This window comes from Nyctibius grandis, chromosome 17 (genome assembly GCF_013368605.1).
Source record: "Nyctibius grandis isolate bNycGra1 chromosome 17, bNycGra1.pri, whole genome shotgun sequence".
NCBI lineage: Eukaryota > Metazoa > Chordata > Aves > Nyctibiiformes > Nyctibiidae > Nyctibius > Nyctibius grandis.
Window position 1 is genome coordinate 2,787,484 of NC_090674.1, and position 131,256 is coordinate 2,918,739.

Sequence of the window (131,256 nt, forward strand, 5' to 3'; positions counted from 1 at the left end):
TGGGCTGGGCAGTGCTGGGTTAATGGTTGGACTCGATGATCTTACAGGTCTTCTCCAACCTTAACAATTCTATGATTCTGTCATCAGTCTGTGGGTTTTGTTGCCATCGTGCGTGTGCCAGTCCCTCTCTAACGCTGTCAATTCCCTTCTCTCGTGCCGAGGGGCAGCATCCAAGCAAGGCAGCCAGAGGAGCCTGAGCTCGGGGAACAGAAGACATCGTGGCTTTTCCCCTGGCCGTCCCCAGTCAGCTTGTGGCCAGAACGGAGACGACGGATTTTACTGCATGAGTAAGATTCCCCGGGGTTTTGCCTCCTTCCTGGTGTTACAGATCGCAGTGGTTTAGTCTATGAGGGAACATCTTCTCTGGTCCTTTTTCCTTCTGCCTTCCTCTTTGAATATGGTGCTCAGCAGACACGTGGCTGGCTGGAGTCCATCTCCTTACACGGGGAAGAAGCTGCAATTTCCCCTGAAACTCACAAACCTCAGGCAGTGGCTGCTGACAACGCTTGGGAGTTAATTGGCATCGTAACGCAGATAATATGAGGGATGAAACAGGGTGTAATTAGAGGCGCGGGGATGCGAGGCGCTTGCTTGTCACCAAATCCTCCGCTAATGAAGATGAGTTGGATTGGACCTTGTCTGGCATTGTCAGATCCGTGGCTGAATTAAAATCGCCCCTGATCAGGCTCATTAACCTGATGGTGCCGCAGCCCGGCGCGGTGGCGTGATGGCGGGTTCGGCTGGGGGACGTTGCTGATGTGGTTCCTCCGTTGCAGACGCAGAGGACAGCAGCCTGTCGCCCTCCAGCACCCCTTCCTCCTCCAGCTGGGAGCGCTGCGGTCTCCCCGAAGGTAGGGAGAGAGCTGATGGTACCTGCCAGGTGATTTGGGCTCTTCGCCAAATACTTCTGCTGAGTTTTTGGGGGGTTTTATTAAACCTTATGACCTAAAATTAGGCCTGTGAGCACAAGACCTGACTCCTTCCAGGGTGCGAAGGACAGAGCCTGCTGGGGCCTTTGGTATAGATTCCCCACAGGTTCGTTTTTGAGAGGTGTGGGGATTTCATTATCCACGTAGGAAAAATGAGGCAAGGGGAGAGGAAGGATTTTGCCAAAGACTCAGCAGCAGAACAAGCCTCCTCGTGTCCCGGCGCGTAGACTCTGCTCCCTGTCGCTCTCCTGTAGCACCTCATTTTACCCTTAGCTTTGTGTTTCTTCCCAGGGCCGTTACAGAGCCTCTCTGCTTCCTCTGCACAAGCCCAAAAATCCATCGAGAGCCTCTTTGCTGCTAGGTATGGGCCAGCTCGACCTTCCTCTGACCTTAGCAGATGCCTCACACCTCCGTGGGTCTGACGCAAACACAAGCGAGGGGAGAGGAGGGACACCCCAGGGTTGGCGACCAGAGGCGGGACCGAGCATGATGCCAGTGTCTGGGGACCAGGGGTGGTTTTAGGAGGGGAGGGTGAGTGTCAGGAGGGGCAGGGAGGTTATGGCCACCTTTTCGTCCTCCTGCAGGCTGACCTTCAATAAAACCAGGCTGCTGACTCGAGCTGCCAAAGGGTTCATGAGTAAATCTCCAAGCAGAGTGAGCGAAGCCAGCTCTGAGGGCGACAATGAGAACATAGACTACCTTCCCCTGGTGAGCAGCTTGATCCCGGGGTTGTGTGGTCACTGCAGGGGAGCAGAGGGCAGGAGGATTCCCCCAGATCCTGCCTCTTGCTGTCTCTGACGGCCATGTCCGACGGTCTGCTCAGAGATGGAGAGCTGCTCCATCCGTGCATGCCTTTGTCCTCAACTTCCCAGAAGCGGTTGGTATCTCAGAGCTTCTCTCTGTGCCCAGGTGTCTCTGCAGCTGGCCTGCGGTGCCTTTCTCATGAACTCGGCCTTCTGCGACGCCGTCAACATCCCCATGGAGAAGCTGAAGTGGACATCTCCCTTCGCCTGCCACCGCCTGGCCCTCAGCCCCTCCAGCTCCTACAGCACCAAGAAGACCAGCCCCTCCAGGGAGCACACAAGTCTTGGTGCCAGCCGGCAGCTCCTGGTTGCCAATGGGAAGAGTCCCACCACCAGAGATGTGGCTCTGGGTGCGGTGCCGGAGGGACCCGGCAGCCACGCGGAGGACGCCGGCCGCCTTCGCCACTTCTCGGGCAGCGCGGTGGAAAGCATCTCCAAAGCCCTGAAAGCCGAGAAGGAACTCTCCCCGCCGGCCACGGTGGAAAGCATCTCCAAAGCCCTGAAAGCCGAGAAGGAACTCTCCCCGCCGGCCATCACCATCCGCCGCTTCTCCTCCCCGGAGAGCACACCGGCCTCGGCCGAGCGGGGACCCGACAGCGGCCGGGGCTCGGAGATGGACGGCTCCGAGGTCCAGGCGTTGCTCTCCGACATTGAGTTGCAGCAGCAGACGGAGCCCGAGGGGATGCTGTGGGCCACGGCGGTGGCCCTGGCTTGGCTGGAGCACAGCTCGGCTTCCTACTTCATCGAGTGGGAGCTGGTGGCCGCCAAGGCCAGCCTGTGGCTGAGCCAACAGGACTTCCCGGAGGGGTCCAGCCTGGCCACGGTGAAAGCCGCAGCCCAGCAGCTCTTTGTCCTGCTCCGTCACTGGGATGAAAACCTGGAGTTCAACCTGCTCTGCTACAACCCCAGCAGCGTGTAAAGAAGAGGAGGAGAGAGGCTTGGGCAGCTCACCGAGGGCGCAGGAGCGGGGAGGAAACGCCTCCAAGGAGCTCAACTCCTCTGCTGTGGGGACGGTGCATGTTTATCAGCAAGCCCTGCAAAGGGACGCGTCCCAAGCAAAATCCTGCGCTCAGCGGTTGGTGTTTTGCCCCAGGAAGGTACATCCCGGCTGCCCGCAGCAGGATGCTCGTTATCTTTAACTAGAGCAGCACCTCCAGCTACAGCAGTTCCCTCCGATCCTGCTTTCTCCTGGTTCCCAGCCCTGTTCCCAGAGCAGGAACCGGTGCCTGCTCGCCTTGACCTCTCCTCGCTTGGCTGCCTCTTCCCAGCCCCGAATCGCTGCCAAGCCCTCGCTGCTGTCCCCCAGCCCCGAGTCGCTGCTCTCCTGAGGCTCCTGCCCGGCTTCTGCCATCTCAGATGTCTTTTGGCGAAGGTGAACGTCTCACAACATGCTCATCTCATGGATCAGAGGAGATCCAGGCTGGGACTGACCATTCAAAGAGCAACCCGGGAGGATGCTGCCTTGCCTCGAGCCCAGCAATGCACTGACAAGCCCGGCCAGCCAGAGGCTGGGACCAAACCCCATCACATCCGCACGGTGCTGGGCTCCCTCAGCCCCTCTGCCAGCCCAGAGGCACTTTGTGACACCCCTTGCAGCCCACGGCGTGCCTTTGGAGCTCCGCAGGCAGAGCAGGGCTGCCCGGCCTTGGAGGAAGGGCCGGGCTAAGGAAACCAGCCCCTGCACTTGATCCCGAAGAGAGATCCCCAGCATTAAAATAACACCCTAATTCACAGCGGACCGAGGGCTCCGGAGGGGCCGTGAGGATTGTGGCTTCCAGAAGCTGATGGGAAGAAGAGGAGGAGACAGGGAGGAGAAGCTGAGAGTGGACATTTGTCAACCAAAAGCTCACTGGTTACTAGAAGTCAGTGGCGTTCCCAGGGGGAAATACAGGTTCCAGGTTTTGGGTTTTTTTTAATTGATTTTTTTTATCTTTTAATTTTCAGCTGGAGAAAGGCTCCAGTTGTGGTTTGATTTAGACTGGTTTTATCTGGGGGCTTAGAAAAAATCAAGGGGAATGCAGCTGGTTCACGGACGTAGGGGTTTTGGCTCCTCCGCCGAGGAGGGATGGGTGAGACGGGGAGTGTGAGCGTCAGAGCTGCAAACTGCCCGGCTGCAGAGAGCTGGGAAACGGGGATATGGGAAAGGGTGTTTCCTCCTCAGACAAAGCGTCTGCCCTTTGAAACCTTCCCGTGGAGGACAGCATCCCCCCGTTCCCCAGCAAAGCGTCGCGCGCAGGAATCGGCTTCGCACAAAACCTTTTGCTTTTTTCCTGAGCGGAGCTGGTGGAGGTCGGGAGTATTTCAGCTCACGAGCAAAACCTGCCTCTTGTTTTCTGCCTTCCTTCAGCTCCCTGCCCACCACAGCCTCCCCTGGTCCCCGTGGCTTTACCAGAGCAGGGTTTATTCCGCGGGGCACGTGCATCTCAGCCCTCCCGGCGTTACTCGTGAGCTGGTTTCTCGTCCCTTGGCTCTCCCTACAGACCCAGGCTGGCTCCCAGGAGCTGCCCAGCGCTCCGTTAATCTGGAGCCACTGGCCAAATGAGCGTCCCCCCCGCTTTGGGGGCTCCTGGAGTCAATGGGTCCCTTGTTCTGCACTCAGGGGGGAGCGTACGGCATCGCTGCAGCACCTCCTGCATCCCCTTGGCTTTCAGGGAAGGAAAAGGGGATGAGGCAGGTGACCCCGTTTCAGAGCCCGACACTGCTCTCAGCTCTGCTCTCGCTTCTCCAGCCCCGACCTGCGCCGTGCACGCTGCCGACACCTCTGTCCAGCTCAACATCAGAGGATGCTCCAGGATGGTCCATGCCGGGGCACGAAGGGGGTGAGTCTCCTTAAACCTGGCACCTGGGACCCCGGTAGGCGTGGGGACACTCGCCGTCACCACCATGCACCCTGCACGAGGAGCTGGGTGCCCTCACCCCCAGGCCTCCCAATTCGCTCTCTGCTGACTGGGAACGCATCGAGCTCGCTGCCCGGACCCGGTGGCATTGGGGTCTGCCTGGTGGCCCCAAGGACAGGCCATTCTGCAGGATCTGGATGGTGGCAACCTCGCAGATCAAGTGCCTACGGAGGGAATCACACGCCGTCGCCTCCGGCGTCGCCGCAATGCCCGTGGAGCCCATCGAAACCTGTTGCCTTTCGCTCCCTCCCTTGGCATGTAGCAGCCTCACCGTGTTTCAGCAGGTTCCTGTTTTGTGTCTGTGTGTCTGGGGGGGGGAGATGGGAGGGAAACCGGTGCCAGGGACCACGAGCATCCCTCCGGTCTCTGCTCTGGGTGTCACCTCTCCGGGGTCCCCAGCGTGGTGACGCTCGCTGCGGGTTTGCCGGCCGGGTGCCTCGGCGCAGTCGCGTTCTCTGTTGCAGAAGTGGTGTTGTCCCAGTAAATCCCAGCCTGCTTGACTGCCTGGTGCTGAGTCCTTTGTTTCGGGGTGGGTTTTCTGGGGCTGTGCCTGCCCTCTTCCCCGGGGACACCCCAGCTGTCTGGGGAAAAAAAAAAAAACCTAAAAAAACCTCCATCCTAATTTAGTGCACGAGTTAGGATCTGGATTTCAGAGGGGAAGAAGCTTCCTTTGGGTTCTGGGGAGTTGTGTTTTGCAAAGTCTGACTTGCACAGTGCTTTGTAGGCTGGGGGATCCGGGGATTTAAAAACCAGGGGCCGTCGGGTTTAGTTCTTCTATGAGGCAGAGAAATCCTGCTGCCACCTCTGTCTCTAGTATCGGGGCTTTCAGCAGTTCACCCTGTCACCCAGGCCGTTGGAAGGATGCAGAAATCCTTCCGCCTTCATCCTACACCTTCCTTAATTAGTGTTGTTATTACAGGTATTAATAAAGCAGCCATCGTGTTTCCCAGCCCCAAGCAGGAGGTAGGAGCTACGTCATCCTTTATTTTCCTCTTGGCACGCAAGGACCCGCTCCCCTGCCCTCCTGCTTTGGGTGCCCTATGTATATATACATATATTAAAAAAAAATAGGCAATTACGGCCCAATTTGCCCCCTGTGGACCAGAGCAGAAGGGCTGGGTGTTTCCATCTCATCCCCGCACCCCTGCCAGCTCCCTGCCTGCGCCCGCCGGGGAAGGGCACTGGGGCAGGGGTTGGTTGTTGCTTCCTCATCCTCTTTCCCTTCCCAAATCCTCCGCCCTGCCCCAGCACTGCCCCTCTTTGCTGGATGGAAAACGCTGCTTTCCCCATCATCTCACCCCAGACTGAGCTGAGGGACCCGCCGTGTGCTAAAAAAGTGCCCGGCCGTGCCTGCCCACCGTGCTGCAGCAGCCCTTGGTTTATTAGGTGCCCTTCGGTTGGCTAATTGGGCCGTTAACGAGAGCAGGGCTGGCTGCTCGGAGGGGTTGGGAACTGCCATCTTCTCCGGGGACCGAGTGGGTGTCCCCAGGAGTGGGGACGGGTCTTTCCAGTGCAGCATCTCCAGAGGGTCCCCCTCAGCATCTCCCTTTGCATCCAAGGGGGGTTTCACCCGGTTAAGCTGTTGCCTCAAGCAAGGGTGCTCCGATGCCGTTGCCAGGGTGACCACAAGTGCCTTATTAAGAGAAATTAGTTTGGATACAGTTGTCAGCCTAATAAATAAGCCCCTTTACGCTGTGTAAATAAATATTTGCACGCGGGGAGGGAGGGGCTTCCCAGCCCCGGGCAGCATCGCGCCGTGATCGGTGCCAAGGGGCGTTTTGGGGAGAGAACTGGCCAAATTGGGGTAAAACTGCAGCCCTGGGGCTGCTGGTGTGGGTCCCAGGGGGGTTACGGTGATGGTGGGACCCCGCAGAGACCCCTCTGCGCCCCCCCTGCCCCAACACATGCCGCAGCGTGGAGATTTTGCTGCCGAACATCCCCACTTGCCAGGGCCACGGCTTCTCCTCCACGGGGGCTCGTTAGCCGGCAAGCGAAGGAGCCTCGCCTTGCTTTGAAGGGTTATGAAACCTGCGGGCGAGGAGGAGGATGGGAGAGCTTAAAAAAGAGCCGTCGTGTCCCTCCCCGTCCCCCAACCCAGCCATCGCCTGCCGAAAAGGGCTGGCAACGTGCCGAAACGCCTTGAGGCACAGATTGTGCCTCTGCCCCCGTCCGCCCCCCAGCCCGCGATGCCGCGGGGCGCAGAACTTCGCTGGAAAAGGAGCTTTTTCACAGATTATGTGTGTGTCCCCCATTGCTGCTGGGCAGAGCAAGGGGCAGGGGCCATGCTGCAGCCACAGCCCCCCCGAGAGCATCCGCAAAGCGGTCCAGGGCTGATCCGGATGCTTCTTGCTCCTGGGATGCACCAGAGCAAGATCTGCGGTGCTTGGGAGGGGGTCAGCACCCAAACAAGCCCTCGCCCCCAAACCCCAGACCAGGGAGCAGCGTGAGGTTATTTTATATTAACTACAAAATTGTTTTCGTTCAGGGATGTTTTTTCCTTCATGATTTTCCCCATCCCGGGGCCCGGGCGCAGCGGCGGGGGATGCAGCCGGTTGGTGCCGTGGGCTTTATCGCTCCCGAAATAGAGCTGAGGGGCAGCATTTGGGTGTCGGAGGCATCTGAGCGAAGTCATGTGGATGTTATGCAAGATTTGATGATAGGTTGTAAACAGCTATTAAAGAGATTGACAAGCCCAGGATGAAATATTGAAGGGGGGGAGGAAGAAGGAGAAAGATGAGTAATAATGATTAAAATAATTAACGAATCGCGACGTTCCATAAATTAGGGGAAAGCTTTGGGAGGATGGAGGAAGAAATAGTGTTGGAGTGCTCCCCCGAGCAGGGGGCTGGGTGGATGGCGAGGATGCTGGGGCTGATATTGAGCATGTAAAGTTTGTAAAAGGGTTTTTTTCCAAGGATTTGGGGGCCGGGAGGGCTTTGCTCCCTCACCAACAGCAGGAAAATTTGGCAGGTTTGAGTTCACTGAGCGCCACTGGGTCCCGGCACCCCCAAAACCCCCGGGGCTGAGCAGCCCGATGAGAAGAGCCCGGAGTTAATTAGGAGAAACAAGCAGATTATGGGGAAGACAGCTTCTATTTATATATAAATACTCCAGTAATCAGCAGCGAAGGGCAAGGGAAATCCAATAGAAATATGTGGCTGTTTAAGAAGCTTTTGGAGCAAAACGTTACACAATCGGTTGCGTTCGCCTCGCTTTATCTCCAAGTCCCAGAAATTAAGGAAAAATAGTGACCCTGAGCATAAAGAAGGAATAAGGGATTTCTAGGGGCTTCTGCCCATCGCATAAGGGGAAATGAGGAGTCCTGGGACCCCCTAAACACAGACCCCGTGGCCAGCAGCTCGCTTTGACCCCAAACTCCCAAGATTTGCACCCAAAATCAGCGAGCATCACGCCTCGCCATCCTACCGAGCGCGCCGCAGGGGATAGCATAGAAATACATCTCTAGATGTGGATTTTTATCTATAAAATAGCTCTGCTGCCTTCTCAGGGGCGCTCGCGGGGCGAAGCGAACCGCGGCTGCTGTCAGTGGGTGCTGACACGGCGCAGAAATAGCTGCCGGCCGCCCTGGGGTTTTCGCACGCCGCCTTCGCTGCCTCCCACAGCTCTCCCCCCTCTCTTTTTGCAGGAAAAACAGAGGGTTTGGTGGGGTTTTGGGGGCCCCACACGTGCACTTCACTGGGTATCGCCTTAATAATGTCTTTTTTTTTAGTAGCAGTCAGCTGGTTTAATGCTCACCTTGGGGCTGGGAGCTCTTAGCACCTGGGGTTTGGGCCCTTTTGGGGTGGTTTTTCCCCCACCTGTGCTCACACCCAGGACAGCTGCACTGAGTTTTTGGTAATTTATTTATCCTGAAGGCAATAAAAGGCCTGAGGTTGAGGGAGGAGGCTTAGAGAAGGGCTGGGTGAATGTGTAGGGCTGTGTGACCCTGCCAGTGAGCTCTGGTTGCCCCAGGGCTCTGCTTTTGGGGTGGCTGCTGGCCCCACGGTGCTGTTCCCCAGTCCACGTGAGGAAGGAGGATGGAAATTTGTTCCCTCGTGCCACAAAGAGCTGGTGTCACTGCCCAAGAGTCACCGGTAAGTGTTTGTTTTGGCTCCGGGGATGGCTATGGCTTTGCAGTGTTGGTTTTGGAGGTTGCATTTAAACCAGGAGAATTTCCCCCATGTGCAATGGCCTTTTCTGGTTTTCTGGGGGTTTTTTGTGCTATCTGCAAATCACCTTTGCCAGGGGAAGGTGCGCCAGGCTGGGATTGAGCACACGTGAGCCAAGTCCTGCAAGCGCCTGTCCCCTCTGTGCGCAGCCTCTCAGGAGGTCCCTTTAGTTGTTGAAGTCACTGAATCTCCTGAACACACAGATATTGTATTGCAGGTGTTCAAAAAGCCAAGCCAAGGGTCTGCCAGGTCCCCTCCCTCCCTGCTCACTCCATTAGGGGCTTTCTTGGCTTTTTTGTTGTTGTTGTTAACCCTTTCTGTGTGCAAGGAATGTGGGTAGCGTAGGTGGGTTGGCAGGGTGGGAAGGGGTCGGGGTGCGCTGGCCCCAGCCCTGACACAGTGGTCTGGGGGGGACACAACCCCTGGGAAGTGTGGTCACCCGGGCTGGGGGGGGTAAATCCCTTAGAAGAAGGGGTCTGGTTGTAGTTGCAGCTCCTTGCAGCCCTCTCTTGCCATGTGCTTGTGCGAGCTGGGGAGATGAGCCGATGCCAAAGCACCACTCTGAGTGGAAACAACATGTTTTGGTGCACGAAGAGGGCGAGCTTCCCCGTGCAGAAGTACTGGGGGGTTTGGTCAAACGCATCCCTGGGTTGGTGATGCGGCCCTGGGCTGAAGGCAGTGCTTATCCCTCCTGGGGTGAGGGCTGGGAGGCGCAGGGTGATGCCCACCCGCACCTGTGCTGCTCTGGGAGCTGCTCCCAGCCTGCCCGAGCCCTGCAAAGCGCTTCCCCGTCGCACACCCCCTCCTGCTCCGTTAAAAGGCTTTAAAAAGCGGTTTTCCCTTGGGGACACCCCCCAGTCCGAGGGCTGGATGGGGAGGCAAGCGAGTGTTGGGTGCTGTAGGGCTGGGGTTGCGTCCTGCTCGCTGGCTTTGTGGTTTTTAAGCAGCCTTTCACCTGGGCTGGAGCTGTGGCGGGTTGAATTCCTCCTTTTTTGGGTCCTCCCCAGCAAGGATGGTGAAGGGATGGGGTTGGTCACGCCACCACATTTAGGGACAGCTCTGGCTGCGCGATGTCCCCGCTGCGGGACCCACGGGACTCCCCTCCAGGGGACGGGCTCAGGGCACAGATCCCATCCCAGAGCACAGTTTTGGGGCCGTGGTCCCCGCTCGTTTTTCCGCTCTTTGTGGGGCTGCGCACGCCGCTGCAGCTTATGCAAGCGCCGGGAGCCTTGTGTAACAGTGCCGTGGGGGTGGGCAGCTGCGGGGGCCCGGAGGCATCCGTGGAGCATCCGTGCACCCGCCTGAGCTCTCCCTCCTGCTAGCAGCATCCCTGGATGTGGTTTTTTTTTCTGGTGTTCAGGGCTGTAGGATGAATGCTTTGGGGTCTCGTGGCTGTTTGCTCCTGGGTAGAGCCAGGAGAGGCTATAGCAGGGCTCTGGACTTCCCAGCCAGGCTGGGAATTAAACTGGGAAGGCTGATGCACCCAAAACGGGCTGACCAGGATCTGTGCTGAGCGGCGATGGGGTGGGGGGCACCTCCCCAAACCCCCAATGGGACTGGCCTGGGCGGGGGTCTCTGGGCTGCAGCTCAGCCTCCCCTGGCACCCGCTGCTGGTGCACCAAGGTGAAAAGTGATTTTTTTATTTTTTTTTTAAATTAAACGCCATCTTTTGCTGTGCTATGCATCCTTCCGAGCCCCCTCCTCGCCCCTGCTTCCCCAGCACCCGTGGCCAATTTAGGGCCGAACCTGTCGCTATGGAAACTGGTTGAGGATGCTGAGGATGCTGCCGGGGTCTCATCCTGCTCACAGCCACTCGCCTCCTGCCTTCCCTTAACCTGTGGCGCGGGGACAGCACGTTAACCTGGGCGACGAGGCTGGGGATTAACCTGGCCTGGAGAATCCCAGAGGTTAAACCCCGTGGGTGGTTAAACCCAGCACACAGCTCAGCTTTGCAGCGCGCCGGATCTCGTTTGCCACCCGACTGAGTGCACAGCGTTTGTTTGCTGTCAGTTTTTCCCCCCGTGTGTTTGTCCAGATCAGATGAAAATAAACCTGGGGCAGCTCTCCAAAGGCACCTTCTCCAAGACTAGGTGGAGGACAAGACCTCCTCTCTTGCTGTTTTCCATCTCTCTGAGGATGTTATAGGGTGCTCTAGCTTGGGAAGGGCTGGGACCAGATTGCACCCAGGTGGGAGCTGAGCCTTGTCCCAGCCCTGCCAGCACCCACCACCCCTTGTGATGTGGGAGCCCCGGGCGTGGGCCTTCACCCCGTCGTCTCTGCTCTGTATCTGCTTCCTCTGGCTGTGACTGAGGGGAATTAGTTAGTGCTTTGGGTTTAAAATGATGCTAAGCTGAGGAAATGCTCATTAATTAGAGCTGGTTGGAAACCCCTAAGTGCTTCCTTGCTGTGGCATCAGCAAGAACCTCCTGTGTGCGTGTGTCCCCCTCCAAAAACACACATTTTAAAAAGCCCCTTTAAATACTTTACGGGTTCCCAGGCCTGGCTTTTGTGAGATGCTGGTGTGTCTGGCCCTGTTGTCGTGGCACCGTCGGGGATGCCGGGGAGGCAGGAAGGGGTGCCACGGGCTGAGCCCCGCCATGTGCCTCTGAGTCACGGCGTATTTGTTTGTATTTGTGCGGGTTTGGAGCAAAAATGGGAAACAGGGAGCTGGGAGGTGGGGGGGAGAGCAAACACAGCCTGTGCCGCCGGCCTGACTCAGAGCTGGCTCAGCCCCAGCTCCGCACCCCGCGGCGTGACTCACCAACGGGTATTTTGGGGTGTTGAATCACATGGCCTGCTTGGAGGGGGGGGGGGTGTATTTTTGTGGTTTGCTTATTTTGCTTTATTTTCTTTTATCCCCCACCCTGGGAAGGGGCTGATGCTCTGGGAGACGTTAGTGGCAGGCGCTTTGCTCCCCTTTTTCCATGCTTGCCCATCGACTGCGACAGGAAGGGGTGAGCGGGGTGGGAGGATGCCCAAAAGCCACCAGGCAGACTGAGACCTTCAAAGTGAAGGGCTCGTATGGGTGTCACACGTGCACCTCTACAAAAATATATATTAATAATTGTAATACATGGAGGGGAGCCCTAATTCCTCAGGTTTCCTTTGTAACCCCTGCGGCGCGTGGCTGGCAGGAGGTTGGGTGATGGCTATCGCAGGCACATCCCGCTGAAACCCAGCGGAGAAACCACCGTGGAAAATCTCTATCTGGAAATCTGATGAGGCTGGGAACTGGGGCAGCCTGAGAAGGCAGTGGGGATCCTCACCTGCCTGCTGAGGGTGTAAAAATGCTCCTGGGTTGCAGGATTGAATATAAACCTTGAATATTTAACAGGGAAAACATTGGTGGGGTTGCAGAGCCTGGTGCTCTGCTCGGGCTTGGTTTTTTATTTGAGCATCTGCTTCTGCATTTAGCTCTGAGTGAAACTTTTGTCATTTTTTGGTGAGGTGTCTCCTACTTGTTATGGTAATGCAACAGTTTGACACCTTGAATGATGTATAAATGAAGATGTCTGATGTTTCCCTTACTCCTCATTAGCAGGAACAGCTGTTTATAATAGCCTGGAAACTCTAACTCCAGGCAAAAAGAAAAGAAGAAGCCTGGGGAAGCAGGCAGCTCTGCTTGCAGGCAGCGGGAGGGATTTGGGGGTTATTTTTTGTAGGATTCTCCCAAAGTGGGAAATGCCGCATCCTGGGTGCAGCTGCTTGACCCCTCCAAAAAATCTCTGGTGACCCCAGCTCCTCCGAGCACTGGCCCAGGAGTGAAGCTGCAGGTGGGGCAGCAGTTCCCCATCCTCTGGAGGTGTTTAGCTCGGGGTGGGGGATGCCCAAAAAACCTGCTTGAGCAGATTTAGGGTGAGAAAAGCGCTTTCCCCATCGCCCATGGGGTCCCTGGGACAGGGATGCCCTGGGGGTACCGATGGAGCTTAGGGATGAGCCCTTCCCTGCTCTCCATCTTGCTGCCTCTCTGCATTTATAGTATTTTCCCCCTGGTTTTAGCCTTTTGGGTGCTCACTTTGCATCCCAGTGTCCCAAGCGAATAAATCGGGTGGGATCACAGAGCCTCAGTGGCCTCTAGTGGCTGTGGGACAAAGAGCCCAGGGATGGGGGACCCGCATCCCCCCAAATCAAGACATAATTGGGGTCTGTGCTGTGAGAAGCCCTTTTCCTGGGGTGAAACCCAAAGGTGTAGAAAAATTAAGCAAAAAAAAAAAACCAAAACAAACCCAAGACCACGGTTGATGGGGGAGCACCGGGCAGGAGGGTGCTGCACCCCACATCCCCCACGGCCAGCCCCAGTGCCCGTGGCTCCATCGCCTGGCAGAGAGATCTTGAGTGTGGGAGCAGGATGCTGCTGGGTTTTTAAGAGGGGAGGGAAAAAAAATGGAGTTTTTTTGCAGGGCAGCATCTCCTTCATGTCTTCATCCTTTTTCCAGTTTGCTAAAGCATATTTTATGTCAGTAACGCTGCAGCGTAAGGCATCAACCACGCGCGGTTGAAAGCAGCAGCAGTCTCAAGCGAACGGATCAAAAGGGGTTTGATACCATTGAAACGGCCCGTTTTGTGTCTTCCCAGCTGAAGGTCGCTAAAACTGTCCCCCTTGGGAGTAATTATGATTTTTTTCAACAAGAAAAGAGGAAAAAGTGACCTCATTTTCTCCCCCAAAAGTGCAGCGTTTGGGGCAGGAAGGAGCATCCCTGCCCTGGACACGCTGCTCTGCAGCCACCCCGTCCCACGCCGTCCCTCCTCGCTCCCACCGTGATAAATAAATCACTTTGCAGGGGAGCGCTGGCCTAGTTTAACGTGCCCTAGTTTTGGTAGGGAGAAAAAAAAAAAAAGACTATTTATTTTGGGCAGTTGCTACATGGGTGTCCTTTGGGGGGAAGCACTTTGGGGGATTCACCCACTCCCCTGAGCTCTCTTGCCCCGGATGCAGCCCATTGCCCTTGATTTTTTGGGGTGTTTTTCTATGAGTTATTGCAAATTGCCCAAGTGATGTGGGAAATGAGTGATGGGGGGGCACTGATGCAGCCCCAAAATGGGCATCCACCAGGTCTGGTATCATCCCTGGCGGGGGGGGGGTTTATGTGGTGCCAAGGGGTCATGCCACAATCACTGCGGGGATTTAAAACCTGCAGATTTAGAGATGGATAAAAATACCCCCCCCGCCAGCTCTTGGGTGTTAAGGGGCTGGGGCTGACTTTGCTGGGGGACCAAGTGTTTCAGCACCTTCCCTCAACGCCGAAATCCCCGGGGAAACAGGATTAAAGCGCCGTCGGGAGCGGGATTTGCAAGTGCTCTGGGTGAGGCCAGGACCTTTGCCGCTCGCTTGTCCCCTCAGCCCCCTGCTCTTTCCAAAGGTGCCGAGTTTCCTTCAATAAATAAACCTGCAAACTGCTCATTTTCTTTTTTTTCCCCCACTGCTGCCAAAACAAGCAGCCCATATGGCCCAGCGTTGGGTGGGGTGGGGTTTTTTGCAGTTTCCATGGGGATTTGGCACTGGAGCTGCTGGGTGCCAGGTCCCCAGAGGGATTTTTTTATTTCCCGCCCCGCCCCCCCCCCCCCCCCTCCTCTGATCCCCGTAACCGGAGCCCGGCGGTGGCACCGGGCTCCCTGCCCGGCCCCGGCATCTCCCGGCCAAGGTCACCGGGGAGATCGTAGGCAGCCGGCCGCCTGCGTTGGGCCATCTGTTAAATAATGTATGCGATAAACTCCTGCCCTGGGGCCAGCTTAATCCTTGAATCCTCCTTCAGAATATCATCTCCTGGCGATGCACGGCCGGGGGATCCCCAGCTCGGTCTCTTGGCACAGCTTTCCCCACCATCCATCCTTCATCCTTCCCTTCTCGCCCCTCCATCCCGCGTCCTCCCCGTAAGCGAGCTCGCCGCCGCGCCGGCCTCTCCTGCTCCATTATTTATGCGCCGTGCATGAAAGATGCAACCGAAGAGCGGTTTATAATTCAGCAGAATCTCCTCTTCTTTCAGCCTCCCTTCCCCCTCGGGCTTTCTCCGGTTCATCCCCGGCTTCTCCTGGGTGTTGAGGTGTTTTTGGGGGGGCTCTCACGGACCCCATCCCTGGACCACTCAGTCTGGGTTTTGGGGGATTTGGGTGCTCAGGGATTTTTTTTCGTGCATGTGAGAAAGGAGTTAAATGGGTCTGGCAGACCCATAGATGAGGTTTTCATGTAAAACGGGGGCTTTTTGGTAAACCTTATTAACCAGGCGCCAGCATCCAGCCCATGGTTGTGTGTCCTATGAGGTGCCCAGCGCAGATGCGGGATGCTCTGCTCCTCTGTGGGCTGCGTCTGCTCTCCCCAAAGCCCTGGGCTCACGCTTGGATGATGCTTGGGGCAAAAACCATTAAATTGGGATAAAAAAACCCTCCCATGGACCCATCTTGTGCTTTGCAGGTGTGTCGGGTCACCCAAAATTCTGGGGCCAAAGGGTTGGTGGTGTCCACCGAGTCCAACCCACGCGGCTGCGACCTTGGAGCTGAACCCGCTGGGGGAAAAAATTAAAATACTTAGGGTTTGTTTGTTTTTTTTTCAAGGGAGCACTTTAATAATCTCCCCATCCCATCCTGCACCCCTGAGAGGCCGCGTGGGTTGAAAACGGAGAAAGAAATAGCCAAGGTGCTGGGGAGGGGAGCGCTGTGCAGGCTCTTGCAGCCTCGGCACCCCGACAGTGGGGGTGTTTGGGCAGCAGCAGCTCCACGTCCCACCCCAAATTAATCAATTTGCCCCCCCAGGCCATCACAGTACGAAGCAGCGCCTGCTCTGCTCGGCAGAGTGCTGCTTTTATTGCAATATATTATTTCCTTTGTGATAAAACCCCGTCTCCAGGACCCGTTTACCCCTCTGTGGTTATATTTTTATTCCCCCGGCGCACAGGTTCGCTCGTGCCCTCGGTCACAAGCGAGAACAGCTCTTACTACGCTGCCCCGCTCCTGGGCAATGATTAACGACGGCGTTCGCAGGGAATCGGATGGGATTTGGGTTTGGGGGGGAAGGGGGAGGTGATGCTGGGATGAAAATCCCCATTTTCCCCAGCAGCGAAGGAGACAGACACCTTTTTGGGTCCCCATCCCCAGCAGCTGCTATTAGGACCTCACGTTGCATTTTCCCATTAAATTTGTGCCCTGGAGGCATTTTCCCATCAAACAACAACAAAAAAAATCCCATAAATAATATTAATTATAATTAATTATTCAGGGGGATCCATGCCAGAGAGCGGTGAGGTTTTCCTTGGTTATTTGTGGCATTATTTGGGGGGACGGGGAGGGATGCTCGCAGCACTGGGCCCCAGCGGCACACGGGAAAGCACGGCAGATCCGCATCGATTTATTTCTTTTTTTTTTTCCATTTTCATTTTCCTTTTTATTTGGACATTGCAGAAATAGCCCTGTGTAGTGGATAAAAGTGCAACATACACAATATTTAAGAAAAGGAGGAAAGAAAACCTGCCTTGAGGTCTGTCAGTCACAAACAAACAAGAAACCAAGCCCTCGCGCAAGAGGCGCTTTTTTTTTTTTCCCCTTTTTTTATATGCACGTCATGCAAAATAGTTAAAAAGAAAGATTAGAAAAAGAGAAGTCAAAGAAAACCCCACGAGAGATCGACCGAGCCCCTAGAAAGAGCAGAAAGCCTCGAGCGCTGCTCGACTCGGGGAGGGAATCGCTGCCCTCCGGCATCTCCGAGTGTTTGGCACTCTTGTGATTACATTAGATAATTTTTTTATATATATATATTTTTAATACAGTCTATTAAAGAGAGGAAACTGCCACAATATAAGAAAAAAGAAAAAAAAAAAACACAAATCACCCACACTACAGACTGCAAGGTAGTTAGAAAAGCCGAGCGTCCCCCCCACCCTCCCCGTACATATAAAATCTGTCCCTTTGCTCACAGCAACCAAGAAGTACAAGCTTTAAAAAATAAACCATCGATTCTGCCTCTAGGCCCTTCCTTTATAAAAGTTTTGTTTTTCCCCCCTTGAACCTTAAAACGTGACTAAAATGAAATATATATATATTTTTTATATCATTTTCCAACATCCAAAGACATCAACATAAAAAAACCAACCCATAAGGAAGGGGACAGCGTGGTACATCCAAGTGCACGGATTCATTTTTGCAAGATTAAATATTAATGTAAACAAGGTGCCCGCTGGGACCGACCCTGGCTGGGGGGGAGACCCCAGGGGCTGCCTCCCCCTTCCCTCTTACCCCCCGATCTAAGCACGGCGCAAGGTTCATCGGACCGAGGAAAGAAATCACGAGTAATTCGGAGCCGCGGCGCCTCCGTCCATCCCTCGCGTCGGCGGGTTGGGGTGTGGGGGCTTTTGGAGCAGGTGATTATTTTTTCCAATTATTTTTAATTAATTTATCTATTATTTATTTTTTCATTTGCCGTTGGGCTTTGTCTCGCTCGCCGCCGTCTCCCGGTGAGGGTTGCAGGCTCTCCAAGCGCGCGGTCGCTGCGGTGTCGGGGGGATTTTTTTGTGGTGTATTTTCGTGCCGATAACCTGTGCCGTTGTAAACCGAAACCCCCCTCCCCGGTCTCCCCAGCTTCAGCCGAGCGTTCCCAGGGAGGCTTTAAACACCAGGAGGGGCCTTTTCCGAGAGATTTTGCAGCACATCATCAATTCTATCATCTTCAATAACCACTGGAAAGCAGAAAAAAAAAAATACATACCCATAATGAAGGCGCTGCCGCTGTGCTCCCCTCGCCCAAGGTCACCCCGGGGTGGGTTTGGGGAGGGTCCCACAGCCCTGGTGCAGCTGGTGGCAGAGCCAGGGTACCCGGAGCACCGTGCCCTGTCCCTGGGGAGGGTACCCGGTACCCTACACCCCGGCATGGTGCCTGCTGCCCTGTCCCTGGGGATGGTACCCACGCCCCGGCAAAGTGCCTGGGACATGGTGCCTCGTCCCCAAGGAAGGTCCCTTTTCCTCTGCACCCTGGGGATGGTCCCTAGGGCACAATGCCATGTCCCTGGGGAAGGTCCTTGCTGCCCTACACCCTGGCTAAGTGCCCAGGGCACGATGCTCTGTCCCCACGGAAGGTCCCTGCTACCCAACACCCTGGGGAAGGTCCCTGGGACATGATGTCCGACATCCCCCAGGCAGCTCAATGCGTTGTGCCCTGTCCCTGGGGACGGTCCCCAGTGTCCTGCATCCCCGGGGAAGGTCCCTGGGACACAATGTCCACGTCCGCCAGGGAGCCCGGTGCATCGTGCCCTGTCCCTGGGGACGGTCCCCAGTGTCCTCCATCCCCGGGGAAGGTCCCTGGGACACGATGTCCGACATCCCGTGGGGTACCCGCTGCACCGCGCCCCATCCCCGGGGACGCTCCCCACTTCCCGGTGCCCCGGGGATGCGCCCGGTGCCCCCTCCCCTGGGAAGGACCCTGTCCCCGCCGGCACCCACCTCTCTTGCTGCGCCCGATCTGCCCCAGCTTGGGCGGCCGCTTGCCCTGCCCGCCGGCGAGGAGGCCGTCGGGGCCGCGGAGGCGGACGGGGAAGGGCAGCTGCCCCACGGCCGCGTCCCCCGCCAGCTGCCCCTCCGACATGGGGGCGGCGGGGGGGGACCCGCCGCCGCCGCCGCCCCCCGACAGCCTCCCGGGGCGCGGGGCCCGCGGGCCCGGGGCAGCGGCGCAGCGGGGCGCGGGGCGGCCGCCCCGTCACATCCCGGCCCGGCCCGGCGCTGCTGGCGGCTCCGCGGCTGCGGCGGCGGCTCCGGCGGCGGCGGCGATAGAGGAGCGGGGGGCGGGACCGGGAGGGACGGGGCGGGCCCGGCAGCGGCACCGCCCCCGGCGGACTGGCCCCCCCCTCCCTGCACCCCGGGGATCCCCGGGGCTGCCCCACCGGCCGGCCCCGCAGCGGCCCCGGGGAGCCCCACCGCGGCTTCGGGGAGCCCCGAGCTGCCCCACAGCATCCTTGAGGAGCCGGAGCTGCCCCACAGCATCTTTGGGAAGCCCCGAGCTGCCCCATAGCATTCCCGGAGCTGCCCCGCAGCATCCCTGGGGAGCTCGGAGCTGCCCCGCAGCATCCCTGGGGAGCTCGGAGCTGCCCCACAGCATCCTTGGGGAGCCGGAGCTGCCCCACAGCATCGCCAGGGAGCTCCAAACTGCCCCGCAGCATCCCCGGGGAGCCCAGAGCTGCACCTGAGCTGCCCCACAGCCCTATCTGGGGAGCCCAGAGCTGCCCCACAGCCCTATCTGGGGAGCCCAGCGCCTGTCCTCAGGGAGCGCGGGCTCAGCCCCACGTCTGCCCTGCAGAGCCCAGCTGAGATGAGCCGTTGCGGGACCTCTGGTGCTTTGTGGGGGGCTGTGACACAGGGAGTTGGTCTGGGTGCTGTCGGCCCCTGAGATGTGTCCCTGCACAAGCCTTCCCCGGGGGCTGTGGAAGGGCTTTTGGGTCACCGCGAGCTTTCCATAGGGTTTTCCCCACGATGCTGCCGCAGCAGCACGAGTCGTTGAGGTTATTGTCCAGCAAGGCGAGCCAGCCTGGCCAAGGGGCGGTGGGAAGGCTGGGGCTATTGTTTTGGGGAAGTCAACAGCTTTGTGGGGGGGTTCAGGCATCCCTGGTGCATCCCCTGTAAAGTGGAATTGGGGGGGGACAGCAGCACAAACCCTGTTTGCACAAGGTCGCGTTACATCTCTGCCAGCGGATTTTTCCAGAAGCGGGAGCCCGGCTCGTTTTGGGGACGGGGGCACGGGGAGGACAGGGGCCCCTGCGACACCAGGGCCGGGGCACTTTACCCCTATCTCCAAACCCTTCATTTGCTGAAATCCTCAGCTCCCGGAGCCCCTCTCCCGCGCGCCCCCGCACACCTCCGAGCTGTCAGCTCCTTACATAAGGTTGCGTCTACGCCCGAGATATCACGGGGGAAAGCTTGAAAACAGGAGGCGAAAGGTAACGGGGGAAGCACAGCCCCCCCAAAAGCGTATTTTTAGGCTTCCCGTGACAGCTCCGTTCTGTGGGGAAAATGCCGAGGCTCGAGGCCGCATCCTGCACCCCTCTGCCTGAGGGGGGGTGACCTCCCCGCTGTCCCCATCGAGGGGACGAGGCTTTTTGGGGTGGTTGGTCCCCAGGAAACCGCAGCTGGGGAGGGAAAGGCAAAGCCTTCCTACAGCACGGGGCAGTAACAGCCAAAAAAAAAAAAAAAGCCTCTAAATGTGATTTTTACAGCAGAAAATTGCTTTTAAGACAAGGAGTCGGGGTCTCAGCTGGTCTGGATCTTAAATCCGCGCTCTCAGGAAGATGGCAGCACTCGGGGTGTGATTTGGTGGTGCCGATCCCTTGGGGAAACTCCTGGGGTTTTCTTGGTTGGTTGTTGTTTTTTTTTTCCCCACGATGCACTTTGAGCCGCTGATAAAAGGAGATTTTATTTTCTGGCAGCAGCAGAAGGGAGCGGCAGGGCGATAGCTGTGGGGAGAGGGGGGACGTCCCCACCAGCGAGCTGGATTCTGGCTGTTCCCACTGGGATTCTGGCCTTTCCCGGCGCAGGCAGCACACAGGCAGCGTGCAGGCAGGCAGCCACTGCCATCTACAGCCGGCGGGTGGGCTGGATGCGGCCCTCCCCGGCGCTGGGGCTGCCCAAGGCCCCGCTTCTGGGGCCGGTGGGGAAAAAACCAAGCCTGTGGGTTTGTGCCGCGCAACCAGAGCGGCCTTCGGACGCTGCTCGGCCCGTCTAGTTAACGTTTAATGAGGAAAGAACCCGTTTCCTTGTTAAATTCAGCATTTTTCCCGGCAGTCGATGGAAAACTATTTCCTTTTACACACACCGGGGCACGGGGACCCTCCAGCGAGGGGGATGCCAGCGGCTCTGCTGCCCGCAGGCACGGGACGGAGCGCGGGGTCTTCCCCCAAACCTGGGGGCAGCTGCACGCCCGGGAATTTCGACTGTTCCTACTCCAGGCACCCAAAACAGGGTCCCCCCCCGCCCCGCCCCTGTGTTTCTCTAATTGCAAACTCTGTGCCCCCCACAGCAAATGTTAACTGAAGCGTCGCTTGGGGTTCGTTAACCCTCTCGGGTGCATTTACCGTACGTGATTTATGGCAAAACGGAGGAGTCGGGGGGGGAATTTTCCTTTTCTGTGTGAAAGTCGGGGATTTTGGTACCGCCCGCGTTACAGACACGGGGACAGCGGTGTCTGTCGTGACTGGTGTCGGGTTCGGCGCCGAGGGGCTTGATGCCACCCCCTTTACCCCAAGAGACAGCGACGTGCCCTCCTCCTCTGGTGCTGGTCGTACCGTCCTCTGGTGCTGGTTGGCGCAGCGTGCAGGTCCCATCACCCCCCTCAGGTCACATAACGATCCCAGGCAAACACACTTTGCGTCCTCTTTTATTCCTTTACACCCCATTTCCTATCCCAGCTCACAGCCAAGCGCAGAAATCAGCCACAGCGTTTTCACCTCACCTTCACGTCCCGGCGTCACGCGGTCACAAACGGGTTGCGTGGAGGATCACGAGCTGACTCGTGTTTGCCCAAACCCCCACACGAGCTCTCTGAAAGCCCACCCTGCTCCGTCACTCCCCGGAGCCGGGTGGCAGCTCACCCAAATTCTGCAGCCTCCCAGAAGCTGTAATCCCTTTTTTAATCCCCCCACAACGTTTTTATAAGCCGGGTATTTCAGTAACCCACGACACAAACCCCGAGAGTCTGACTCTTAACTGAAGAGCTTGAAACTGCATCTCCCAGCCCAGCGCCGTGCCCTTTGCGAGGACTCTTCGTCTCCCCAAAAAAACCTCCAGAGCACAATGTCAGCCCTGATCAGCTGGACCGTCACCTTTTAAGACCCGGCTCTGTACCCCAGTCAAAGCGCTCCCCTCGCTCCAGCTCCCTCCCCTTCCCCAAAACCAACCACCCAAGCAGCGAGGCGAGAAAACCCCTTCACAAGAGGCAGCTTTAATGCCAAAAGCTTCCCCTCCGACTACGGAAATTTAACTGTTGTATAAGGGAACCACCCTGGAGATGGCCTGCTTGCAGATCGGGCACATTTTGGGCTCGGGGAGAGCCCTGTAGCACTCGTTGCAAGAGCAAACGTGCCCGCACTCCAGGAAGACGCAGGTTTTGGCGTTGCTCAAGCAGATGACGCAGGGGTTTCTGAGCGTGTCTCCGCCTTCCGCTTTCATTTCGCGCGTCAGGCGTTCCTGTGCCTGCCGGAACTCATCCTGCATCTGTCTGAGGTGCCGCCTCTCGCGGTGATGCCGGTACTGCTTCCGTAGCATGAAGAAGAGGATGGTGCAGGTGGCAAAACCGAAAACGACGGTCAGGATTTTCCAGAACCGTGCGTTCGCTTCTTGTTTCTGCAGCAAGGAGTGGAAATCCACGCCGCTGAGGTAGTAGGGCGTGCCCTGCTTCGGGGGCTGCAGCTTGATTGTGGTGTTATCCAGGACCAGCTCTCCCACGCCCGTCAGCACCGTGCCCACCTTCAGCATCTGCTCCGTCTCCTGAATGCCCTTCGGGCGCTCTCCGCTGATGTAGTGGCCGATGACGTCGGTGAAGGACTGGACGGAGGGGTGAAATTTCTCGTACACCGTCTCCAGGCTGAGCTCGGCGGCCTCCAGCGGCTTCATCACCCTGACGGTGACGCCGGCGCCTTCCTGCTGAGGCACCAGGTCGAAGGGGGTGGTGTTGGTTCTCTGGTGGATGATCTTCGCGCAGTCGTTCCTGGAGAAGGAGAAGGGGATAAAGCAAACGCGAGCATTAATGCCTCCCCCGAGGCCAGCAGGGAAACACAGCATGGGCTGACTTGCTTTTTTTGGGGACTGCCAGCTGTCACCTGCCCTGAGCGAAGTTTCCCTGGGTGGGACTCACAGGAGAGTGAAGCTTCTCCCCTCGTGGCACTGTCTGGGCATGCACGAGGCCCTCTGCCTGCACCTCAACTCTTCTGCAGTCCCCACAGAAGCAGCGTGGGCTTCCAAGAGCGCTTTGGCCCACCTAACTCCCCCTCATCTCCCCGTGGTGCTCCTGGCTGCTAGAAACCGCCCTGCCAGGAGAAGTGCTGCCTGCCACACAGGGAAATTTGATAAGCGTTATCAAAGCCGAGGCTCAAAGAGCATGGCTGTGCTCTCGTTTCAGCAGCCTCTCGTGGGCCAGGCTGCTCTGGGGACCATCCTCAGGTCCCCTGGGTGCAGGTATTGCCCAAATCCAACTGGATTTCTGTTTTGAAGGGGTCGTTTTGCTCGGGAAATACCGTCCTGCAGCCACCTCTGTAACAACAACGCAGGGCTGCTGATAAATGCTCTGCCCACGTTGGGTTACTCTACATGCTCCTCTTCTACAGCCCCTACACAAACTCGGAAAGGCTACAGCCCTGAAAACAGCCACACGTGCCCCGTTTTGGCAGCTGTAACGGGGCCACTGTGAGGTCCCGGTCTGGGGCACCTTGGTCACTCTGGCCACGCCTGAAGTCGTTTCAGGGTGTCAAGCCCTCCGAGGGCACCGCAGCCGGTCTGAAAGCCGGATGTTTGTGGGTGCAGGGCACGTACCAGAGGTGGGTTGTTCGGTTCCACACCATCTTATGCTCCTGCAGCGTCAGCCTCTGAATGACGCCCTTGCAGTTCTCCACAAACTGGCTGTTCAGGGTCTCCTTAACGGACTGCACCACGCCTGAAAGACAAATCCGAAGCGCGTGTGAGGCACTTGTTAATTTTTTGCTCTATTTCTTGTTGTGCACAGCGAGTATGGGCAGTATCTGAACAAGATGGGGGGGTGAAGAGGTGAGAGTTTGTGTTTTGAGCCGTCAGGATAAGCAGCGGCCGCCTGAGAGCAGGGAGATGAGCTGATGGGTGCAGAACCGTGGGGCTGGGGATGAAACCCACCCGGTGCGGGGGCAGCTGGGGGCAGGCTGCGCCCCCATCGCCCCCGCTTCGGGCCCTGCCCCTACCTTCGATGACAGCGTAGGGAACGCAGCGCCCCGGCGCCTCCAGCAGCACCGCCCGCAGGTCCCCATCCAGCCGGACCCTCCTGGCGCCCTGCGGGGAGGAAACGGAGGCCGCGGCTCAGCCGAGGGGACCAGGCCGCGGTCCAGGCCCGGGCCCGTGCGCGCCCTCCCGGGGGCCCCTCGCACCCACCTCGAGGCCGCGGGCGACGTGGGCCTTCTGCCGGTAGACGGAGTAGAGCAGGGCGGTGAGGGCGGTGCTGGCGGCCAGCAGCACGGCCTGCACGGCCGAGGGCCGCCCGCCGCCCTCCATGGCCGCCGTTACCGCGGCAACAGCCGGCGGCCGCCGGCGCCCAGTGATGACGTCACCCGCGGCGCTCTGGCAGGCGGCACGGCGACCATAGAGACGCGGTCCGCCAGGGCGCGGGGCGGGCGGCCCAACCGGGCAGGAAGGGCCCTGAGCCCCCCCAAGGCCTTGTTTGAGGGGGGAAGCCCAAATCACAGCCCCACAGGGCCTGGGAGGGGGGAGGTGGGCCAGATCCCGGCCCTACAGGGCCTCGGGGGGGGTAAATCCCAGCCCCGGGGCCTTGGGGGGAGCAGGCCAGATCCCCCCCGGGGTCTTGGAGGGGGGGGAGGCTAAACCCCGGCCCTACAAGGCCCTGGGAGGGGGATTAGCCCCAATCCCAGCCACCCCCCAGGACTGCGGTAGCAGAGGCCAAATCCCAATACCTCCAGGGACCCCGGGGAGGGGCTGTAGCTCCAATGCCCCCCGCAGGGCCCTGGTGGGGGGGGTAGCCCAAGTCCCAGCGCCCCCTGCAAAGCCGGGGGGGGAGGTGGTCAGGCCAAAGCTTTTTCCCCCCTGGGCTGGAGGGGTGGGGGATCTGCCCAAACCCCAGCCTTATAGTGCCTTGGGAGGGGGGGGTATTTACACCTCGTCACGGGGGTGTGGGGCAGCAGCACCCCACGGCCACCAAGGGCCCCCCCACACTGTGAGGACATGGCTCAGCACAGGGCCTGTGGGGACGCAGCCCCCAGCCCCGTTTTGTAGGGTCCTTCTGCACCTCATGCACGGCTGTGGTCAGCCTGGGGGCGGGACAACACCCTGCTCCCCCCACCTGACCCCTTGCCCTTGCTTATTCTGGGAAAGCAGCACAAGGGGAGTTAAAAAACGGTAATTTTTGGTAACTTAATGATGTTCAGGGCCTTGGCGCTGCTTTTGGGGTGGGCAGCGAGGGCTGCAGGCAAGCCTCGCTCTCCGATGGGGATCCGAAGGGCCAAACCCCCATTGCAGCTCCCCCTCCGGTGCAGGCAGCCTTGTGCCACCCCCCCCCCCAGCTCTATATTTAAAAAACCGAGTTGCCATGACTACGCGTTGCAGCTCTCACCAGCCCTCGGTGCCGCAGGGAGGGTGCGGAAAGCACTGGGGACCCCGCAGCACCCCCACCCTCCCTGGGCTCGGCTTCTCTTTCGAGGGGTAAATCGGTATAAACCCCCTCTAAACTGCCTCCGTGCTGAGCTTAACTATTTCTCTCCCATCTGCCACGGCTGGGTCCAGGCGAGACACAGGCACTGTTACACCGCAGAAAACACACATTAACGTTTATTATGGCCGCTGCGGAGGATGCACGGGAGTAGGTTCGTGTGTGGGGGCCGTGGGGGGGGGGTCCCCGGGGTGCAAACCCACCCCCCAAGGGTCTTCCTTGCAAATGAAGCCGTTGTCTGGTCCATATTTGTCCCTGAGGAGGGTCCGACTTCAGCTTGGGGCGCAGGGAGGGCACCTCATCCCCGGAACGGGGTGGCCTGCCGCTGCTGCTCAGCACGCCGTGGGCCGGGGGCCGCACAGGCTGCACCCCCGCATCTCCCTAGCCAGCCGCAGCACAGCGGCACGCTCGCTGGGGCCGCCGTCCCCTCGGGGTGCTCCGGTGCCGAAGGCCTCCTCCTCCTCCTCCTCCAGGATGGAGCTGAGGCGCGGGGCGCAGCGGGCCCTCTCGGCGGGCGGGCGGTAGGGGCACTTGGCGTTGAGCAGCCTGCGGAGGGGCACCAAGGGGACGATGGCGTCGCCCAGGAGCTGCTGCTGGACGTGGCGGCAGTCATTCTGTCTCTTGAGGCGCTTGAACTCGTTGAAGGCGGAGGCGGAGGTCTGGTAGAGGAGCAGGGCCATGGCGCGCGCCTTGTCAGCTTTGGAGACCAGGACGGCGTGGCAGCGCAGCACCACCGCCTTGTTCTTCACTTGGTGCCGGTACACCCAGGCGAAGACTTTGGGGTGCCGGCGGTCGGCGGCGCAGTAGGTGATGCGGTGCAGGAGGTACGCGTGGCCCGGCCGGCGCGTTCCCTTCTCACAAGGGCTCATACGGATCCCTTGGGGTCCCAACGTCAGCTTCATCTTGGCCCCGCCAGCCCCTGCCTCGCTCTTAGCCCAGATCTTGCCCACCGCCTCCTCGGTGCAGCCCTCGCCCTTGGCGTGCAGGGTGACGGCGTTGCCCAGGTACCTCACCGTGTACGTCGGGTCCTCCTTGTTCAGCTCCACTTTCTGGCGTCTGCCGCGGAAGACGCTGCCCAGCCGCTCGAGCGGGCAGTCGGGCAGGAGGTCCGGGCAGGAGCGGAGGAAACCGGCCAGCAACGCGGCGTAGCTCAGCCCCGGCCCCAGGCTCTTGCTTTTGCACTTACGTTCGTTTTCCACCAGCACGAACTTGCTCCGGCGCCACGGCAGCATCTCCGCTCCGCCGAGGGGGCCCCTCCGGCCGCCCCCCCGCTAATCCCAACCCCAGCAAGCACAGAGACCCCCCCACCCCACACCCCAAAGCCGGCTTGGGGCGGGGGGTGTCCCTGCACCCCCCCGCTTTGGGGGGGATGCCCCTACCCCAGCACGGTGGAATGCAGCCGCCGTATCCCGGTCGCCGTCTTCCCACTGGAGGATGCGGAGCCGCTTGGCCGAAGAGCTGCCGGTTCTCTGGCCGCCGCCTGCGCCTGCTGCTGCGGGGAGCGACGGCGGCTGCGGGGACGCGGCTCACCGTGGGCTGCTCCACCTCCCCGAGAACACGGGGAGCCGCCGGCGGACACCCCCCTGCCGCCGTGCACGCTGCCGGACGCGCGCTCGCGTCGTGCTCGGAAATAAAGATGCTGGTGAAAGAAAGATTCCAGACCCCCAGCGCCGAGGGCCACCTGCGTGGGGGGAGATGAGAGCAGGAGCCGCAGGGGGTGATTTTGGGGAGGGTCAGACGTCAGCTCCTGACCCTGGCATGAGAAAAGAGGTTGCTTTTCCCCAAATCTGAGCATTGCGTGAGGGGGTGCACCGAGGATTGCAGATCCTGGGGGTTTCCTGGCATTTTTTGCTCCAGAAACCCCATTTTTTCCCCCATTATTTCCAAGCCAGCCAGACCTCCTTGCTGTTCCTCTTGGGCTGAGCTTTTGGCTTTTAACCTGTTGCTTTTAACTCCGGCTGAGGCGCTGGGACAGCTTCTCTGTGGGGAAAATGAAATGTTTCCCCATGGCACAGCCTTGGGGGGGGATTTTTGGGGAGTGCTGTGGGGCGCCTGTGACATTTCAGTCCCCCAGAAGAGTCTGAGGCTATTTGGGATTCAGCTCTTTTGGCTCAAACCCTAATTTTCCCCTTTTTTTTTTACCACCTGGGGCTTCTTGTGTGTGCAGCGGGGGGGACCCCCAGGCTCAGGGACCCACGAAGATGCTCTGGCTTTTTTGGGATTAAAAAACAGGGAGGAGAAAGGGGTAAAATAACAGCGTGTGCCGTTGGTTTTGGTCCATTTGGGGGGTAAAAGCCAAGCGGGGCGTTGCAGGGAGCAGGAAGCCATTTCCCAGCAGCTTCCCAGCTTTTTCTACGGTTTGAGCGAAGCAACTGCAACCTTAAAATAGCTGCTTCGCAGGCAGGCAGCACTAGGCCCTCTCCTCTCGCTGCCTTGGCAGCCTCGTAGGTTTTTTTGCAGCCAAAATAATAAAAAATAACACAGGAGTTTGTGGGGTTTTCAGCATTTCTGCTGTGGCTTGGGGTGCGCGGTTTGCTGCCGGCACGAGGATGGTTTCAGGGAGGTGGCGATTAGTGAATTAGTGCAAATGAGGAAGGTTTCTATCCGTGCCAGCCTCTCTCTCTCATGATTTCTGTTCTCACCCTCATCGACAGAGGTAAGGACTCTTTATTTAATTGCTCAGCATCCGTATCAACAGGGCAGGTTTAAACCCTCCCCGAAAGCTCATTTATTTATAGATTCCCCCATTAATTAGGAGGGGGGGTCCCCCTGCTCCGGTCAGCCTCCCACCAGCTGCCCTAGGGCTGGGTTTCCTTTTCTGTCCCAGGTTTTGGGGAAATCGCACCGTGTAACGGGGTGGGGGGCACAGGAGCACCTGCGGCTCATTTTAGATGGGAAAACGATGAGGGTTTGTGCTTTGAAAGCTGAAAAAAGGGCTCTGAGGTGATTCAGGGCTGCCAATCCCTCCTCTAACTGCCTATTGCCTTGACCGACTGTCCTTGCAATAGCTAACCGTCGTCATTAGGTTCCAGGGTGAACGAGCACCTGCGTGGTGCGAGCAAAGTGAGTTGCCCGGTTATTCCCCTGGGACAAGACCGATCTCAGCGTCTTGGCTTTGGTTTCTCAGGGTGCCTGTGGTCCTCTCGCCGCCCTGCGCTCCGTTCTCAGCTCCCGGCGTTCACACCACATCAGAGGCTGCTGCCAATTCGTCTGCTGCGTCCCAGCCTGTCGTGGCTTGTCAGCAGCAACCCAGCACCGAGATCTGCTGGCCAAACTGGTGGGTAAGGTCAAAATCCTTCCAAAATCTGGCAAACGGGACACAAATCTCAGTGATAAACCAACAGGGGCTGTGACACCCATCCTCACAGCCAGAAAATAGGGCATTAAGTTCCTCCAGCAAGGGGAAAAAAAGAGATATCTTTAATTAAAGAGCAATTTGCTGATCAGCCCAGCATCCCAGGAGCTCTTTACCCTACGTAGGCTGATTCCCCTGGAAGCACCGGCCGAACCAAATTTGGGCTCGAGTGCACGAGGGCATCCTGAAACGGGCTTTTATTGCCTCTGTCTTCAACAAGCTTTCCCTGCTGTGACAGGTTAAAAGAGCTGGGAAAATGTGATATATATATGTATTTTTTTTTCCTGTTTTCAATCAATTTAGTTCTTTTGATCTCGCTGATCAGGAGCTGTTAATGACAGGAGTGATTTAATGACATTTTCTCGTGGAGCCGTGCAACCAGTTTTTAACTGAGGAGGAAAAAAAAAAAACAGCGAGGCAGCGGTGGGAAAATGCTCTGTTGGGACAGAGAAAGGAGGAGGTAAGAAAAAAAAAAAGGAGAAATTGGAAAAAAATGAGACAGCAGGTGGGGGGTGACACGGGACCCCCTGAGGCTGATGCTTTGGGGGTCAGGGATGCTCCCCGGGGCTCGTCCGCACGCCGGGGCGCCATCCCAGCGAGGCCGGCCAGGCTGTTTTCCAGGCGAGGAAATATTTAACTGCGGCGTCAGCGGGCAGGGCAGGCGGGTGCAGGCATGGAGGGTGGCGGGCAGAGCCCGGCCCCCGCTGCCCCCCCGGGCCAGCCCCATGGGGAGCATCTCCAGCTCCTGCTACGCCGCAGCCGGGAGGCCAAAAACTGCGCCTATTGCCCCTACAGCCGCTTCCCGGTGGGCGCCGCGCTGCTCACCGCCGGCGGGGAGATCTTCTCCGGTAAGCCCGGGCTGTGTGACCCCCCCTCTGGGGTTTTGGGGTCCTTCCTGCAACCCTTTGGCCGTGCAGCGGGGTCGGCACAGGGTGCTGGTCCCCGTCCCCCCTCCCCAGCTGCCTCTTGGCAGCCGCCATCCCAGAGCGAGATAAAGATCACGGCGGATGGGAAAAGACGGGAAATAAATGGGGGAAGCGGGGAATGTGTTGGTGAGAGCCTGGGATCGGGGGGTGCACGTGGAAAACGGCCTTTTTCTGCAAATTCCCCCCCTCTAAAATCACCCGGAGGGAAGCTGGCAGGGTTCAGGGGGGCTGAGCGGGTGCCGGGGGGGCTTCCCCACAGGGTGCAACGTGGAGAACGCCTGCTACAGCCTGGGGGTGTGCGCCGAGCGCACCGCCATCCAGAAGGCCATCTCCGAGGGGCACACCAGCTTCAGGGCCATGGCCATCGCCAGGTAAGGGCACGGCGAGGGACGGGGTCGGGGGCCAGCGGGGAACCCCCCGGTGTGCACCAGGGGCAGCTCCTGCCATGGCAGTCTGGGCATCTTGGGTGGGGGGAGGCAGGTTTTTGCATGTTTTTTGGGGAGGAATTAGGGGGAAAATCTGCTGTGGCTCTGTATTTATTGGTGCATGAAGGTCTTCTGCAGGTGTTCCCCCCTTTTCTGACCTCAAGACTGAGCTCTGTGCCCTTCTCCTTTGGCAGTGACTTGGGGGACCAGTTCATCGTGCCCTGCGGCGCCTGCAGACAAGTGATGAGAGAGGTGACAGCTCGCGCGGGGGGCCCCCGTGTCCCCTGACCCCAGGCATCTCCCCCAAAACACCCAGAGGTGCAAAGCAGGGGGTTGCAGTCCCTGGTCCCCAGCCCCAGGGCCGGCTCTGGGCTCCCCAGATTGCACTATCCGCTGGGAAAGGGGTGTCCGTGCCCATCCCACGGCAGCGGGTGCCTGGTGGTAATTCATTAACTCGCCTTCCCTGGCGGGTTTTATTCCTCCCGGGAGCTGCCGGGTGCAGAGTTCGGCCCCAAAGCCGTCACCCCGGCGCTGCCAAGCCTGAAAACGGGGGTTTTTCTACAAAAGCTGAGCTCCCTGCTGAGCCCGTCTGGCTCTCACCTCCCTCCTCCCTGCCGGCACCCCGGCACCCACAGCCTGGTTTTGGGTGGTTCATATTTAAAGGGTCGCGGGGCTCGGCTCGAAGGCTGGATTTGGGAGGTTCAGAGGCACCGGGGCTCACCCTGAGAGGGCAAAACCGCAGGATCTGAGCCCAAAATACCCCCCGGGGCAGGTGATACTGAAAAGCTGCCCCAAAATACATGCAGTAGAGGGGGATACTCCCTGTAAGCCTGGCCAAAAAAAAGGATTATTTGAGTAATTTGAGGAAGAAGCTTAGGTTTTGCGTTGGGTGCTTCTCCCTCCTCTTCTCCTCCAGTTCGGCACGGACTGGGACATCTACCTGACCAAAGCGGATGGTACCTACATCGTGAAGAGGCTGGACGAGCTGCTGCCGCTCTCCTTCGGCCCCGAGGACCTGAAGAAGGTGTGAGCGGTGCCCTTCGGCAGCGGGGGAGGATGTTTTTCCCCCATTTCGCTGGTGTGTAAGCGGCTTTTTGGGGACGATGCAATGGGAAACGCGTTTATAATGTTAAGTTACCCGTTCCTCTCGCTCATCTTCTGATTCAGTGCTGATTTACAGACGCCGGCCTCACCTCGCCACGGGGAAATGGCGAAATCAAATGGTAGAAATTCCTTGTTTTTTGGAAAAAAAAGTGTCCAGATATCACTGTAGTGGAGGGGGAAGTTCACAGGCAGAGAAGGGTTTGATGCACGGCTCAAGCTCAAGCTTGTTGGTACAGAAACCACTCCCAAATAATGCAAAATCACAGCTTGGGAAAATGCTGAATTCTTCAGCTCTAAACAAGAAGTGAAAGCAAAAAGGAAAGGCTCCATCGAGCCCGGAGGTTATTAATAAGCCAGTTCAGATTAGGCGATGTGCTGGAACTGGCCGGTTCTCACGCTGAGCATGTCTTTTGCTCTTTTCTCTCTGGCTTGTTTTCTTTGCTTTTGTTCCATTTGTGGGGATGAAGAGGGAGAGGAGTTTTTGGAGGCCTCTGGAGAGTTTTCTGTCTCCAGCGTAATGCCATTTGCCGAATGCAATATTAATTTAATTATGCAGAATGAAAAACGAATGCGTTACGTTTTCCAACCAGCGCTGGGCTGGGCGTTACTGCCTGTGCCCAAGCAAAATAAAAGCAGTCCTGGTTTATCTCCTGCAGTTGCAGCAAACGATAAATCCCAGGGAACGGGGCTGCCCTGCTGCCAGGCAGCGTAGACAGGACACGACTGGGATGCTACATGGCCCAGAGCGTGGCCAGGGCCGTGCTGCCCACACAGCCAACACCCTCCTGCCCTCCCTGGCTGGGCCCAGCTGTGCCCTGCGTTGCACCGGGCTGTACCCTGCTCTGTGCCCTGGGCTGTGCACGAGCCATGCCCAGGGCAAGGCTCTGCTCCGTGCCGTGCCATGCCCAGGGTTGTGTCCTGGCCATGCACAAGCCAGGGCATTGCCGTGCTCTATGCCCTGCTCCGTGCCCTGCCGCGCACGAGGCGCACCCGGCTGTGTCCCGCTCTGTGCCCAGCGCTGTACCTTGGCTGCACCCCGCTCCGTGCCGGGCTGTGCACGAGCCATGCCCAGGGCAGCGCGTTGCTGGTGCTCTGCTCCGTGCCCCGCCGTGCCCTGGCTGTGCACAAGCCATGGTCTGCTGTGCCCTGGCCATGCTCTGCCGTGCCCAGGCCATGCTCTGCCGTGCCCTGGCTGTGCACAAGCCATGGTCTGCTGTGCCCAGGCCATGCTCTGCCGTGCACCGGGCCATGCCCAGCTTGGTCCTGGGCCGTGCCCCACCACCCACCGGGCCATGCCCTTGCCGTGCACAAGGCACGCTGTGCCGTGCACCGGGCTGTGCCCAGCTGTGTCCCGGGCCGTGCCCCACCGTGCACCGGGTCGTGCCCCACCGTGCAGCGGGCTGTGCCCCGGGCCGTGCCCGCTGTGCCCCACCGTGCCCCAGGCCGTGCCCCGGCCCCGCTCCCCGCTCCGCTCGGTGCTCCGGCCCCGGTCCCGGCCCCCCCCGCGCTCTCCCGGCGCTGGGGGCGTGGCTCTCCGCCGCCTGCTGTGACGCCCCGCCGCGGCCCCGCCCCGCCGCGCCGAGCTACCGGCCATGGCGGTGCGGCTGCTGCTGGCCCGGGCCCTGCGCCTGCTACCGCGCTGGCGCCTGCCCTGCGCCCCCCGCCACGACCCCCGGCCCGCCCCGCCGCCGTCGTCCCCGTCATGGCCGCCCTGGCTGTCCTGGCTGCCGGCCGCCAGCCGCCTCTTCCTGCCCGGGCCGGCCGGCGGGCTGGCGGCCGTGGCGCGGAGAGGCCGCGGCGGGGCCTGCCTGGCGCTGGCCATGGCGCTGGGGCTGGTGGAGCCGCACCTGGAGGAGCAGCGACGGGCCGAGGCGGCGTGCCGCCACATCCAGGTGCGGGGGCTCCGAGGGGCGGGGGGTGCTGCGGGACCCCCGGGCCCGGGCCTCCCTCTGGGGAGCGCCTTGGGCACCCTCCGTGAAGGGGAGGGGGGGTCCTTGCTGTGGGGAGCCCCTCAGACACCCCCCATGTAGAGTATGGGGGGTCCTTGCTGTGGGAGCCCCTCGGGTGCACCTCCCCATCTCCCCCCAAGGAAGGTGGAGGGGGGACATTACTATGAGCAGCCCTCACGCACATCCCGAAGGGTGGGCTGCTGTGGGGCAGCCCCACAGACACGTCTTCATCCCCCAGAACAGGGTAATGGGGAAGCCTCTTAGTCAGCACCCCCTCGCCACCCCAAAGCAGGTACCACGGTGAGGACCCCCTCACTCCCTGTCCCCCCACAAAGAGACGGGGCCAGGGCCCCAGCGATGGGATCTCATGTCCCCGGGGGCTGGCATCGAGCCCCCAGGTCTGTCCCCTCTCCCCGAGACAGACGGGGGCCCTGTGAGGCAGGGCAAGGCCGTGCTGGCAGGGCGCTGCGGACGGATGGTGCTGAACGTGTTTTATGGGTAAAAATAGACCTTTGGTGTTGGGAGGCAGCTGTCACCTGCCTCACTAACTGGCAGACAAACACGTCCGTGGAGGTTCTGCCTTTCCCTGAAGTTTCTGAGGATGCTTTCTCTCCCCTGCCCTGGCTGGGTAGTTAAATTTGCCGCCTTACCCCTCCCGCTGTCCCTGAATTTCTGTCCCTTTGCCACAGGGCACATCCCTCGGGAGGCCACCGGTGCGTCAGGGTTGAAGTGTGCTTGGTTATATCTGTCCAGGTGACAGCTGTGGCACTGCCAGGCCTTTAGGATTGTGACCGCTGTGGTTCATCTCCAGAGCCCTCCTCTGCTTTGTTGTCTCTCTTTCGATTTCCTCCCCCAGCTTTCTCCCATCCCTGATTTGTTCTTCCTCTGACTAACCAGCCCTTGTCCTCAGCTGCCACAAAAGCTCAGGGCATTCTTTTTCCGTCTATTGTTGCTCTTAATTGGATTTTCTTTTAAATGCTGTTTGCCTGATTCATTTATGGAGGGGGAGAAAAGCGTAATAGCTCATCTCTTTGTAGAAGCGTTTAGTTTGACTTGTCTTTACAAAACATATTTATGTTCTAGATTAGCAAATGACTCCCCCTCCCCATTCCTCCTCTTCCCGCGCATCTACAGCACCCTTGGGAAGGGCACCCTTGGTAAAGACTGTTTTAGGAGAAATTTGTTTTGGACAAAAATATATGGTCTGCAAATGATTTTCCCTGTGGTTACAGTGATTTGAGCCGTAACAGTTAGAGCCCTATTGTGGTTTCAGGTTAGACCAACCCAATGGGATGTGTAATATGGCTTAAATAGTGAGGGAGTTCTCCTTCTTTGGGAAGTCAAGAGGACACAGCCTCAAGCTTCACCAGAGGAGGTTCAGGTTGGACATTAGGAAGCATTTCTTCTCAGCAAGGGTCATTAGCCATTGGAAGGGGCTGCCCAGGGAGGCGGTGGAGTCACCATCTCTGGAGGGGTTTAAGACAAGACTGGACATGGCACTTAGTGCCGTGGTCTAGTTGCCATGGTGGTATCAGGGCAACGGTTGGACTCGATGATCCCAAAGGGCTCTTCCAACCTGATTGATTCTGTGAAGTCTTGAATAACTGAGTTTTTTATCATTATCTTTTCTTCTTCCTTTCAGACCGTGTTTGTCGGAAAGAACAAGCCGCAGAAGGATCCGCTGAGCTCCTTCCGCTGGCAGGGCTTCAAGCTGGAAGAATATCACATTGGCCAGTCCATCGGGAAGGGCTGCAGCGCCGCTGTGTACGAAGCAGCTATTCCTGTCTCTCGCGACGGTCAGGGACACGCGGAGAGCAGCCGTCTCGCAGGGCAGGGCCCAGCCGTGCAGCAGGATCGTGGCTCGGCCTCACGGGCGGCTGAAGAGGGGCCTGTAGAGAAACACCAACCGAGGGAGGCTTTTCCATTAGCTATCAAAATGATGTGGAACATTTCGGTAAGGAGTCGGTTCTTAACCTCCTTGTCTGTCACTTGGAAAGTCTGGCTGAAATGTTTAGTGTTTAAGTGTTGAAAGCGCTAATTATGTAGCGCACGATGAGCTTGTCAAAACAAAGCTGTTGATGTGTGCCATTGGAGATGGGGATCGTTAGCGAGCAGGCCCAGAGCAGGGGAACGAGCGTTCGTCATTCTCTGGAATCGGCACGGGGAGCTGCTGGTGGTGGAGCTGAGATGTTTGTGGAGGAAAAGCTTTTCTGAAGCTGGCTGTAATGGCAAGGTGTAAGAACAGGAAAGCCACCGCTGCCAGGGCTTTAGGAGTCAGCGTCAGGATAGAAATAGATCTGCAAAGCGCGCCCGCGGTGCGGGTCGGCGGTCGCAGGGGCAGGCAGTACCCTGCGTGTGGGGTCCCCTTGCCGTAAAGTGAACGGGCGAGAGCTGTGCTGGTGTTTCCCAGCCCAGGTGACTCTCTGATGATCCACCCCCTCAATGTGGCCGTTCCACATTTAAAAAAATCCACATGGCTTTTCCCAGTGAAGAGTTTCTGTGGCACTTGATGTGGCAGGTGGGTATTCTAAGAGAGTCTTCCAAAATGCCAATGTCTGAGCCCCCTTGGGCTCCAGAAATACCCTGGCATTTAGCTGTGGGCTTTTCCAGTTAGATTTTAAGATGGAAAATGAGTGTTAGCATATAGCTCGGAGTGCTAACAGTCGAGGATGCATTTGAAGAGACAAATGAATTACTTTCTGCAAGTAAAGGCCTCGCCACGTCCCTTGGTAAATTCTGGAAGTAGTTAATTGCCTTCCCTGATTGTCAAAGAACAGAAGGGAGTCCCTTCAATCTAGTCTCAGTTGATGTAACTCCTGAAACAGCACCAGCGTCAGGATTATCTCCTTGCAGTCTGGATGATTTTGGAGCTTAAACCAATGTGTGTAATGGCTGTTGCAGGCTGGTTCGTCAAGCGAAGCCATCCTCGATGCCATGGGCCAAGAGCTTGTTCCAGCCACGGGGGTTGCCTTAGCCGGAGAATACGGAGCTGTCTGTGGCCGCAGGTACAGTCACGAGGGAAACGGTGGTGGTTCTCCAATGGCGACGTGCTAATTTTATCCATCGATCGGTTTTGCAGCACGTCTGTACTGTTGAGAAGATGGCCAGAGGTCTCTGTGCTAGTTCCTGAAAGCAGATAAAACGAAACCTTGGGATTATTAGTGGCTCGGGAGGCGTGTGCGTACATTTTGTCTGAACGAGGGTGCCTTCGGAAGCACCATGCACCTCAGATGGCACACATGGGTGGCTGCGGCCAGGCACTTCTGTGCCTCGTGCCTTAGTTTCCCCACGTGTAAAATGCATTGATATCTGCAGAGTTAGAGGCTGGGAGGAGCTACTTCTGCTTAAACATCATTTAAATATGCGTTGTGGTGCTTTTTAATTACAGAAATATACACCAACATTGGTAACAATTTGACTGTATTAAACGTCCAAGAGTTTGACTGTAATACAGTTTGACTGTGCTGGTTTAGAACTGGTTTGGTTGTTAAATGGGTTCTGGGCAGGGAGGTGGAAACTGTTCTAGTGCAGGGAAACCGGTGAGAAGGAAAATAGAAAATGCCTCAGTTCCCACTCTTTCACCCGGTGAGAAGTGAGCAGACAGCACACAGGTGGAAAATGGCACGGAAACTTAAAAATCATCTCAAGGTAGCTTATCTTTTTGTTAAAAAATACATCTCATTGTTCGGTTTGAAACAATGGAGTCCGCGTTCCAGACTGTCTGATTTAAATTTCAAATAAATCTCAGCTGCAAATACAAATGAATAATGAATGCTGCGTGGTACGTCGCGAGCTGAGAGCGCAATGGAGCAGCCAAAGAGATATTTGACATTCAGGGGATGAGAGGGGAGAGAGCTGTTTTGCAGATACAAATGGGTGACCTGCCTTTCGTAGCGAGTGCTTCCTGCCTGTGCTGTAAAATAGTCTAAATTGATGTGCCTAGTGTGAAGCTGACCTGTATTTTATGTCTAATGAAGTAATTGTGGTTTGTTTTTTTTTCTCTAAAGCTGTTGTTGTAGTTCTTTTTGAACCGAGAAGCAGCCTGAGACCAGCTCTGCCTTTGTGAGCAGCGTGGAAGGGCTGGTAGGGTCTGGGTGTAATTACAGGCTGCGTGTTAAGCATCAGGGTTTCCAGCAAAGCTTCTTTAGCCGCGCTGGTAAAGCACCAGTATTTTCTGTTCAACCACTGTAAATAGGGAAATCCAGTTACAACAGAGTCCTTCTGACAGCTGCAGGTGAAGTCTCAGTCTGTGTATCCTCCGCCAACGTATCCGCAGCTGGCGCTGCCTTGATGGTGGTTCGCTTTGCTGGGGGAAGGACCAGGGTGGATTTTGAACTGCAGAGAAAGCGCCGGGACCTGCCCGCCGCTGCGGTGGGTCTGCTCAGGCTGTGGGTGCTCCACATCACCGGGCCGAGGCACCGGTTAGGAAATGGGCTGTCAGGACAGGGAGGTTGCTCTCCGTGTTCTTTCTAACCGAGTGGTGTCCAGGATGTGAATGTTATTTGCTTAATGGGCAGTCCTGTAATCTGTGCTGGGCAGCTTTAATGCTCCCTCTAATATGGTTTTCACTGCAGAATAAAGGTGTTTGCACGCTGCTTCGGAACTCTTTGGTGGGGAGGACGGGCCATAATAATGAAAAGTAATTTCAGAAATATCAGAGACATGTCTGTGATAAATCAGACCTGCCCTGGAGATCGATGTAATCTGTGGTATCTGTACTTCTGCTCAGGAAACCTGTCCGTGGGAGGAAGAAGTTGCAGCCTCATCCGAATATAATCCAGGTGATCCGAGCGTTCACATCCTCCGTCCCTTTGCTGCCCGGAGCCTTCGTGGACTATCCCGACGTTCTTCCCTTAAGCCTGAATCCCAGAGGGATCGGTCACAGCCGCACGCTCTTCTTGGTGATGAAGAAGTAGGTAGAGAGAAGCTTGTTACGTGACTTGAGCTCTTTGTGGTGCTGCCCAGGGAGGTTGTGTATTCTGCTGCTACGTGGGTCCTTGCAAAGATTTGGCCTCAGCTGCTGCCAAAAAGCAGAGTAAGCTCTTGGAAACGCCTCCTAAGAGCCGTTTCAAGTCCTTGGGATTTTAACTCTTGTTCGACAATGAAGACAAGCTGTTCTTTTTAGTAATTACAGTAAAAAATGTGGAGCTTGTCCTCATTTGTCCGCCCTTCTAAGTCTGAACTTCACCCGTAGTCTGCACACGCCGCTAGAGAGAGCGTAGAATCAGTAACGAGGTTTGTCAGTGCTGGGCATCTCTGGCCTTCTCAGATGGGTTTTGGGTCTGGACAGACATAAAAGCACCTTCTGTTTCCCACTCTCTTGTTCTGCCTGTGTCTGGAGAAGCGCTCTGTCCTCTCCGTGTTTCAGGAATATGTTCTTTCTCCTGATTAGCACATCTCATTTTGCTTGTACGATCTGCATTATTAATCTGCCTCCTCTTTCATGCAAAATGTAACACCGCTACATAAAAACCCGTAAGAATGAGCACTGTATACCTGGAGCCCCTCGCCACGCTGTTTAAGAGGCTTATTTTATTCATGGTTGAAGCGAGAGCACCGAAAATTCGGTGGTGGGTGTCGTTGCAAGCCAGAGGATTTGAGAACAGCAGGCAGGGGAGCGGTGTCAGCCTGAGGCTGGGAGGTGGGAAGGCGTCGCGGAGGTCAGGAGGAATTTGGCACACGTAAGCGTGCGGTATCCCCAGCCAGCCAGCAGTGAGGTTGAACTGCAAGCCGTAAGCTTCCAGGATGCTCATTCAGAGGTTTTCCTTGTTCCGACTAGTTATCCGTGCACCCTGCGCCAGTATCTGAGGGAGAGCAGTCCAGATGTCCGTCTCTCCACGATGATGATTTTACAGCTCTTGGAAGGCGTGGACCATCTTGTTCGACACGGAATAGCACACAGAGACATGAAGTCTGACAACATCCTGGTCGAATTTGATTCTGGTACGTAGATCATTGAGTGTAAATGCCAATTAAGTCACTCACAGAAGTGATGTGGTTATGTAGGGAAGTCCTGCCCCGGCGTGCATTTGGAGGAGAAATGAGCATCAAACCCTTTGAAGAATCTCAGGTTTAGTTTTTAGCTTGCTGCTTGCTGCCACTGCAGCGCTGGGGTAGTCATGTATCCTGTCTGTGCCTCAGGTTTTGGATTGTTCAAACAGACTCGAAAGGAGCATTGCGCTGTAATAAGAGGGAGAGCTGCAGAGTATTGCTGAGGTGATGCGTTGCCCAAGCAGAGCGAGTGTTGGCTGGAGCGGGTGGGCACGTAGTCACGCCACGTTGATGATGCTGGAGGTGCCTTTGCTTCAGGCTCGTGGCTCTGTCGTCTCTCAGTAGCCAAACAGCACAGGGTGGTTCTTAAAATGCCACCTCTCGGTGAGGCTAATAGTGCTGCACCCTGGGATGATGAAACATGGGTTGGAAGGCAAGGGAGCCCGCAGCGTTAAAGCCAAAAGCAGCGTCTTGTTCTCCTGTCAGCCTCTCTAACTGAGATGTTAATTACCTGAGCTCCTTTTCAGCATGACTGAGATTTGAATGGGCAGGAAACAATAGCAGGCAGCCACATCTGTGTAATTAAAGGTCTTGGTACAGCAGCCGTGGCAGGTTTTCAGCTATACTAATGCCATCCTTCTTTTCTTGAAGGAAAAGCTGCTCTGGAGCTACGCTGGATGTGGTTAGGAACGATCTAAATGATCGATTTTTCCATCCTAGAGTCTGGAGAAGTAATGGTTGTACTTTGCAACGGTTGACTTGTCATCAGGACAAGAACTATGAACTACTGCAAAGTTTCTCCGGCCTTTTGCTGTAGCTGAGTGTATGTCTATACGTCAATAGCTTTTGATATAGATAAAGGGGAAAAAAATTAATATATTCCTCCATCATGGACGAGTCTTTAACATTGTGTGTCTTCAGTTTTATGGTATCTGTGATATTGAGTGAGATGCATGTTCCATGGGGAGCAGTAACGTGCTCTAAAGAGGAAATGGAATAACAAGTTCTGTTTTAATAAAACTGGTATTTCACCTAATAATACGGAGGAGAAGCAGGAAAACAGTGCGTGATTGTGCCGATTCCTGGGGGTTTTGAGGTTGTTCCCGAAGGCTGTCTCTGGTTTCCATGTGATGCAGCCATGTCCTCCCGAACTGAACGCTAACTCTGCTGTCCCCGTGTCGTTCGCAGCTGGCTGCCCCTGGCTGGTGATCACAGACTTCGGTTGCTGTTTGGCAGATGAAAACATCGGCTTGAGGCTGCCTTTCACCAGCTTGTACGTGGATCGGGGCGGCAATGGCTGTCTGATGGCACCCGAGGTAAATCCCCCTGGAGTAACGGGTTGTGTTGCCAGTTGTCTGCTTGTCCTGCTGTCGGGGGTGAGAAGTTTGAGCCGCAGCGGTGGTGCAGGCGGCGATGGGAACTTGCAAAGGGGTGGGATGAGGTCTAGAAGCAGCGTGCACATCACTGCTGTGTGGTCTCTGCTGGGGTGTGTCCACAGCAATACCCACTGAAAGCCCCTGCAATCAGATCGATCGTTTTCTACCCGTTCCTGCTTATTCACATAGCTCGGTCAGGCGAGACAGCGCCCGTAGGTGGCTACTGCATAACTAATCTCACCCTACACTCCGTCATGGGGAGCTGTGTCCTGTGAAGCGGTGTAGGAGGCCCACGTCCTAACTTGAGTTAGGCTTGCTGAACGTCTCTGCGTTAATAACAAAAGTCCTCTTCGGACCTGTGCTGAGCAGCTGTCGAACAGACACCTTGAGCGCTGGAAGGTGAAACAACATTGGCGTTAGGAGGCAGAACTGACCTTTCCCAAGAGCAGTTTGCTCTTCGGTCTTTTCTTGGGCCCCTTTCTGTATAGCTATTAAAGAGGTTTTTGCAGCAGTCCTCGTGTTGTGACAGGAGTTCTTGGATGAAGTTTGAGGTGGTTGTGAAATTATTTACGGTTCCTTTTTATTTCTCTGGTGATAACCGTAATAAAAACAAAGACACCCTTAATTGTCCGCTTGACCTGGAGCACCTTGCATTGCTGAGGTGCCGGTGCAGGATTGGTTGGTGACCTGCCTGTCTCCTGTCTACCTAAAATCCCAGAGTGAAATAGCCCTCAAGACTCTGTGAATGCTGGTCAGGGGCAAGGACTAAAGTGTAGGCACAGTGACCAAACTCCTCCCAGGGTCCTGAGTGTGCCAATATTGACACCAGAGCTTTAGAGGAAGTCTAGCTTTGGTTTCGTTCTCTCTCTTTATTACAGCAGAAATACTGACTTGACCCTTAATTGTAGCACAGAGCCCTCACTAGAGCTGTGTGTTTGAACATCCCCATCTCTGTGACAGGTGATCACGGCGTCACCTGGTCCAGGCACGGTGATCAACTACAGTAAAGCTGATGCTTGGGCTGTCGGAGCGATCGCCTATGAAATCCTTGGCCTGGCCAATCCTTTCTACGGCCACGGGGACTCAGCTCTGGAAAGCAGAAGTTACAGTGAAGAGCAGCTGCCAAGCCTGCCCAATCGCGTGCCCCTTGAGGTGAAGCAAGTCATAAAGATGCTGCTTCGGAGGGATCCCGACAAGGTAAGGAACTTTTATCTCAAGTAAGTGATCTGACCAGCCTCTGGGAGTGTTGTTGGTAGATGATTTCGGTCTGGAGGGCTCAGGACTGTAATCCTGATGTTATTGCAGTCTAGGAATGATCAAAGACAACCAAAAGGTCTTCGCTGAAGTACAGCGCGGCCTCTCCCATGCGGCACTGAATAGTTTCAGCGGATGTTTCTGTCAGGGACTGGACCTTGAGTTGGGGGGTTATGTGGAGTTGCCTGATAATAAATAGTCACAAAGAGCTTTTTTAATCACAGAGACTTTGCGGGGCCTTAGAGGAGGCCCGGGGGACTTCTGGCAGCGTAGATGCCACATGCTAGCGAAGTGAGAGGATTGCAGCAGGATCAGCTAATCTTCCCTCTCCTTCGTTTTGCAGAGATTGTCTGCCAGAGTTGCTGCTAACGTGCTTCACCTCAGCCTCTGGGGTGAAAGCGTTCTAGCATCCAAGACCCTGAAACCTGACCAGATGATCGCCTGGCTTCTCTGCCAGTCTGCGGCCGCTTTGCTCATGGACGGGCTGGTGGACAAAAGCCGAGTAGAAACCAAAATGAAGAAGTGCTTTTTGGCCAACCTTGAGTATGAAGACCTCTGGGCGGCGATATTCCTGTTGCTGGCCTGGAGAAGCCGGTCTGGGTGAAGAGCACTGCCCGGAACATGACCGTGTGATAGATAAATGGCACTTTCTAAAGGCACGTGGGAATCTGTCCTTTCTGTCTGCCTGGCGTCCTGCCGTGCTTTAGGGAACAAAACTGCAGGCCTGTGCGTAAGAGGTTGAGTTTATCTCTAGCACGTGTTAGTACATGCTGCTTTTCTCTCCCTGCTAGAGAAAATGCCCTTGCTTTGTTATGTCTCGGCGAGGGTTTGCAGAGGTGTGCGGGTGTCTTGAGGTACGTGGTTGGTTTTGCTCATGTTTGGGAATTCGTAACGGACTTCTAAGTTGTGTGTTGAATGAAACAAGTTCCCTTTCGGAAGGGGGTGTGTGTGGGAGGAGGTGCTGTCTGCTGCTCTGTGTGCAGAAGCATCACGGATTTAAACAACACACCGAGAAAGCTGAGCTGACAAAGGACGTGCAATCTTTTTTTTCTTAGGGAAGCTGTCAGTGTGGTCTTAAGATGATGCTCCTCTGCAGCCACAGAGGTATCTTGCTATAAAATGACAGCCTAAAACCCTCCTAGCGAGGTGCTGACCGGTAAGGTGAGCACCAGGAGCCGCTCGCTGCTTACGATAACACACCATGACATCTCTAACTAGTTGCACGCCAAATAGCACAAGTACAATGGACCCAAACCCCACTTTTATTTGGTTTTTGACTGTTGTATTTGTTGCAGCGACTGCTGCCACGGGGTCTGAGGCTGAGTCAGACTGTGTCTGCTTAGGGATAATACCTCAAAAGAACCGGGGCTGAGCAGCAGTGCCTGCTTGAAGAGTTGAGTGTGATGCTCCTCTCTCTTACCTATCTGCTTTTTCTGTTTAACAATGAAGTAATATCCTTTGGTCGGGAGGAGAGGAGAACAACAGTCGTGTTTATGAAAACATCATTGGATTTCTTGTCTGTAATTGTGTTGAGAGGAACTTGGGGAGAAAGTTATTTACGCTTGTTGCGTAATAAATTGAAGATTAAGCTCTGCTGCGGAGTGAATCTAGTTCATCTCTGTTCGTGGGATCCCAGCTTTAGGCTGTGGAGGCCTCGGCGTCAGCGTAGCCCTGGTTCTGTGGTGTCTTTAAAGATCTTCCCAGTATCGTCTGTGGAACACATTTTATTTCACCGAGTGGAGTTTCCCGAAGAGGAGTGGACCTTGCCCCATGCGTGTGCCCATTTTGTGCTCTCCTGACCGGTAAATCACTGGCTGCTCCTGCAATTTCCTGGTCAATGATCTCTTATAACAAGTGGCTGATGTCCCTGAGCGAATTGTCGTGCAGTAACGTGCCGTCAAGGGCTCGCACGCTGAAACGGCGTCTGGGTCAGCGTCGGTGCAAACCTACCTGTGAGCGCAGCACGCTGCTGTGGCTGTAAAGGCTCAGCAAAGAGCACACGGCCTGGGAAATCAGGGAAAATGAGCTCTTTGGGCTAAAAAGCTGCAGAAAAAGAACTTTTTAATCTTGGTCTGACCCTAACTGAAGCTGCTGCTGCTTTTGCTCAGGTCCTGAGTGCCCGCAGTGTATTTGTTGCTGGGCTGGCTGCCTTGATTTGTGCGTGCTCTGTGCTGCTGTATTGAGCAGCGAGGCCAGTTCCCTGGTCACTGTCCCTGGAGCTTTTTGGAGAGTCAATACTGTCGCTTTTTTTGGTAGATCCGCGCTCTGACATCTCGTTCTGTTGTCATGGTGTTTCTCTGTGCCAGCAAGAGCTGGTTAGCTCAGCGCGGCGCAGCTCTGCTTGTTGACGTGCCGAGTCTTCCCTTGCCCCTGCAGTACCGGGCGTGGAATACACACATATTCCGTACCCAAACCAACGGTGTGGAGCAGGCTTTCTGCTGCGAGCGTGCTCTGGGCGTTTTCCCTTGATTTTCCTCCCAGGTCCAATCGCTAAACGACTTAGGAGCAGAATTAGGAGCAGGAGCCGTGTGATTTCAAGCGTGTCGTCATTAGGCCAACCAGGGTTTGATCTGTGCTGGTTAACTCCAGATGTTGGAAACTTGTTTCCACTGGAAATCATCTCATTTCATCTCTCTGTCCTCAAAAATGGCCTAAAACACTTCTCCTACAGCACTGCCTCTGGGTTTTAAATCCCTATTATAGCTTCTCGTTTGCTTGTGCTTTGTCTGTCTCTGGTTCTGCTGAGGTTGGGCTTTTTTTTTTGTTCTCTCTCACTGCCTGCATTTTCATTAACGAGACATTTTTATGATTCTTCAGCATTCCGGCTGCTTTTGTAAAGCGCAGTTTAAAAGTATATGCTGTTAATGCAACAAACGCTGCCTTATACTGTCTGCAAACGCCCGAGGGGAGCAAAACTGGCACGTTTCCCAGCGCGTCCCTCTCGTGCTCGCCCCTCGGCAGGCTCTCGTTGGAGATGCTCGAGCTGAAGCCCCGTGCTGCGGGTGTTTGCCGGGAAGCAGACCGTGCTGGGAAGCAAACCCCTGGGGAAAAGGGGTGGCCGGGAGCGGGGACGCGAGGCCCAAGCGGAATCTCTGCCCTTCCCCAAGCAGTGGGTGTCCGGCCGCACTTTGAACCCCGGGGAGGGCGGAGGGAGGCACGGTGGAGGCGGCTGGCTCTCTGCCCGGCCACGGCACTCCAGCCGGGACGGAACAGGCTCCGCGGCAGTGCTGCGTGTGGGGCAGAGGGTCGGAGCGTGGGGGGCAGGATGAGGCGCCTGCTCTGGGCTGGCTGCAGCCAGCTGCTGCCCTGGGAAGCCGGGCTCGGTGCTCGCAAGCTGTCTGCGGCTGCTGTGGCGGCCACCCCACGCCACAGCCCGTGGCCCCCGGCTCTTCTGGCCACCTCCGGCTCCTCGCCCAGTGCGTCCGCGGGGCTCCTCCGGCGCTGGGCCTCACAGTTCAACGTGCCCCCCAGCGCCCTGTTCGTGGCCCGGCCCGCAGGGGTCTGCTCCATGATGAAACTGCCCATCCAGGAGTCAGCGGAGGGGCTGGACGCAGCTTTCGTCGGCGTCCCTCTAGACACGGGCACGTCCAACCGGCCGGGAGCCAGGTAAGGGCTAGCCGCGGTGCCGGGGAAGCCGGTGCTTCCCTCTGGCCGGCCGGCACGTCTGTCCTGCGGGAGGAGTGCTGGGTGCGCGGTGCTGGCATCGGGAGCTCGGCCCAACAGATTCTCCCAGCCCTGCTCTCCCCCCAGGTTCGGCCCGCGGCAGATCCGGGCCGAGTCGGCGATGGTGAGGAGGTACAACGGCAGCACCGGGGCAGCGCCTTTCGACTCCCTGCGGGTGGCTGACATCGGGGACGTCAACGTGAACCTCTACAACCTGCCTGACAGCTGCCGCATCATCCGAGAGTCCTACCAGAAGATAGTGGCCTCCGGCTGCGTGCCCCTCACCTTGGGTAAGGACCCCGCGTCTCCCTGCCGTGCCACCGCCTCCCTGCTCATCCAAACTCCCTCCTCCTCCCCTCATTCAGTCTGATGGTTGTAGAAGGTGAGCAATGAATCTGTCCCCTGCACAGCGCGTTGTGCTATATCATGGGTAAATTTACAGGCTCAATGATTACTGCCATCATTGATACTTCTTGCATTGGGTCAAAAATGAGGAGGGTGGGTCAGCCAGGAGACAGTTTCTGTGCTCCCTAGCAAGCACGGCCTGAAGCTCCGCTGGGAATATAATCAGGCGTGTGCTTTTCGGGTCCAGTTGAGCAGGACCCAAAGCAAGAGCAGCTTGTGTCCCTCCGAAAAGCTTCAAGCTCGAGCGAGCGCCCGGCAGCGGGCTGCTTTGCACGAGGCGTGATTTGGTCGCGCGTTCAAGCTTCCAGCTGTCACAGCTTGGCATTTCTAAATTGAGAGAGTGTACGTAGTAACGAGGGGCAAATGATCAGTTAGAGCTTCCTCAGAAGTGACTCAAGCACCTATTTATAACCCCGGTCAAGGGTGCTGCTCCACGGGCTGCCCACGCCAACAGTCGTGCGTCTCTGGTCCTCCTGAGGAGGCAATGGGAGAGAAGCAACTACCTGCACCCGGGAGCCTGAGGTTTTCCTTTGGGAACGAAGCCCTGGGGTGTATAAACAAGCGCAGGATAAATGCAAGGGGGGGGAAAAAAAATCACCTGGGAACACGCGTAGTGAGTGCCGAGCGCCTTTTGCGGTGTGTGACACCCTCTTCCCTGTCCCGTTGCAGGCGGAGATCACACCATAACGTACCCCATCCTGCAGGCCGTGGTGGCAAGGTGAGTTTCTGACTTGGAGGTATAGAATAAGGACCTGGGCAGGAGCCTTGGGAAGGCTCCTGGTTTGCTGCCCACAGGGTGGGCACTAACGGGGCCGCCCTGTCTCGATTAGGCACGGTCCCGTGGGACTGGTACACGTGGATGCTCACACCGACACCGGAGACACAGCCCTGGGGGAGAAGATCTACCACGGGACCCCGTTCCGGCGCTGCGTGGAGGAAGGGCTGCTGGACTGCGGCCGCGTGGTCCAGATCGGCCTCCGGGGCTCCTCCTACGACCCCGATCCTTACAAGTACTGCCGGGACCAGGTGAGCTCAGCCGCAGGCACGCCCAGCACCGCTTTCTTTCCATGCCATTAATATTCCCGTGTCATTAATATTCCTGTAGCTTCTGCAGGAGAATAAATGTCTCTTATGCATCTTGTCCCATGCTGGCACATGTGGGGGGTGAGCAGAGGGTGCTTCAAGGTGCAGCTTGGCCCTGGGATGAGGATTTATCCCAGCAGGAATCCCTGGCAGGGCAGGGGGTGCTCTGCTTGGCCCGCCTTTCCCTGAGCGGGCGCCTGCCTCTCTCTGTACCCACAGGGTTTCCGGGTGGTCCCGGCTGAAGAGTGCTGGAGGAAATCCCTGGTGCCGCTGATGGGGGAGGTGAGGAAGCAGATGGGGGACAAGCCGGTGTACGTCAGCTTCGACATCGATGGGCTAGACCCGGCATATGCCCCGGGCACCGGCACGCCGGAGATAGCGGGGCTGACGCCGGCACAGGTAAGGGGGATTTTCCCCGCTTCGTTTCCCAGTGGGAAGGGGGATTTTTTTGCTCCCATTAAAGGAGGTTGTGCCACCAGTGCAGCAAAGCAAAGGGCTGGGGAGGCCAGGGAGCATTTCATAGTGGTAATGAGGAAAGGAAATGTTGAGCTGATGTGGTCTGTACAGGCTGGGTTTCCGTAGCTGCACAAGGGGAAGGCAGAGCCCCGGCCAGTCCGCTGGGTCAGATGCGTTTCTTGATCCTAAATATGTTTTTTTTTTTTCCCTAGGCTTTGGAGATTATTCGTGGCTGCAAAGGACTGAACATTGTGGGATGTGACCTTGTAGAAGTTGCACCCATGTACGATGTCTCTGGTGAGTCTAAAGATGGTCGAGAGTCGGGTGCGTGGGCCTGACGGAGGGGGTCACAGCTTGTTTTTCCCCCGTTTTTGTCTTGTCTCAGGTAACACAGCCCTCCTGGGGGCAAACCTGCTCTTCGAGATGCTGTGCGTTCTCCCCAGAGTGAAGACAACGTGAGGGCAGCTCCTGCCTGCCCCCGGCCCAACGCAGCTCCCACCTCCGCCAAGGCTTTCCCTGTCCTGTTCCCCTCGAGTGGTTCCCCCCATGCGGGCTTTGCCATAAGGAATAAACACCATTTACCACTAGAAAAGGTAATTTTAAGCTGATGATAAACTGTAGGGAGCAGATGGGTTAGAACAGCCAATTTAACTGGTGTCTGAGGAGAGTGGGGGGATACCCGACTAGATTTCCTGCTGGGGATAACGAGGCCTCTCGGGCGGCAGGAGCTGTTTAATTGTTCCTGGAATTTCTGAGCTGATGCGGCGGCACGGTCGGTTTGTACACGGAAACACGGAGCCACCTCGTCACACATTAAAATAGTTTTATTTTGGTTGCGAATCTGTAATCGTCTTAAACCAAAATGACATCAGTGCCTGTTCACAAATACAAAAAAAAAAAACAAAATGCAAAAAAAAAATAAAAATAAAAAAGACAAGTTTGCCAAATAAGTTAATTTCCCCCCTCCCCAGTATCAAAAGTGCAAAATCTGTACCCAGTTTTCAGTCCTAATTCTCAGGCTGCGGTAGGGGACTAGTTCCTGGCAGGCTTTCGGTGAAGGGCAGAGAGGAGGCAGGCGGCCCCTGCCCACCCCGCTCGCTCCAGGGAGGAGTTCTGGTCCAACCCTCGGAGCGGGGGGCCCGTCTCCCTGTGCTTCAGCCTCCGAGCAGCGCGCGAGGGCTCTAGAGCAGCGCGCTAGGACTGAATTTCCTCAATCTTTGGGTTACGAACCACCGCGTGCATAGCAGAGTCGCAAGCGCCTTGCGCTGATGATGGGTCGAGCGCCGCTGGAGGTGGCAGGTTAGAAAATTACCAGGGGGGTGACGGCTTGTGGCTGCTGGGAGAGGTGTCCCGGTGCTCTGCCACGGGCACCAAAGCGAACTAAACGAGGGCTTTAGAACAGTTTGGCGTTTGCTTCAGCCCGTGAAAGAAGTTTTTCAATAAACCGGCGACACAAGCTGAGTTAGTGTGACCTGGTGAAAAGCAGGGTTACAGCTCGAGAGGAACTGTGCCACAGCAAGCACCCCTGCAACGCAGCTCAGTCTAGAAGGGGAGGTTACCTGTGCTACAAGGAAAATGAAAAAAAGGATTCCAGCAGCTGTGCAGCACATGAACGGTATCTTGAAGGCCATGAGGCCTCCTCTTCTTGGGGCAGGGCTGAATTCCCTTGCTGTAGCACAGCTAGGCACTTCTTTTAACGTGTCAAGGGTTTTCTCCTGGTTTCCGACCAGCTGAAGAGACAGCAGAGACCCAGAGAGTATTCTGGTTTTGCTTTTGCAAACATTTTAACAGTGATGCGGAGCCCTCCACTGGGCTGCAACCTTCTCCCAGCCACATCCCACACGGCAAGCTGCGGGAAAAGCGCCGGAGTGCTGCAGCGATGGCTCCAGCCAAACGAGAATGGAGCCTGCCAGCATCGGGCCGGCTTTTTGTTTCCCCCGCGCTCTATTTCAGCGGCATGTGCGTGCCTCGGAGCTCTCTGGCAGGGAGAAGACCTCGCCTGCCTTCCTTCCCTCTACTTTAGTGCCTCATTGCTGCAGCGGCACAAGCTGGGCGTAGTTATTCCTACTAACTGGCTGCTCCGCCGCGATGGTAACTAAGGTGGCAAGGGCCGAGTGAGCTGTTAATTAACGCCACGTGCTCAACCCAAGCGCTTTACCGTCGGGTTCGGAGCCCTGCGGCCAAGGGCACCCCGCTCAGCCCCCCGTGCTTCGGGGAGGGGGCGCAGCACATACTGGCCTGGGTGATGGCGTCTGCCCCGGCACAGCGAAAAGGAAGAACGAGCCCCACAGGATTTCAGTTCTGGTCGCAAAGAGGAAACGCCGCTGCTTTGCTTTGTCGCTCGAGGAGCGGAAAGCAGCAGCGAGTCTGCTGCCGGCCTTCCCTCTGTCCTGCAAAGGAGCACCCGTTCCCCCCGCGGCGTTGAAAGCGGCTCTTGGAGCGCTGCGAGAGCAAAGCAGAAACCAAACCCTGCGCTTAGCGACTCTTCTAGCTTCACACAGAAGGATGAGTTCAAAAAGACCAAAAAACCCCAACACAGACAAACAGAAAGCGAAGGCGACAGCCTGCGTGTTGAGAAAGGAAGGTTTGTGGCCAGAAGAAAACGGGCGAGAGGCCGAAAGCATCTTAAACCCATGCCTAAAGCAACAGGAGTTTCACATGTAAGCGACGGTCTGATGATACAGCACTTCTGGGGCAACGTGTCAAGAATACAATCGTCGAAGAATTAGGTTCCTTGATCCAAAGAAAGGTTGGTTGGTACTACAGATGTCAGGGTGTTCGGAAGGAGCCCACACCGACTCCCTAGCAGCTAGGTAGAGTTTCTTTTACACACCTACTGGCTCATAGCAGCTCACGCCTACAATCTGAGGACACAAAGGTATGGCTCTAGGATACATCGTCTAAAATCGACAGAAGCAGGAAGGCATCCGAAAAATCAACGTGACATTTAAATGGCTCAACACCGTTACAGTATTTATGGCCGTGCTCAACCCCATCCCTCCCCGTCTGGGCTTTAACCGGTGAAGTTGCACGTGGAGCTGTGACAGGAGGAGCGTGAGACATGCAGATCGCCTACTAGCCCGCACCACAGGCGAGTCCCGGCTACAGGTTTGCTACGAGGGAGATGCTCCCGACCATACTCTAGATCACTTACCACGGGGAAAGCCGCTAAGTACGACCGCCTGGTGGGAGGAGGCCTTTCGGGAGAGCAGGGCCTGGGAGGGTCTGCAGGGTCTTACACCACGGGCTAAGCACAGGGGGAAGGGGATAGAGAACCACGACCCGACCTGCGTCACCACCCGCGTTCGGTCTGAACCGAGTCACCGTGGCAGAGAAGTCACAGGTTTTTCTTCAAGTGAGGTAAAATGAAGAGATGGAACAGGGGTGACTCGGGAAGCAGACGCGGCAGGACGAGAAGGGAAAAACCAGACTTCTTGGCTCTTCGGTAGTACGGCATCCAAACGCACGAAGGAGTCGGTGGGGGGGGTTTGGTGCGCCTGGCCGCGCTCCCGGGCTCCGGACGCGGGGAGATTATTTAATCTAAAACCTAAGGTCCGTTCGTCACGCTTGTTTGTGTGTTCCTGGAAAGAGCTGTCCCTTGTCATCTTCATAAAAAGTTTGTCTGTTAGAATCTCTTTAAAATCCCTCAGTCTAGCGCGGGCCACGAGGGGATGTAGAACCTCTGTAAGGAACCCTCGAGGAGGCGTTCCATCCAAAAGGACAATTTGTGTAATTTGTTTTTAAGGGATCTAGATCCTGGGCTGCAGGAAGATTTCCCTCTGGCTTCCGTGTGCAGCGAGGAATCGTAATCCTCGCATGATCCCGGGGGTCCCCCCTCATCCCCCGATCTGTGAGGCTTAAAGAGGCAGAAGTATTTCTTGTGGCCGTTCAGAGCCAGGACGTAGCCCGTGTAGTCACGCTCGAGGAAATGCTTGTCGTACTGGTTCGGGATGGGGGCCGCATCCTGCGCGAACTCTAACAGGTACTCCAGCCATTCTCGGTGCTTGTCCAGGCTGAGGAAGGAGAAATGAAGAGAGCTGCTCCTGGGGAGAGAGCAGAGGAGAAGCAGGATTAGCATGTCTCCTGAGTCAGGCCGGATTCCAACCGGACAGGTAAGCGTTTGTAAACGAGGGCAGGCGCAGAGCTGTGTCACCACAGCTCCTTTTTTAACCCGGTTCAGCACAGGTGACGAGTACCCAGCGTGCAGCACTGTCGTTGAAACGCGGATATGGCCAAAGCGGCAGCGGCGCCAGACCTGCCTGGCCACCTTCACCGAGTACAGCCGGGAAAGGCCGCTCGGTTTTCGGTGGCTGGTTGCCGCTAACGAGCGCGGAGGCCGCGTCGCTCGCCAGAAGCGTTCCCTCCGGGCACTCTGCTCCTAACTTGTCACCAGAGCAGCATTACGTGCATTAAAACAGCGACAGAAACCCGGGAGAGGGTCCCAGCCTACCCTGTGAATGTGTAGACTTCCAGGGCAAACTTCTGGAGGAGGACGGTTTTAGTTGAGTTGGAGAGGATCAAGACCACGTTCATGTGACCGGGCCTCAGGCGTACCAAGTTACTGGTGTAGTTGATGTCCGTTAGCTCAGTCACCTCGACGAAGCCCTTTTTGGGGATCCTGCCACAACAAAACAGTGACCGAGTAAAAGGGGAACAAGGGACAGGGAGCGACTGAGCATGGAGAAACCGTGACCTCCTTCCCCGTGCCCTTACGCCGAGCCGTCCCCGTGCCCTGTAGCCAAAGCCAGCAGCCAAAGCCAGTTTAACCAGTGCACCGGCCAGGCTTGGATCTCCCCCAACGAGTCCGTCAGACCTTTCCCCTGAGGACGTTGTCCAGGGAATCGCTTAATAACTAAGTTTGTGCACCCCTGTCTTCGCCGGCCCAGGTCCTGACTGAACTATGCTCCTACCCGCCTCGCCGTGCCCACGCCTGCCCCGCACGACTCTGGCACTTCTCTGCCGTCCACCTAACGCTCTCTGCGCGCTCTCTCCGCGCAGACGCTCCCTGAGCAGTGGTTTGGCAGAAAACATCCCTGGAGAAATTAGAGAGGGAACCTGTTACTCTCTTTGCTGAAGCTCACGTCGTTCTTCTCGGTCTTTGCGGCGGTTTCTTCTTTCTCGGAGGGAGCAGAGTCTCTCGTATCGCTCGAATCGCTGCAAAGGAAGATGATCTTGTGTGTGTTCAAGGTGCCAGATTGGACTGAGGTGCTATTGGCCAGGCCATAAGATCCCCTGGGATGTTTTGGCGTGCACTCACCTGAAAGCCTGAACAATAACGGTGCCAAAGAGAATGAAGAGCGCAGAGAAGAGCAGGGACAGCAGCGGCATCATTTCTCGCCTGAGGGGAAGATTTGCAAACAGCGATCGGGTCCTCAAGTTTTACAGCTCAAATTTCAGTTCCCGTCTACCTCAAGCAATACCATGCCGTTTCCCCCAAAACTCAGCTCTTTTCCTGGGGTCTTAAAGATGATCGAGATGTCCTGCTCCCACCCAGAAGGAGGACAACAACACCGGACCCATTTTAAAATAAGGTGATCAGAAAGCGGTGAAACACAACAATTGATGTGTGTTTGCAGGAGCGTAACGTCCACGCTCGGCCTCGAGGCCAAAGCAGCCGGTTCTCGAGGCAGAAGTGAACACCGCTGTGCTGTCAGCGCTGTTCACCTAACTCCCCACAGAATACAAGCCCCTATGGATTCTGATATGTTCTCAATTCCTGTGAATAAGAACCTGGTTCTACTCTGCCTCTGCACAAGATAACAGCAATCGAGACTCCTGAACGCCCAGTCCGTACCAGTTACTGTGAAACAAACTGTCCCAGCAGTCCGAGATGTAATCCAGCGCGGAGTAGAGCCACCGGATAAGGAACATCTGTTCAAAAAGAAAAAAGCAAATGACAAACCTGCTCTCCAGAGCCCCGATACGACTCTCCCCCGCTTAAACAGAACCCTGGGCCGAATCGACTTCGGAGCACACCATGAGCTTCCTTCCGTGAGTGAGAAACGTTTAAGAGTCTTGACTTGGTATTTTAAAACATAACTAATGCCCGTGAATGACCACAACGGGACCGTCCATAAAGGTCACACGGTTGTTAGGCAGCTGGAAAGGCCGGGCACTTACGGGAGCGAGTTCATCGTTCAAGTCTGACAGGACAGTCTCTGAAGAGAGCAGGCCGGGGTCTGTCCTCAGCTGGTCCAGCAGATCCAGGAGGATGAAGTTGTCCTCTTTGCTGCCTCGCCAGGCCTCCTCCAAGGCTTTATAGGCGATCTTCCCCGCGTTATTGCGTCTCTCCAAAATGACCACCTGGGCGAGCCAATAACATGGGAGATGTCAGAGAGGAACGCGCTCTTTACTAGACAGACGTTACGCTTCAAAGCACTGCCCGGAATTAGGTGTCAGATCGAGGTGTAGCACCCTATGTAAGGTGACATGTGTTACAGATGAAAAGAGGAGGGGGGAAAAAAAAAGGAAACCCTCACCGCTGATTTTCCCCGATACTTCTCGTCATCCATCAGCAAGGCGTCCGCAAATTCCGGCTGCCGGTCGTTATAGATGTGCACAAACTTCAGCGTGTCTTTTGTGTTGGCCACGGCAAAAGTCAAGAATGCCTCGTAAGCCTCGTCAAACTTCTCGCCTTCTCCAGTAAGTAAGACCACGCAGTGCCTAGGCAACACAACGAGATGGATTAGGAGTCGTGCTGGATGTGAGAGGAAACGACCATCCCCTTCCCGCTAGCCAGAGCGATCCCGAAGAGCCAGGAACCTATCGAATGACGCAGACACCCAGCACGATGCCGTGCAGTCGTTTTCCTCCTCCCTCAGAATCAAACACGAGGGGGCTTTAGGAGGTGCCCCAGAGCCTCAGGGAACACAACGGGGGGACGCGTCACCCACGGAGCCTTACTTTCGCTGACGGTGAGACTTCTTCACGGGACACAGCTCCTGGAACAGCCTCTGGTTGGTGAGTCTGGCCGCCATGAGGAACTTATTCTGGGAAAGGAAGTCGTCAATGAGCTGCTTCTTCATATCTCGTGCCTGGGGAGGACAAAGAAAGCAGAGGTCAGAACCGAGCAGGGTGAGGAAAGTAAAGCTGTGGTGACGTTCTTGTCTGAAGGCTGCCAGCCATCGCGGTCCTCACTGAAATCACCCGAGATGTTTTGAGGCCCTGAGACCGAGAAGCTACCTGCAGCCACCCTCCTCAACAGGTCAGATGCTGTAGCTGGAGCCCACCAAGCTTCCTCCCTCCTCACGGTCACTCTCGGCCTCTGCTGAAGCCCGAGTTTCTGCTCGGCGCCCGTCCCACGTAAGCTCTCGGAGAGGACTGAGCAATACCTGCACGACGTCAGCGGGCCTGTCGATGTGCTCCTTGAAGATCATCATGGTGGGAGTGTAGACGTTGATGTTGTACTGACGGGACAACTGTTCGGTGCCTCGGAGCCCGACGTACACGTACCCAAAGGACAAGTAATCTCGGTAGGCGAAGGCAGCCAGCTGGAGGGGCAGACGGCACCGGCGCGCGTTTACGTGAGAGAGCCGACAACCTTTTCCTCCCCGCCGAGCGCCTGCGGTGACTTTGCTTCGAGAACATGCGCCTCCCGCTGTTGAAATGTCACCGGGCATGCGCCGCGAGAGGTAAAAGCCCTTCCCCTCCCTCGCAGAACTGCACTTTGCATTCTCTTAGTCATCGTACAGGGAGCCTCAACGGATCCACAGCTTTATTTTACAGCCCGGCGTTTTGCACGGTAGCGGGGGTTTCTTAGGGAACGGGCTTTCCGGTAACCCCAATTAGATGTGCCGCAAAAATCTGTCGTTACCAATAAAGGTCAGTACACGCCTCTGTTGCCGCTGCCTCCGAAACCCACCCGCGCCTTCGCTAAGGGTACGTCCGTGGCGGGACAGAGAAACAAACTCCTAACGAAGTCGGTCACCTGGCCCTGCTGTTTTCAGCTGACACAAATCGCCTCGCTCTCCCCTAGAACCGGTCAATACTATTTAGAGGCATCGGTCCCCCTCTGCTCACAGCGATACTGTGTTTTCGTGCAATGATAGAAATCACCTTACCTTGTATAATAACGGCACAACCGGCATGTGATCAAATAGAAGGACGTGGGGCTTGTTTTCTTTCTTCCAGTTGGAGAGAAAGCGGATGTAGTTTTTATCTGTAACCTTTAAACAGAATCAGCACATTAGTGTAACCTCGGAGCTGTCAGACGCGTGCAATGCTGTACAATGAGGTGTGTGGAAAAGCTGTCCAGGTGTTACAGACAGCAGCGTGGGGGTTTGTCTTTCCTACAGGTATGTCCGATCTGTGCTGTTGTGATGCAGGAAATGAGCTGAATCCATCAGTCTCAACCCCCACCGACCCTCTTAGTTATCGCACCCTCTGTCCGTGCTGTTTCGGGTCAATGCTGACGCCATTTTCGTTCTCATAACTGCTCGTATGCTTAATGTATAGTGGGAAGCTAAGGGTTAACAGGCACCCCTGAGCTCCATCAAACCTGCTCTGTTTCAGCTGCGGTACCTTTTTGACCTAGAGGAAGGAGATAAAAGGGAGATCACAGGTGGTTTAGGGGCTACCAGGGAGAGGAGCAGACCACGAGCTGTGTTTTTGAGGAATGCCTGGCTGCGGGAGGTGAAATGGCTGCTTAAGCCAGGCAAAGCGACAGCAGACCCTGCTTTGGGGGCAAGAACTCAAATACCCAGAGGACAGCGAGTCAAGAGCCTGTCGGGAAGGGCGGCCCTCGCTGAAGACCCCAAGGGAAAACGAGGTGAGTTGAACAATGCTCGGAGCAGAGGATGGGCAGGTGAGAGTGCTACGGGGGCCGACCCGGCCCCATCGTGTCGGAAGGGGAGGTGGGTGCTTTAGGGCTCGGCCAAAACTACCCGAGCAAGGCCAAAACGCGGGAATTTATTTATCTAGTAGGAGGTTTTACCTCTAACTTTAAAAGGGCTCGTTCTGCCCGCTCCAGTTTCAAAGGTCTGAATCAAAACTGGCCAAAACAAACAGCGTGTCTCTGTGTCAGTGAGTTTTTGCAGACAAGGCCTACGAGTTAGCGAGCGGGCCTTAATTTGCTGGGTGAAACCCCGAGAAAGGAGAAGGGAAATGAAATCCTGCAGGGAGGTAGGGCAAGACCACAGATTCCTAACCTAGAGGTAGCTTTCGTACAGCTGCGGGGGCTCACAACAGGGAGAGCAGCAGGCGCACAAAGCTGCCGGCGTAACTACGTAGTAACACGTTACGGAGCCGTGTCGTGCGATCGCTTCCGACAGCTCCGGGCTTTGGGGCTGTAATTACAGCTCGAAACGCCCTCGCTTCACCAGCCTCAGTCGGGTCTTCTCACGTTTGTGACACAGATCAGCTCGGGGGCTGAATTAAGCAGATTAACCACCGAAACAGCTAAGGAGGGATGAATATGCAGGCAGACACGAGAAGCAGCACGTGACCTTGCTAGAGCGTACCTTTTCTACGAGATTCCCCGGCAGAAGGTTCTCCACGAATTGCCGCAGGTTTTCTCGAACGACAGCGTTGTGGAAGAAGGTTATTTTCCCGTTAATGAGCCCTAGGAGGGACGGGGTGCTGTGTGCGCCGAGGTGATGGGCGAGGCGCCGTTCGTACCCGGCGTGAACGACTCCGATCCCCACTCCTGAAAAAGGAGAGCGGGTTCACGTAAGAGATGAGCAGCAACCCGAAATACCTAGTAGAAAAGTGAGGTTGAACCTGTTCCCTTGCCCAGCACCCTCCTCGGGAGTTATTCGTGGGCCAGTCCCTCATAACTCTGTACTTTAATCCTCTCGCAATCCTTGAAGATTGTATTTAAAACTCAGAGCTTTAGGGGGAGAGAGAGAACACACTGTCTTGTTTTTATCTCTCTGCTGGCATTTCATGCTCTACATTAAAACCTCAAGGAGAGAAATCTTAGGAAGCGGGAACTACAATGCCTTTGTCTCCTGCCGTCTGTGGAGTTTGTGTTTTTTGTGTGTGCGGACAACATCTGCAGGGAAAACGAGGAAGCTGGGGGTGGAGGGGCGAGTACAAAATACCTCCTTGGCCACCAAACAGGCCAAGGTATGGTAGCAGCCCTGAAGTCAAGGACATATTCTGCAGGGATCCTTGCTTATCAAAGCCATCCAAGTGCAGGACAAAGAGCAACACAGTGTTTATGCTTGTGGCCTAAACTCGTGGTGGTGAGATCGGCCCTCGGCCACGCCACCGTGTATCATCATCGGCACAGCACTAAGCCACAAGCCGTACGGTCAGGAGAAAAGGCATCTTGCCCTTGAGATCTATGGGACTAGTTTTTTTCTCGTGTCTAACACGTAGCCTCATGGATTACGATGTTAGTAACACTCGGGAAAGCATTAGGATAAATCCCCGAGGAAATCTGTGGGTTAAACTCAGTTCTCTGAGGCCGAAGGCAATCGCCGCAGCCTCGTCCTTACCCAGCGCCTCCAATTCCTGAGCGACTTCCTTCCACACGGGCTCGATGTGGATGCAGCTGAAACACCAGTCCGAGGTGATTTTAATGAGGTAAGGTTTCTTGAAACTGTCTGGCACGATTTCATTGACGTAGTGGGAAAAATGGAGCAAATACTTCTCGTCGGAGGTGTCGCGCCGCTCCGAATTGAAGGGGAAATGGAAGAAGGACTCGTCAAAATAGAAGCCTTCGTGGAAGTGGTGGAACTGGCGATGCTGGTGCTGAGAGTAGCCCTGGCTTCCCCCGGCATCTCCGTAGCGATCAAAGTTTGCCCTCTTTTCCTCATTGGAGAGAATCTGGGAAGCAGATGATAGAAGAACGGTCGCCTGAACCCGTGTGAGGGGGAACTGCCCTGACCATAATCCCTTAGTAAACAACTGCGGCTGCATAAGGAGTTGTGCATAAGGAGTTGAGGGCTACGAGGGAACGTGCAGCCTTTGCTGCGCGTCAGAGGGATAAATATTCTGGAAAAGGGGAACTATCGCATCGCCCCTGGGCTCGCTGTGGTAAATAAGGGTAAAAAAAGCCAAAGCCCAAAGAAAACCAGCCTGTAAATCAAGCCCGCCATACCCAGTCCTGACACCAATTGCTCCCGCAGCCTGGACGTCGTGCCGTCTGAGCGGTCACGCTCTTTTCTGGCGCAGCTTTTGCCGGCGTCTACTTGAAAGCGGCAACAGCTTCACCGAGCGGCCGTAAGCCCCGCAGAGAAACTGCATTTTTCGGCCGGGAGATGAGGATTTGCTTTATTTCCGCGAGCTCGGCTCGCTCGTTGTGGAAGTATCAGGTCAGCCACCACAAACTGGGACAGCCGATTTCATGAGCCACGCAGGAGCAATGTGCAAATAACTACTTATGCAAAGAATAATTTGAAGCGACTCAAGCCCTGGGGTGATTAATGTTGCTGACATCACCCCCAAAATGCTTTTATGTGCGTGTGACGCAGAGAAGCCAGCCACCCAGCTGCGCGGGGCTCGGTGAATACCCGCTCCTTCCTCGTCTGAGGCTTTTTAGTGAGAATGGGGCAGACCCGTAGCAAAATATTTGCAACAGAGGCCACGCTGGTGTCATCCAGCAGCTCTCTGTTAGCAGAGGAAACTTTTATGGGCGTCCGCCTCTACAGGGTCGAGCACCTTTCCCACGTAGACATAGGCAGAAAAAGCACAAAGGTGCGTACAGGAAAATAAGGTTGCTTAACTGTTAATGACAGCAGGAGTTTAGCAAGAGGAGCGCGTTACCTCGTAGGCCTTGCTAATCTGGATGAATTTGTCTTCTGCTCCCGGGTCCTTGTTTTTGTCGGGGTGCCTACGAGGCAGAACGGGAGGAAAAGGGGGTCAGCGTTTCCCCAGGGGGGCACAGCGAGCTGTCGGCCTCGGTTCAGAGGCGAGCGGGATGTGGACAGTCAGGGTGTGTGGCAGCATCCCCTGGGGCTGAAATCAGATTTCACAGGCGGTGTGTGCTCTCCCTCCCCCAACCCCATCCCCAAACGCCGCACTGGGGTGCGTGCTACGCGCCTGCAGACCCGTCCCTCTGTCCGAGCCCAGGACAAGGGAGCAGGTCTCTTCCCTACCTGCTACAGCAATGCATCCCTCAGCTGCTGCCCTACGTATCTACTGCATCCTCCCATCCCAGCCCTCGGGGATCTCTCAGGCAAAGCTACACCGGCTCTAAAAGCTCCGTGTGAGACTATTTTCCGAGGCAACGCTTCAAGCCTGCTCCTCGGTGGACACCACTGAAGCGAGGGGCATGACGTTTGCAGATCCAACCCCTTTCCCTTTGCCACGGTGGTTGGGTTGCCCTTGGACATCGATGTGTCCAATTTAGACTCAGACCCTGGTGTATCAAAGGTTCCCAGTTGAGTCGGGGAGAACTTTTCCCCCACTGCAGGCAGATTCTAGGAGGGTTTTACAGCAGGGCTTGCTGGCGTGAGGGTGCCTGGGGTCAGGATGCCTCCTGGGCCATGAGGAAGGTCTCTGACCGCCTGCCGAGCCTCGTCTGGTGTGGCCAGCCAGGTAAGGTGGCTAATGCCACCACCCAGCTGTGCTCCCTGCCGCTCAGAGCGCAGCGGCCTAGCTCTGTGAGCCGAGAGGACACGACACCGCAGTGTCCGTGTGTCCCCGTGTCCCTGTGTGTGTCCGTGTGTCCGGCCCGCCCCGGTGCTGGGGGTGCGGGGGGATGAGAGCCCGGCGGGAGGCACGTACCATTCCCGGGCGAGCCGCTTGTAGGCCTTCTTGATGTCGGCCTGGCTGGAGCTCCGGCCGACCCCCAGGACGCGGTACGGGTCGAAATCCCCCGCCGCCGCGGCCTGCGCTCCCAGGGCCGCCAGCAGCAGGGCGGCGGCCCAGGCCAGGCCCGCCCGCGCCAGCTCCATGGCTCCGGCGGAGGCCCCGCGGGCTCGGCGCGGTGGCAGGACGCGGAGGGGCCGCGGCGCTGGGGGGACCGGGCACCGCGCAGGGCCGCGGACGGGCCGCCCTCACCCAGCCTGCGCCGCCGCTTCCGGCGCGCCCGCCCCGCCGTCACCATAGAGACGGCGCCGCTTCCGGCCCCCGCGGCGAGCGGCCCGAGCGGCGGCGGCGCCATGGAGGAGGCGCAGCGGCGGGCCCTGCGGCGCGGGCGGGCGCGGCTGGTGGCGGCGCTGCGGGTGGCGCCGCTGTGGGACCCGCTGCGGGAGCGCGGGCTGTTCACCCCGGCCATGGTGGAGGAGCTGCAGGTGGGCCGGGGCGGGCCCGTGTGCCCCCGGGCCGCGGCCGGGCCTGAGGGAGGGCCCCGTGTCCCCTGACCCCGGGGATAGGCCCAAGGGAGCGCCCGTGTCCCCTTAGACCTAGTGACAGCCCTGGGGGGTGGCCCCCATGTCCCCTCAGTCCTGGTGACAGGCCCAAGGGAGGGCCCCGTGTCCCCTCACCCCAGTGACAGGCCCAAGGGAGCGCCCGTGTCCCCTTAGCCTCAATGACAGGCCTGGGGGGTGGCCCCCGTGTCCCCTCACCCCAGTGACAAGCCCAAGGGAGGGCCCCGTGTCCCCTTAGCCCCAGTGACAGCCCCGGGGGCAGCCCCTGTGTCCCCTCACCCCAGTGACAAGCCCAAGGGAGGGCCCCGTGACCCCTCACCCCAGTGAAAGGCCCAAGGGAGGGCCCTGTGTACCCTCACCCCAGTGACAGCCCCGGGGGGTGGCCCCCATGTCCCCTCAGTCCTGGTGACAGGCCCAAGGGAGGGCCCTGTGTCCCCTTAGCCCTGGTGACAGGCCTGGGGGGTGGCCCCTGTGTCATCTCAGGCCCAAGGGAGTCCCCTGTGTCCCCTCACTCTGGTGGCAGGCCTAGGGGGTGGCCCTTGTCCCTCCCCACCCCAGGCCCTGCAGGTAAGAGGTGTAAGACTCTCTCCCATCTTGTCCCTTCTTGGCCCCTGCCCCTGCCAGTGCCAGGCATAGAGCACTCTTGGGTCCCCATCCAAACCTCTTGACAGGCTTAAGGGCTCCCCATTTCTTCTGTCTGTTACTGCTGACAGGCCTGGGAGTGTCTTACCTTGTCCCATACACTGGTGACAGGCTGGGGGCTGCCTGCTTGTCCCCTGGGGACAGGCTGGGGAGGCTTCTTCCTCCTCTCCCTCCCAGCACTACGGTGGGTGCAGCTGCCTGTCTCAGCCGAGGCAGCAGGGCTTTGTTGTCGGAGCGGGGTCAGGGCTGGGGTTCGGGTGGCTGCTGGGTCGCTGTGACTGTGTCTGCTGGCTCTGGGTCTCCTTAGCCCTGTGTAGAGGTGCTTGGTGTGGATCCCTGCGTTTCCCCTCTCTGGGTGCTTTGGCTGGGGGTGACTACACGTCGTCCTGGGCTTTCCTCCTCTGCAGAGCGCCGGCAGCCGAGGAGAGCAAGCCCGGCAGCTGGTCATCGACCTGGAGACTCGAGGGAAACAGGCCTTTCCGATATTCCTCTCGATCCTGCGGGACACCGGGCAGGGGGACCTCGCGGACATGCTGATGGAGGAGTGCGGGTGCCCGCCGGCGCTGGCGCAGCCGGTGGACCTGAGGCCTGTGGCGCTGAACTTACGTGGAGAAAAACATACTAAAAGTAAGTATCGAGGGTGCAGTTGTTGTCTGGGCAAACAGCAGCCTGGGGGTGGCAGCTGTGATCCCCCTCGCCGTGGGTAATAGTCTGTCAAGTCCTGATTTTCATTACCCTGGAGCGTGGCTTGTAGAGGTGACTACGCAGAGCTGTTGGGAGAACGTTGTGCTTTCCAGTAGCAGCAGCTTTTACGCTCCAGCCGCGTGCCCGTGGCGTTAGGAGCTTCCTTCTCTGTATGTTTGCACACAACCTCCGCGGTACCTCGGTGAAAAGTGATTTTGCCACGTCCTCGCCGTCTGGTGCTCCGCTGAATCTGCGCGCGGATCCAGCCGGCGCGGTTGTAAGGAGAAACTTTAGGCCGTCAAACCCTGAAAAGGGGAAAACAGACGTGATGTTGTATCACGCCCTCGCAGCGGGGTCGCCGCGACGGGCGGCCGTTGGCTCAGGTCCCTCCAGGGACCCCAGGTTGGTTACTCGGAGCATGAAATCAGAAGGGGGAGAAGGTGAGAACTTGTCTTGTGTCACTTCAGGTGTGAACTTCCCTGAACGTCTGTCCGTCCCAGTCCAAGCTGAGAGCGAAAGACCTCGAATGCTTCCCACGCCAGCCCGGGGTAAGCCACGTCCCAGAGAGATGGTGTGATAGACGCTCGCGGGGCGGGGCGGGAAGGGGGAATTAGTACGTGTCGCTGACACGTCACGGGTGACAGGGAAGGAGTGATGTTAATTCTAGGAGGAAGCTGTACAACGTCTTGTTGTGGAGCGCTAAAGACCATGTCTCTGTTGTGTGTTGTAGGTTTGGTTGTTGACAAGAGGAACGGTGACCTGGTTAGTATTTGGTGTGGCCCAAAGCGTTCCGTGGTAAGCAAAACCTCTGTGCCTTGTGGGGGGCTGCCAGAAAATAGCCCCGGGACATCCAGTTCTTGCTTTGGGTTATCACTCTCGTGGTGACGTTTGTTGGAAACTTCAGCTTCCCATCAGAGACGCTGCAGGTGAAGAAGCAGCCGGTTTTCCACCGAGGCAGTCCCCGATTTGGTGGATTGTTTTGTGTTTCCCGGCTGCTGATAGCGATGCGTGTGTGGAGAATGGATGCTCTTATCCGTCCCTAGGCCTGGAGAAATGAAAAAGCTGTGAAATGAGCTACTTTAAGGACTCCCATTCCTCGTCGGTGTTGCATCCTGCCAGATTAGCCAGCGAGAGCTCTGAATCGGAGGGTGTTTAATTGAGATGTGTGCCTACCAGGTTTACGAGGTGAAAGCGGACCCGTGCGGCCACTGCCTGATCCTCAACAACGTCAACTTCAGCAGAGACTCGGACCTGTCCACTCGAGACGGCTCCGACGTGGACTGCGAGAAGCTGGAGAAGCGCTTCAAGGCCTTGCGCTTCGACGTCGTGACTCGGCGGGATCTGAAAGCTCAGGTGAGGCCGGCTGCGTCCAGCTGACGAGAGATCGACTGGATTCTTCCGAGCAGCACAGCCGTGATAGACTGATAAGAGCAGGGCCCGGCAGTCATCGGTGGCTGAGGTACGGTCCGAAACACTCTTACCGTGCTGTTTTCCACCTAGGAAATGGTTTTGGAGCTGCAGAAGCTGGCGCGGCGGGACCACGGCGCCTCGGACTGCTGCGTCGTGGTCATCCTTTCCCACGGTTGTCAGGTGGGTCGGTGGCGTCTCTCCCTCGGCTCGCGAGGCTGCCCGCCCGGGGAGGGCTCAGGTCCCTGCGCCGGGCGGGAGGGAAGCGGTCCGTCGTGAGCGATCTGACGGCCGTTCTGCCCTCGCAGCGCGTTGCAAAGAGTTACGCTCTTGTATCTGGGTAAAGGAAACCGGGAGCTTCTCCAGCATAGTGCGAGCTGGTGCTGCCTGAGGACAAGCGTTCTCCGTTTCAGAGGCGGGGGTGTATAAATCAGAACCAAATGATGGGCAGAGAGCGAAGGGCGGTAGCTCTGACCCTCCTACCGTGGTCGTTTAGTCCTTCCTGTCCCTCCAGCTCTGACTGGGGAGACTCTATTAGTAGCAAAGCCTGTTTATAGCAAGGCAGAGGCCTCGAAGGCCGAGGAGAGGAGAGCAATCATTAGGGAAGTGGTGTATGTTACGTGCCTGCCGTCCCAGAGCACGAAGAGCCTCGTCGCTGGAGGAGGTGGGACAGGCCAGGAGGAGTCGGGTTGCTGGGCTGTAGCGGGTGTCAAAGGACCGCGGGGCGTCCCCTCGCCCCGACGTGGTGCGTGTTTGTACTCGGGGAAGTGCGATTTGTCCTGGTAACTGTAGGCTACAAAGCCCCCGATCAGAAACGGGCTCCCTCAGAGCCGGCCTCCCCTTCCACATTACTCGCTCCTGGATTCTCCTCTTGCAGACGAGCCATATCCAGTTTCCTGGAGGCGTTTACGGAACGGATGGAAAACCCATTCCAATAGAAAAGATTGTGAACTATTTCAATGGGTCCCATTGCCCGAGTCTGAGAGGAAAACCCAAACTCTTCTTCATCCAGGCCTGTGGCGGAGGTGAATCTTCGTTTTAGCTCCCGAAGCGAATGGCCGTCGGGCGTAAGCAGGCTTCGGAGATGCAGTTAGGCTTTGGCTTCTCATTCCTTTTTTCCTTCGTCGCCTCTTTCTCTGGCTGTCTCGTCTTGCTCTCAGCCACTTAGTCTTACTGCTAGCGTGGGTTGAGCCTAAGAGCTGGGGCGTGAGCCTCTCGCAGGGGGACGGTACCGGTTGGCGCGTGCCGGCACGGTTTTACCTCACGGTCAGCACAGCTGACCGGCCGCTCCGGGTCTTCGGCCACGAGGTCGGTGGGGAAGCGCAGACCGAGGGTGTTTGTGTGAATCGCCAAAGGCTCCGACTCAGCCGGCGTGGCTGGAGGGCTAAAAGAGATTAGTTTCATTGGAGAGCCTTCATTTTATTCTATTTTTTTTTCATCCTAACGGAGGACGTACGATTGTGGAGCGTTTGGGTAAGACAAACATCAGGGATTGTCTTCTTGTCGCTCTTTGCAGAGCAAAGGGATCGAGGCTTTGTAGTGGATTGCGATTCACCCGGAGACGGAGCTCCCGGAGGCTCTCTGGAGTCGGATGCGACTCCTTTTCGGACTCCCTCGGGTAACGTGGACGAGCCGGACGCTGTAGCCAGTTTGCCCACGCCCAGCGACATCTTGGTCTCCTACTCGACATTTCCAGGTGAGGCATCCTGTGCAAATCCCTTGCTGGGAACAGGGGAATGAAGAGCAAAGTTGGAGCTTCATGGCTAAGGTCGGGGGCAGTCAGGGGCAAGCAGCTCCGTGGGAGTGGCAGTAACGGGGTGGGACGAGAAGAGAAGGCTGGCTGGAGCAGTAATGTTCTAATTCTTTCTCTGAAGGTTTTGTCTCCTGGAGGGAGGTGTCGAGCGGCTCGTGGTACGTGGACACGCTGGACAGCGTGCTGGAGCAGTATGCCCGTTCGGAGGACCTGCTGAACATGCTGCTGCGGGTAAATGTCTTTTTTTTTTCTGTGTTTTGTAGCCAGGATGAAGGAAATAGAGCTGCCATCAGTCAGGGCAGGGAGGCCTGCACCGAAAAAAGGAACGATATTGATCGTCCAGTTTACGGGTTGGTTAATTGGAGGTGCTGCGGAGAGGTGTAGCGGTGAGGGAAGCGTGTGGCTTCAATCTGCCAAAAATCACCTCAAGGTTTCTCACACAAGAAGGACTCCTGAAAACACAGGCTTTAATCTGGGCCAAGGAAATCGCTCAGGAATTGCGTAGCTTGTCCCACCCTCAAAAGTCCAAGCGGAGGGACTCGGGGCACTGTCGTGAGCGTGCTGCCATGCGTCCGGGCAGGTCACACCCCTGGGGAAGACCTGCTGGGTGTCTTGTGCCCGCAGAGCTCCACGGGTGCTCTCTCTGTGTCTGTGGTGCTCCTGTGACGCCGGGGTAAGGCTTAAGGAGCGTCTCCCCCTCAGGAAGATGATGGCAAATACTTGCCTTCATGTATCCTGGTGAGCGAGGAGCTCGATGGGCAGGGAACGCAGGACCGGTGTGGCTGATAAACGTTGTCCTTTGTGTGCCCTGTTGACCAGAGAAAATTGCCAAAGTTGGGGTGAAGCATAGCTACTTCTAGACACTTCTGGTTTTTGTGGGTAGACGTATCTTTTGTGGGGGCAGCGGAGGACAGAGGACCTCCTTTGTTGTTGTTTTCCTGGTGGCCCGGCAGCTGTTGATTTCAAGGGAGTAGCATGAGACCCTCTGTCTGCTGCAAGGGCAGTGACCTTGGGGAAACGGCAGGCACATCTGGAAGAGAACGTGTGGGAAGGGGATTTGCTGTTAAGTAGCACCGCAATGGAAGGAGGAAGTTGTGGCTCATGCCAAGAAGCACCTGCTGGATGCAGCGGTGGCTGGGATGGCCGGGGTTTCTTGAAAGGCCATTTTCCCTCGATTCCCCTTTGTTTTTGCTGGTGAAAATGTCTCATTTTAGGAGACCCGCCTGCTCTCCCATCCCGCGATACCATTCCCCATCCTCACCCCCGTGCTTCCCGCAAGGTGTCGTGCCCGGACGCACCAGTCGGAAAAGCCTCCCGCTCCTCAGCCGCTCTCCTTCCGTTCCCAGGTGGCGAACGCCGTCTCCGCCAAGGGCAGGTACAAGCAGATCCCAGGCTGTTTCAACTTTCTCCGTAAAAAATTCTTCTTCGCCTGCAAATGACGTGCGGGCTCCGAGGCCCCCGCCACGTGTGAGAGGTATTTCCCGAGAGGAAACTCGCGCCCGCCGTGACTCGGCGTCGATGCTCCCGATGGCTTTGTCTGTCTGTCGAGGTGTTTGTCTGGAGAGATTAATCTGTGACCGCTGTCCTTGCTGGGAAATAAGATGGAGGCTGGCGCCGTGCCGACGGGAAGCGTTAGGGACAGAGCAGGGACGGGTGAAGGGGCACGTGCCGGCCCGGCGCCTCCGCGCTCGCAGAGGAGAGCGCCCGTAGCTCGCCGTGACGCGGCGGCGCTCGGCCTCTGAGGATCATTTTTCGGTGATTGCTGTGTCCGTGTCCTTTGCTGCCTGGACAAGGGATTCATGGAATCAAGGTCTGGCGCTTAAGCGGAATGGAATGATTTTTGCAATCGATAATTCTCATTTTCAATAAAAAGCAGTGGAAAAGGAAAAGAAAATCCTTTGCGTTGTATTCCCTCATCTGTTCTGTCCCATGGTTGCCATTTCAGTGTCTCCAGAAGGCTTCTCTGAAATGGGAAGAGCAAGAGAAACCTTGCTCGTGTGGATTTGTAGTCTCTGTAGAGTGAGTGTTTCTGACGTGGCCGCGCCAGCGCACGGAGAGGGCAGCTCATGTCCTTGTGAGGAGTCAGTCGGACACTAAACGGGAGTTACAGCAGGAATCCCGTGAGTATTCCTTCGAATATCCGCGCCGAGGTGAAGCGTCTGCCCCAACGAGCTGCCGTGGTGGTGGTTTCGGGTCCGAAACCCTGGAAGTAGGTGGGATTTTGGGGGAAAGCACCCTCGGAGGCCGAGGAGCCGCCCTCGGGAGCCGTGTGGCTGCCTGTCGCAGCCTGACTTTGTCGCTCGGGGTGTTTTATGGTCTCGGGGAACCACGGGAGGGTTTCAGCACCACAAAGGCAGATGGTGCTGTGCCCCTTTGCCTCTGCGCCGCTGGGGGGTGAGGAATGCTTGTGGGTAGGATGTGTGGGGGTTTGCAGGGAACCTGTGAATCTCCAGTCTGCCTTTGCAGTGGGTAGGTGTTATCAGGCGCTTTGAGGCAGTTCAGCGCTGCAGGCACAGTTATTCTCAGCCCGGGGTTTGGGTTTAGCTGTTTTTTGAAGAGTCCTGGGGCTTGAGCAACAGCAAAAGGAGCTGACAACTTGAAAGAAGTAATTAAAAATAGGGTGAGAGAGAGAGGGGGGGGGCTCGTTCCCCAAGAGGATGTGAACTCTGTCCTTCAGTCGCTTCCAGTTCCCACTGTTTTGGGGAACAGCGTTCCGTAGGGGTGCACGCCTGGCTGTCCCTGACACCAGAAGCATCTGCCTTGGAAAGAAAAGCCCCTCAGGTACTCGATGAGCACCAGGTCCCTCTAGCCCTGCTTTGTCCCTGTCGCCTCCAAGGGGCAGGGGCTTGGCTGGGTGAAGCCAGACGAGGGGACATCAGCGGGAGACCCCAAAGCCGTGCAGCCTGGAGGCAGGCGGTGCTTTGCCGTAGAAATCGGGACCAAGGGACGAGCGGGACCTTCCCCAGGCGGTGCAGGGATCTGGGATGTGTGGCCCCTGACCTGTAAAACACAGGAGCTCGGGGCTGGGGGATGAAGGGATGGCTGGAAGGGCGGAGCAGTCTGCAGGGAGCAGGGCTGGGAGGGCACTGCCTGTCCCCAGGTGGGGTGAATTGGGAAGGGGCTCAGGTTGAGCCAATGAGAGCGGTGCTGGGGGCTGAAAAGGACAGGGCAGGGCCAGGGGGAGCAGGGCAGGAGCCGAGCAGGATCCAGACAGGATTCAGGCTTTGCTTGGGGCTCTGCAGCTACTGGAGCTGCCCACGGAGACGGAGCGGCCCATCTCTGGCTGTGAAGAGGACTGGGAGTCCCTGATGCCTGTTGCCGGTGCTGCTGGGGTAAGTGAAGCTTTGTTTTTAGGTACCATTCAATTGCAGCATGCTGTTGGAGATCTGCCCTGCTACGAGACCCTGCGATGGAAGAAGGAGAAAGCTGGGAAGAAGAGATGTGAATTATGAATTTTATTTTTAAAGGAAAAAAGAAAGGTTTATAGAAACTGATTTTTAAGGTGACATGGTGGAAATGCAGCAAAGAGGAACATGGAAACAGAACAGCTTCTGGGTACCGTCGGTCTCTGTCCTCTCCTCGTCCCCGGAGCCGGTGCCGGGCCAGCGGAGCAGCGATCCCGAGGTGCCGCAGCCCCATCTGCTACAGGTGAGAGTGGGTTTTGGTGTGAATTTCATCCCTGCACCCCCATGGCACTGAGCTCTCGGCCTTGTGGGAGGGCTCGCGGTGCCCGGAGCAGCCCGGGGTCGGGGCTGGTGCGGGACCGGGGCCCCTTTCTCGGGGGACTCACACGGGGCGGCCGCGGCTCCCTACCGGCGGGGGCCCACCGTGGGTGCCCGTCCCCGGGACCGTGGGGAGCGGGGCCCCTGCCGTGGCCCAGGCATCGCTTTGGGTGCCAGGGTGCCTGTCGCTCCCGGGAAAGCCAGGGGTGTGTGTTGGGTGCATGGCTGTGGGGGTGATGTGTGTGTGTGTGTGTGTGTATGTGTGAGTTTTTGGGGGGCTTTTGCTTTGACTTTTGTTGTTATTTTAGTTTGTTATGTTTATGGTTTAGAGCTGCAGCCGTTTATTTGGGTTTTTTTCCTTTTTTTTTTTTGGCTTTCCCGGGGGCTGCGGGGACCCCAGGGCAGCGTCGGGAGCCCCGTGACCACGCGGGACCGGGGGCGAGCGCCCGGCGCGGCGCGGCTACTTCTGCGGAGGGAGCCAAGGTCGCCCCGAGCCCCCCCGGGGCCGGGGGGGTTCCGGCCCTGCGCCGGAGCCGGCCCCGGGCTGGGCACCGCGACCCCGCAGTCGGGGGGTGGGGGGGGTTCCAGCTGGAGCTGGGATGTGGCTGTGTTGGCCCTGCCCGTGCTCGGGGGGCTGCAGAGAGCTCAGTGCCACCACGGTGCCTGTCCCCATCACTGTATCCCTGGGGTGTGAGGTGCTCGTGGTGCCTGTCCCATCCCTCCCTTGTGCATGGGCTGTCTGGGTGTACAGGGGATCCTGGGGCTGACCCCATCTCCCCTGGCCCCAATCTCCCCTGGGAATGGTGACCCTTGCACTTCTCTCCCTTGGTTTGTCCTCAGTTGTCCCAGAATGGGGGTGGTGGGACAGGGGTGTCCCATGGGCGGCTCAGCTGGAGCGGGGGTGCAGGGGGCTGGTGGGTGCTTTATTGCAGAGGTGGCTCACAGTCCTCTCCCTTACTTTTTTTCCCATGGCCTGGAGCGTGATGGCCGGTCCCTCCCTGGGCGGAGGTGACAGCAGGCGTCCTTTGGCAGAGGCGGACCACTGAGGCGGCACAGGTACGGGGCTGGAGAATGGTGGGGGCTCAGGGAGGGATGGGGGAACTCTTTTGGGGTTTGTGTCCTGCTGCTCACCCTGCTCCTCCCTGTCCTTTAGCAGAGGTTGTGCCCGAGGAATGCCTGGGATGTGGGCTGGCACCATCCGCTGTGGCTGGGGCTGCAGCCCCAGGGTCCCACTCGCCCATGACCTCCGTCCCATCGGCCTCAGGATGCTGCACGGTGGCTGGTGAGTGTCGGGGGGTTTGTCCCCTTCTCCCGGGGTGTCCCCGAGCTCTCGTTCCCAGCAGCGGGTTTTTGATCACTTGTCCCCTCTCTGCCGCCTCCAGCGCCCGCCGTGCCCGGGACAGCCTGTGGGGGGGTGTGTGTGTGTTGGGGGGTGCGAGCGTGGGGTGTGATTGGGGTTTGGGGGGGTTTGTTTTTGCTCAGGTTGTTGTTTTAGTTTGTTGTGTTTATGGTTTGGTGCTGCAGCCGTTTAGTTTTGGTTTTGTTTTTTCTGTTGTGAGAGTGTGGGGCTCTCCCGGGCACGGCGGGCGCCGGCGGCCGAGGGGCCGGGGCTCGTCCCCAGGCGTCCCCACGGCCGAGGTGCAGCGGCCGGAGGTGGCCAGCACTGCGTGTGCCAGGGCCAGCTCTGGCTGGGTGTGCTCAGGCGGGGGACGAGAGCTCGGTGCCCCTGGGCTGGGTGGTCCTTTGTCTCTTCCCTCGCCTGGGCGTTTCTTTCCTCCTTTCCAAGGGTGTTCCTCTCTTTCTTTTCCTCCAATCTCCCTTATTTCCCCCACCCTCCCTTATTATTTTTTTGGGTTTTTTTGCACCCTGTCTTCTTACCCCCCTATTTGCCCCCTGCTCCCCCCTCCATTTGCATCCTCCCCATTGTCCACTCTTGTCTTGCCCCTCTCCTTGTCTTCCTCCCCCTTGTCTTTGTTTTGGTTTTAGTTCCCCTCTTAGTGCTCTTTCTCCCAATTCTCGTCCTCTTCCTCCAGTGTTGTTTCCTCTTTTATTTGCTCTGTATTTTCCTTTTTCTTGCCTCTCCCTCCCTTTTTCATCCTTGTCTTTGTTTCTCCTTCCTTCCCCCCAAGGTGGATGGTTTTGGGCTAGTTTTTCCCAAGGTTTCCCCCTCCCTCTCCCCCAGCCCCTTTCCCCCAGGAGGATTTGGGTAAAAATATAAGAGAAAAGGGACAGTAAACTGACAGTGTGACCTTGGGGCTTGTGGTTTATCTTGGTAAATTCTCCCCCACATTCCCCCCACTGCATCCCCTCTTCCCCTCTGTCACGGGGGTTTGGGGTGCTGGGGATCAGCCTGAGGGTGGGTTTGCGGGGAGGGGGGAGAGGGTGATGGTGCCCCGGTGCAGCGACTTACAGCTTATTCCCTTCTTTCCTCCTGCTGCCGCTGGACCCGTCCCAGAGCCTCATCCCGTCAATTCCCGCAGTGGCCGTCCCTCGCCCGGTGAGTGCTGGGGTGGGGGGTTTGTCCCCTTCTCCCGGGGTGTCCCCGAGCTCTTGTTCCCAGCCAGGGGGTCTTTGATCACTTGTCCCCTGTCAGCCACCTCCAGTGCCCGCCGTGCCCGGGACAGCCCGTGGGAGTGTGAGTGTGTGTGTGTGTGTTGGGGGGTGTGAGCGTGGGGCTGTGAATGGGGTTTGGGGGGTTTGTTTTTGCTCAGGTTGTTGTTTTAGTTTGTTGTGTTGATGGTTTGGTGCTGCAGCCGTTTAGTTTTGGTTTAGTTTTTTTCTGTTGTGAGCGTGTGGGGCTCTCCTGGGCACGGTGGGTGCTGGCGGCCGAGGGGCCGGGGCTCGTCCCCAGGGTCGGGGTGTAGCGGCCAGTTGTGGCCAGGACAGCATCTGTCAGGGCCAGCTCAGGCTGTGGCCACAGCAGCCCTGAAAGTGTCAAGGTGGGGGACGAGAGCTCAGTGCCCCTCTGGCAGGTGGCCCTTTACCCCCCTCTCCTGGGCATCTTCTCTCCCTCAGTGCCTTCCTCCCTGTTTTCCTCCTGCTGATCCCCTCTTTTTGCCTTCCTCCTGTCTTCCTCCTTCCCCCCCTCTTTTTTTTGTTTTTGCTTTCCCTCTGTGCCTTTTTCCCCTCACTTGTCCCCTGCTCGTTGTCTGCTCCCTGCCACCTTCCTCCTCCTCCTCCCCTTTCTCCTAGTGTGCCCCTGCTTAGTCTTTGTCCTGTCCCTCGTCTCCCTCCTCCTTCTCCTTTTTTACTCTTTTAGCTCCCATGTCTTTTTCTATTCATTTTCACCTTCCCCCCCACTTCCTCTTTCTGCTCACCACCCCCCGCTTCCTCTTCCCAGTTCCCACCCCCAGCTTCCTCTTCCTGTTTCCCCTTTCCTTCCCTGCCCTCTTTCCTCTGTACTCCTGCTCTCTCTTCCCCTGTTAATCCCCCTCTCTCCCCCACTTTTTCTGCTGTCTGCTCCAGGCAGATGCTTTCGGGCTTTCCCCCCCCAGTTCTCCCCTTCTCTTTCCCCCAGGCACTTATTCCCTGGTGGGGTTTGAAAAAAAAAAATCACGGGAAAAGAGGCAGAAAAGGGCTGCTCTGGCCCTGGGGGGTTTTGGTGAAATCTCCCCCACGTCCCCCCTCCTTTCCCTCCGTCCCGGCGGTTTGGGGCGCCGGGGCTCAGCCCGGGGGTGGGTTTGGGGGTGTGGGTGGGTGTTTGGGGTGGCTGTGGGTGCCGGTGCCCCGGTGCAGCGACTCACGGCTCGTTCCCTTCTCTCCTCCTGCCGCCGCCGGAGCCTCGTCCCGTCCCGTCCCGGAGCCTCGTCCCGTCTGTCGCCCGGTGAGTGCTTGTCTGGGGGTTCGTCCCCTTCTCCCGGGGTGTCCCCGAGCTCTCGTTCCCAGCAGCGGGTCTTTGATCACTTGTCGCCTCTCGGCCGCCTCCAGCGCCCGCCGTGCCCGGGACAGCCCGTGGGTGTGAGTGTGTGTGTGTGTTGGGGGGTGTGAGCGTGGGGCTGTGAATGGGGTTTGGGGGATTTTGTTTTGCTTAGGTTGTTGTTTTAGTTTGCTGTGTTTATGGTTTGGTGCTGCAGCCGTTTAGTTTTGGTTTAGTTTTTTTCTGTTGTGAGTGTGTGGGGCTCTCCCGGGCACGGCGGGCGCCGGTGGCCGAGGGGCCGGGGCTCGTCCCCACGGCCGAGGTGCAGCGGCTGGAGGTGGCCAGAGCTGTGTGTGCCAGGGCCAGCTCTGGCTGAGTGTGCTCAGGGGGGGGACGAGAGCTCGGTGCCCCTGGGCTGGGTGTCCCTTTATCCCTTCCCATCCCGGGCATTGTTCCCTCCCCTCCGGGTGCCTCCCTCGGTCCTTCCTCCCGCCTGCGTTCCCATGGCTTCCTTCTCCTTCTCCTCCTCCCCCTCCTTGTCCCGTGTCCCCCTTGTCTCTGTAGCGTCCCCCCCATCTTCTGCCTTCCTCTTGCCCTCCTTGTTTTCAGTCTCCTTCTTCCTGCCTCTCGCTCCCTTCTCCCTGGTGTTCCCCTGCCTGGTCAGTTTCCTCTTCCCCAGCTCTTCCCTTCTCCCGTGCCTGGTGTCTCTTGTCCTGCCCCTCCTGCCCCTTGTCTCTTTTGTCCTGCCTCCCTTTCTCCCTCTCCCTCCCCAGGCTCTTCCCCTGTCCTGTCTTCCCTGTTTCCACTGTTGGTATTTTTCCCTTTTCCTTCCCACCCCTTGTCCTTTTGCCTTTGCCTTCCCCTGCCTTGTCCCTTTGCCTTACCTACCTTGTTTTTTTCCTTTCCCTTCCTCTGCCTAGCTTTTTCCCTTGTCCTTCTCCTTCCCTCCCCGGTCTTTGCCCCTTTGGCCTTTGCCTTACCCCCCCTTGTCTTTGTCCTTTTCCCTTTACCCTTTTCCTGCCATCCCCAGTCCCTTTCCCTTCCCCCCCCCGCCTTGTGGTTTCCCTTTCCCTCCCCCCGCCCCCTTCTGGTTTCCCTTTATCCCCCCTTGTTGTTTCCCTTTCCCCCCTTGTTTTTTTTACCTTTATCCTTTCCTGCATTCCCCTTTTCCTTGTCCCTTTCTGTTTTCCATTTTCCTCCTTGTCTATGTCTCTATTTCTTTTCCTTCTTCTCTCGTCTTTTTCCCTCTTCTCTCCCCCTCTTGTTCCTTTTTCCTTTCCTAGCCTTGTCTATTGTCTGTGTCCCTTTTACTCCCCCTTGTCCCTTTCCCTTTTGCTTTCCCATGTTGTCCTATTTGCTTTCCCTCACCCCCCTAGTCTATATTTTCCTTTGCCTTTCCCCCCCCCCTTTTCCTTTTCCCTTCACTGCCTTGTCCTTTACCCTTTCCCTTGTCCTTTCCTCCCCCCTTGTCTATTGTCCTTTGCCTTTTACTTCCTTATCCTTTGCCTTTTTCACTTTTCCCTTCCATCCCCTTCTCCTGCTGCTGTAGATTCAATCTCCACCCTCCTCTCTCCCCTGCCAACCACCATCCCCTCTTTCCTCTCTGGCTTGGGGGTGTGTGGGGTCGGGCACAGCGTGGAGTCTCCTGCCCTGGCTTTATTTTTTTCAGGGTCCTGGACCCTGGCTTACCTGTCACGTGCTCGGTCCTGCTTATGGACACTTTGCCAACGTCGGGTGATGGGTTGCAGGGCTGAGCCCTTTTGCCACCGGTGGGTCGGGCGCTGGCGTTTAGAGGCACAGCTCCTGACCGCTGTCTCTGTCTCTGCATGTGGAGCGTGCCGATGCCCTCCGGGACCGTGGGACCTTGCGGTCGGCGCTACGGAGCGATGGCCATCATCCTCGTGGAGAAGGAGCGTGAGCATTGCTGACTGCAGCAGAGGTTTAGTCCCCATTGATGCGGCTGCAGGAGGGCCGGTGAGTTTGGGATCGAGATGGGCGGGTGGTTTCTGTGCAGGTGCTGGGTTAGCCCGTGGTCGGCGGCGTGCTGGAGATGCTGTTTTTGAGGGCCGGAGCGCCGCTAGCGGGAGTTGTGTCGTTAGCAGGATGGCGGCGGTGCCGCAGCGTGCGTCGTGGCCTCGGTCGGCAGGTGCCGGGCTGCTGCGGTGGCCCTTGGTGATGGCCAATGTGATCTTAGGCGGTTGATGTGGCGTTGGCGGTGGCAGCCAGGGTGGTTCTCATGGGTTTGGAGAGGACTGTGTGTGAGATGAAGGTGTGTGGTTGGCAGGCAGTGTGGGGCCGCTCCCTGTGTCGTAGCGTGGCGGTGGCCATGTTGATGGTTGGCAGGCAGCGGCAGCAGCTGTTTTATTGTCACAGTTGTGGCATGGAGGGTTCTGGCAGTTTGGTGCAGGTGGTGGTGGATGGTGTCCGTGACGGTGTGTTCACTGCAGGGTGGTTGGTTAGCGTGACTCCCTCGCTTGGTCTCACTGGAAATTGGCGCCCTGGAGATGGCTGCAGGACCAGGGTCCCTGCCTGTTGGAGGAGGAAGCTCTCTGAGGATGGTTTGCCACCATGGTACACCATGAGCGGGCTGAGAGGTGCTGGGTCTGGACCCAAGAGTCAAGAGCCCCTGAGGTGGGTGTCGCTCATCAGGCTGCAGGCTAGGAGGAAGAGGAAGCGGAGGAGGCCGCTTCTCAGGGCTTCGGCAGGTGTGGGTCATTCGGAGGGTGAAGATGGCTGCTTGTTTGGACTGTGCACACCATCCCGGGCTGTCTGCGGACAAGATGTGGGTGAGTCTCTGGCAGGGTTGTTGGCCACGACGGAGTCTGGCAGAGCGCCACCCCGACGCCTAGAGCCAGCTGGGCGTCTACAGGAAGCGGTCGAGGCGGGAGCCGGGTCTTTGCCGAGCGGGAAGGCCGGAGGAAGGACGCGGAGCCGGACAGGAGCAGTTGCCGTGGCATCGGAGCGAGCCAGCGGGACCCTTTGGAGCACAGATGGGAAGAAGGGAAGAGCAGCAGCGAGGAGGAGGTGACCCTGGGTCGAAGCACTTTGGGGTCTCTGCCCAGCTCTGCGGTACCAGTGCGATGGAGGTGGGTGCTGACAGGAGGCACTGAGGGAGCTGATGATGAAAGGTGATGAAGAATGAACCAAAGAAGGAGTAGCAGCAGTTGCTGCTGCTGATGAAGAAGAAGAAAGAGTCTCTCTCTGGCTGCAGGGTGAGCAGCCTGATGGAGGATGTGGGCCTGGGCTCCGAGGTTCCGTGGCTGTTGCCTTGCATGCGGGTTCGCTTGCCTCTGCTGTGGTAGGACTCTGCACCGTCACCCGAGGAGGAGAGAGGCCGATGGACAGAGCCAGGTGGCAACTGGGCACTTGGCACCTGCCACGGTGAAGGTGGCTTGAAGGGAAAGTGCTCATGAAGACACTCCCCCCCCCTCCTTTGGTGAAGGGCATGTGAGGAAGAGGGGCCAGGCTGCCAGCAGCTCCCCTTGTGCTCAGGCCAGGGTGAAGAGGGGAGCTCTCCAGGGCCCTGGCCTGGGTGATGGCAGCGGAGCTGCAGGTGTGGATGCTCTGGCCTGTTTGGCTGTGGTCTTCTGGGCGTGGTGGTTCTAGTGTCTGGGCTGCTGGGTGGGGGTTAATAATATGAGTTTTACATTAGAATTCTTGAAATTTTCACATATTATGAGTCTAATTAACAAAGTATTCTAGGTTCTTATTTCACCCCTCTTCATTCAGATAGAGAGACAAGGATGAACACAGGTGGGCTTTTACCATCCATGAATATTGTTTTCAAAGCTCCTTGTGTAATCCAGTCATAGGTCAGAACAAATCATCAATCAAAGAGTAATGAGTAGCTAAGCAGGAGAAGGCCTAGAAGTATTACCTTCTGATGATTTCAGTAAGAAGAAATTAAACATTATAGGATACTTTCTACTTTTTTTTAAGACTTTACCTTTGTAGAACTTCTTTAAAGGTTATCGATACATCCCCTTTATGCTATTTTAGGTTAGTACTTGGGAGACGCTGGCAGTGGAAACCAGACTCTGGTCGACCCGGATCAAGAGGGGATGCTGATCATAGCTAGAACTTTCAGGATGGGGTGTTGACTGGAGCCGGAGTGGAACCAGAACATAAAGATCAGGTAAGCAATGGAAACGAATGGACCTTTGAGGACTCCTGTTCAAATTCTACTAGCTATTACAGAAGCTTTATATGATAAAAAGGTAAAAAGCAGTTAAAGTTGTTTCAATTCTTGAGTCAGGCAGCATTCACTGAGAGTTGGACCACCACCAAAGTTTAGGTTTCCTGGTTTAAGTTACTCTATAAACCGATAGATTGTTTTCTTCAATTGAAACAACTTTCTTTTTCTGACAATTAAAATAGGCAGAATCAGGGTCTCTAACGGGTTCCTTGTCACTGACCCTGTTTCTCTGCTCTTTTGGCAGGTGCTGGAGCGGGACAGCACGGCCGGCACCGTGTGCAGCAGCAGCGACGGGATGAGTGCGGGAGCAGCGGAGCCTTGAGAGGGAGGGTGCGTTTATTGCAGCCGAGGAGTTGCAGGGATGGAGGAGATGTATGAGGAGAAGAGGAGGGACTGCTCTAGCCCAGCCATCCCCAGGGAGATGCCTTCACTCCCGGGCCCCATGTGCTCCAGGGGCTGAGGAGAGAGACCTGTCTGACTCTGCAGGTAAGTCAGTGGGGTGGCAGAGTCCCCTCCCCTCCTGGTGTCCCTGCTGGAATAGATGTGGGAGGAGGGGTCCTGGGCTGACTGTGGTGCCGCAGCCCTTACCTGGGAGGTGAGGAGCGGGTCCCGGAGATGTCCCTCGTCCTGGAGCAGAGCCTGCAGCCCCCTCTAGCCCAGTGGGGTGGGAGGGAAAGGAAGGGGAGGGGGCTGCTTCCTCTGGGGGCTTTGTAGGGTGGAGGGGCTGCCGCCAGCTGGGACTGCTCTGCCCGGCAGGGCTCCACCCCACCCCACCCCACGCAGGTGAGCTCTGGAGCAGGGGGTGCCAATGGGTGGCAGGTGCCGGCTGTCCTCTGTTTTGTGGGGTTTTGAGTGTTAGACAAGACACCCCTAGCCCCCAACCCCACCACACCCACAAGCAGCCCCAGCCTGGCCCACAAACAATCCCCAACCACCTCCCTGACTGAAGCAGCCCTGACAATGACAGAGTTGTTTTGGTTGTTTTTGCAGGTAGGTATGGACTTGGAGAGAGGTAAGTGAGACGGCATGCCTGTGCGGTACGGGAGATGGCTTTGATGGCGTTGCGGGCCTAAAGCGCAAGGTCGGTGAAGATCTCGGACCGAGGAGCGCCGCCTCATTAGCCGTGGAGGGCTAACGATGGACTGCCGCGTTTCCACAGTGCAGCCACAGGAGCCAGGGACTGGCTGAGCGACCGCGATCCCCTGTGATGCTGGTCTGTCTTGCATAAAAGACCAGCTCAGGAAGAAGCAGCAGAACAGGAGGCAAAGAAGTCTGGCCAGGACTACTGCACCTGGAGGCATGCAGAAAGCGTGTACGTAGAGAAGATGATGGGGTGTTTGTTAGTCTGGGGAGCGGTTGTCAAAGGGGACGCCCGGGTGCGAGGTAGAGGGAGGCGGGGAGGGCGGCAACGGGAACCTTTGGGGAGCGCTCCAACGGGAGGGGGGGCCTCAGAAGGCAGCTGAACGGTGGGACCTGAAGATGCAGGCCTAGAGGAGACAGAACTCTGGGCTGTGGAGGTGGTCAGTCTTGAGGTGTGGGGGTTACAGTTGTGGATTGGAGTCAAGTTTATGTACTGTGATGCTTTACCAAGGTTAAACCCCAGGTCACCTTTAAAGTGCAGCACTGCTACAACCCCTCCCAACCATGACCCTTCCAGTAAAGGTCTTAATAATTTTTTAGTAAGTAAAAAGGTAATTACACTTTTAGGCATAATAATCACTACCTTTTAAACATTATTTTAGATTTGAAGGAGTGACTTTTTACATAACATTACAAGACTGAAAGTCTGAGTACACACTTAATTTTAACTAACCTTTTGAAAGGATTGTTGAAAATTGTTTCAGAGTTAATTAGATTTACGATGTCTTAAAAGTTATTTTCTGAAAAAAATGAAAAAAATTAAACATTGCAGTCAAGTTTATTTTAAAAAAAACTGTAATTCTAACAATTAAGTCTTTATTAAATTTTTTTATAAAATATCATCAACTCAAATTAGTCAATAATATTTTTAAACTTTAATAATTTATATAACTGTAATTAAAAAAAATTAAGACTCACCTTTTTTTAATAAAATTTAATATAAGAGAAACAAATAAAAACTACAGGATTTTTTTTCCTTAAAATTTTACAAAAATTTTTTATTTTGATAAAAGTTAAATTACCTTTCTTGAAACTTAAGTCAGATACAGACTGGACTCAGTCAATGTAGGCTAAAAAAAAAAAGTTTTTAAGTCTGTCACCTACTTCTAATAAAAGAGTCGTCTTTTTCATTTGTTTCTCTTTTTTACTTGAAAACTGAGACACTCACTAAATTTAAACTGTCTTAAATTTAAATTGAGACTTGCAAAAATAATGACTAAAAAGACTTGTTAAAAAAACGAAAAAAATTTTTTAACAAGACCTTAACAAAAAATTTGCGTATTTGACTCAATGACTATTTAAATTTAAACCTTTGAAAACTAAGGTCTGAGTTTTTAAACTGTCAATTACTCGACTTTAAAAGTTTAAGACTTTTAATAAATAATAATTACAAACAGACCAAAGAAAACCTTAGTCTGTTTGTCTACACATTAAATGACTCAATGACTTGACTGTGGTCAAACATTACACAAAGTCTATATAATGAGTAAAACCTCATAGTCATTTAAAATAAAATGTTTAAAAAATCTAAAAAAAAGTCAACGTTTTAATAGTCAAATAGTTGAGTGACTCACTCAACAAAAAATTAAACTAAGATTAAAAAGAGAGTTAAAATTAAGACTAAGGTAAGAGTCAACGTTTAATTTGCTTGTCTTACTTAAAAATTGTCATTTTTTTTTAGTTGACCTCACAGACAAATTAAAAAAAATCTTTTAAAAGAAAGAAAGAAAGAAAGACTCAATGTTTTTAAAATCTTAGACTTTTTAAGGTAAAAGATTTACCTTAAATTTAACTTAATTTTATAAAACTTAGACTTTTTTTAAATTTGACAGACATAAGGTGACTCGTTGTAGATACAACGACCTTAAAAGAAACAAAAAATTATTTTGTCTTTAACAGACAATTAATAAATAGAAAAAAAAAATAGTAAGATTTTGTAAATAGAAAAAAGATTACAAAATCTTTAATTAGTAATTAAACAAAACTTTAAAGATTAGTAACAAAACTTAAAAGGTGTTTTAAGGTCGTTTTATAAACTTAATTGTAGATAACTTGTTTAAGTTTTTCTTCTATTAAGAGTCAATTGTTTAAGACAAGACAGACAAAAAGATTTTGTAAGACTGTCTTGACTCTTAATAGAAAAAAAACTTTTTATAAAAAGACTAAAGATTAAGAAACTTTGTTAAGAATCTTAAAATTTAATTAAGTTTTTGTTTCTTACGTTAAGAAAAATACTAAAAGTTTCTTTAATACAACAACAACGACCTTTTTATTTGAAAAAATTTTCAGTATTTGATTTTAGTCTGACTAAAGTGAAAAACGTTAGACTAAAATGACTCTAATTAAGGCCTAAGTTGAGTTGTCTTTTTAATTAAAAAGGCCTTAAAATACAACTCAATTTGAGTCAAAATACAATTTTAATTAAATTTTTTTGACTCTAATTGTCTAAAAAGTTTAACAATTGTCTTTTTAGACAATTTTTAAAAACAAAATACAATAAAACTTTAAAAGTCAATAAAAAAATTAAATTGTTAGAGTTGTCTTAAAGTACTTACGTTTTGAGTCAAGTCACTTAAGTGACTTGACTCAAAACGTAAAACTTTTTTTGAACAAGGAAATTAATTAGCAAAAATTAAGTGACTTGACTCAAGTCACTTAACAAAAGTTTTAATAAAACCGTTTTAACAAAGCTTTATTAAAGCTTTAAAAGTCAAAACTTTAAGTCTGAGACTTATTTTAAAGTAAACTCTGACTCAAAATTAACAAAGTCAAGTGTAAAATTGTTAGGTTAAACAAATAAGAAAAAAACTTTCAAAAAGACTCTTACTAACCTTTAAAAACTTGTAAAAAAAAGAGTCTGACTTACTGAAAAAAAGTCTAAAAAAAAAAATTCAGTTGGCTATTAAGTGTTTTTGTTTTACAAAAAATTTTTTGTAAGTTTTACCTTAAGACAAATAGACAAAACTTAAGTTATAGTTTTTTAACTTGGTAAAACCAAACAGACAAAGGTTAGTAAAGTCAATTTTTAAGTCTAAGTCAGACTAAGGTAAAAAACAAAAGTCTTTACTAAAAAGTGTTTTAAAAGTGAGACTTTAACAAGACAGTTAAGTTGTTTAAAAGTTAGACCTTCAAAGACAAGAAGACTAAGTCTTTGATTAAGTAGACTAATGTTTGACTTTTTAAAATTTCTTTTTTGACTTAGACCTTCAAAGTGGTTTGTCTCAACCTTGTCTTAACAATTTTTTAGAATAAACTAATCAGTTTTTTGTCATGTTTTGTTTAGACTAAGTATGAAATTTCTTGTCTTTGATTAAGTGGGTTTTAAAAAGAAAAGACTAAGTTATAACTATGTGACAAAGTAGAAAGTCCTAAACAACAAGACAAGTTTTAAGACTTGAGAAAAAACTTTCTACCTGATTTAGTCCTAAGACAAGGCTTCCTTTAAAGGAAAAGAAAACTTCAAAACTTTAGACTTAAAAAATTCGAATAAAAGACTTGAACTTGAGTACTCAAAAAAAAAATCAAAAGTCAAAAAAATTCGAATAAAAGTCTGACTTAGACAGACTTTAGACTAAACAGTCAAACAAAACATGACAAAGACAAGGCTTCCTTTTAAATAAAAACAAGACTTTTCCTTTAAAGACACTGTCAGTTTTTTATAACATTAATTAACAAAGTCTACGTCTTAAAGTCAAATTTTTCTAGAAAATTTAATTTGTTTTTTAATAGTCACATTTTTGTCTACAAGTTTTAGACTATACTAATTTTTTTTTTGTCTAAAGTCTATAAATTCTTTGTCTTGTCTAATTGTCTGTTAACAAAAAAAGTTTTTGAGAACAAAGGTCGTCTTGTAAAGTTTGACTAAAAATGAGACAAGACCATTTATTATAAAGTAAACTTCTTACAAACTTTACAAGACGACCTTTGTTCTTACAAAGTCACAAAACTCAAAATAAGTGAAATTAAGACTTCCTAAAAAAGCTGAAAACAATTCTAAAAGTCAGGTCACTCGTTTACATAATAGTGAACAAAAACAAAAGACCTAAAAAAGTTAAACAAATACTTAGTAGTCAACTTTTTACTTTGAGGTTATAAGTGATAGTCTCTTAAGTAGTAACTTGTTCAAAGTAAAAAGTTGAACAAGTTACTACTTAAAAGAGACTATCACTTATAACCTCAAACTGTAGTCTTTGTTTGTTTGTGACTAATAAAAAATTAGTCACAAACAAACAATGACTTTCAAAATAAGTGAAATTGTGACATTTTTAATTTTTTATTAGACTTAAACAAACAGTCTGTACTTTTAGACTTTTTTTGTTTTGAAAGTCTAAGTTTGACAAAAGTAGACTTTATACAGACTTAAGACAAAGACTTCTTTTAAAAGAAGTCTGTCTTATAAACTTTTGTCAAAAGTCGTCTGTCTTATAAACTTTTGTCAAAAAGTCTTCTTTTAGACTCTTCAGAAGTCTTTAATAGTCTTTACAAGTCAACAGTCAAAGACTTAAATTTTAGGTTAAGAGTTTAAGTCACAAACCTGTTTAAGTTTAAAAAAGTTGAGTCGTAAGAGTTTTTTTTAGCAGTAACAAACCTCTTTTGACTAAAAAAGTCGAAATTTGTTAACCTAAAATTTATTTAAAGCTGTCACTTTTGACCTAAACTTCTCTTAATCAACAAAAAGAGGTTTGTTACTGCTAAAAAAAACTCTTCTATTGACTCTTTTGAGTCATTTTTTTGTCAAATGTGTTTTGTATACAAGTCAAAATCTAGTCTAGAAAAAGTTTTTAGTGACTATTTGAGTCTTTCAGAGTCTAATAAAGTCAAAAGTCAGTCAAAAGGTCACAAGACGTTTGGACTAGACTATAAAGTTTTGTGACTTTTTAAAAAGACATTAAAGTCAAGAAAAACACAAAGTTTTAGTCGACAGTTTAACAAAACTTTGTGTTTTTTTGACTGACTAAAAACTTACAGTTTGTAGAAGTGTTCAGTAACCTAGTCTAGAGTCAAGTTTTTCTTGAGTCAACTAAAACTCTTTTAAACAGGACTGCTCTCAAGACTGAGACTCTTTTAATTTTCTTGTTTTTAGGTTAAAAGAGTTTTAGTTGACTCAAGAAAAACTTGACTCTAGACTAGGTTACTGAACACTTCTACAAACTGTAAGTTTTTAGTCAGTCAAAAAAACACAAAGACAGTAGACTCAACAAAGACAGTAGACTCAACCTAAACTCTCTTTAAGAAATTGTTTCTGAGTCAAAAACCTGTTTCTACAAATTCTTAAAATATAACTAAAAGTTTTTGAGTCCTAACTAGTTTGTAAAGAGTCTGAACTAAATTCTAAGGTAAAAGAAAATGAGTCAAAAACTTTGAGTCAGTAAAGTTTAGTCAAAAGTTTACACAGAGAGTCTTTCAACTTTTTTCTTTTTAGGGATTAGTGTTTTGAACAGTTGAGTCAGAGTCATAAAATAAATGAGGTCTTAGTTTTGACTCAAAAAGTTGAAAAACACACTTTTAAGTCAAAAATTTTTGGTAAAGACTTTTCTTCTTTAATCAGTGTAACCTTTTTCAGACTACAAGACTTGTTAAACTTTTTGATACACTGACAGTCTAAACTAAAGTACACAGTCTCTTTAATGACTCTAATGTGTTAGACTCTGACCTCTTAGACTCAGTCAAAGACGTTTTTAGACATCTTTGACTACACTAACAAACTTTCTAGATAATAAGGACTCTCTAGGTAATAAGGACTCTCCTTTAAAGGAGAGTCCTTATTATCTAAAGGACTCAAAAAGTCAAACTATCAAGTCAGGTCTTGACTTGATAAAGACAAAGAAAGAGAGAGAGTTAAACAACGACTCAAAAAAAGTCAAAGTTTTTAGTTGTAATGGTTAAATGTTGACAAAAGACTTTTAAAAAATAAAAGACTAGAGACTTGTCTTAAGTTAGGTCTTCATAAAAAGGTTAATAACCATTTACTGAATTTTTTTTGTCGTACTTTAACCTCTTTTTATAAAAAACTTGACAAAAGGTCTAAGACAAGTCCTACAGTTAAGGTATAGACGAGTCTTACAGTCAAACAAGTAAACTTAGACTTTGTATGACAACTCTGAGGCCTCAGTAGTGTCTAAAACTGAAAGTCTAAAACTTTCGAAAGTGTAAACTTAGAGGACTGTTAGTTAAAAACTGTTTTTACCTTAAAAAAAAAAGGTCTGTAAGGACTACAAAATGTAGACTCTTTTGTATTGTGATAAGGGCCTCAAAGTTGAAGTCTAGACAAAAAGAGCCATCAAAATTTATTTTAAAGTGCAGTCATTTAAACTAATGGTGACTAAATAAAACTGTTGTATTAATTTCCCAAAGTCTTAAATTTTCCATTAGATCAGTCAACCTATACATTCCATTCAACTTTCACTGTAAGTCCTCTTCAAACATTTTTAAGGTTGCCAGGTCCTATAACTCGTAGTCTAAGTCATTCCTTTGTCATAAGTTTAAAGTCTTTGTAATAAAAGACTCAAGTTCACAATACAGGACTTAAAAGGCAACAGTCTTTATGGACTTTTAAGTTTTTACAGGACTTTAACTGTCTTCATGACAAAAAGGTGACCTTGTTAGGGTTTAAAAATTTTTCTTTGATTACAAAGTAAAGGACCTAAAAGTTTTTAAAGACTCATGTATTTTTAAGTCCCTTTTTCACAAAATTTTTGAGGACATAGACAAAAGACAAAAATAAAAAGTAACAAGTCCTCAAAGCTAATGTTAAACAAACTAGTCATCAACTTTTAAGTGACTTTTGACTATAAGGTTAACAATGTCCTTTGAAGGTAAATTACCTAGGTAGACTACAGTGAAGTTCTGTTTCTACACCTTATTAATAAGTACAGTTTAAAGTAACTGTTAGCTGCTTCAGTGTATTACATAGTGAACATTTTAGTCTTAATATTTACAGTCCTTTTACCTTGGTTACCTCAGTGTACGCCTAGGATGTTTAAAAAGTTTACAGTCCTTATTACAGGTAAACAAGTACTTCTTCTTTACAGTCTTAGGCTAAGACTGGAGTAGAAAGTACTGTCGTCTTCCCAAACTACATTTTTCAGACTACATGCTTACATCTCTGTGAAAGAGTGAGTGATCTAACAACTTTAAGTTACAGTGAGTTGAGTTTCAATTAGGAAAAGGTCCTCAAAAATTACATACAAGGAAGTCCCCAAAAGGTTATCTAAAGGCAAACACTGCAGTACTAGTCTAAAACTTACCTTTTTGTACAGTTTAAACCTCGGGTGCTTTAAACGACTACTAAATATACAACTATATCAAGTTAGGCGTTACGCTGCTTGTAGCCTTACGCTAACCTGACACCTCTAAGAGGAACTACTTAACGGTCAGATGTAGGAAACAAAAGTTACAGTAAGTTTCATCTCCACTAACTCTAGGCTGTAGTACTTTCTTAAATTGGTAGTGGACTTTTAATAAAAGGTCTGTTTCAGGTTTTTGGAGACCATTTAAAGGAGTACCTGAAACTCTTCAGGTATAAAGCGCCAGTTTAGTGCCTAAACTACTAGGTTCCAAGACGTTATGCTGCGTCACGCGCTTTTGTACTATTACACACTAAATACCTATAGTAAAGACCGTAAGCAGTAAAGGTGTCGAGTAAATCTCAACTAGCTTCAAAGTACAAAGTAGTAAAATACTTGACAACTGTATACAAACTCTAAAACTCTACATATTTACCTAGTGTAGTAGACCTTGAGTACTAAAGTAAACAGCGTTTAGTCTTTAACAGCTATTAGGTCATGCCGCTGCATTTAGGCAAAGACAAGAAACAAATCAATGTCATCTTACAATCTACCTTATTGTCGGGAAAAGGTTCGTTTAAACGTTTCCTTCCACATTATCTTTAAGTGTTTGCAACCTCCACTCTGTTAACTTTTAAAGTAGTAGTGTAGTGCTAACCTTGCTTTAGCACACTAGTGCTTCCACTTTTCAGGTTGATGGTTTGACTACACTGTTTCCTATGTACCAAAACAAAAGCACTACAAGTGTTTCTTTAAGACTAAGATACTTTGTTCAAAGGCTGTAGGAAGGACCTGAAAGTTTTAAAGTGGAACAAAACAATTTTAAAGGAAACTGTGTGAATACAGTATCTTTGTTACTAGTAATTGTCTGAATTACAGTATCTTCTTTCCTAAAAGGTTCGTAAAGTATTAGGAGTGTAGCTTAAAGACTTTTGTTTATATTACAGTACTACAGTACTTTGTAGGACTGATACTAAGGACTTAAGTAGGAGTTAGAGAACGTGATACTAGTTTTATGTACTGTAGATCTAATCAAAAGTCTACATAACTATGCAGTTCTTCAGGATTTGCTACTATAATGGTAAGGACAAGGCCTGAGCGTTACAGGTAAAAAAAAACCTTTAAAAAAAATTTACCTAAATAGACTACACCTATCCTAGTATCTTAGGCACATTGAGTACTTGCCCTCTAGAGGACTACTTAGTCCTTTAATTGGTATGACTACAGTTGTGTCCTAAAGTTTAACAACGTGAAGGCCTTAAAGTACCCAAGACTTAGGCACTCTGCCTACCTTAAAGTACAGCTTCTTTTTACTAAATCCTTGAGTACACTTTACCTAGTTTTACTTACATTTCTGACCAGACCTAAGGTCTACCGTCTTAGCACGCAGCACTTTAAGTAGTACTTAAATACACAGCTCTAAATAAAAGCGTCCAGCTTTGGGTCTTTACAGTGCAAGATCCTGATATTTCCTGTACTGACCATTATTACTACTTACTGTGGTCCTTGTTGCCATACTTCAACTCCCGCCTCTCTTAGGCCTCTACGCTACTTAGATTTTGAGTTCTTAGCAGTCAGAGCTTAAAAAGCTGAGGAAACAGTAGTAACTCAGACTTGTTTCACCGTCAGAGTTTTCCTTGTGGACTCAGAGTTATCCAGAATTTCCTAAAAACTCTGAGAACTATGTAAAAAAAGCGTTTTTATGTTGCGCTTTCGAATGACATCTAATGCTTTAAGAACTGAGTCTATAGAGAAAGGAGGCAACAAGACCTCCAACTCGGAGGTCTTAGTGCTCAGCAATCTTACCTGTAGAGCTAAGGTTTTAGTCAGGCTTCAATAAAGTTTTAAACACAAATCTTCGCACACTTTCGTAGCTTTCTACAGGCTACTACTCTGCGCTGTCCTCTGCATTTAGCGTACTACAAAGCTGTTAGATGCTGTGGAACCTTGACCTCGACGGTCTTAGAAACTTGTTCCGCAGCATCTTACCGTTTCATAGTTCTTAGTGCCGGGGGTTCTCTGTTAAGCACTTTTTAAGGTCTACAAAGGGTCGTCTTAGGTTAGCGTAAGGCATGTACACCTAAAACCTTTATGAACCTCGACATGCGTAGAAATGAGAAACACTTTAAAATCTATTCAGTTCGTTCACTTCACATTACACTTATTCTACAACTACTCAGAATGACGCTTTCTTTGGATAGCCAACTACTTCCAACTTCAACAGTTCAAGTTTTGCTTTCGTTAACCTGTACTCTATAGGTCTATACTTGTTAAAAAGTAGTTTTTATTCCTATTCGGGTTTAAAATAAGGTTCCTTAGCTTCCTACTTTTCTCTACTTCTGTTTAAAAGGAAATCGTGAAACTTCCATGGTAGGTGAGAAGACTTTACATTTATAACAGCCTGATAATGACCACTTTGTCTACCCTTTCTGTCCAAAGCCTCCCATTACAAGTTCCATCACTTTACACACCTACACAACAGGTTTGGATCTTTACAACCTGACCACAAAAAAAGCCCAACCTTGTTTCTTACTGACAGCTTCCATTTAGTCTCACAAGCACTAATGACTAACCCTATGTTAACCTGACTTTAGTAACTGTGTAAAGTTGGGTAAAGGGAAGTTAATATTAGGGTTTCCAACCGCTCCGTTGTTACACATTTATAAAACCAGTTTTGCTCCGGCTAAGCGACACTGCGGAGAGGCTTTGGCGCTTACGCCCGGTACTTTACATAACTGACTAAACCCACAACCTTGGGCCTTCGCTCTCGCTTACGCTGGTCATCCTGGGAGCTGTTGCGCAACAGCTTTACACATTTCTTAGGGAAGACAAAGCACTCTTTTTTTTTCCCGAGCAGCAACAGGAGGTTTTCATCCTCGCAGTTTAGCATACAAACCTTTGCCTCTTTCGCTGCAATGCCCTCCGCACGTGACCCGCACACGCTTACACAATGCCCTTTGCGACCCTCTAACCTAGCCTTTGCGAGCTTCTTTACCAGATGCAACTCTACAGTTTGGCAGAAACAATAACACTGACTCATGACTCTCTAGCTTCAAGTCACAATCGAGGACTGACACAGGGCCAGAAATATTGTGACTCTGTCACCCTTGTCGAGAGAGGTGTTTCAGTACACTACGCTGACTGATGGCCAAAACTGACTGCCCCGCAGCAAGTCTTGACAAAACAAGGTCTGCATAGGCAATTAAAACAACTCTTTTTGGACTACAACTTTACAGAACTGTAATGTAAGACTCGTTAGAGCTGGAATTTAATTAAGGCTCCTTTGACATCCTACGGTTTTTAGGTTTCACATTTTGCAATGCACTTCTACCTACCCGCTTTTGACCAAAGGGCAAACTACCGTACAGACAGTCCTACACAGCCTTCTGTGGCACTTACAGGAAACCTAAGAAAGGTGTGTCAATGTCTGTACCTAGAGGCACTGTAGTAATTCCTCTAAAAACCCCCCACCTATTCATAATCTCTGACTGACACAAACTTTTTCAGGCAAATGTCTCGTAGAGGGTTTGTTGAAAAATGTTAAAGGTGCACAGCGTAAACGCGACACTTCTCAGATTTAAGCGCTGTCGGCTTAATAAGCCTAAGCAGAAGAGTCTGATACTGAAAGAAAGTTTCAACAGCAACCTCGAATGGTTTTCAGGTGTTAAGTTTGTGGCTTCCTACACAATGGTACTTTGACAGTCTTTCAGACTCCCTTTCTGGACCCTTTAAGCAGTCAGGAAGCAAAGACTCAGGAAGGTTTGCAGTTGTATCTATCCAAAGGTTACTACCCCTGACAAACCTGACCTTTCCAGGGTTCTAGTTTTCCACCTACAGATTTGCCCTTTACCCTAAACGTACCGCCGGCAGCCCTACCTTTACAGTAAGTGCCCAATGCTAGACAAGCACGTTAAACCTAAAAAGCGGGGTAAGGCTTGATGCTACGAAACGTACGCAAGTCGGGCACAATATTTACACACCAGAATACTGTCCCTTAAGACCCTTAGTTCTTTTGCACTTCTTTTTTGTAATCCATAAGAAAGTACCAAAACTGCTACGCTCGGCCTACGCCACCTCTCTCAGGTTACAAAGGCTACGTACGAGCTGCCAAACATTGCGTGGATGTCACCAGTTTCCTTGCAAGGTTTTACACAAACAGTGACCATTTCACCTAGGTGTCGCTTAGCCCGCCTACCCTTACGTTTCCCCTCATCACCTGGTAACAGTGGAAAACCTACACTTCTACCACAACCCTTTTTTCCAGTGTCTACATTTGTACGGGTCAACATCTCCTCAGCCTTTGCCTGGGATTAGACAAAGGCACAACAGCCACCTCTTGCCCATAACTTCATCGCTGTTCAGCATCGAACATTATTGCTGACCGTGCTGTCAGCGCCTAGCTGCTTGATGTGCTTGTTGAAAGCCATCGCAGTATCTTAACACCTAGGCGGACAACTTCTGGTTGACTCTCACTTGGACAAAACCAATGGAGCCTGGCATTAACAATTCCCAAAACCTTTGAGATGTCTCTATAACTTCCGTCTACGTTGGGGTTACCTGGGTTTTACCCTGGATGTTTTAGCAGTTCGTAGGAGACTATAAGCTAAGCCTTGGTTTGAAATCAAATACACTTTAAACAAAGGTTAACGTTTTTTTTTCACTCCAAACCTGTCCCAATAGACCCTACTTTACCCATGCTTACATTCTGGTTATGCCCTTTTTTGGCACTTAAAAATCCTACTGTTACAGATTTAAATAAAACCACTTGGTCCTACCTGTTTGAGACAGTACCTCCCTTGTCTGCCTGGTTTGGTTTGTTGGGTACTTCGTCCCTCTAGAAAATGCCACTTCACAGGAGGGACTCTTTCCTTGCCACACTCCTGTGGCTAAAACCAGATGTCCTACCAAGAAACAGAAAATACGAGTCACTTACACCTGTGCTGCTGGGAGTGCCCTTTGTTACACACAAACAAGCCGGATAACTTTAGAATCAAAGAGAACAAAAACCACTCACAAATCATATGACTTTGAGGAGGTTTTCTATCCTCTTACTTGACACTTAGAGTAAAAACACTGTTCTGTAAGGTCCTTCAAAGGTCTGTCTACCGGAACCCTAAGGATTGCGCCCTACTCAGACCTTTACACCCCTTTGCCATTACATGTAAACACTGAGGAGTTCGATACAGCTGCCTAAACAAAAATAAACACAAACACCTGCATCGTTCCAGTTCACGCTGCCTTTTGGACATCTCGCCACCCAGAGCCATACCAGGTTACGCCCCGTCTCACAGACCTCCTAACCACCGGTCGGTCAGACTGCAACCGAACGGCCCGGTGAAGGGACTCGACTTTCACGTACCCTTCCTCTGACAGGCAACGCTGTCAGGACTCGGGGGTAACCCCACCTATACTCTACTCCAACCTACAGCTGCTCCGCTCCTGACGCTCCGTTCTGTTCGCTACAAGACACGGCCTTGATTTACTAAGGCTCGACCGCCTCCAGTCTTACAAGACGAGCCAGAAAATAACCTCCCTCCAGATGAGACTTCCTACGCTCGCCAGCCCCCCACCAACTTGCCCTCTCTTACTCTGCAAGTTGCCGAGCTGCCCGCCACGTAGCTTTTAGGCCGCCTTCTAAGTTCTTGGCTAGAGCACAAAGCCTCAGGCTTATCATCTCCCTTACTACCTGTCACGCTCTTTTTGTACATTAGATGTCCTGTCTACATGCTCCAATACAGCTTCTGGTCTGGTGCAAAGCTCACTTTTACTGCCAGTTTTTGACATCTAACGCTTCCTTCTCAAACAAAAAACCCTCGGCTGTACTGCTAGGTTACACTTACATCTTTGTTACGTGAAGGGCTACGTGCGAAAATAATAAAACAGCCAGAGGTTTTAAAACCTTTGCTCTTGGACTGTCCGAGGGTTGGCCGTTTCTTTCCTTTCCCTGTTGTGCCGTGTGATAGTTCTGCGAGTGGACGTTAACCCTTTCTTATTTTACATCACATTCCTGTGTACTCTGTCAGGTTGGACTGCTCAAACTTGTGCTCTGTCCAGCCTACCTGGCTGCCGTCACCCTACCTTTTTAGGATTTATTTTCCCCTATTGATATCAAGCTGGTGTCAGAAAACCACCTCCATGTCAGTCAAATGCTTCACACCTGTCACCTTACACGAATTTCTACAAATCTACGTATCACATGCAAACATTTCACATTTACAGCCTTACCTACCAACCTCGGCAACTTTAAAGACCGCTCGCGTCTCTGGGGGGTCACCACGCTCCCCGAGTTCCCCAATAAAGCCAGGTTACAGATACTACGTGTCACCGTTCCACTAAGTCCCTGACGGAACAGACAGCACACGACACATCTCTACCTATGGCACATTATGGGATTCTTTACGAGTGTCCCTACAGAGCACAGCCTACACTGCTGCCCACCCTCGCTACGCCGCCCCTCCCGCTCCCCCGGCACTTACCTGCGCTCGGTACCCACCTGCCAGCTCCCAACCTCCAGCCGTCTCCTCGCCGACGGGACAAGAAAAGACACTGAGACCACGTTGCCGGCCGTGCCGGTGTGCTTTATTCAACCCCGCTGCCCACCCCGCAGCAGCTCCCACACGATTCCCCCATACGCTTCGCCCGCTGCTGCCGCCGCGCCCCCGTCACCCCCTGGCGCCAGTGTCCGTGTCCCCGCAGCCCCGCAGCGAGCCCCACGCACAGCATCGCGTTAGTACAGGCACAGGTCATACAGGCAGGACGGCCGGTACAGGCGTCTCCGCGCTTACAGACACCTCCGACGCGTTACAGACACACGGACAGTTACAGCAGTGGCACCGCGGCCCTCAGCGTCCCCCCGACCCGTCCCCTGGGGCTAAACAATAAGTTTCTCTCTCACCCAATGTCCCTTCCCCGACCGAGGAAGGGAATTGGGAAAATGAGAGACTCCTGAGTTACAGTTGAACTGCTTCAATACAACAACAAACCAATATCAGCGATAACACACAACATTATACTTAGCTACAGAGCTGCAGCAGGTTCTTCCAGGAATACCAATCGTTGGGAACGAGAAAGAGGGATGCTAGAAGAGAGGAGAGCAAAAAGAGCCCTGCTCCTCTCCTGCTCCCTTTTATAGTGACCTTGATGTCGATGCTACAGAACACACCTGTGGGCCAGCCGGGGGCAGCTGCCCTGGGTTTAGCTGCTGACGACCCTGATCACCACGGCTGGCCACTAACTGAAACCAAACCCCAATTAAACCAGGACAAACTCTAACACAGGTACCACGACTCTCCACAACCTCCTGAGGGAGGGGACATCTTTCATTGGGGTGACGCACGTCGCAGGGGGTGGCAGTGCCGGCCGCCGTCCCGCTCCATCCCAGGTACCACCTCCCGGCGCCGAGGTTCGCCACGGCCATGCCCGGGTCTCCCACACCCCTCAAACCGCCGCCGAGGAGGGGACACAGCGTACAGGTGGATATACACATATCACATGACAACATATCGCAATATGACAGGCTGCGACGCCGGCCAGCGCCTCCCGCACGGTTGGGTCCCCCTCAGCTGCCCCCCGTGGCACTCGCCCGTACACGCCGCAGGGGAAGGCTGGCACCCCACATCGCCCCAGTTCCCGTACGCCGCCTTGAGCTGCCCACCGCAGCCAGCACGGACGCCACCGGGACCCCCCGCACCGCCCCACGCGAGCCCCCCGACCGCCCAGCCCTGGTCCTGCTCCAGCCACAGGGCATCCCCCTCCAGCATCCCACACACAGAGGCCCTTTTACACGCTTTAATACCCCGCAGGGTGATGTGCACAGCCCCTTTGCCGCAGCACCCCGCAGCACATTTCCAACCCCGTTCCCACCCCGCGCCCCTCTTTGCCCACTGACCCTCCGGCCGGGCTGCCCCGTGCTGGGCATGCAGCTCTTGGGGCTCCCCTCCTTGCTTGTGGTGCCCACGGCAGCTCTGGCGCAGATGCTGGCATCGATCGCTGGTCCCGTGACGGAGTCGCTCGCCATGCCGGTGATGGTGTCGGTCACCGGGCTGGTGGCAGCATCGCTGCTAAGCCAGACCCCATCCCTCATGTCCCCCGCCGGGCTCGAGGCACCGCCGTCCATCTCTGCTCCTCCTCATCGTCACCGTCGTCGTCCTCCTCCCGCCACGCAGCTCCCTGCTGGGCTCCGGCACGACGAGGTGACAGCGCGGTATCACTGCCACCTCCCCGAGGCTCCAGCACGGTGCCGACTCTGCTCGGGGGCTCCCGGCGCGGCACCCGTCTCCACCTCCCCGCCAGCCTCCTCGCCCCCGCTCCCACCAACACGGCCGCCTCTTTCCCCGGCAAACCCCACATCTCCCCTGTGGCAGCCCCGGCTCCTCCCGGGGTCCCCACAGCCAGGAGACACCCACCACCCCGCTGCCACCCCCCGCCTTGTTTCTCCAGGCACCGTGGAAGAAGACCCCTGGTCAGACACTTGCCCTCTGGGCCACACTGCAGGTCCTGGAGCTGGAGCTAGGGATGCTGTGCAGCTCCCGGGCACCGCGGCTCCAGGCGGACTCCCTCGAGCCCCCGGGACCAAGCGGCTCCCCTTCAAGCCCCCAGTATAAAAACCACATGTCCTCAAGTCACCCAGTACCAGCAAAACCCCCTGAGACACCCCGGGACCAGCCAAGTCCCCCTAATGCATCCCGAGACCTGCCGGGGCCCCTACATCTCCCCTAGACCAACCAGCTCCCCCACAGCCCCCCAAGGACCACTTGGGCTCCCTTAGAGCCCCCCCCCCAGGACCACCCGGCAAGACCCCAGCCCCTCTTCCCCCAATCCACCAGCCTCGAGCCCCTCAGTGCCGCGGGCATGGCTCCCACCTCCCCCTCCCCACACCTGGGGGCACCTTGGTGGCCGGCTGCCCACCTCGGCATCCCCGGGACCCCGGCCAGCCCCCCGGCACGATGACTTGCGTCCCTCCCCAGCACCACAGGCCAAAGCCCGGCATTGCCAGACACAGACGTACCTGTCCACCCCTCACCCCCCTGGCCCCACCATGTGCCCCCCACCCCAAATAAGCAGCGGGACACGCTATGCCAGCACAGCACTTCCGCCTTTATCGCTCCCGAGACTGGTCGCGCCACGCGCCGCCGCCTCAGTTCGCGCTCATTTTCTGCCAACGACAAGACACGGGGGGGCTTGTGGTGAGACCCTCGGCTGGTGGCCACGGGGACAGCATGGTCGGCCCCTCCCTGGGCGGGGGAGAGGCAGGGGCACCCACCTCGCCGATCCAGTCGATGTAGGCAGACACCCGCGTGAAGACCGTCGGCTTCCTGGCCATGTTGCAGCTCAGCCCAGAGCCGAAGCTGACGATGCCGTCCACGTCCCAGACCCCGCCGCGCTGGCAGTTCAGGGGGCCGCCCGAATCCCCCTGCCCAGATGGACAGAAAATCACAGAATCGTTTTGGTTGGAAAGGACCTTTAAGATCACTGCGTCCACCCGTTAACCCAGCACTGCCCAGCCCACCACTAACCCATGTCCCTCAGCACCACATCTACACGGCTTTTAAATCCCCCCAGGGATGGGGACTCCACCACTGCCCTGGGCAGCCTGTGCCAGAGCTTGACAACCCTTTCGGGGAAGAAATTGTTCCTGATCTCCAATCTAAACCTCCCCTGGACACTCAACGCCCACTCCCACCCACCCCACCTCCCTCCTGGCCACCCACCACCACTGCTCCATTCCCTCTCCTCCCACAGGCCCCCCTGCCGACCCACCGCCCCGCGGCGCCGGCACTCACGTTGCAGCCGGAGGAGACGCCGTCGCCGCCGGCGCACACCATGGTGGTGCGCACGGTGCTGCCCCACCAGCTTCGCTGCGAGCAGATCTCGTGGTCCACCACGGGCAGCAGCGCCTGCTGCAGGACGTCAGCCAGGGGCCCGTTCGCTGCAACGACAGCCGCGCCTCGCACCCTGCGCCCACAAAACACCCCCCTGGACGCCTCCCCGGGGTCCCCCCCGCTTACTCCGGAGGCGTCCCCAGCCGGTGACGTAGCAGGGGTAGTTGTTCTCCAGAATCAGGCCGGCGGGCGGCAGGCAGGCGGGCCGGATGCTCTCGCTCTCCTCCACCTCCTCCTCCAGCTTGACCAGGGCGATGTCGTTGCTGCAAGGAGAGCCCAGCCGTGGGGACCCCGAGCCGTGGGGAGTGGGGACCCCGAGCTGCGATGCCCCCCCGCCCGCCCCGCCGCATCCCATGCCCTACACGATGAGGAGGGAGTTCCACTTCTCGTGCACGATGATCTTCTCCACGCCCACGGCCACCGAGCCCGGCTCATCCTCCACCGACAGGTCCTGCTTGCCCAGCACCACGCGGTACGTCCGGCTAGAGCTGGTAGGGGGGAAGAGAGGGGAGGTCAGTCTCCACAAACTTCTCATCCCCCCACCCCAGTGCAGACCCCTCTAGCATCCCAGCACCCACCTGATGCAGTGGGCGGCCGTCAGCACCCAGTTGGAAGCGATGAGGGTCCCGCCGCACGTGTGGTGCCAAGCCCCGGAGCGGCTGTACTGCAGAGAGATCTGCGACGGCAGTGGCACGGCGTCACGACAGGGATGTCCCCCTCCCCGTCCCCCCTCCCCGTCCCCACAGCCCCCCTTACCTGCCACGGCCAGCTGTGGGGCCGAGCGTCTTCGCCGCCCACGACGCGGGTGCCCAGCAGCGGCGGCACGGCCGGCTGACCGCACCCGTAGGCTGTGGGACACCCGGCAAAGGGGCCTCAGCGGCCGGCCAGGGCCACGGCAGGCGCTGGGGTCCCGTCCCCCCCCCCTCCCTGTCCCCTGCACCCACCGTAGCCCAGCAGCACAGCGAGACACACGGCACCCAGCATGGTCGCGCAGTCCGAAGGTGCCACAGCGGGGCTGCGCACCCCTCTTATAGCGCCTGCCGCCGCAGGGGACCTTGGCGTCGCCCCTCCTGCTACCGACATGTGGTGACTGTCCCACGCCGGGGGGGCCCTGGCCCGGACCCATCGCACCGTCTTATCACACCCCATCTTATCACATCCTCCTGTCCCGCCTGGGAACAGCCACATCTGCCCACCGGGTGCCGGCACCATGATGGGGCACGGTGGGGACGCCTGGCCCCAACCTGGGGACATGCGGGGGTCCCTTCTCAGGGGTTGGCTGGCAGGCAGCCCCCCAGCCCTGACCACCTCTGCAGCATGCCAGGCAGCCTCCCTGCACCCCACAACCTCAAGCACCTGCTGCCCCGGGCCCCCCCAGCCCTCCACCCCCAGAGGAACAAGGTCCCCCTTATCTCACGCTCCGTCCAGCCAAGGCCGGCCAAAACCCCTCGGGTGCCCACGGGGCCGCAGAGCAGGGCGGGAGGGGGGCAGCCCCTGGGCAGAGGCCAGCTGCGATGCTGAAGACCTTCAATAATACCACATCCACACACCTGGATCAGGCCCCCAACACTTCCCACGCCGATGTCCCCGCGCCGCTCCAGCAGCGGTGACCCTGTGCCCATGGCCAGACCCCGCTCCCCAGGCTCCTTCTCCGCACCCAAGCCCCTTGCCACAGACGCCGCAGCTGCGCCTCGGCCCCCTGCACAGGCACCCACCGTGCTTACGAAATATAATATTTATTTGGGATTAAAATAAAAAATAAACACAACACACACACACTCCCCACAGTAGCGCTGCCCGGGGGGACGCTGCGGGACAGACACGCCGCTTTACAGCCACCCACAAACACAGGAGCCTCAATCCACCCACAGGTACCACTCGTGGCTCCACCGCTCGCCCTCCTGGGCTGAACACAACACAAAAACACTTATTACAGCTCGGCGAGCCGGCAGCTGCCTTTTCCCTACGTCTTTGACCACGATAAAGAGAGACGCAGGGTGGGCTTGCAGCCCTGAGCACACACACACACACACACACGCTCGCCCGGCTCTCGGCACGGCACAGAGGCACACGCATGCGGCAATGCCGGCAGGCACCGAGCCAGCCTGGCTGCCACGACCCCGGGGCGAGCCCCTGTCCCGCACACCCCACAACCCACGCGGGCCTGGGGACGGATGGTCCCCCAAGGACAGGCATCCCGGCACGGCTCCCTGGGGCTCGGCAGCAGGTACAGCTGCAGGCAGGGGACAGGGCGCTGCTGCCCCTCGGGGAAGGGGACATGCTGGGGACGCGGGGGGGCACAGACAACACCTACAGACACCACAGCAAGTGGGGGAGCGGGGGCCGACCGGGCTCTGCCAGCAAAGCGGGCGCTGGGCCGAGCCCTGGCCAGGGGACTCCTCCTTCGGGCGGCACACGGCTCCGGCATCGCTCCCGGCACCGTCGGCACGTGGCACACGCGGCGTTCCCGGCCCAGGCACTGCACACCAGTCCTGCCCGGCCCTGCGCCGGCGCCCCGTCACTGCTTGAAGGTGGACTGCAGCTCCTTGAACGCCGCCTTCCTCTGCTTCAGCTCCTCCGCCTGCTTCTTCTTCTCCTCCTGCTCCGCCTTGATCTCCTCCTCAAAGCGGCTGGAGTCGTGGATGGCCTGCACCTGCGGGCAGGGGGGCACGTCTGACCACGTCCCACCCCACCATCTCCACCTCCTACCCACCCATCGCTTAGCCGTCCTCGGGACCTCTTGTGCCCCGGCACGTGCCTCACCTTGGCCTCGAAGAAGCTCCTGGCGCCTTTCACCCCCTCCGTGGAGACGTCGATCTCGGAGAGCCGGGCCAGGGCGTGCAGCCCACTGTCCTCCTGCAGCTCGCCCGCCGCCGCCTTGCGGAAAATCAGCAGGAACTGCGAGGGGAGACGCTGGCGTTGGCTCCCCCGAGGCCTCAACGCTGGCACGAGCCCTCCCCACCTTACCGCCGGCTGAGCAGCAGCCGGGGCCGCGTCCCCGCCGGCGCGGCGGTCCCCCAGCCCCTCACCTCCCGGAAGCTCAGCTTGCTGTCCAGGTCTTCGTCCACTTCCTTGATCATGTTCTTCAGGCCCAGGTGCGTCTGCGGGGCCCCCAGCTTCTCCATCATCAGCTTCAGCTCCATGAGGTCGATGAAGCCGTCCTTCCCTGCGTCGTACCTGCGGGATGGAGGCAGGGTCCTGTCGGGTCCCGCGGGGCACGGAGCCCACGCAGCCCCCCCGCACCGGCACCTCTGCGTGTGCCCGACGCCAGCCGGGGAGCGAGGAGGGAACCGCGGGCACCCGGCCACCAACGATCTCGGGCCCCTCGCCAGACCACGGGAAGCTGCCGGCGAACCGCTCGCAGCCCCCAGAGCATCATCCAGGGTCGTTCCTGCTTCCACGCAGCACTTGGCAGCAGAACCCCCCGGAACGCTGCCAAACCCGCCGCTGGCTCCCTGCGCCGGGAGCCCGAGCGCACGCCCCCCTGGGCTGCTCCGAGGGCTAATGGCCCACGTGGCAAATCCCGCCAGGCGCTGCTCCCTCCAGCGCCCCTTGGCCACAACCCACCCTCCTCTCGGCGGGGTCAGCAGCTCGCCCAGCTCCCAGGGGTTGGGCACCGTGCAGGTGCTCCCGGCAGCCTCCAGCCTGTGGGCACCGTGAGCCCACCCGGTGCAGCCACGTCCCCCTCCCTGTGACACCTCCAGGCGACCACCCCCGCCTGCCCAGAGCCCCTCGGCATCCACGCTCAGACACATGGGCTCGGCTGAGGGATCCGGGTGCATCTCTCTTTACCGAGCCTGCTTACGGACCCTGGCAGGGACACCCCTCCTCAGACCCCCGCCTACAACCACGTCACCATCCCATCACCATCCCATCCAGCTTCACAATACCACCCCACCTGCACAGAGCCCACAGCTTGCCCTGCCTGCTGCCCCAGGGGCTGTGCCGGGGGCACGCTGCCCGCTGCCCCGCAGCCTTTCAGCATGGCATGGGGGGGTCTCACTGGGGAGCCAGCATGGATGCACACCTCGTACGGCTCCACGGCGTGGGCACCTGCTGTCCCCATGGTGCCCCTGCAAGGCTCGCTGCTCTCACTTCACCCTGCCACCCTTCCTGGGCACGACCAAGCCCTGCGGCACATCCCAGAGCAATGCCGAAGCAGGTGAGCAGCTACTTGGTTGCAACCATCAAAACTGGGCTTATTTTTGGCTGCCTTGCCTTTCCCGTGCCCGCAGGCGCTGCAGCAGCCATGCTGCAGGGCCGTGACTCATTTGTACCTTCTCCGCTGTGGTCTCCTCGCTCCGTGTCGCAAGCGGCTCCTTCCTGCTCTCCCACGCTGCCGGGGGCCCCGAAACAGGGCTGGCCCCGCACCGGTGCCGCTGCCACCGGCACCCCGGGAGCAAACCCCACACGCTTCCTGCCTATGAGACCCCTCTACGAGCATCATGCCGAGAGTTTCTCTGCAAGGGGCACGTCTGGCTCTCGCTCCCCTTCTCTCAGGGATGAAGGCATCCCTCTGCTTCGCCCCAGGAAGCTCCCAAAGGGGCAACATCGCCCTTGTAGAGAGCAAAAACCCTTCCAACGCGTTGCTTTACCCCATCATCACACCACGAGGACAGCAGCGGTGGCGAGGGCAGCGCGGCAGGGCTTGCCTTTACAGCATCCCTTCCTCGGGAGGCCCCCCCCCAAACCCCGCTGCAGGGCACACGCAGCCCGGGCGCTGCTCTTTTCGCTGCAGCGAGACGCTGCAGGTGTCAGAGCAAACACGTCTGCTTCGCGCCCGGCTCCCTCGTCTGCGCAGCGCCCGCCCGGCTCCCCCCACGCGCCGCTTCCCCCCCACGCTGCCATCTGCGCCGCGGCCGGAGCACCCACGGCCACCCATCACCACCAGTCGCTCCAGCTGCGGGCTGTACCCCGGGGACCCCAAGCGTGGTCCCCCCCCGGCCACAGGCTCCCTTCTGCTGCACCACCAGCATCAACTCGCACGTCTCGCTGCCGCGGCCACACGATGGGGTGACAGCAGCGGGGAGCGGGGGGGCTCCTCGCATTACCGGGGACTCCACACCTGCATCCCAAACAGCGGGGATGCTCCGGCCCGTCCCGCTCGCCCCTGGCTACTCACGCGCATCCTGGCGTGACCGTGCTCTGGAGCCACCCCGATTTCCATCTCCCCCTGGAAATTTCCGAGGCTCGACGCTTGCCTCCAGCTTCCCCTCCAGAGCTGGGGGCTGCGCTCACAGTCACGCTCCACCGTGCGTGGCACGCAGCACGGCCAGGGACACTGGGGACACGCCGCCTGCCCACGCCGGCCTTGCTGCCGCAGCCCTGGGGGCCGCACCGCTGGCAGGGAACCGGGGGCCCCTCGGCACTGCGGCACAGGGGACGCGGGGGTCCCTTGCGGCACCCTCCAGCCCCCCCTTCCCTGGCTTCAGCGCAGGGTGCCAGGGTCCCTCCTCCCCAGAGATGGGGGCCAGGGGGTCCCTTCTGCAGGGATTTAGGGGTGTCCTGGGGTCTCTCCTGCAAGGAGCTGGGGGGGGACGCGTCCCTGCCTCCCTCCTGCAAGGTGCTGGAGAGGGGAGAAGTCCCCTGGGGTCCCTCCTGTAAGGAGCTGGGGGGTGTCCCTGCCATCCCTCCTAGAAAGAGATGGGGTTGGGGGGAGCCTCCTGCAAGGAGCCGGGGGTCCCTCCTGCAAGGAATGGGGGTCCTGGAGGTCCCTCCTGAAAGATTTGAGGGGTTCCCTCCTGCAAGGAATGGGGGGGGGTCCCTCCTGTAAGGAATGGGGGTCCTGGGGGTCCCTCCTGCGATATTTGGGGGGGTGCCTCCTGCCAGGAGCCAGGGGGTCCCTCCCGCAAGCAGCTGGGGGTCCTGTGGGTCCCTCCTGCCAGGAGCCGGGGGCACGGGGCCACCTTCCCTGCCCCGAGCAGCCCCCCGGCCAGCAGCCCCGATGCCGGGGGTGCCCCGGCCGGGCCCGGTGCTGCCCCCCGGGGGGTCCCCGTGCCCGTCCCCCCCCAGCACTCACTGTCGGAAGAGCCGCTCCATGTCGCGGAGCTGCCGCCGGGAGAACTCGCGGAACTCCGCGGCGGGGCTGAACACGCGGCGGCCGCCCCCGGGCGAGCCCTCGCCCCCCGCCGCTCGCCCCGCCGGGCTGCCCGGCCCCGGCTGCGCCGCCCGGCCCCGCCGCCCCGCCAGCTCCTCCGCCGCCGCCGCCATGGTGCCCGGATGGCCGTTCCGCCCCGCTCCGCCCCGCGGGGGGGCCGCGCTGCCGCCCCCGCCCCGCTGCCCCCCGCAGCCCCGCACCGCGTCCCCGGACTGCACCGGGGGGGACCGCGCTCCGCGCTGCTCCGGTGCACCGGCGGGACCCCCCGGGTCTGCGGGGGCGGCTCCTCGGGACCGAGGGGGGACACGGCCAGAGAAGGGCTGCGGGGCTGCTGCGGGGGCTGGGGACGTGGAGGAGCGCAGACCCGACGAGTCGTTTGGGTTGGGAAGGACCTGTAAGGTCTTCGAGTCCAACCACTAACCCAGCACTGCCCAGCCCACCACTAACCCATGTCCCTCAGCACCACATCTACACGGCTTTTAAATCCCCCCAGGGATGGTGACCCCACCACTGCCCTGGCCAGCCTGCGCCAGCGCTTCACAACCCTTTTGGGGAAGAAATTGTCCCTGATCTCCAATCTAAACCTCCCCTGGTGCAACTTGAGGCTGTTTCCTCTCGTCCCATCGCTTGTTACCTGGGAGAAGAGACCGACCCCCACCTCGCTACACCCTCCTTTCAGGTAGCTGTAGACAGTGAGGAGGTCTCCCCTCAGCCTCCTTTTCTCCAGGCTAAACATCCCCAGGGCCCTCAGCTGCTCCCCAGAAGTTCTCCAGACCCTTCTCCTTGTGCTCCAGACCCTTCACCACCTTTGTTGCCCTTCTCTGGACTCGCTCCAGCACCTCAAGGTCTTTCTTGTCGTGATGGGCCCAAACCTGAACACGGGATTCAAACTGCAGCCTCACCAGTGCCGAGCACAGGGGGAACAATCCCTGCCTTGGTCGGACTGGCCACACTAGTGCTGATGTAGACGTGGTGCTTAGGGATATGATTTAGCAGTAAACTTGGCAGTGCTGGGTTAACAGTTGGACATGATGATCTCAAAGGCCCTTTCCAACCACAACTATTCCATGACTCTACGATTGTCAGGGGCTTCTGCAGCCCCGGGTGCACCTACAGACACCTACACTCCTTCCAGCTCCATCCATTTGCTATCAGGGGCTTGGTAAGGGTGGGATCGAGAGGACAAACATCCCATAGCCCAGCCCAAAACCACCAGGTAAAGCCGCAGAAGGTGCCCACAGCACGGACAGACAGGCTCGCAGCACCACGCTCAACCCACGTGGGCTTACAACATCATGCCTCGCCTCAAAACAAGCCCTGGCGAGCACGGGGATTGAAGCCTACGGCACAGCTGGGGAAAACACAGGTCTTCTCGATAACCAGAGCGCTGCAGCACTGCCACTGACTGCGCAGCCCTCACCAGAAATCAGGCACCACCCGTCGTGCACCCCTGGGTGCCCGGCAGCCCCGTGGATGCTGTGCCTGACAGCACACCGGGGACAATACAGTTCCTGTATCAGCGAGCTGCAGCCCCTCTGCACTGCTTACAGACCTTTTTATACTATTACAAAAAATAAATTAAAAAAAACCAACCCAGTGGGGTTTTGCTCACATCCCAATTATCCTTGGCTGAAAAGATCCGCAGAGGACTCGGCACAGGCTTCACAGAGCGGCCGCAGGGGCCACCTGCGCTGGAGATGCCCGTTCCCCCCAGACACCCCCTGCCCCAAAACGCTGCCGCTCCCCAGAAACCAGGCTCTGCTCTTGCCCTCGCTGCCAGCAGCAGCAGGACGGCAGTTGCTGGCACCAGCGGGCTGGCAAACAAGCCCATGTCGTCGCCCCATCCCAACCGACCGGGCCTTTGCTCTCACCTCCTCGGGCGGCTCCTCTTCTTCCCTTCTCGTTACTACGTGGCAGCTCAACGCGGCTCCGGCGTTCCCGGGGTGCTAGGTTTCCATGCTGCCTCGTGCCTTATGCTCCAGCTCCCCCGTGACACCACGGGGATGGGAGTTGCGAGCGCAGGGGACATTTCCAGCCGCGCTCGAGGCCGCTTCGGCAGGGGCAGGACAGACCCCACACAACTGACTTGACACAAGTACTGTACGCACTGGGCTGTATTCACACGTCTGTATGTACATACACACACGTATACACTGGCCTGTATCCACACAACCTTTTCTATGGCCATGGGACATGTACTGTGGGAAAACAAGGTCCTACACACCGTGCAGTCACTGCAGCGTGCCCGGGAGCTACGGGATGCCGTCAGGGGCTCCTCAAAATGCACCCACACCTCGTACCACGTCCAACGTTACAGAGTCCGCAGCGCGACGACCCGTTCCTCCCGCGGACCTTCGCCTACCGAAGGCCCCCGCGGCGCCTCTCCTACGTGCTTCCCGTCTTGACAGGTTCTGCCGTGCGCTCTTTGGCCTTCAGCTTTCCCAAGCAGAAAGGCTTCTTGGCTCCAGACTGCAGGACAGAGAGACATCGAACACCACGTTCACCCCCCAGAGCTCAGAAAACCACGCCAGACCCACCACGTGTTCCTAACCACTCGCCAAAGCTACGGGAGTGCGTGACACGGGGCTCGCAGCTTCTGCCGAGACCCCACGCTGGGCTCCTCGGCCTTTCTGGCAGCAGCGGGCACACTGCGGAGGTGCCTGTGAGCACCCTGACCTGCCTTTGAACACTCGGGCATGGGGACGTGGGGCTCCCAGCGCTCCAGGTGTCCTCGCAGGCCCTGCTCGCCTGCTCCCGCATCCTCACCTTGGCCACTTTGGCCGCTCGCAGCAGCCTCCTCTCCTGGCTCAGCTGGAGCTGTGTCCTCTCCAGAGCCTCCTTCAGCAGAGCCTTCTCTTCTGCCTCCCTGTAGGCTTCATCCTCTAGTTTGGACACCTCCTCCTGGCACCTTTGCAGGGACACTTGGTTCAGCCTGCATGAAACAGGATGGGGAGAGGTGTCTGTCACCCACATCGACCCCCTGACCGGGCTCTGCCCAGGAGAGAAGGCTTTCGAGCTAAACCATACGGTGCTTGTGTCCCTCCCAGGATCCCCCTCACAGGGTGACACGAAAGGACATCAGAGTGGCTCACACCTTGTGAGGACCTGCAAGTGCTTTAGCAAGTGTACGAGCCCGGAGAGGGACTCTGGGAGGCTGTGTCAGCGCTGCTGGCTTGGAGATCGCTAGCAAACCTCTTGCCTACTTAGACTGTTCTTCTCAGCAAGGGTCATTAACCATTGGAAGGGGCTGCCCAGGGAGGTGGTGGAGTCACCATCTCTGGAGGGGTTTAAGACAAGACTGGACATGGCACTTAGTGCCCTGGTCTAGTTGCCATGGTGGTGTCAGGGCAATGGTTGGACTCGGTGATCCCAGAGGGCTCTTCCAACCTCATCGATTCTGTGATTCTGTGAATACGGTGGCATACTTGCACCCGCCCAGAAATATCTTTCGACATCGCTCTTTCCGGTGCTGCGGGCAAACAGTTCTGTATTTCCACAGCGAGCAGCAGCGGGGCTTGCACAAGCGTGCCCACAGGTTCCTCCCTGTGCCCCAACACGTCACCCTGCGCGGCGGGTTGTGAGCAGGAGCATCGCCTCGGGGCTGGCCAGTCCTTCCCACCCCAGCCGAGGCCACGGCTGCCACAGGGTCTGGCCACCGCTGGCAGGGTGGCCCTGCACAGCACTGTTGCAGAGAACCTCGAGGACCTTTCTCTGTTTCTCGTAACACTTCATGGCTACAACGTAACCAGTCCCAGGCAGTCACACACCTGGCAAGGGGCTGCACCCAACTTCCCCATCGCTTCTCATCCCAGGACTAGGGCTCCCGCGGACCCGTGGCCGCTACCAGCCACCTTAGCCTTTGGTACCTGAGCTGCTCCACGCTGGCCTCGTAATCCTTCAGCATCTCTTCTTTCCTCTCCAGGCGACTCTGGAGGTTCCTGATCTTATTGTACAGCAGCTCCAGGTCCTTCCGTCTCTGCAGCCCCGCTTTCTCCCTCTCCTCCCGAGGAAGGTGCTTCAGAGACTGCATTCCTGACAGCTCCTCCACCTTCAGCAGCCTCCCCAGAGCACCAATGACGTCCAGGTACTGTAGGAAGAACAGGGGATGCGTTATTTACTAGGCCTGCCAGTTCCTCCGCTACAGAACATCGTGCCGCTCAGCCATCTGCTTTCATTCAGCTCGACTAAGGAGATGAAAATGGCACAAGGAAACACGGCGTGCCTTCCCCTTTGTTTCATCTCCACGTGTGCTTTCCCTGGGTGAGCTTTTCCGAGCGCTCCTAAAAATACGGCTGCCTGGGGGTCATCCGTGGAGGCACTCGGAGAGGTGACCCGCTGGCACCGAGGCACATCCCAGCTCCAGGGCAGCCCTTTCACAGCTGCGCTTCAATTCCCAGCAGCAGGACTCCTTAAGGTTGGGTTTCTTTCATCATCAACACGGGCTGTTTTCCCCGCTGGAATTTATCCTGCCCTTTTCGGAGGGAAGAGACCCACTTTCACAACCCACTTGCTGCGCTACCAAAGGACATCTCCTCTGGCGGCCACCTCCATTGCTCCACAGCCTCTCACGCATCATTCAGCTGGCACTTAGGTCAGTGAAGGTCTCTGTCCTCACCAACCCGACCTCTCCTTCAGGATCGGCCCTGACCACCCAACGGAACACCCCCAAAGACCTTAGGTGGGAAGGGGAGCGGGATGCACCATTGCACGTTCTGGGGTCCATCCCGGCAGACGCCCAGTGCGCCCCGGTTCTGTAGCACACCATTCATCCTCAGACACGTTCCTGCAGAGTCCCGATGCCAATCACTTACTTCTGAAACGCATTTGAAAACAATCTACGCTCTACAAGCACCGGGTACCATTTCTACGGGCCTGTTGCTGACGTACCATCTTCTCGCCAAGGTCCATCGCATCAGCCATCCCCGAGCCCACGGCCCCACGCGAGCCCCCGTTAGGAACGTGGCCAGGAACCTGCAGAGACAGGGAAAGATCAATGCAGTCCACAGATCACAGAATCAATCAGGTTAGAAGAGCCCTCTGGGATCATCGAGTCCAACCGTTGCCCTGGCACCACCATGTCAACTAGACACGTGCAGTCTTGTCTTGAACCCCTCCAGAGATGGTGACTCCATCTCTGGGGACAGATCTCCCGGTGTTGGGCTGGGCTGCCTCGAGCCTTGCTTCCCCTGCACGGGAAGACGACCACCCCGGCAGCACCACGCTCCGAAGCCTTGCACCCTGCTCAGCCCACGGCACCCCCGAGCAGTGCTGAGCCCGGGGGGCTGGGAGAGACACAGCTCCTGAGCGGGGCTGCCACCTCAACACCTTCCATCGGGCTGCAGCTTGCACACTGCCAGGCTTTACACCTCCCTCTCTCTCCCCCCAGCAGGACAGTTATTATATCTGAACGCCTCTTTTTCCCCTACCCCAGGGAACGCTTCTCCTCTGAAGCCATGAGCACCACGAACCCCAAACTGCCTTCTTACCTTGCCAGTCTCCAGTTCTGTTCCCGACGTGGGTGCAGGTTCCTTCTCCAGACCTGTTTGCTGGACTATTTTCTCTGGCAAGTCTTTTGTCAGGACAACCAGCGGCTCCGAACCCTTCTTGATGAGAGCTGGAGGCAAACGAACACCCCGTGAGTCGTTCTGCTCCCCGTACCACACGCCGTGCCTTCGCACCTCGGCCACTTCGCCGCTCACCACGGTTCCCCTTACGGGGATGGCGCGTGGAGAGACGACAACGATGCACAGGCTATGGAGCAAAGCCTGCACCGGCCTCCCCTGCAGACACCGCTGTCCGAGTGCTTGGGCATCTCTTTCTCCCCATAAGTAGGATGCAGGCAGGGGAGAGCTGCCTCGGTGAGGGGAAAGCCTGAGCCTGTCGCAAGGCAAGACCCTGAGCCCCCGGGATCCTTCCCTTCCTAGTGACAGCCACGCTTACCCGAGGACCGCCTCGTCTCCAGCATCTTTATCCTCTCCCGGAGCTCGGCCAACCCTTCCTTTTGGCGCCGGATCGTTTCCTCGTGCCTGAGCCCTCGGCATTTCGCGCCGAGGTCGGCCAAGTCCAACGCCGGCTCCTGGAAGAAGCGGCCCACCCGGCTCGTGCCCAGACTGCATCTGGCTCGACATGAGTTCAGCTTAAACCTGGCTTTAACGCAGCCTTGCTGAAAGACTCTGGTCGCTTGGCACGTGCCGAGAGCAAAGCCCACGGAGCGTCTCACCCTACCCCCTCGCCGTGGGTTTGTGGGGTAGAAGAGCAGCATCAGGGACCCCTTTCACGCCCCGCTGAGGTCCTAAGCCCTGCGAATGCTCCAGAGAGCTGGGAGAGGGATGGCGCGGGGCTCCGAACGGCCATGACAGCATTTTTCTCTCACACTTTGTGCTACCACTGAGCACTTACCCGTTTCTATGCATAAACACCGACACGCTTCGTGGCCCGCATTTGCACGCCATCTCATGCATTATTCTCTTTTAAACTACACCCCCGCACCCAGATGCGTGCATTTCCCTACTCCAGACCCATCCAGCCTGCTGCATCGTGACAAACATCCCCAAATCCTGCTAACAATGGCTGCAAACTGCCCGCTCGGGTCTGCCCACCCTCACCCCGCGGCACTGCCCGGCCAGACGTGGTTTGCTCCCACACCACGGCTTTGACCGGGCTGCCCCTCCAGCGCCCGGCGCTTCCCCTCCCCGTTGTTATGTACCGAACGGGACGGGCGATGCCTCCTGCTCGTCACCCGGCTGTGAGTCACAGCTCGGCCCCCGCACATCCCTCCCATCGCGCTGGCACGCCGCGGTACGGCATGTACTATCCCCACTGTCCCTCCATCTGCTGCTGCAACCACCTTCCAGCTCTTCCCATTTCTAGCGCCAGAGAGATCCAGAGGGGACTGAGCACAGAGGATAAAAAGAACCTTTGGTCCTCTCCTGTGCGCCAAGCCAGCCCCAATCCTGCACGTTCAAGCCTGTAACTGCTTTTGCGTCGCCAATATCGCCAGCAAGGTTGGGGAATGGAAGCGACACTTGCGGGTCTTTCCACTGCTCTCCCCTCTAATTGGCAATTACCGCAGCCGTTAGCACACGCGACGCTTCACGGTTCCAAAGCGCTGCACAAACATCAGCTTGTTATCCAGAAGCGCTGCCAGCACGGCTACCCCGGTGCGCAGGCAGCATGGGCAGACCTTGGCTACGTGAAGGGTGGCTGGCGCCCCTGCGCCCCTGCCTTTGAGCCACAGAATCACAGAATCAATGAGGTTGGAAGAGCCCTCTGGGATCATCGAGTCCAACCATTGCCCTGACACCACCATGGCAACTAGACCAGGGCACTAAGTGCCATGGCCAGTCTTGTCTTAAACACCTCCAGAGATGGTGACTCCACCACCTCCCTGGGCAGCCCCTTCCAATGGCTAATGACCCTCGCTGAGAAGAAATGCTTCCTAATGTCCAACCTGAACCTCCCCTGGCAAAGCAGACCCAAGGCTCGGCTGGGCACGGACATGTCTCACCACGACGCCGAGAAACACCGTGAGCGATGCTCTAGGAACACCCAGCCGTCGGCACCTCCCCGCGGACTCACCCTCTGGGAGGCTTTGTCCGCTCGCGCTGCCCTCTGAGGAGCATCCTCCATCTCGCCCGCCCTTTCTCGGGAGGCATCCTCCAGTGCTGGACAGGGCGCTCGGGCTTGCCTGTGCCAAGAGACAACACCGTTGTGGGACACCGTGATGGATGAAGGTCTCCCAAACACCTCATGGAGAGCAGCCTCCTGAGCACTCCCCGACGACCACCATGGCACGGGTGGGAGCGTTCACTTTGTGACTAGGGACTTTGTTACATGTCCACTGGCACGAGCTCCACTAAAGCCCTGTTTCAAGTTCACATGGCGCTTCCGTGGAGACACCATTGCTGCGCTCAGTTCCAATGCTCCCACACGTGCCTTTTGCTCCCCGGGAGATACCTCTATGCCACCAGCTGCTGGGAATCTACAGAGCAGCTTTTGCTAAGCATCACGTCACGGCGGCGTGTACCTTAGCTCTTCAGCTGCTGCCTGCAGGGCTCGATCCTTCTTCTCCACCAGGCTGGACATCTGGGACAGCTTCTCTCGGAGCAGGTTCAGGTCCCGCTCTTGGCATTTCACCCGGCTCAGGCTCCGCTCCAGTTCCACCTTCTGCTCCTCGCTCAGCTCCCCTGGGCACACACCACCTTCGTGGGTTCCTGGCTGTCCCATCACCCAGCCCCGGGGGATCTGATGTTCCCCAGTCAGAGATGCGCCCCCTTTTCCCCACAGACCCTTGCGAGCTTGTCAGCAATAATGGAGCTTGTCCCTGCAGACCCCAGCCCTGCCCTCGATAGCATCCCTGGGAGATGGAAACGGCACAGTACGCTTCGCCCACCTCTCACGTCCGACATCCTGGCTCTGGTTTCCGCCAGCTCTTTGGTCAGCCGGGTGATGACAGCCTCCTTGGACAGGAGCACGCTCTGCGCCGCTGCCAGCTCCTCCCGGAGCAACCTGAGAGAGATCAGCGCATGGTTCATTCGAAACAGACATTTCACGCAGCCTGCGCACGCCCTCCTGACCTGCATCTCACGATTAAAACAAACACGTCACGTTTTTACCTACCTTGCCGCTCCCCTAGGTCCATGCCTGTGGCATTGGGACTTGCCAGCTCGCACTCTCCTACCTGGAGCCGTCCAGACGGGACAGCAGGTCGCCCACACACCCCTCTGCATCACCTTGATGCTATAAGCACTTCAGACCACCTCAGCCTAGCAAAAGGTCTCTTTTCTCCGCCACCGACACACACAGATGTCAGGGCGAGCTGCAGACAGCCCTTTGGTTTTCCTTCAGCTCTCCCAGCGTTGGCCACCCTCCACCCAGCCCCTCCGGACGAGGCCACGTCAGCCCGCGCCGCTCACCTCGCACAACAGCGCGGTTCTGGACCAGGAGAAGCCCCCGACCGAGTTCCCGACGTCGACTCGCGGGCATCATCCCGGAACCCTGCGGGACACAACGACCGAGGCAGACTGCTGCTTTGTAACGCACACACGTCTGGCCTGCTGGCTCCTGCTACGACAGCTTGGAAGACCAAGGACCATCTTTTTTTTGGAAACTGGTGTCTCTTCAGCTCCAGATCCAACCGTGTTAGACAGTTCCTTACATCCTTCCTTACTCAGGATCGCTTCTGCCTGGGCACAGCCCAAAGTGCCACAGTCTCACAACTTTAGAGGGCAAAGAGCCCTTCTCCAGTGGGAAGCCCCGTCTAGGACCGTGGCACGCTACCAATGGTCCCCAAAGCCACGGGACAATGTAGCGCAGCTCCCTGTGAAATGGCTTCTTCAGGCACTCTCGGGAACTCGTCCTGCTTTCAGGCAACCCTCAAACCCAACACCTTACCAAACGCTTCCCATAGCAGCAAGCGCACTACACCATCTCTATACACATTTCACATTAACCCAGAAGGTTCCCAGCACAGACTCACCCCACACAACCCTTAGCTACCTTCCATTTTTGCCACGAGCGCTGCGTTTTCCTCCTCCAGTGTCTTCTGCCGCTGCTTGGCCTCCTGCAACCTGTCCTCCAACGCCACGATTGTCAGGGAATGCTGCTTGCTTTGCTCTTTATATTCCACTATTTCTTCCTGCAGTTTCTGCCTCTGTAACTCGTTCTCCTCCTGAACAGTCTTGAGCTGCTCGTCTTGCGCGAGGACCCGCTGCTGTAACGCCGTCTAGGAAACAAGGTGTGAGAGCTCAGTCGGAAGCATCGCACGTGTTGTCCTTTGGAATCACCATCAGCATCACGTCTCCTGGCTAGGAGTCAGGACAGAGGGAAGGGAAGGATTTGAGGGAGGGGGGAGGCTGCAGTGCACTGCCCTCCCCTCAGCAGGGACCGGGAAAGCCTTCTTCACCAAAACCACATCTACAACACGTCCTCTGCATGCACGCGAGGGTGGTCCTTGGCACTACCTCTCGCCTCGCGGCTTCCTCCAGGTTGTGCATGGCTTCTTTCAGCTTGCAGTCAGTCACCTCCTGCTCCTTGGACTGCCTTTCCATTACCTTCATAAGGAAATTAGCAGTCATTGAGAAGTTCACCAAATTGCAAAAAATCCACTTTTCTCTTGGCACATATGCATCTGTGTGTGTGTTGCTGGGGGAAAGACCCACCACAGCCCCTGACCGAATGGGCCACCATGCTACAGAGTGCTTTCAGATTTCAGTATTCCAAGTGTGAGCAGTTCTGCTTTACCTCCCGTGCGTGACACTGACCTCGGTCATGCTTCTCAGGTGGCTTTCCAGGTCTCTGATCTTCTTCCGTTCTTCCTCCACAGATTGCTTGCACTGGTCCTTCTCCTTGGCGACAGCTCTCTCCAGAACCTGAGAATTAACAGCCCCCAATTCCCATCAAGACAAATTCTTATCCTTTGGTATAAGAGACCTTGACTCCGTTGAGGAAAGCACCCGGGAGGGTCACTGCTCTGCAGCAGGGGCACGTTACAGGAGCACACCTCGGCAGGACAAGAGATAACTCAGTGAGGTAGGGGATGAGAGCACCTGAGGAAAGGTCCAGCAGAGAGAGCATAACAGTAATTTTCTTAACAAACCACTGTGCCACCGTACCTCTTCGTTCTCCTTGTCCTTCTCCAAGATAACTTGCTGGATTTTTATCTGTAGGTCTCGCTCGTGTTTCGCTTCCAGCTCCTTCACGTGCTCCTGCAGCAAAGCCGCCTGCGACTCCTGCACCCTCTCTAATTGGGCCTAGGGGAAACCAGCAGACACCGAGGTGTTAAAGGACGCGTATTAGTAGGAGAGCAAGAAAAAACCACCCTGGGTACATTCACTGACAAACATTCACATGAGAGGCACACCCTCCGTCCTTGCCGCACCGACAGTGGGCTCTGTCTTCTCCATCGCCCTGGATCTCCTGCAGACCCAGGGACCTCTGCTACTGAACTTCCCCAAGCCAGGTCCCACATCGTCTCACTTAGGATTACCACCGTGTTTCCCCACAGAAGGATTCCCAACCCACTCAGTTCACATACGTACACGTGTTTCTGTACCTGCAACGTCTGATTCCGCTGCGCCATTTCCCGCTTGTCTTCCAACAACTGCCCAAGAGCAGCCAACAGCCCTGCAAAAGCCAACGGCGTCTCGCTCCGCGGGGTGCTTGCACAGCCCACATAAACTCACTTTGCCCACTGCTGACCTTCAGCCCTGGCCATCACCCCCCTCGCCTGATGGTGGGGGTCCGTGTTCCTCCATAGGCAACAGGGAGGAGAAGGGACAGCCCCAAACCTCCCACGTAGTCATCCCCCACGCTACTTGGGATACCCAGAAAACACCCTTGATGTGGGTTTCCCTCCCAGGCTGGGGCAGCGGGTTCGCTGGTGTCAGCTGTCAGAGAAGGAGAGACCCACGGACAACACCTCTGCCTCGCACTCAGAGACCCTCACGAGCCAAGAGACCCTCACTAGCCTCTTGCTACGGGGTTCCAGCTCAGAGATCCCCTCAGAAAGGCTCTGGGCACCAGCCAAGGGTTTCGCCTCTGCACTTACTGGAACCACAGCACGTTCCCACCCCTGGGAGATCGCTGCTATTGCCGAGACCTCGCTGGAAGGGAGCGTGACTGTGCACGCAGCCCAGGTGCCTGTTCCCACCAGGAGACTCGTTTTCCTCATCACACACAGTCACCTTTCATCACACCCATTAGAGCGTCTAACTTCATCACACCAGGAAACGTTCCCAGACACGACTCCCACGACAAGGACCTCTCGCTCCTCGCCTGCTGCGTTCAGCCTGGGGAAGGCTGGTGCCGTGGCGGGCAAGCCTTGCTCCCCGCTGCTACCCCATCCCCTCCTTGCACTCCCTCCCCTACAGTTTCTTAGTTGCCCAAACTGCCCGAGATTTGCACCGACGCAGGGGCCTGCCGTCCCCAAGCGATGGCTCGCGCTGGGCTTTCTCCTCTACAGCTGCCTAGCTCAGACCTCCCACCCGGAGCAGTTTGTCCCCACCGACACCCAGTAGGACACAGACCTTTGCCGGAGGCATGCGGGTCCATCCCCGCGCTGGCCAGGAGTTGCTCCACACCCTCCAGCCAGGACAGGGGGACACGTGCCACCGCCACCACCGCCGCCCCGATGGCCGAAACGGATGGGTCCAGGCACGCCGCCTCCAGCCTCCCCAGCTCCCCGCGCAGGCTGTCGCTGCTGCAGGAGCCCCTCAGGCACGCCTGGAGAAAACACAGTCGGTGAACAAGCCTGCGTGGTTAGTGGGCTGCCGGCGCATGGCAAATAACACCACGTCTCCGAGAAAGCCCCGAGACCAAGCTGTTCCCTGAGCACCTCGGAGCAATGCTTTCCTACAGCGTACCAGAGCCACGCCCGGCCATCGGGCAAGGCTTTATACTCTGCACCACTGAGCCCCAGCTGCCGTCTAGTCCCAGTTACGACCCCGTAAACACTTTGGTACGACACTGCACAGGTGCGTCTTCTCTCTGACCTACGCTCAGGCCCAAACCATGCCCTGTGCCACTCATCTCCTGGCTGCCAGCGGGTCAACAGCAGTTAAAGGACTGACCTGAAGCTCGTGCAGGCGTTTCTTGACCATCTCGAGATTTGCAGACACCTCCTTTTCCTTGGAGAGCCTGGAGCTTAATTCCTCCTCCAGACGCTTCTCTCTCTCGTGACTTTGTTGGTTTTCTTCAGAGATCTGCCTGACCTTCTCTATCACCTGGCAAAAGCATGCGAAGGAAGAGCAGAACAAGGCGTTATATTAACACCCTTTTGCTGCTGAGGGACCACAGACTGTCTCAGCGAGCAATGACCGAGACTCGCTGCAAACTGGTCGCCACATCAGGCTCCTGGGCTTCTCTCTGTTGCAGCCCGCTGACTCCATCTGAGCTTTGGGGGACAAAAAGGATCGTGTCTCCTTCACCTCCTGGAGTGGTGTCATTAACCTGGGATAGCTGCAGCACAGCTTAGGACTCGGAGAAGCTTGGATGCCACCGGCACTGCTGTGCACGGCTGTTCTGCTGCGGCCCACTTGAGCCAACTCCGGCTTGGGAGGCACTGGGCATCTCCGTGCACTGGAGAACTCACCTGCTGCTCCGTCACAGCCTTCCCCGCAACTCCCGCCGCCGCTGGAGAACACACTTGCATCACTCGGGTTTTGAGGGACTCCAGCTACAGCAGAGACCGACACAGGAAAACAACAATGGCTGATAACCCATCCCAGCTCTGCTGGGCTGCCCTACCCAGCCCTGCACCCCTGAACGCCGCGGGCGTCCCGGTGCCTGCCATCTCCGACACCGAGGCCCCGACTCCCTGCCACCAAGGGCAATGTGACTCCTGACCATCTCCTGTGGGAGGATTACGATGACAGAGGGCCGGTACAAATTGCAGAGGACGGCCCGGCCGAGCTGGGCGTTGCTCCAGCCCACGTTCCGGTGGGTTTTTCCCACGACTCACTCCTGTTTCCAGCCGGGGATGCCACCCCCGGCCTCTCTGCAGGAGACGACAGCCATTCCCACGCAGGTTAGTGCCTTACGCTGCTGCATCGCAGCGGGTGCTGGCTCCTCCTGGGGCTTCCATGCACAGCTGCCCCTGTGCACCTGGCAACAAGTTAAGCCCTGTGCCAGGGTTTGGTGCCCAGGACTTTGGATTTCCTTCCCTGCACTCAAGCATGATGTCCTTCCCCGTGGGATAACCCATCCTCAGGCTGCTCCCATCCCTGCCTCCTCCCTACCTGCTCCTCGGCCCGTCCCCGGGCGGCTCTGAGCAGGCGCTCCCTGCGCCCCATCTCCTGCAGCTGCAGAGCTTGCCTGCTGCTGGCCTCCTTCAGCTCCTCCTCAGCCTGCAACGACGAGGGCGTTTGAACATCAAAGCCATACCAGAACATCACGCCGCGAGCAATTCTACCTCGACTCTCCTCTATTCATAGCAGATAACTCCAAATATAGCTTTGACATGGCAGCAGACAGGCAGCAATCCCTTTGCAGGGGGGTGGGCGTGCAGCATCGGACACTTAACGCTGCTTTGTGCCTGCGTTTGGTCCCTTGGGCCATCATCCCTCCTCGCCTTCCTCACTCTGCTGCACAAGTTCCCTTCTAGCCTTGGGGTCTGTGGAAGAGTTCAGCATGTTCTTGCAGGTAACAAGTGATAGGATGAGAGGAAACAGCCTCAAGTTGCACCAGGGGAGGTTTAGATTGGAGATCAGGAAGAGTTTCTTCACTGAAAGGGTTGTCAAGCACTGGAACAGGCTGCTCAGGGCAGTGGTGGAGTCCCCATCCCTGGGGGGATTTAAAAGCCGTGTAGATGTGGTGCTGAGGGACATGGGTTAGGGGTGGCCTGGGCAGTGCTGGGTTAACGGTTGGACTCGATGACCTTACAGGTCCTTCCCAACCAAAACAATTCTACGATTCTATATTTTGACCCCCTGCCTGTGCAGCCTGCTTGCCTGGGGCTTGCTGGCCCTCGACCCACGTGTCTGCCACCCGTGCCATGCAGCCGAGCCACCTGCCTGGCATGTCCCTCCGCTGCATACCCCACCGCCAGATGGTTACCTTGGCTTTCTGGGCCAGCTGGTTTCGGATGCTCTCCTGCTCAGCATGGTACTTCTGGACTTGCCCCTGCAGCCCCTCCAGGTCACGTTCCAGCTCCCCGATGTGCTGCAAGAGCCCCGGGACAGCGCAGGGTCTCACCAGAGGGGCTGGGCGTTGCCTCTCTGGAGGATTTTAACTGCTAAGCAATACATTTCCCCCATCTACCCCATTTTCTTTACCCTGGAATTTTCTTCTAACCTACATTTACTACAGTTAGATTGGCTTTCGAGGGGAATTTTGACGGGAGTTTATGTTCTGCACGTTGGGTGCCTTCTATTACAGGGGCTGGGTTCTACACGTGGCACTTAGGGACGTGGTTTAGTGGTGGACTCGGCAGTGATGGGCTGATGGTTGGACTTGATGATCTTTAAGGTCCTTTCCAACCAAAACGATTCTATGATTCTAAAACCACTCCCTTAAACTGCCCAGCTAATTATCCTCTCGATATTGCATTCCTGCAGTTGCTGCTCTCCCGTCTGCTCCACCACCCCAAATGATTTCAGACTCACATTTCGGCACGCAATCGCTTCTCGCTCTCCAAGTTCACGCTTCGTTTCCTCTTTAATTCTAGAGCACTGGAATGAACGGCAGCCAAGGGAAAAACAACATCAGGGCAGGCAGATACCGTCATTTCTGCAGCAAATGTCTACACGTCCTTCGGTGCTACAGCCCAGCAAAGGGCTCAGACACCTAATGGGTGCTGGAGTGCTCACGATGGGGGCATCAGGGCACTGAGAGCACAACAGTATCTGCACCTGCAAACATCCGTATTAAATAATTGTCTGGCTGAGAGGACACACATCTGCAGGGAGTGCCTGAGAGAGAGAAATTCCTCTGGCCTCAGAAATATTGTTACAGGGGTAGAGGGAAAGGACCAAAGGAAACAAATGCCTCTTAAAAACATCCACGGTAACCCGGCCTTGATGGTAACAAGCATTTCCAGGCTGATCATCCCTGTACCAGACAATGCTTTCCACCTCTGCATTTCAGGGTATTGGTGTTCCAGAGACTGTCCCCATTGTGCCTGCCCCGAGCACCCAGGTGCCTCTCCCACGAGCCTGCGTGCACCAGCTCCTGTCTTCCTCCAGGTCTTCCCGCATCCCTGGAGCATGGGAAACCGCAGAGGGATGCTCTGTGACGTGCTCTCTGCCTCGACATGAGCGGTGTGGGCCACAGAGATGCTTCCCCAGGGCGCCTGGTCCCTCTCCCGCACACAGCAGCTTGAGTGCTCATACATAGAATCACAGACTGGTTTGGGTTGGAAGGGACCATAAAGCCCATCCAGTTCCAACCTCCTGCCATGGGCAGGGACACCTTCCACCAGACCAGGTTGCTCCAAGCCCCATCCAACCTGGCCTTGAACACTGCCAGGGAGGGGGCAGCCACAGCTTCTCTGGGCAACCTGGGCCAGGGTCTCACCACCCTCACAGCAAAGAATTTCTTCGTAATATCTCATCTCAGTCTGCATGGTTCCCCCTTGTCCTGTCACTCCATGCCCTTGTAAAAAGCCCCTCTCCAGCTTTCCTGTAGCCCCTTCAGGTACTGGAAGGTCCTAGAAGGTCTCCCCGGAGCCTTCTCTTCTCCAGGCTGAACAGCCCCAACTCTCAGCCTGTCTCCAGAGCAGAGGGGCTCCAGCCCTCTGAGGATCTTCGGGCCCCGAGTCTCTTTCCCAGTACTTAAAATTCACAACGATTCTCACCACACTCTCCTGGCAGAGTGCCTAAGCCAGCCAGCCAAAACGCAGCGCCCGCCCCACGCTTATTACGCAGGGGATGCAGCTCTGCCAGCTGCGAACAGAGACACAACCTGTAGCACGGGCTGCTTCCCTGGAGGGGAAAACCAGGCTGGGCTGCAGGGAGCCGTGTCCATTCGTGACACTAAATTACTGTGCCCAGCGTTAGGGACGCTTACCTTGGCAGAGACGATCGCCAGCTGATTGTCCTTTTCTCTGTTTTCCTTCTTCAGCTCTTCTACATCTTGCTGGAGCTGCTGCATTTTCTGCTCCTTGCTGGCGATCTCCCTTTGCAGGCTGCTCGCTAGACCTGAGAAAAACCAACTCGGGTGAGAGGCTGCCCAAGTGCATCCCAGCCATCCTCCCCCTCCGACAACCTCGGTCTCGGGAAGCGGACGCAGCTTTTGGCACAGCGGGCTGGGCGCTGCTCCCTGACAGCATCGCTAACGAGTTCCTCGGGGCCTCGCAGCACGGGGACGAGCAGCTCTTACGGATCCGTTTTGGCTGCCTTGGGTCAGACCCACACCTCTGATGCCTCCTCCCTGCCAAGCGCCGATGCTGCTCCCTTACCTTGGGCAGTGAAATCAAGCTGAACAGTTTTGCTACGCTCAATGCTTTACTAAAGCCAATACTTTGTGCACACACTACGTTCTCCTCGTGCCCAATAAAGGCTGGAGGCTTTTTATCCTAACAAAATTCCCCATCCCACCACTCGCTGCCTTTGGATTCCCCACATTGTCCCTCACTCCAGTGGCACTCCTTGTGCCAGACCCTGCCTGCAGCTCCCACGGAGCTTCAGGACACATACACAGAGGTAGAACAATTTCTACGAGCCACAACAAATCCTTTGTTGCCAGGACAGGTTTGCCAGTGCGCACTCATTAATAAGTGCCAGTCCCAAACCGCTTCATGCCCCTACACGGAGCTCCAGCGATACAAGACCTGCAGCCAGCACGTGGTCCCTCTTCAGCTTCTCCCCTTCCCTCCGCAGCCTGCCGATCTCCAGGTCTCTTTCGTAGAGGGAATGGCTGAAAATCTGGCTCGAGCCTTTCTGCAGGTGGCTGATCTGCAAAACACAGTCACCTGCGTTCCTCGCCCGATAACTTACCACCTCTATTACACTGGAAGAAAAAAAACCCTCCCTGGTTCCCCCCTTGGTGTCAGACAGGTGACCTGCTCCTCCTACAAACCGGGTGTTAAACTGAAAGTACAGCGGTATCAGGGAGGTATTTTCCCTGCTCTGTGCATCTGGAAGCGTTCGGTACCTGTTCCCTCAGGGCCTGGATCTCCTCTGTCTTGGCTTCCAGCTCTCGGTGGAAGGTGAGCAGCTTCTGGGTCAGCTCCACCTCATTCCTTGCCGCCGCCTGAGCCAGGGTCTTCGCCATCGCTGCAATCTCATCCTGCAGAGCTCTTATCGCTGCGTCTTTCTGCTTTGATTCTGTTTCCAAACCAGAAAGGCGACCGATTTCCTTCTCCAGTCCCAGAAGCTTTTCACCCTGCGGGCAAACAATGGGTGCATCCGTCAGCCTGCGGCTACCGAGACGCTGGGCTGCCTGCTCCAGGGGGTACCGACTCACAGCCATCCACCGCACGGACCCGCTCACCCCGGCCTCCCACACCCCACTGTGCCCACGTCCTCCATCCACCCAGCAGACCCCCCCTCCCTGGGAGCAGCCTCCCCCTCCCTGGGAGCAGCCTCCCCCTCCCTGGGAGCAGGCCCCTTTGGTGACAGTCCCTGCACCCTGCTGGGACTCGCGGTCAGGCACACGACCACTTGGCAGGGTTTGCCTGCTCTGCCAAGGACTGGGACAGGGATGGCATCCCTCACACCTTCCACAGTGTTACCTTCTCCTGCGGGAGGACATCCACCTCGCGAGTTCCCAGGGAAGGGGCTCTCCCCACACCGCTCACACCATCGCCTGAGACGTTGGTTGAGGCTGGAAGAAAGCAAACACCACAGCAGTAAATGCCAGGGGAGGTTCTGGTTGGACATTAGGAAGCATTTCTTCTCAGAAGGGTCATTAGACATTGGCACGGGCTGCCCAGGGAGGTGGTGGAGTCACCATCTCTGGAGGTGTTCAAGAAAAGACTGGGCGTGGCACTTAGTGCCCTGGTCTAGTTGACATGGTGGTGTCAGGGCAATGGTTGGACTCGATGATCCCAGAGGGCTCTTCCAACCTCATTGATTCTGTGACTCTGTGAACTGGTTGCAGGCAGCAGTGACGCCGCTGGCAGCATCCCTCTCGCTCGTCTCAAAACTATCCTAAGGCAGCGGCTGCTTTACAGTCCATGAACTTGGTTCCCAACCAGAAGAGAAACCAACTGTTTGCCACTCAAAAGACACCCACACAAACAGTCTGCACCACAGAGGGGAATCCTACACCTCCGGGAACCAAAAAAGCCTCAAGGGCAGCAGAGACAAAGCAGACAAAGGCTCCTCTGACTTTTCGAGCACTGCCCAGCCCCACAGACAGGACCTTTCACGGCTTCCCACGTGGGAATAGCTATGCCCACTGCAATTAGCACCTGAGGATCTTTCTGGCTGTATTTCCCCAACATCAGATGGGTATGTCCTAGCTCGGAGCACGTGCTCCCCTCCCTTTACCTTCACTGCACTTCCAAATTCTGCCCGTCCACACGCCTTGAAGCCCTGCTGCTGGGATTGGACTTGATGATCTGAAAGGTCCTTTCCAACCAAAACCATTCTATGATTCCATGACTGCCCAGTACTGCCTCCACACTGGAGCACCAGCTGCACTTTGGCACTTCGCTGTTGACTTTGTACGGCTTACAACTGCTCAAACAACCCAACCCAAACAGGAAAACCACCAGATTGCCTACCAGCCCATCACAAGCTACATCCATGGCTAAAGTCTTGTTCTCTGGCTGTACTATTCCCCCAAAGCCTTGCCTCTGCTCCACCACTAGTGCCTACTTAATAAAGTAGCTGATGAGCTATGAACCTCGTTTACAGTTCCTGCACTCAAGGCAGCCATGAACTGCTCTTCAAAGGAGGAAAAGACATCACTTCAAAGAGGAGACGGGAATAGGCACGTGAGTCAGTGGCGCGGATCGTTAGTCATCGCCCTTCCCCATCACACACGAGGAAAAGGAAGAGGAAATGTCACTCTCAGCTCGAGGGCGCTGGCATTGCCCTTTGTAGGTCACAGCCCATTGCCTAACTGACCCAAATGCCACTGAGGACTGCACACGGTCTCCAATTAGCTCCCCCGGACAGGGACTCGCACCCAGTTGCTGCTGACACTCGTCACTTCTCAGCTCATCTCAAAACTGCCTCTGCTCGCCTCAGCCCCACTCAATGCTGAGCTGCCCAGAGAGGACACCAGGCGACGAGCCACCTGGCTGGGCATCGGGGAGTACCTGGCCTCACTGTGGAGGTCCTGCTGACGGCCTCTGGTGTGATGGTGGTGGCCACGCTCCTCGCCCAGGCACTCCCGGGTCGCTGCCACGGCGGCGGATGGGGCACGTGGCCGGCGGCTCCGGGAGCCCGGCTGCTGGGAGAGCCGGGGGGACGCTGCCACGGCAGCAAGGGCAGGTGGGGAGGAGAGGCAGAAGCTGAAGGTTTGGTCTCTGCAACCCACTGGAGCTGCCCAGCCCACGCTGTGCGACGTTTCACGGGGGGACAGGACACCTGCGGTGGAGAAAGGACACTAAATCAGCAAGATACCAGGAAGGTTTTTAGCCCCTGATGTGCGTGCGTTATGTCACGCAAAACCCAGGCACTGCTCTGAGCGCAAGCATAGATCCAGTCCTTTCCCATTTCCGTTGCCCAAGTATCAGATTTATATTAGGAAGCCCAAATGTTTTGTTGAGGTTGAAATAAATCATTGGGGTTTGCTGCAATTTGAGCTCCTCCATCTCTCTCTAGATTTGACCAGCCTCATTCTGAATGACCGCGCCGGTCAGGGCTGCGCCTTTGGCTTTGCTCTAGGTTTGATCCACACCCCAACCTCTCTGTCAGTAAGTAGCCTTGGAGGAAACATAAAACGCAAATAGAGGAAAAGGACATTTTCCAGGCCCACCTTTGCTCACGTCCAACCTGCTGTTGGGAAACCTGTCCCCTGCTTTTCCTTCCCCCTACTGAACTGCCCGAGATTCTTCAGCAGAGGGAGCTCAAGGTTTTCATGTTCCCAGGATCACCCACACGAGCGTGAGAGCCTGCTCCTGCTGCCGGGGCCTTCCCTGGGCACCAGCACCCACCCTTCCCTGGGCACCCCCATCCCACCCTTCCCTGGTGTCTTCATTTAGCCCGCACCCGGGGCTAAACAATAACAGTTTCTCTCTCACCCAATGTCCCTTCCCCAACCCAGGAAGGGAATTGGGAAAATGAGAGAGACTTGTCGGTTAAAATTGAACAGATTTAACAAAACAATAAACCAATATCAATGATAACACACAACATTATACTTAGCTACAGAGCTGCAGCAGGTTGTTCCAGGAATATCAATCGTTGGGAACGAGAAAGAGGGATGCTAGAAGAGAGGAGAGCAAAAAGAGCCCTGCTCCTCTCCTGCTCCCTTTTATAGTGACCTTGATGTCGATGCTATAGAACACACCTGAGGGCCAGCCTGGGGCAGCTGCCCTGGGTTTAGCTGATAACGGCCCTGATCACCACGGCTGGCCACTAACTGAAACGACATCTAACAGAAACTTGATTCTATATATTTTATCCCATGAAACCAGGACACCTGGGCAGCAGCACCCACCCTTCCCTGGGCAGCCCCATCCCACCCTTACCTGGGCAGCCCCATCCACCACGAGCCGGAAGGCCGCTCCCCCCGCGCCGAAGCGCAGGACATCCCCCGCGCTCACTCTGACGGCCGCGTTTTGGACCTGGCAGCCGTTGACAAAGGTGCCGTGGGGGGTGTTGAGGTCCTGAAGGACGAAGCTGTTGTCCGAGGCGACGAATTCGAGGGCTGCGTGATGCTCTGCGACACCTGCGGACTGGCAGCGGGCAATCACCAGGCGAGCAGGGAAAGCCACCAGACAACAGCTCAGGTTTGTCACTGCCTCGCCAAGCCCCCCTTCTCCTTGCTGTACACCCCAGCGTAACCAAGCTGGTAGCCCCTACGCTTCGCACGGTGGAGCCCAACACATCCTCCTCCCCGCACCCAAACCACCATCCCCTTCACGCCGGCCCTCGCCCCTACCTGCAGGACGATGTCGGACCCCCCGTGCCTGCCTATGGTCGTCGTGTGCGGGTTCAGCTGAAAACACCCCTCCGAACCCCTCAGAAAGGCTCGCATCGCCCGGCCCCTCACCTGCAAGGCTTGCGTTAAAAAAAAAAAACCAACTACTTGCTTAGCAACCGCCCACCCAACACACACAACTGAGCCAAGAATGTCTTGGCCAACTTCTGCGCTAGAAATTGTACAAAATCAACCCAAAAGTGGCTCTGTCCCGGCCGGCAGCGCGGTAGCCTTGGAAACCCCGGCCGCGCCGGAGCCTGCTTCCGCCCTCCTGGGTGCGTTTGTCTCTTTGTTTTGGTTTAGTGTTTTTTTTTTTTCCTTCTCCTTTTCCCAAGCAACCGGCCCGGCAGCACAACACAGCTCCGCACCGATGCCGGCCGCAGCTCTCCTTGCCAGCGGGTGACACACACAGGAGCGTTTCCCCACGGATAAAAAAAAAACACGGGGAGCCACGCAAGCTGCCAGCAAACGTTTCTTTCCCCTTTATTATTTATTTTTTATTTCATACCGTGCACGCACTAGCAGGTCTTGCAGCCTCAGGTAAGGGGATACACGTTGCCGCCTGGTGATGGGGATGCCATCACCCATGGGCGTGCTTCTCCGTCGACATGCTTTCATCCCGGGCTGCCACGCACCCTTTTTCAGCAGAAACAGGGAAAATAATGCACCTCCCACCACCCCCCCCCGGCAGCCTCTGGTTTGGCCTCACCAATGCTGGTGACATTTGAGCCTCTTTCCCCGCCACCCAGGCACCCGACCCCGACGTCCCACCCCGCTGCCACCCAAACCTGTCTCCCCTTCACCACCAGCAAACGCCACCCTAATTAGCACCATTGCACTCTAATTCCCGTGCCTTTCCTGCATCACTTCCCAAATGCTGTTAGTGCACCTCTAAAGCGCGATCGCGGCGCAGTTGACTGGTTGGAGGCGGGTGGGTTGGTGAGCTGGGCACAGCTTGAGCACCGGCATCCCCCCACCTTGGGTTTTGGGGAGCAGGGAAGCGCAGCTGCCCTATACTGCCCCAAACCACAGCATTTCCCTCAGCCCCAGGGTTGTGCCATACACAACACGACCACATTCCTTTGGAAAAGCAGCCCAGGCTTGCTGAAAACAAGCCTAAACCTCACATTTTTGTTAACAGCAAACCCCCAAAATCGCTTTTTGGCCCAATTTCTGCTCCCATGGGTGAGACATTCCCCCATCATCCGGCTGGGACACTTGCAGGGTGTGCTTCCCCTCTCATACCTTCTATCAACCCTCCTGCCAACTCAACCTCTGCTGAATGGTCCATCACTACATCAGTATCAGCATCGCCCCACCAAAGCCATGTCCATACCGGCAGCCCAGGGGCAGAGGACAGATTGGCCATGCTGAGACCTGCTACAAATTCATGGGTAAAGATCCTGCTCTCTACCCACACCACCAAAATCCAGACCAGCCAAGGGAGCCCGTGGCTGAATACGATGAGCACTTTGTGTTCGATGGCTTTGCTGGAAGCCCGGGAGGTGGCACGTGGCCGGGATGCCCATGGAGCAGCACCCTGACTGATTTCAGACCGCCCCGGCTCGCAAACCTTGGGAAGGGCCAACGAGCACCCGCAAACACATCGTACAAACCGTTTACTCAGGACAGGCCCACTCACACGGCGGACTCAGCGGCGATCTCACCCCGCGCACCTCCTGCCAGCGCCGCGCTCGGCTCCCGACCCCCTGCACTTATCCGCTTGCCTCAAACCAACCGTCCCTTCACGTCGGAGCACAAAACACCACAGAGAAAGCAACTGAGGCAAGAAATCCATCCTCTCCCCGAGGAGCACGGGGCCCGTTTCAGCCTGCTTCCCACCAGCAAGCACAGAGCTTGGCAGGAGTCGGGGCTGGCCCGGGGCCACCGCCCCAGCCCCAGACGGGAGCCGGGGGGAAGCTGCAGCGCTGCCCTGGCAACGCCGTTTCCCTGACTCAGAAAGAAAAGGCACCAAAAAAAAGGAGTTTTGCCCTTTTCCACTTGGAAAATCCTTGTTTGGTGCCACTTTGGTGGCTTGGAAAAGTCCTGCTGGCGCAAGGGGGTGAGAAGATGCATTGGGTGGCCCTTAGGTAAAACACCACAAACGACACGTTCGGTACTTCCAGCCTTCATTTACTTCAGAGCAGCGGACTATTGGCATTCACGATTCTTTCCCCGGGGTCTTTTGTAAAACCCTGTCCCGGGAAAAGCTTGTCCTGTCCCCGTGCCGCAGCGCTACGCACCCATTGTGTCCTCCACGTCGCAGCGTCCAGGGAGCCCTGACCGCTTCGGCACCCATGGACCGAGCCCCTCTTAGTGCATTTTTTAAATAAAAACAAAGAAAACAAACAAAATAACCCCCAACAGCATCAGAGATTCCTTTTTTTTAAGTCATTTGCTGGCTCTCTGGTGCTTTCTCCTGGATCTCCTCGTACTTGGGCGGCGGGGTCAGCGGCTCTATTGTGATGGGGGCCGTGCTGCTCCCCTCCGCGAGGTTTAACCTGATGTCCTTCAGATGCAGCTTCTCCGACTTGATCCTCCGCACCTTCAGCGGCTTCAGGCGCTTGCTGAGGCGCGAGCTGTGCCGGCCGGGCTGCCGCTCCGTGCCGGGCTCCGCGCCGGCGGCTCCCCCGGGCTGGCTGCTTTCCTCCAGCCCCGTCAGCGATTCGTAGGAGGGCAGGGAGACGCTGATCCTGTTGCTCCTGTCCGAGTCCCTGGGCTCAGAGTAGCCCGTGTTCATCACCTCCTCATAGCTGGGGACGTAGTACTGGGAAGACACGTCTTCGTCCTCTTCTTGACTAGAGGTGGAAAAAAATGATGCTGTCAGTAGCACATCGTTCCAGCTTCACTGAGCACAGGGGATGGAGAGAATAAAACCACCTCCCCCTCAAAACATGAACAACTTATTTGCCCTTCTACATCATACACCAGTTCCTTTTTGTTTGACAAAACAGATCACAACCCCACCTATATTCAGACACGTTTTTATTTCCTTTAAAATCAAATTGGGAAAACCAGTTTTCTGAGGGGATCTGCACAGAGTAGCTCTGGAGCTCCCCGACCAACAGCAGAGCCCTGCAGACTTTCACCAGGTCCAAACTCCGTGTTTCCAGCCGCTCTCTACACTCCTGCAGCCCAAAGGCACCTCTGGCTGCGCCCCGTCCTGCCTTGCCTGCTCCTCTCCCTCTGCAGCAGTGATCTGATCCCGCTCTCCCGCGTTAACCATTAACCACCACTCCCGGCACGCTGCCCGGGTACTGACCCAGCAAGGAGCGGCACGTCTCCCAACGCCAGCTGGGCCATGGCTCCATCCAGACCTCCCCCTTACACACAAACAACGCTTCCTTTCACCCACAGCACCATAAATACAGATGGATTTGTTCCTCCCTGATCTCCATAACATTTTTGAACCCGAAACCATGAGCTGTGCTTGCCTTTATTTTAGCACACGCTGCTATCAGCCTTGCTTGCCTCGCTCCCCACCTCTTCGAGGAAGAATAACACCTCCGAGGTTTCATCCCCACGCTCGATCCCGCTCCCTTTCCCCCCAAAAAGGCTCACCTGTCCTCCTGGTGCGAGGGCTCTGCGGGTATCTGGTGCTGCACGTGAGCGACGTCTTCGCTTTGCCTCTTCTTGTCGCGGATGTTCAGGCAGATGGAGAGCAGCAGCAGCAGCACGCCCGCGCCCACCAGCACGTAGGCCACCGAGAAGGTCTTGCTCTTCAAAATGCCCCCGGAGCCGCGGTCGGGCTTGCTGCTGTTCCCGGTGTGGGTGGCGGGTTTGTCAGCGGGGCCGAAGCCGGGGACGAGGTTCCAGACGGCCATGATGATGCCGAGGACGAGCATCCCCAGCCCGATGGCCGTCAGGGCGTAGTGCGAGCCATTGGCCCGCGACTGGGCCATCGCTCCGCGCTGCTGGCCGGCCGGGCTGCCTCCACCTTAGGGCATGGCTCGCGTGGTAGGGGCCGTGGTCCTGCTAGCATGCGTGCGGACCCCTCCCCGGGCAGGCGGCGAGCTCTGGGGAGAGACAGAAAGCGATGGTTAGCGCACAGCGGGATGCAAAGGCTACCCAGCGACCGTTTGGTGGCCACGATAACATCGTTTGGTCCAATTAATGCTGGAAATCTAATTCCACTGCACCTGCGGAGAGCATGTCAGGTCATAACATGGCAGCTGGATCCTTGCTGGCCGTTCTCATCGCCACCCTTGGCTACTTTCTCAGCTGCAATATCCACCAACCTAGGACAAGAGGACATGGCCTCAAGCTTCGCCAGGGGAGGTTCAGGTTGGACATTAGGAAGCATTTCTTCTCAGCAAGGGTCATTAGCCATTGGAAGGGGCTGCCCAGGGAGGTGGTGGAGTCACCATCTCTGGAGGGGTTTAAGAAAAGACTGGACATGGCACTTAGTGCCAGGGTCTAGTTGCCATGCTGGTGTCAGGGCAATGGTTGGACTCGATGGTCCCAGAGGGCTCTTCCAACCTGGTTGATTCATTGATTGAAATTATTAACATTTGCTAAGGACTTAGATTGACCATGCATACAAGCATAACTGACCTCTTCACAGCACCATAAAAAAAGACACCAAAATACATTTCACTGCTTAGAAAAATGCTCCACACTTGACACATTTCAGTCCTTAGAGAAACTCTCCACGCTTTATGGAGCCGCGCTGCCTTAGAGAACCACCCACTCTCGACACAAACTAACCTGAAACCACTCACAAACAAATCTCCAGCTGCACAGCTTCTCTCTCCCCGCCATTCGAGCTGGAGCGGGGCTGCCTGCGGCGCTGGCTGCCTGCCCTGCACCGCCTCCCTGCCCCGAGAACAGAAAGCAAAACTGCCGCTCGCCCAGCCAAGGCTTCCCCCACCCGCTGCCTCCAACACCCCAGCCCTCGGCACAGCCCCTGCCTTGCTTCTGGCCAGCGCTCACCCACCATGGAGTAACACGCGCCAGCGGCGAGTCCCCAGCTGCATCCCACGGGCCGCAGTGGGCTCGGGGCCCTCCGAGCGCTGCCGGGAGCAGCCAGGCCATGGGGGCAAACTTGTCCTCCACCCCCTCAACCGAGTGTCTGTGTTTGCTGACCCTCCAGGACCAGATGCGCTCGCTTTCCATGGCACCGCATCTCCCTGACCTCGGGCAGCTGCGAGTACAACCCCCTTCCTGCAACCCGCGGGCGAGGAGCTCGGGTCCCCGCAGCGAAGCTCGCCCATCGCCTTGCAGCAGCCCCCCAGCTCCACGTTTGCTTGTTTAGGTTGAGCACCGGCCCAGTTCGCAGGGCCAAGGGCCAGAATAAACCAGCGTTCCCAGAAAACAGGCCAGCTCCAGCTGCTCGCAGGGGAAGACACGCACGTGAGCCCGGAGAGCGGAGGAGAGAGCCGCAGAGAGACTTCCCCATCGCTGCCACTTCGGGGACTCACCGAGGGACGTCCCAGCCCCGGCCCTGCGTCGGGCTTGTTGGTGTTCACACAGACCCAGGCAGGGCAAAGCCTTCGCTCCCGCGGTCTGCCCAGGGTTACCGGGTGAACAGGAGCTGCCGAGCCCTGCCCGACGGGAGCTACAGGCAGGCAGGGGCAGGCCTGCCATTCCCCACGGCACAGCCCAGCACCGTGCCCAGCCCCACTGCCAGGGCCGGGCTGCTGCCGTCTGCCCCTCGGGGAAGGCATCCCCTGCTCCCCTGACCTGCCCCCAGCTCGGATCTGATCCCAGCCAGCAGCTGCTGAGGATGCGGCAAACGCGACGTCCGAAGGGTCCTCACCATCACCCCGGGTACGGGGAGCGATCGCAGCTCGGCAGCCCGTCCAGCTGCACCAGTCCCCGCTCCCGGCCACGCCGGCAATGCCCAAGCCTGTGGCAAGGACCACTGAGGCTCTCATTTATCAGCACCTCTCTTTCGCATTGTGAGACTTCCAAACCGAGCTATACAGATGGCTGTAGGGTTTTTCCCACGCCCATTTACACAAACAAACTCCCATCCCCACGCTATTTGGCAAGGCGTTCCCCACACGGACACCGGCCAGCCAAGACTTCACCTGCAAACTGCCACGATGGGTTTGGGGCAGGGAAATTACACTGGTGGGCACGGACAACACGCAGGGCTGGTAACATTTCCCCATGATCTCTAAACCTCCTGATCTCTCTGGCTCCCCTTGGGCACCTCGCCTCTGGAAGCGGACAGGATTTAAGCTTCTACATCATCCCTGTGCCTGAAAGTTTTACGCAGATCCCTCGCTGTGCTGCCCTGCAGCCCGGGCAAATCAGATTAAAGCAGGAGAGCTGACATACGAGTCTGTCTGTCCTTTGAATTACCTCTTCTTTTGCCTTTCCTATCGCTGCTTTAGCAATAACCCCGGTGCCCCGACACCAGCAGCCAGAGAAGGAAGCTGCCGCTGCCTCAGGGCCAGCATCCCTCACGCTGTCCGGGGCAGCGAGGGCAGCTCCAGTGAGATGGACATGGGTCAGCGGGGCCAAAGGGTGCTGCAACTTGAGGGTTCAGGGAAGCCCAAAACCAACCACTGAGTCATCCTAAAAATCTCGCTGTGGCCGGTACCGTATCTCCAAGTTGGCACCGCCTGCGGCCGCCCCGAACAGACTGTGTGGAGCACACAAATACTCTGCCATCCTCCCTGATCCAGCTACAGAGACATTCCCTGCTCCGCGTTGCACTGGTTTCATAATCCTCAAGGGATTTTTCCTCCATGATTTCCCCTGTTCGTGTCACTGCTCCGCTGCGCTCTCCTCCTGCGCACAGCCCCCAGCGCCCGACCCTCACTCACCGTCCTTACACCATTTCACCGAGCCCCCTCGCCACTTGCAAGCGGTGGCCAAGCCCTTCAGTCCCCTTCCCTCCACATGCAGCATGGGGTCCTCCGTGCAGCCAGACCCACCTTCGTCCCCATCCCACGCACGCCCCAGCCCTGCGCTGGCAATGATTTACCCCGGGATCTCCGAATCATTAAACTCCACCGGCGCGGCCGCAAAGCCAGGGGTTTGCCGGCACCTCCACTGGGCTTCCCGCACCTCTCACCAGCTCCCTGCGGGCTGCCAGAGCTGAGGGACGCTTTGTGACTTCTCTTGGGACGTTTCCCACTGATAACGCGGCACGGGAGGGCTCAGGATAAGCCCTTTCTCAAGCACCGCACGCCAACACACCTGGACGCACCCCGAAGGCTTTTGGCACGGGCACCAGCAGAGAGCACCTTCCCCACCGCGGGGACACAGACCCCCCGACGGGGTCAGCCCCGGATCATGCTCCACATCTCGGTGCTCCCGGTGACACGCCAGCCCCGTCGGGTGACTCACGAGGAAGCACGACACCCATCGCTGCCCACGGCGGCACCCGCACTCCGCTGCCCTCCGCAACCTTTGGATTTTTCCCCTCCCACGCCATCGCCTTCCCGCTCGCGCTCCAGCAACGCCTTCGTCACGGGATCACGAGAGGTGAGTCTGTGGTTCGGGGAACGGGTCAAACCCCGGTGCACTCGCAGGGCATGGGGACGAGCTGGCTCAGACCGAGCTCCGGGGCTTCCTCACTCCCGAGGAGGAGCTGGAGCACGATGCACGGCTCGCAGCATGCTGCCCTGGGAGCCTGCCTCCAAAAACCCGCGTGCAACTCCAGCCCCAGACGTAAAACATGAGACTAGTGCTCTGGAAAGTTTTTTGGGGAAAATAAATCTATTCTCCAAACATCCAAAGAACGCAGAGCCCACCACATGCCAGCTTACCCTCTCCCCGCGCCGCTCCCAGGGCTCAGCACCCACCTCCTCCCAGGATACAGCCGCGAGTTCCTCCAGCTCCTTCCAACAGAGTTCCTCAACACATTTACTCATGCACAGGCGTTTCCAGATGGCTTTACACCTTCTGGAGGTGGGGCTGGAAGTCGCAGGGGGTTTGGCCCCAGCCTCGGGTCAAGTGAGATGATCAAAGATGGGGTAACACCGAGCTGGGCTGGGCTCTCTGCCCGGCCCCAGCTCCAGGGCACAGACAGCCCCGCATCCGCCAGCATGCGAGGCGCTGCCTTCATCTTCCTGCTTAGCCCAGCCAGCCTTCTCATTAACCGCCTTCCCTGCTAATTGGTGGCCGTGGCACAGCCCCACGAGCTCATTCCTGCAGCGGCAGTCACCCTGCACGGAGCCCTCGTTACACCAGGGCTCGACCCACCACCAACACAAAACTCCAGGCGGACCCAAAAAACCAACAGGTCAGGACTTGGGCTATGTTTTCTCTTATTTTTTGGCCCTTCTCGCAGCCCGCATCAGACCTGCCCCAGCAGCAGAGGCGTTTCTGGCCAGATGCAGCCCAGGGGATGCGGCGAATTCCCCTGCCCCAGTAGAGAGAGAAATCATAGAAGCACTGACTGGTTTGGGTTGGAGGGACCTTAAAGACCATCCAGTTCCAACCCCCTGCCACAGGCAGGGACACCTTCCACCAGACCAGGTTGCTCCAAGCCCCATCCAATCTGACCTTGAACACTGCCAGGAAGGGGGCAGCCACAGCTTCTGTGGGCAACCTGGGCCAGGGTCTCACCACCCTCACAGTACCCTCCAACACCCCGAGATATCCTGCTGAGCTGGGAAGAGCAGCATCACTGCTGGTTTGGCCAATTCCTGTCCCTTTGGACAAACACCCAGCCCATTTTGGAGCATCTCCCCA

The 131,256-nt window shown here is 56.0% G+C and overlaps 13 protein-coding genes across 13 annotated transcripts in view; 5 read left to right on the forward strand and 8 right to left on the reverse strand.

Annotated features, from left to right (window-relative positions):
• Positions 1–2,651, forward strand: part of VWA5B1 (von Willebrand factor A domain containing 5B1) — a 20,879-nt gene extending 18,228 nt beyond the window's left edge. The window contains exons 17-21 of the mRNA XM_068415036.1: positions 162–287; positions 777–851; positions 1,221–1,290; positions 1,514–1,637; positions 1,839–2,651. Coding sequence (XP_068271137.1) covers positions 162–287; positions 777–851; positions 1,221–1,290; positions 1,514–1,637; positions 1,839–2,651 — 1,208 coding nt within the window. The remainder of the gene's footprint in view (positions 1–161; positions 288–776; positions 852–1,220; positions 1,291–1,513; positions 1,638–1,838) is intronic.
• A 13,470-nt stretch (positions 2,652–16,121) lies between these two features.
• On the reverse strand, positions 16,122–18,400 carry CAMK2N1 (calcium/calmodulin dependent protein kinase II inhibitor 1). Its single transcript, XM_068414876.1, has 2 exons — positions 18,222–18,400; positions 16,122–17,461 (listed from the first exon to the last, which is right to left on the reverse strand). The coding sequence occupies exons 1-2, from the start codon at positions 18,361–18,363 to the stop codon at positions 17,391–17,393; spliced, it is 213 nt and encodes a 70-aa protein (XP_068270977.1). The 5' UTR covers positions 18,364–18,400; the 3' UTR covers positions 16,122–17,390.
• A 2,725-nt stretch (positions 18,401–21,125) lies between these two features.
• Positions 21,126–24,028, reverse strand: MUL1 (mitochondrial E3 ubiquitin protein ligase 1). The gene is made up of 4 exons (XM_068414870.1): positions 23,877–24,028; positions 23,690–23,777; positions 23,292–23,412; positions 21,126–22,470 (listed from the first exon to the last, which is right to left on the reverse strand). Exons 1-4 carry the CDS (start codon positions 23,994–23,996, stop codon positions 21,741–21,743), a joined length of 1,059 nt encoding a protein of 352 aa, XP_068270971.1. The 5' UTR covers positions 23,997–24,028; the 3' UTR covers positions 21,126–21,740.
• A 1,468-nt stretch (positions 24,029–25,496) lies between these two features.
• FAM43B (family with sequence similarity 43 member B) lies at positions 25,497–26,396 on the reverse strand. Its single transcript, XM_068415163.1, has one exon. The coding sequence runs from the start codon at positions 26,394–26,396 to the stop codon at positions 25,497–25,499; it is 900 nt and encodes a 299-aa protein (XP_068271264.1).
• A 2,677-nt stretch (positions 26,397–29,073) lies between these two features.
• Positions 29,074–31,141, forward strand: CDA (cytidine deaminase). Its single transcript, XM_068415165.1, is given in 5 exon segments — positions 29,074–29,182; positions 29,185–29,367; positions 29,705–29,816; positions 30,065–30,122; positions 30,787–31,141. Coding segments are annotated over 5 exon segments (576 nt in total). The 3' UTR covers positions 30,901–31,141.
• A 1,402-nt stretch (positions 31,142–32,543) lies between these two features.
• On the forward strand, positions 32,544–43,138 carry PINK1 (PTEN induced kinase 1). Its single transcript, XM_068415198.1, has 8 exons — positions 32,544–32,866; positions 34,566–34,877; positions 35,825–35,928; positions 37,653–37,835; positions 38,703–38,866; positions 40,103–40,230; positions 41,251–41,487; positions 41,888–43,138. The coding sequence occupies exons 1-8, from the start codon at positions 32,567–32,569 to the stop codon at positions 42,146–42,148; spliced, it is 1,689 nt and encodes a 562-aa protein (XP_068271299.1). The 5' UTR covers positions 32,544–32,566; the 3' UTR covers positions 42,149–43,138.
• Positions 43,139–43,223: 85 nt separating this feature from the next.
• On the forward strand, positions 43,224–47,991 carry AGMAT (agmatinase (putative)). Its single transcript, XM_068415199.1, has 7 exons — positions 43,224–45,150; positions 45,295–45,497; positions 46,282–46,330; positions 46,443–46,638; positions 46,915–47,094; positions 47,364–47,448; positions 47,537–47,991. Exons 1-7 carry the CDS (start codon positions 44,519–44,521, stop codon positions 47,608–47,610), a joined length of 1,419 nt encoding a protein of 472 aa, XP_068271300.1. The 5' UTR covers positions 43,224–44,518; the 3' UTR covers positions 47,611–47,991.
• Positions 47,958–60,001, reverse strand: DNAJC16 (DnaJ heat shock protein family (Hsp40) member C16). Its single transcript, XM_068415196.1, has 14 exons — positions 59,824–60,001; positions 58,861–58,927; positions 57,591–57,921; positions 56,610–56,794; positions 55,212–55,316; positions 54,483–54,641; positions 54,055–54,185; positions 53,631–53,814; positions 53,272–53,454; positions 52,946–53,022; positions 52,409–52,489; positions 52,207–52,305; positions 51,602–51,769; positions 47,958–51,194 (listed from the first exon to the last, which is right to left on the reverse strand). The coding sequence occupies exons 1-14, from the start codon at positions 59,991–59,993 to the stop codon at positions 50,798–50,800; spliced, it is 2,337 nt and encodes a 778-aa protein (XP_068271297.1). The 5' UTR covers positions 59,994–60,001; the 3' UTR covers positions 47,958–50,797.
• Positions 60,002–60,200: 199 nt separating this feature from the next.
• On the forward strand, positions 60,201–66,771 carry CASP9 (caspase 9). Its single transcript, XM_068414828.1, has 10 exons — positions 60,201–60,332; positions 61,457–61,676; positions 62,201–62,281; positions 62,464–62,495; positions 62,910–63,086; positions 63,234–63,323; positions 64,018–64,165; positions 64,657–64,836; positions 65,015–65,124; positions 66,240–66,771. Exons 1-10 carry the CDS (start codon positions 60,201–60,203, stop codon positions 66,330–66,332), a joined length of 1,263 nt encoding a protein of 420 aa, XP_068270929.1. The 3' UTR covers positions 66,333–66,771.
• A 27,457-nt stretch (positions 66,772–94,228) lies between these two features.
• On the reverse strand, positions 94,229–95,957 carry CTRC (chymotrypsin C). The gene is made up of 7 exons (XM_068415088.1): positions 95,918–95,957; positions 95,730–95,821; positions 95,552–95,649; positions 95,336–95,461; positions 95,100–95,236; positions 94,875–95,020; positions 94,229–94,504 (listed from the first exon to the last, which is right to left on the reverse strand). The coding sequence occupies exons 1-7, from the start codon at positions 95,955–95,957 to the stop codon at positions 94,229–94,231; spliced, it is 915 nt and encodes a 304-aa protein (XP_068271189.1).
• Positions 95,958–96,748: 791 nt separating this feature from the next.
• On the reverse strand, positions 96,749–101,183 carry EFHD2 (EF-hand domain family member D2). The gene is made up of 4 exons (XM_068415011.1): positions 100,993–101,183; positions 98,003–98,150; positions 97,737–97,871; positions 96,749–97,626 (listed from the first exon to the last, which is right to left on the reverse strand). Exons 1-4 carry the CDS (start codon positions 101,181–101,183, stop codon positions 97,492–97,494), a joined length of 609 nt encoding a protein of 202 aa, XP_068271112.1. The 3' UTR covers positions 96,749–97,491.
• Positions 101,184–103,455: 2,272 nt separating this feature from the next.
• On the reverse strand, positions 103,456–122,661 carry FHAD1 (forkhead associated phosphopeptide binding domain 1). The gene is made up of 28 exons (XM_068415089.1): positions 122,566–122,661; positions 122,153–122,359; positions 120,776–121,046; positions 119,240–119,331; positions 118,660–118,890; positions 118,337–118,460; positions 117,574–117,704; positions 116,172–116,237; positions 115,624–115,728; positions 114,807–114,914; positions 114,161–114,244; positions 113,640–113,792; positions 113,097–113,292; positions 112,124–112,194; positions 111,684–111,821; positions 111,333–111,440; positions 111,033–111,122; positions 110,569–110,794; positions 109,986–110,067; positions 109,463–109,578; positions 109,097–109,256; positions 108,649–108,757; positions 107,011–107,146; positions 106,557–106,684; positions 105,958–106,041; positions 104,937–105,157; positions 103,837–104,002; positions 103,456–103,539 (listed from the first exon to the last, which is right to left on the reverse strand). Exons 1-28 carry the CDS (start codon positions 122,659–122,661, stop codon positions 103,456–103,458), a joined length of 3,783 nt encoding a protein of 1,260 aa, XP_068271190.1.
• Positions 122,662–124,733: 2,072 nt separating this feature from the next.
• Positions 124,734–126,613, reverse strand: TMEM51 (transmembrane protein 51). Its single transcript, XM_068415046.1, has 2 exons — positions 126,166–126,613; positions 124,734–125,402 (listed from the first exon to the last, which is right to left on the reverse strand). The coding sequence occupies exons 1-2, from the start codon at positions 126,504–126,506 to the stop codon at positions 124,991–124,993; spliced, it is 753 nt and encodes a 250-aa protein (XP_068271147.1). The 5' UTR covers positions 126,507–126,613; the 3' UTR covers positions 124,734–124,990.
• Positions 126,614–131,256: the final 4,643 nt, after the last annotated feature.

Bases quoted from the DNA above. Each gene is read 5' to 3' on its own strand.
- CAMK2N1 (XM_068414876.1), bottom strand. From the start codon at position 18,363: ATGTCGGAGGGGCAGCTGGCGGGGGACGCGGCCGTGGGGCAGCTGCCC. The intron at 17,462-18,221 runs GTGGGTGCCGGC...TCTGCTTTCCAG, and splicing joins GATCGGGCGCAGCAAGAGAG to TGGTTATTGAAGATGATAGA.
- MUL1 (XM_068414870.1), bottom strand. From the start codon at position 23,996: ATGGAGGGCGGCGGGCGGCCCTCGGCCGTGCAGGCCGTGCTGCTGGCC. The intron at 23,778-23,876 runs GTGGGTGCGAGG...TCCTCCCCGCAG, and splicing joins ACGTCGCCCGCGGCCTCGAG to GGCGCCAGGAGGGTCCGGCT. The intron at 23,413-23,689 runs GTAGGGGCAGGG...TTTGTCTTTCAG, and splicing joins TCCCTACGCTGTCATCGAAG to GCGTGGTGCAGTCCGTTAAG.
- FAM43B (XM_068415163.1), bottom strand. From the start codon at position 26,396: ATGCTGCCGTGGCGCCGGAGCAAGTTCGTGCTGGTGGAAAACGAACGT.
- PINK1 (XM_068415198.1), top strand. From the start codon at position 32,567: ATGGCGGTGCGGCTGCTGCTGGCCCGGGCCCTGCGCCTGCTACCGCGC. The intron at 35,929-37,652 runs GTACAGTCACGA...ACTTCTGCTCAG, and splicing joins GGAGCTGTCTGTGGCCGCAG to GAAACCTGTCCGTGGGAGGA. The intron at 40,231-41,250 runs GTAAATCCCCCT...TCTCTGTGACAG, and splicing joins GCTGTCTGATGGCACCCGAG to GTGATCACGGCGTCACCTGG.
- AGMAT (XM_068415199.1), top strand. From the start codon at position 44,519: ATGCTCGAGCTGAAGCCCCGTGCTGCGGGTGTTTGCCGGGAAGCAGAC. The intron at 46,331-46,442 runs GTGAGTTTCTGA...TGTCTCGATTAG, and splicing joins CTGCAGGCCGTGGTGGCAAG to GCACGGTCCCGTGGGACTGG. The intron at 47,449-47,536 runs GTGAGTCTAAAG...GTCTTGTCTCAG, and splicing joins ACCCATGTACGATGTCTCTG to GTAACACAGCCCTCCTGGGG.
- DNAJC16 (XM_068415196.1), bottom strand. From the start codon at position 59,993: ATGGAGCTGGCGCGGGCGGGCCTGGCCTGGGCCGCCGCCCTGCTGCTG. The intron at 53,455-53,630 runs GTGAGGGTTTCC...TGGCTCGCCCAG, and splicing joins AGTATCGGGGAAAATCAGCG to GTGGTCATTTTGGAGAGACG. The intron at 52,490-52,945 runs GTACGGACTGGG...TCTTCCCCTCAG, and splicing joins AGTTTGTTTCACAGTAACTG to GCGAGAAATGATGCCGCTGC.
- CASP9 (XM_068414828.1), top strand. From the start codon at position 60,201: ATGGAGGAGGCGCAGCGGCGGGCCCTGCGGCGCGGGCGGGCGCGGCTG. The intron at 61,677-62,200 runs GTAAGTATCGAG...GTGTCACTTCAG, and splicing joins TGGAGAAAAACATACTAAAA to GTGTGAACTTCCCTGAACGT. The intron at 63,324-64,017 runs GTGGGTCGGTGG...CTCCTCTTGCAG, and splicing joins TCCTTTCCCACGGTTGTCAG to ACGAGCCATATCCAGTTTCC.
- CTRC (XM_068415088.1), bottom strand. From the start codon at position 95,957: ATGCTGGGTGCCGTGTGTCTCGCTGTGCTGCTGGGCTACG. The intron at 95,822-95,917 runs GTGGGTGCAGGG...GGTGTCCCACAG, and splicing joins CGCTGTGCTGCTGGGCTACG to CCTACGGGTGCGGTCAGCCG. The intron at 95,237-95,335 runs GTAGGGCATGGG...CTCTCCTTGCAG, and splicing joins TGGAACTCCCTCCTCATCGT to CAACGACATCGCCCTGGTCA.
- EFHD2 (XM_068415011.1), bottom strand. From the start codon at position 101,183: ATGGCGGCGGCGGCGGAGGAGCTGGCGGGGCGGCGGGGCCGGGCGGCG. The intron at 98,151-100,992 runs GTGAGTGCTGGG...TCCATCCCGCAG, and splicing joins ATGGAGCGGCTCTTCCGACA to GTACGACGCAGGGAAGGACG. The intron at 97,627-97,736 runs GTGAGGCACGTG...CCCTGCCCGCAG, and splicing joins GGAGCTTCTTCGAGGCCAAG to GTGCAGGCCATCCACGACTC.
- FHAD1 (XM_068415089.1), bottom strand. From the start codon at position 122,661: ATGCGAGCCTTTCTGAGGGGTTCGGAGGGGTGTTTTCAGCTGAACCCG. The intron at 106,685-107,010 runs GTAAGCGTGGCT...GTTTGCCTCCAG, and splicing joins GGAGACGAGGCGGTCCTCGG to CTCTCATCAAGAAGGGTTCG. The intron at 105,158-105,957 runs GTACGTCAGCAA...TTCTTCCTACAG, and splicing joins TGGACCTTGGCGAGAAGATG to TACCTGGACGTCATTGGTGC.
- TMEM51 (XM_068415046.1), bottom strand. From the start codon at position 126,506: ATGGCCCAGTCGCGGGCCAATGGCTCGCACTACGCCCTGACGGCCATC. The intron at 125,403-126,165 runs GTGAGCCTTTTT...TTCCACCTCTAG, and splicing joins CCCTCGCACCAGGAGGACAG to TCAAGAAGAGGACGAAGACG.